This window comes from Notolabrus celidotus, chromosome 1, assembly GCF_009762535.1.
Source record: "Notolabrus celidotus isolate fNotCel1 chromosome 1, fNotCel1.pri, whole genome shotgun sequence".
NCBI classification, from domain to species: Eukaryota; Metazoa; Chordata; class Actinopteri; order Labriformes; family Labridae; genus Notolabrus; species Notolabrus celidotus.
The window spans coordinates 42,232,495-42,375,795 of record NC_048272.1 but is presented as its reverse complement, the minus strand read 5'-3'; the positions used below and the strand labels follow the sequence as shown (position 1 = coordinate 42,375,795).

The 143,301-nt window shown below is 40.6% G+C and overlaps 5 protein-coding genes and 5 long non-coding RNA genes across 12 annotated transcripts; 1 reads left to right on the top strand and 9 right to left on the bottom strand.

Moving 5' to 3' along the window:
- Positions 1–4,170: 4,170 nt before the first annotated feature.
- LOC117819952 lies at positions 4,171–7,021 on the bottom strand. Its single transcript, XR_004632660.1, has 4 exons — positions 6,953–7,021; positions 5,974–6,139; positions 4,881–5,171; positions 4,171–4,320 (listed from the first exon to the last, which is right to left on the bottom strand). It is a non-coding gene; the product is annotated as an uncharacterized LOC117819952 (long non-coding RNA).
- A 5,102-nt stretch (positions 7,022–12,123) lies between these two features.
- Positions 12,124–15,564, bottom strand: LOC117820794. Its single transcript, XR_004632842.1, has 2 exons — positions 15,260–15,564; positions 12,124–12,701 (listed from the first exon to the last, which is right to left on the bottom strand). It is a non-coding gene; the product is annotated as an uncharacterized LOC117820794 (long non-coding RNA).
- Positions 15,565–17,194: 1,630 nt separating this feature from the next.
- LOC117820799 lies at positions 17,195–17,525 on the bottom strand. Its single transcript, XR_004632843.1, has 2 exons — positions 17,479–17,525; positions 17,195–17,385 (listed from the first exon to the last, which is right to left on the bottom strand). It is a non-coding gene; the product is annotated as an uncharacterized LOC117820799 (long non-coding RNA).
- A 55,428-nt stretch (positions 17,526–72,953) lies between these two features.
- Positions 72,954–75,666, top strand: LOC117820774 (G2/M phase-specific E3 ubiquitin-protein ligase-like). The gene is made up of 5 exons (XM_034694697.1): positions 72,954–73,038; positions 73,207–73,385; positions 73,464–73,636; positions 74,140–74,354; positions 74,483–75,666. Exons 2-5 carry the CDS (start codon positions 73,242–73,244, stop codon positions 74,722–74,724), a joined length of 774 nt encoding a protein of 257 aa, XP_034550588.1. The 5' UTR covers positions 72,954–73,038; positions 73,207–73,241; the 3' UTR covers positions 74,725–75,666.
- An 8,506-nt stretch (positions 75,667–84,172) lies between these two features.
- Positions 84,173–85,669, bottom strand: LOC117820790. Its single transcript, XR_004632841.1, has 3 exons — positions 85,537–85,669; positions 84,910–84,997; positions 84,173–84,513 (listed from the first exon to the last, which is right to left on the bottom strand). It is a non-coding gene; the product is annotated as an uncharacterized LOC117820790 (long non-coding RNA).
- Positions 85,670–89,965: 4,296 nt separating this feature from the next.
- Positions 89,966–92,553, bottom strand: LOC117820765. The gene is made up of 3 exons (XM_034694689.1): positions 92,471–92,553; positions 91,377–91,667; positions 89,966–90,845 (listed from the first exon to the last, which is right to left on the bottom strand). The coding sequence occupies exons 2-3, from the start codon at positions 91,574–91,576 to the stop codon at positions 90,110–90,112; spliced, it is 936 nt and encodes a 311-aa protein (XP_034550580.1). The 5' UTR covers positions 91,577–91,667; positions 92,471–92,553; the 3' UTR covers positions 89,966–90,109.
- Positions 92,554–92,599: 46 nt separating this feature from the next.
- Positions 92,600–95,510, bottom strand: LOC117820804. The gene is made up of 3 exons (XR_004632845.1): positions 95,385–95,510; positions 93,450–93,583; positions 92,600–92,636 (listed from the first exon to the last, which is right to left on the bottom strand). It is a non-coding gene; the product is annotated as an uncharacterized LOC117820804 (long non-coding RNA).
- Positions 95,511–95,707: 197 nt separating this feature from the next.
- Positions 95,708–99,027, bottom strand: LOC117820783 (G2/M phase-specific E3 ubiquitin-protein ligase). Its single transcript, XM_034694711.1, has 5 exons — positions 98,916–99,027; positions 97,453–97,476; positions 97,200–97,372; positions 96,475–96,689; positions 95,708–96,346 (listed from the first exon to the last, which is right to left on the bottom strand). Exons 3-5 carry the CDS (start codon positions 97,274–97,276, stop codon positions 96,105–96,107), a joined length of 534 nt encoding a protein of 177 aa, XP_034550602.1. The 5' UTR covers positions 97,277–97,372; positions 97,453–97,476; positions 98,916–99,027; the 3' UTR covers positions 95,708–96,104.
- An 8,349-nt stretch (positions 99,028–107,376) lies between these two features.
- Positions 107,377–112,665, bottom strand: LOC117818046 (G8 domain-containing protein DDB_G0286311-like). Its single transcript, XM_034690906.1, has 8 exons — positions 112,604–112,665; positions 111,750–111,969; positions 111,499–111,667; positions 110,820–111,368; positions 110,426–110,479; positions 108,327–108,400; positions 108,128–108,171; positions 107,377–107,575 (listed from the first exon to the last, which is right to left on the bottom strand). Exons 2-8 carry the CDS (start codon positions 111,960–111,962, stop codon positions 107,527–107,529), a joined length of 1,152 nt encoding a protein of 383 aa, XP_034546797.1. The 5' UTR covers positions 111,963–111,969; positions 112,604–112,665; the 3' UTR covers positions 107,377–107,526.
- A 1,787-nt stretch (positions 112,666–114,452) lies between these two features.
- LOC117824805 lies at positions 114,453–120,475 on the bottom strand. 3 transcript variants are annotated; one of them, XM_034700307.1, is made up of 16 exons: positions 119,617–120,475; positions 119,296–119,434; positions 119,073–119,147; positions 118,608–118,976; positions 118,329–118,424; positions 118,023–118,252; positions 117,747–117,925; positions 117,569–117,656; positions 117,037–117,384; positions 116,817–116,934; positions 116,653–116,744; positions 116,409–116,523; positions 116,190–116,279; positions 115,825–115,986; positions 114,959–115,129; positions 114,453–114,873 (listed from the first exon to the last, which is right to left on the bottom strand). In XM_034700307.1, exons 1-16 carry the CDS (start codon positions 119,677–119,679, stop codon positions 114,668–114,670), a joined length of 2,541 nt encoding a protein of 846 aa, XP_034556198.1. In that variant the 5' UTR covers positions 119,680–120,475; the 3' UTR covers positions 114,453–114,667. The 3 variants fall into 3 exon arrangements, with proteins under 3 accessions (XP_034556198.1, XP_034556273.1, XP_034556351.1); XM_034700382.1 differs by having other exon boundaries at positions 116,409–116,457; XM_034700460.1 differs by lacking the exon at positions 118,329–118,424.
- Between the last annotated feature and the right edge of the window lie 22,826 nt (positions 120,476–143,301).

Below are 143,301 nucleotides of genomic sequence, written 5' to 3'. Positions count from 1 at the left end.
GACGAAGACAATTACACAGATAGATCCATGTTATACATGTCCTCTATAAATTATCTTTATCTACACTGAGTCATTATCAATCATAGACCATATAATAAAGGACATAGTCTCTTATTGGTTTTTGATGCAGAGTTGTGAAGCCTAATGTTGGCAGTTGTGATATTGGAAATGCTGACTCAACCTTACATTGGAAAGACCTAACTTAGGGCAAAGAGGTGACTTTGAGGTGGTCTTTAAGCCTCCTCACCAACAGCTCCAGTGTGCCAACCTGACCTCAGGAAGAATAGCTGCTGCAATGCCACAATTAATGAAGATCCTAATGAGCCAAATGAAGCCAATTCTCAACACGGTTATATTATTTTTGTTTAATTTGGTAAATAGCATTTAAGAAATATGTTTGAATTGTATTGACTTTATTTGGGACATGATGAAAATAAAATGTATCAAACTGAGAATTTCCTTTCCTTGTTTGTAAGTCCAAGCATTATGGAGGTCATTTTGTTTGAACACAAGTCATCAACAAAGTAATCTTTTTAGAAGACATATAACATGACAGGTTTCAGGACTTCTTTAGACTGTTTTGGAACAAGATAGCCCGAGGAAGTATGTTGTGTCAGAGGCCTAAATTAATGAATATAGCACAACTTAGTAAACGTTGACTGTGTAAATGTGTCTTCAGTCTTTTTCAATGACTATTTAGGTATGCATGGGAAAAAATGGACCCCTGTGACAGATGGAGACCTATTATTATGAATGAATAATCATTCTATAGCAGCATGTTATTGATTTAGATGCTTGAAAGGGGCCTTTAGTTTATACAGTTTTCTGAGGGGTTGTTTTAGTAAAACTGAGAGGACAGAATGTACCAATTCGTTGAGCTTTGAACACTGAGTTGTATTTTATCAGAATCAGAAATACTTTTGTTAAAGAAATTCAGTTGTTATAGAATGCTCTAATACACAGTATGAAAAAGTCAAAATATTAATAGAAAGAAGGAATAAAAGAAGATATAAATACAAATTGAGGGTTTGCCTGCTTTCTTGGAGCCCCTGTCAGCCAATGACCTCATGGGGGCACTCCATAAAAGGGAGTAGTGGCAGCCCACCCCTCCCTCTTGCTCTGGCCTTTCCCATTCCTTCCGGGTCACCTTACCTCTCTCCTCACGCTGTTACCGGTGCAGATGCAACATAATGGTTGCTGGCTGTCACGACCGGCGCCGTTTAAGGATCGCCAGACACACACACACACACACACAAACACAAACACAAACACAAACACAAACACACACACACACACACACACACACACACACACAAACACAGACACAAACACAAACACAGAGGGCACAGACGCAGGGTTCGGATCATCTACACTGAAATCCACTAAATGAACATGTGTTTGGTCCAAAATCAGAAGATAGTGTAACATTCTGCTTATTGATGCTACGAGACAAACTGGTCCGGTTTGCATGGGCTCTATTTTCACCATAACACTATGCTACTGTGGGCCGTAGCCAACGCCAAAACAACAACTCTGATAACTTGGCTCTGTTTCATTCATCACTCTTTTCCGTCTCTCTCCACCTATGCTCTCCACTCACACACACACGTACACCTCCTGCCTCTATGCTCACTCACCCAATCAGAAGCATGCTATCCCGTACAGATTACTGTCATAGGTATCAGGAATGATTGACAGACTTACAGCCTCTCACATAACACCAGTCTGCCTCTGTCACATTCACTGACATTAGGGAAAACTCAGTAGCTATTATAACATTAGTCTGTACTTAGACATTCAGTTACTAAACATCATGGTAACAAACACCATGAATCCAATCCGTTACAATAGATAATAGATTCACACACAGCGTGCACAGATCCCCGGCGCACACACTCTTATATCCGCTAAATGATTGTGTCCGAATATATATTCGAATATAAAAAAAACGGAGATATGATTGTGAAAATGAATATTCGACTGTGGAAAAAAACACATCAGTGGCTGCTTTGCGAGTGGGCGCACTGCATGACGGGTCAGGGACAGGTCACATGAGTCACACATGCACAGCATTATGGAACGCCACCCAGCTCAAATACAGGCGAATTCCAACACGTTAACAACACGTAGACAACACGTAGAATACACGTAAACAACACAAAAACAACACGTAAACAACACGTAAACAACACGTGAACTATGCGTCAACGTTTCAGGCGTTGTTCACGTGTTGTTAACGTGTAGACAACGCGTAAACAACGCGTAAACAACGCGTAAACAACACGTAAACAACACGTAAACAACACGTTGTTAATGTGTTAACAATGCGTTGATTTAACGTGATTATGAGCCCTTTGGCCACTTGTCCAGTTTGAACGGGTGAGAGTCATAACCTCCTATTGGCTCCTGAGCAGTCGGGTTAAACCATTTCTGTAAGCCTGGGGGGAATTCCAACCACTATTTAAAATGATGAGAACCTCTTTCTTCTTTGGCATTTTCTTCCTTTATTGTGTAGCTTATAAAAATAAAACATTTGGATTGTAGTTTCATAACTTCATATTAGTTATTCAGTTATTACTTCTTTTTTTCAGGATAAAATTGCCTCCTTTTGCTCCACTATTGTGTTTTTTGGTAAACAAACACATTAGTGGGAATTCTAGTTAGGACACCATTCATCATCCTTTGATTTTGTATTATTAAAAACATTAACAATTCTGTAGGGAAACAGTTACTGCAATGGTACTCACGATGCTGTAACGAATATCTGTATGTGGAAAACATGGAAATATTCTCTTTTAATTTAATAAATGACCAGCAGGGGGCATATACTCTTAGTCCTGATGGAATGATAAAATACACGCTGATAACAATGTCCAGATTTTAAATCACATTTAAAGCTCATAGTCTATAGAGCTGAAGCTGCACAATGCTTAATTAGCTATTTTATTAACACAAAATATTTCAATCTACATATGGCACAAAACATCAAAAGACCCACGGAAATAGACCATCATGAGAAAGGTGTTTTTATTTCAGTCTGGCCATGCAGTCTTTTGGCTATATGTAGCAGGTTTAAGGCAAGCGGCAACCTCTGGTCATAAAATATGTGTCAAATGCAGAAGTGCTAAAAACTGCAGTTCACGGAGGATCCGCTTGAGGCTGGCTCCGGAAGTACAGGAAGTCACGTACACATGAATGTGAAAAAGTGGATCTTTACAGCAGAAATAAACATGTTTACAGCCTGGTACAAAAGACGAGTGTAGTCTGTATAGATCATTTCTGGATCGGCACACACTGTACGGGGGGTTTCTTCCTAACGCGGTAATTTCAAAGATATTGAGATTACGAGTCTTCCAATGAGAGGCACAGCTGACTTGATTGACAGGTGGGAACACTGTAGCTGTTGGCTAGGAGGTTAAAACTCTGTCTCTTTACGTCACACTCGCTCGAAAGCAGCAATATGGCTGCAACCGCTGATTTGCTTCAAACAGCTCTTCAGAAACAGATGGGTGACGTGACAGAGACTCTGTCCAGCAATTATAGTCTCTGGTTCAAGGCCGTGGCTGTGACATGGACAGGAAATTACTGTTCCAAAATGTCAATTACACTTTGAAGTGTATCTATAGCCAGACTACCAACAGGTCCTGCAAGAATGTCCACATCCTGGAGTTGTTGCATCTGTGCATGGCTTGGACTGAATTGGTTAGCAGGGACTGTCACTACTTCTTGCCAGTTAAGAGCAGGAAGAGCAGCAGCTGCACCTTGTTGAGCAGTGGCAGTACCAAAAATCTCTGCCATGGCTGTGAGCGATTGTGTTTGTCTCTGAAGACATCCTTGTACAAATATCTGATATGGTGTGCGGTGGCCAGCAGTGCGCAAACCATGGTTGTTCCATTGTTCCCTGAAAACCTCCAGGTCCCGGTTAATCCGTGGCAGGTAAACATAATGCAGTGCCCACAAGTGCAGCTCATTGGCACAGTCAATGAATCCATCACTTTCAAGGAAGGAAAAAAGCTGATGATACACATTAGTCATACCTCGCCAAAGATCTCCCCAAAGCCTCTCAATCCTCTGGTTATGGACACTTCTGCCCCGTATGGCACTTCCCCTGTCTGATCCATTGTATATGTTCATGAACAAGCAAACAGCATTGTGTTTTCGCCCCCGAAGTCACACCTTATTCGAGATGGTACCCCATACCTAGCAGTGGCTTGAACAAATTGATCAAACACTGTGCTACTTCTGTTATTGTCTGAAGTCTGCAAGAACACAACCAGTCTGCTGAAGCCACAGATTCCACCATGGATCACCATTCTCCACCTAAAAATGAAACAAAAAGCTGTTATTTGAATTCTGTGTTAGGATAACATTAATAATCTCAAGGTTTCTATGCTTGCTCCTGCCAAAGATGTAGGGCTGCAGGCAAAGCGCAATTTTCTAAGTAATGTAATGTCAATGAATCAGTAATATAATACAAAACAGGCACAGCTTAACATCTTGTCAAAATGATAAGTCACATGACACAGTACACCTGGATTTATAAAACCTGTTTACAGTTCAATAGACTGGGAAAACACTATACAAAAACACTGAATATCAACGTGTCTTAACAACATAGATCTGTGCTTTTTTATTCTGATGTCAGCATAGTTGATCGGATCAACAGGTTCCTGCTCTTGGGGAGTGCAGACGCTTTTTTTTGCTTGCTCCTGCTTATGCTTGCATTCTTTTCATTTTGATTATTTTTTCTTCACTGAGAGATTACAAGCAGCGACTCCAGGATACTTAGAAACCACTGGGACTATAATTTATTGTCAACAAAGTAAACTACTGCCTTATCTCAACAGTATTTGGTCTCACTGAAATAATCATCAGCCTACCTGATGAGCTTGTGGTTCCCATCAATGTGCCACAGCGAGTTGGGACCTGCTACACTGTAGGTTCTCCGGTGCAATCGGTGAGACAATGCTCGGTGTGCGGCCCCAGCAGGATTCACTCGAATCAAACTCTCTCTCACTCTCCTTCTCTGCACTCGAACACCCACAGAAGCTAGTCTGGCCCCAACAGCATTAGCTCCCATCTCTTCATTTTCTCCAACCAACTGCCGAACCGCTTCATCAAGTTCTGCATCAGAAAGGCGTGCATACCTCAAAGTTGACAAGTTGAACAACCTAGAAGAGCGAAGAACACATTTTAGTCCAAGTGCATTTGCATTTCCCTGACAGTGATCATGTTACAAAAGTACAACTTCTGATACAGATAACAGCATCAAAATAACAACAGCAGCTTTAGTACTAAATTACACCTTGAAAAAAAGACCACACTGAAAATACATAATAAATAATGTTTCATTTATTTAAATGGGTTATCTTCTAGAAAGTTTCTTTCCTCAACAACTAACTAAACCAAACTATTGGCTTCCAATGTAAAGAATATGGTCATTGGTTTTAATGCTCAGAATGACCCAACGCAGATAAATAGAATGTCTTACCTATATGCATAACGCTACATAATTTAACTTTTGCCCAATCCTGTTTACTTTTACCTCCAGATGCACAATGCTAGCTTGAGAAGAGCGGGTTTATACCAATCTTTCGGAATTCATAGTAATATATATAAAAAAAAAGGAAGTCAGGGCTCTACAGTGCTATATAAAATTAATTTAGGAGCATGTGTGCATATAACCAAACATTATTCAGTAGTTCCCATGAACTTTGCTACATTTTTAAAATGTAACTTGTTGTCTTTGTAACTAGAGCATGTATGTGTTTATCTCAGAGGAAGAAACACTCTTCTCTCTCTCTCTCTCCCTAATTCTTTAATTTAGGAGCATGCACTCCTTGAGAGAAAAAATAGTCAAGCACTGCAAGTGAATACACTGACAAAGAACACAATATGCAAACATTTAAAACATTAGCCCTGCAATCAGAGGAAAATATATTGTTTGTATGCCTTGCAAATTTTCATTCATACCTCAATCTTCGTTTAACTGTACTGACTGATACATCCAGTATTTCAGTGATTTGTGCAATTACAAATCCACATGAAAGCAGGAATCTCAGTTGTTCTTCCGTGATTAGGTAGCTGGATCGACCAAAATCACCTGTCTGGACCAATGGGGCTTGATATCCTGGGGTACCTAATGTTGCAAAAAGAGATTTAATGACAAGATATGAACTAATATGCATACATGTCAGCCACTATCCCGAAGATCACACTGAGACAGCAACAACAAACAGGACTGATAGTGCTCTCCTGATTGGGCCTATATTTTATTAGACTCACACATGCAGAGTTGGGAAGGTGCATGGATATTTCATTTTTTATAAAAGGGTTGTGTTGGGGTGTATTGACCTAGTGTTCTTAGTCGTTTTAAATAAAATGCATTTAAAGCAACACAAAGCATAATTTTTATTTTATCTTTATGTTATATGAAGAATATTTGGCTTGGATAAATACTGACATCTAATTATCCCTAAGTCCCTGAGTTGGGGTCAGGAAGTAGAGTTGCAGTTTGATACACCTGTCTGCGCTCCTGTACAATCCCAGGCACTTTCACACTCATTTATATTGGTCACATCTATCTCCTGAACATCAGTTAAGCATGCTGAAAACAAGTTCACCTTCAATTGTCTCCAACTTGAAAGCCTTGACATAGCGTATGATATCAGGCATTACAACTGCCTTGTCTTTCCAACCTCAAAACTTACTTTTTTAAAAATAAGATACAACTGTTTGTAATAATCCTGGTATGTATTAATCTTTTTCCTTTTTAAGTATGCTTCTGAGATATTTCATTTTCTTTTATTAGTCTCATTCATTACAGTTTACTATTGTTTTTTTGGGAGTAAATTATGCCTTGCAATGAAAAGCTCTTTGAATTGCATTTATTTGTACATAGTGTGACTGACTGACAAGAGAGATAGCCCATTGCATGGATCGGAGAAAATACCTTCATCTTGAGTTGACAAAGCTGTTTGCACTAGTTGAATAAAACCAGTCACTAATGGTAGGAGTTCATCTGCATCATACAATGGCAGAATCTCCCTCTTGCCCATCTGATGCTCCTCTCAAGAGTCTCCAGTCTAAGGAATTAACAACAAAATGGGACATTTCAGACAACTAATCTTAATATACTTACATAAATGCTGCATTCCCAACAAACTGAAGAATATGTAAGGGATAATGTATTGTTAGCAGGTATTCTTTTTCCCTTAACTACCTGCTAACCATACATTATCCCGCTTATTACCCGGCTACTAACTTAAAAGACATACAGTATGTTGTCATAAAACATAGATCAAAAGATAGTTTTATTGATTTCAATGATTTATGTTTACAGTTTTTAAAAATAGTCCCAGTGATTCCTCGTCAGTGATCGTTCCATGGTGATGGATTCTTCTCTGAGCTCTGTGGTTCACACACCTTTAAAAAGAAACAAATGTCTGAACTTTGAACCCTGCTGCTATCATCACCACCGCTCACGGTTTAACTTTCTCTGTAGAGATCGCTAACCTAAAGTTTCTCTCACCTGCTCCACTCCTTCATCATATTGATGGATAGGATCCAATATGTAAACATACGTAGCCTGCCGAGTTAGCATGCTAACCAAAGCTAACGTTTTAGCCACATTGTTTACCAATATGAAGCTAACGGTTTTACCTCACCTTACGGTCTATGGTGTCAACATGCAGACGCTAAATGTGCCGGAACTATTTTCTGTGGATTGATTAGTGAATGTTATTAACCTGGGGTTTTGACGAATCAGAATCAAGCTTCTTACGCAACCGGAAAATCAGTAAGAAAGCCGGGGAATAAGACATTTTAAAACTACAATACCAACTTCAACACAATTGCATGGATCATGACTTAGAGTAACTCTCTCGTTGTAAGCACTTATAGGTTTACAAGTACCTCGTATCTCTACACGGCTGGTTTGCACGTTTATTACCGATTTGTGAAAGCTGTAAAGTGACCAACATTGGGTGCTAGCGATCTTGCAGTGGGTGCAGGTGACGTGCGGATTAAAACTACCTATAAACATCCTAAAAGACTGTTTTAAAGCTCTGCACCATTGGGACTGCCGTTGCTGCCGTTTCTCCCTCTATCATGACTACCAGAACTGCTACTGGCGTTACTAACTTTCTACAAGCCAGCTGTCCTTTTCATGTCAATTTCACACAATTTTGTCCCTGACAAGTTTTGTGTTCATGAACTGATGACTAATGACACAGGAAAATACATTCCAACGATCAGTAACAAGTCAGACCTGTATGGAGCCAGAACCATGACTGTAATATTTGGCATTGAGCACACACCTAAAACTGATAAAAGAAAAATTGTCATAGAAAAACATAATGGCACCAAAACAGGCCTAAAACGTGTAACCTTATGATAAAGCATGTAGGAGCATGACATATCTTTTTTCATAAAGGAGACTGGCCCAGTTAAGGAATCATTTTGCTGGCGCTCAATTTCGTGGGATTTACTGTCAATTTAAGAATTTAGCATGAATTTAATAATAATAAATGAGTCTCTAGTGTCTACCAAATAATAGAATACCACCTCCCAGCCAGTGTTTGTGAAAATCCTCAAAATAATTAAATCTATCCCCAATGCTAACCTAATTGCCTTCTACAATTCCAGCTGTAATGTTAACATTGACAGCAGCTTGCACAACTGCTTATCCTAAAGCTGTCAGCTGTGACATAACATCTGACATGTGCAAATGTGAGTCGTGATTGATGAATGTTAAACCATTAAATGTGTGCTCAGCTGCATGGAGAATATTTACCATTTGCTACAATAACACGCCAAACAACCTTGTTAGCTTGCTAATAGCATACATCTATTCATTCAGAGTCGAACGTAAAGTAGTATTACCTTATAAGTACTGGTCGCAGGACATCACTGGAAACATTATCCGTGAGAAAAAGTCTCCAACTTTCTGCATATGTAGCTTTACAATGATTTAGAAACGTTGAAAGAGCCATGACCTTAGTTCCTTGTTTCCCGCTCGTATCTGTCGTTTTCCTAAATCCCGGAAGTATTGCATCGCAACTCACCGCACCTTATATCGCCACCTACTGGCCAAATCAAAATAGAGCTGTGTCAGGCAGACTCAAGCAGCACAAACTTTGCTGCTCAAAAGGACTTTCTATGGACATTGGGAAAAGTGGTTCACATTTCCCTTAAAAGCCCAAGGTTTAATACTCTGATCTCTGCAGCAGTTAATTACAGGAGTTAAACTTTCAAACAGCAGTGCTCAAATTCTATAAAATGTTACCTAAATACAGCTTTTTAATGAAGAGACCGTTCACATTGTGTGTTAGGTCATCAACTACAGACCTATAAGTAGACATAACATACATTTGTAATTAGGAGAGTTCCAGAAACAATAGCTGATCAATATGCCCAACAGCTAAAGCTTAAAAACTACTTGAACATGTGTGTAATTTCCTAATGTCCTACCATAGTGACTCTCTGTTTACCTGTAATAGCATACACTGCAACAATATCAGAAAGAAAAATACAACAGGTTGGAATCATCTTCAGTCACTTCATAACCAAACACACATAACAGCGGTTATTCAATGAGCTGTCGGTGACTTTAAGCCAGACCAAAGGTGGGAGCTTGAATAATGCCCTCACACATGAACTTGGTGAATTGTACGTAAGTGTCATGGATTGGCAGTTTCAAATTTACAAGGCAGGTGTTGGCTTCAGGGTAGTTCCGCCCTGTCTCGTGAATGAAAGTCAGTGTTGGGTGAGGGGAAAAACCAAGAGCTGGCACTCTGTCGGCTCCAGAGGCAAATACCAGGATTTGTTCCATTGTGATCTCAAACACACCATCTGGAAAAATGTAGAGTAATACAATAATTAACAGCTGATAATACAGGATTATGTCAGCAAAAGTCAGAGTAGCTCAAATAAAATCTCAAAATACTCAGCAAAACCCTAAGAGTGAATCATTCATTTACCTTCAATATCTAGTAGGAAGTCTCTCCAGTACCCTTCCACTCTCTTCTCTTTTCGCCACCGGTTGCTTTCTGGATGGGACAGCATTGCTTTGAACAGGGAGATCAAATCTGTGGCCTTTAAAGGCCTCTCTGATGAAGAAAACACCTCCTTGAAGGTGCTGGGGTGAATTTTCATCAGGTCCAGGAGACCAAGTGTGTTCAGTCCTTCATCAAGTCTGTAAAGAACAACTCAAATTAAAAGGACATATATAGATCTATCTATACACACACAGGTATAGAAAAAAAAACAAGTGATGTATAAGAAAGCATTTTCAGAGAAATGCATGTTAGCCCAGCACACCCAAGTGATGCGAACTAAGCTATTGCAATAGGGCACTAGAACCAGGAGTGCCACACAGTTGATGGTCATTACCCAGTTAAGTATCCTTTAACAAAGACAGGCCAAACACATTGTGAACAGTCAGACTTGTCCCCAATCAAACAGAAGCAAGTGCACAATATTAGACAACAGTATGTGGCACAATAAAGATTTGTTTTTCAGCAATAAATACTTATTCCAGCTCACCCAAGCACCCATGCACCAGTGCGACAGCAATCATCACTCCATATGTTCTGTAGAGACCTCTGTGTAATGCTGCAAAAATGGAAAAGATGAACAAGAGATTTACCAGTGGATAACAGTTGGCAAATATGTGCAGGATAAGGTGTTCACAAAAAACTAAAATTTAGAATTTCAACAAATGCAGGAATATCATCAATAGTGATCTGCAAAAATAAAAAACAACAGACCACTTTAGCAGCTGCCAGCCTGTGCAAATAAAATCTAATAATTTAAAAGCCTATTATATAGCTAACGCTAGTAGCTAATTGTAGCAGCTAACAGTTATTGTAATAAAGTAATCAACGTCACAAAAATATAAAGAATATAAATTGAACAAAATCATGCCTACCTGTTGAATGCTGATATATCACTTAGTTGTTGTAAATGTGGTAAAATATTCAGAGTTTCAAGTTAATATTCCGTCTTCAGCCATGTTCCTCTCTGTCTTCTGCTTCTGCTTCTTCTTCTCACATTCACGGCAGATCGCACAGCAGAAGCAATCTGATTGGCCAAGAGATAAATCCAAGGGGCGGGACTTCCGGAAGTGTGTGCACACTACCGCACTTTTACACACTTCCGGAAGTGTGTGCACACTTCCGGAAGTGTGTAAAAGTGCGGTAGCACCTTACAGGCGGTAGTTGGCAATCGTGAGAAAAAAGTTTACACACACTTTTACACACATTTCAAGTTTTTGCTACCTTGTGGGCCAAGTGAAGAAAAAGCAAGAGGAGCATCAGGGAGGGCCACTGAGCTCATTTTGAATGAAATCGGAGTGGGGCCCACCATTTTGGGCCCCACACGGGTGTTGGGCCCCCCGCCGTTGGTGTGCTCCCGGTTCTGGGATCCCACAACGTGACAAATGCAAGTGCGCGCACACACACACACACACACACACTCACACTCACACTCACTCACTCACTCACTCACTCACTCACTCACTCATGTCCACTTTGGCGGCGCATATTTCATCACCCCCCCTTAGAGGACACCACTTTCTGAACGGTTTAGAGAGATGCTGGAAAGTGGAATACATTACTGGAAGTCTCCAGATTATGAAAATCACTTGAGATTTAAATTTTAAACAACTTTTGTCCATAAATAATTTTTACCTTGAGATTGGGGACAAATAATTTTAATGTCCACTTTGGGGTCTTCAGCTATACACAAATACACAGACTGATAAAAGTCACCTTTGGGTGCCCTCACTGTCCTTTGGGGACAAGACTCATTAAATGTCATTAACTGCATGCACGTTCAGCTATGTTCAGTAAGGAGAGCATGTTGTAATAAAATATGAAATTAAATCTTTGATCGAGCATCACTGGTCTTGTCAGGCCGAACAACGGCCCTTAGCCGTGATATAATCCCAACATAGCACGACCTGTCATGAGCAATTGCTTCATTAACACACACCTGTCAGCCAATCAGAAAAGAGTACTCACCCAGACCATAGAATAATGTAGATTAAGAGGTAGACTGAATATGTCATAGTAGCACCACAATGAAAATCTGCATGAAATAATAATAATACACCAAACAGACTTGCGTTTGCTGATATCTTTTTAGTGACATAATGGATGGACATCATGTACGAGTGCCACACAGCTCAAATGGAATGTCCTTGAAAATTACATGTTGTCACAAACTTGGCTAGCTTTCAAATGAATGCATCTGGACAGCTAACAGTCAGTTAACATACTTGACTAGAGACTGTTCAGAGAAACAATTTCTTAGGCTCGCTAGCAACATAGCAGGTTGTGCTCCAAACTACAACCAAGAACTTTGGCTATATAAAAATACAGAAGACCTTTGTGCACAGACAAATTTAACATTAGCCTCTGAAATAAGATACAGATATACTTCAAACAGGTATACTTCAACAAATATCTATCATGAGTCCTGAGAACAAGCCTTTCTCTTTAAGGCAGTGATCCGATTTCTGACATCATTTTTCACTCCAGTCCAGATTCGGTCTTTGAGCGCATCAGGTTCTGCGTTGATACACCGAATGCAGTCAATCTTTTGAGGTACCTTGCATGTGTGGATGAAGCGCATCATGTGTCTTTCAACTGCACGCACCTCGCTGTCTTCCCACTTCCGTTTGGAGTTACCTCTTTTGTCTGTGAAGAAAAGATAGAGGTGTTGTCAATATCTCATTACTAAAAGCATTTTTTGCAGTCCATCCACAACAGCAAAACTGATCAATAATGGAGGATAATGAATGCTAGATATCCCTACAAAGGTTTTTAATTATTTAAACACAATCCCAAATAGGTATCACAGTTACATTTGATAAAAAAAAAGCAGGCTCCCTGCTCCACCAACATTAGCCAAAGAAAGTACTGCCTTTTTGGGAGCAGAGCTCAGGTCCTGATGATGTCACATACTGTACAGACAACAGAAAGAAAAATCTTTACGATAGACCAAAAGCTCTTCGAGGGTTACGCCTTTATTCATAGAATCTGGAGTTACAATACGTAACGTTATAAGCATTTTTCAAAGTGTTACAGTGTTACTACTGAAACTTAAGATTATTCTCCAAACTCACTTTGTAGCTGCATTTGTCAACACTTTTTAATAAGAGATTTTACTATCAAACTACTTAACAGAAATGAACCTTTAGATGGGGACAAATCATTTTAATGTCACTTTTGAGCTCTTCAGCTGTACACAAATACACAAACTGATCAAATTCACCTGTGGGGGCCTCACTTTCCCAGGGACAAGAGTCATTAAATGTTATTATTACCCGGCTTTCTTACTGACCTTCCGGTTGTGCAAGATGTTTGATTCTGATTGGTCAAAACCTCTTGACAACCCCCTGGCATCGGTTATTAACTTTCACTTATATGAGCAACACCAGAGACTAACTGATCACACGTCATGTCAAATCAATCCGCGGAGAAGAGTTCAGACACATTTAGCTTCTGCTTGTTGACACCATAGACCGTAAGGTGAGGTAAAACCGTTAGCTACCGTTTGCATCATATTGGTAAACAATGTGGCTAAAACATTAGCTTCGGTTAGCATGCTAAACCGGCAGGCTACGGTTGTTTACATATTGGATCCTGTCCATCAATATGATGAAGGAGGGGAGCAGGTGAGAGAAACTTTAGGTTAGCGATCTCTACAGAGAAACTTAAACCATGAGCGGTGGTGATGATAGCAGCAGGGTTCAAAGTTCAGACATTAGTTTCTTTTTAAAGGTGTGTGAACCACAGAGCTCAGAGAAGAAGGAGAGCTGAATGAGGACAGTTTCATGTTCAATCCACCACAACAGGCAGAGAAGAATCCATCACCATGGAACGATCACTGACGAGGAATCACTGGGACTATTTTTAAAAACTGTAAACAGAAATCATTTAAATCAATAAAATCATCTTTAATCAATGTTTTTAACAACGTGTTTGTATTTTGAGTAAGTAGCAAGGGAATATCAGGATAATGTATGGTAAGCAGGTTGTTATGGGGAAAGAATCCGTTTAGGGTGGTCAAGAACCCTCCTCTTCGCGTCGGGGTCTTGTCTCACCCTGTCTGGATTCTTTTTCCCATAACAACCTGCTAATAGTACATTATCCCTTACTTTTCTACATGCACTTTAAGCTATGTTTAGTATGTGAATATGAAGTTCAGTCTTTGATCGTAACATAAGAGTGCACATTCTGCCATAATGCCATTCTTTAGGCTATCACTGGACACATTGCTGTCACTATGAAAGGACATAATTAATCCTAATCTGTCATATTAGTAGGTATGGGTATTGTTAGGATTTTACTGATACCAATATAAGTAATACTTATGGACACAGATACTTATCCATATTTTTGTTAAATGCATAAAACATTAGGGGAAACACTGTGACTGTGTCCTGATTTAATAACTATGGACTTATTTTAACAATAGTACGTGTTACCTTGAATCAATGAGGTCGAGACAGTCACTTTTTTAGTTTGGTAAACCCCATCTGCATTGGAGCTGGGAGGTGCTGGGAGGGACAGCTAGGAGTAACATTAGCTGCAGCAGCTGCTTTGCTAAAGCAGTCAAACACGCTGCACTGCTTCAGATTTATCAAACATTGTATTTTTAAGTGTTTCGTGAGGTTGCTGGAGTAATATGTTTTAGACATATATTGCCTTTAGCTGCATTTTCATTAGATTGTGTAAAGTGAAGCAACACTTCTGAACATTTTGCCCTGTCAGCCATGAATGTAAAGACAAAGTTACAGCACGTCAAACATAATCACCTGATGCCAGCAGCTTCATCATTAGGGGACTGTTAAGAAAAATGCCTGCTATGTTAGAATGACTTAAGGTAACATAAACACTGATAGCAGCAATATTTCTTTAATGACTAGTCAGGAACTGGTGCCAAATTAGTCCTGTTTCTCGTACCCATCCCTACATATTACTGATCAGTTATTAGTGATTAGCATGTTTTTAGTATTGTCATTTATCATTAAATAGCCTAAGTCGAAAAAGGAAGCTCTGAATATGTGCCTTTATTTTTACCACAATTCAAAACCTTATCCACAGTGCCAGAGTGGCTGGGATGGTTTGGCTGCAAAATGACTTGAAGGGCTCAGTATTCAGCTGTAAGACAAGGTTTATTAGGTTAGGTTTATATTGCAGATACTACCTTTCTTCAGTTAAAAAAAGATCTAACCCAAGCCAAAACAAACCTTGATTGAGAAGAGCACTGGGAGGAGTGGAACTGGAAGCAGTGGTCGGAAGTAAAGGTGTATTCTCCTGGCCGTCTTCACCTGTTGCCTCAGTGGTCGACTCAACAGACTCATCCTCATCACTTGACGCGTCCTGATCTTGTGAGGAATCAACTTTTTCTGAGGAGAAAATGTAAGAGAATATTTTTAAAAAATATGGCATAGCCTCAGCAGTTAGCCTTAAGATGAAAAACCTACAGTCCATTCTGAATGTATCGCCCATATTATTGCAGTTGCACATTAAATCAAAACAATTTGGCATAGTGCAGTGTTATACATCAATTGAACATACATGTACACAACATCTAAGGAGATAGTAATCCATATTTGACCTTAGACTGCATTTGCATTCTTCCAATTTAAAACAGATTGATATGGTTTGTAACGGCAGATTATGAATGAATGTGTGTGACCTGTGTGCGTAATTAAGGTTGTACGGGGGTCATTGTCTATTTAGGTAGTAACCTTTGTTGTGTGGTCAGGTGTTCCACCCGGATGGTTATACAGTTTTTGACCGTTCAAGCAGCATGGTGCTGCGGGAGTTATGCGTGTATGTTTGTCTATGAAATGTCATGTTTTTGGACACTTTAGGAGCTTATATCAGGAAAATAAACGGACCAAGAGTTCAACTGGGAAATATGACTTGGACTTTCATTCATCAATCACGGTAACCCAAGCGCGTCAGATAGGTATTCCAGGTGCAGCGCCTCAGTGGCTTAAAGCTTTGGCTTGGCCTCTACACTTACAAATATGCCACGTAAATATTCAACCGCCTCCATATTTGCAAATGACATCAGTGACCACTGTGTCACTGCAACAGTAAGAAATATGAAAATTCCAAAAACAAAACCAGGCATTATTATGAGACGTGATATGAAACACTTTTCAGAACAAGCTTTTATTCATGAGTTGTTTCATGTTGACTGGGGTCAAATTTCTGTCATTGCTGATGTTGAACATGCTTGGAGTTTCTTTTATGATTGTTTTATGATTATCATCAACAATCTCGCTCCTGTCAAAAAATATAGAGTAAAAGGCCGGAACAATGCATGGTTCATGACAGAGCTATCCAACCTGCTCCATGAATGGAACCTAGCATGGAGTAAAGCTAGAAAATCAGACCTCGCCTCAGATTGGTTGGTTTTCAGGCGTTGGTGCAATGCATGCACAGAGGTAATTAGAAAAGCTGAAACTGATTACTTTCTTTCTAATACAACAAATAATCTGAACTAAAATCTGGAGTACAATTAAATCATTATCTGGAAAAATTAATCATGTTGAGCTTCCTCCATGCATTGTGAAGGATGAAAAGAAAATGACTGAGAAGACTGAAATGCTTGACTGTTTCCACAGACATTTTGTTTCCTCTGTTTTTTTATTTGAATCCCTACACTCTTCCTGTAGCAGTACTCCCTCTGTGGATGCTGTTAATCAGGCATTACCAAATCAACCTTTTAGCTTTGATGAAATTTTAACTTCTCAGGCACATAAAGCCCTCAGGCACTTGGACACAACAAAATCTGCTGGTCCAGTCAAATTGGAGCCCTACTTTTTAAAATTAGCAGCTGATTTCATTGCCCCGCCCTTGACACACATTTTCAACCTCTCCATAGCAACAAATGTCATTCCCTTAGTCTGGAACTCTGCCTTTGTTTCCCCCCTTCTAAAAAGGGGTGACGCCACTATTTCAAATAATTATAGGCCCATTTCCAAATGATCTGTCCTGGCCAAAGCCCTTGAAACTTTTATCAGTGATCAATTGAAGGAATTTTTAGACAATAACAACATTTTAGCAGCATCTCAATCAGGTTTCAGGAGAAAACACAGCACAGTTACAGCATCTCTTGTTATGGATTGTAACCAGGACTGGACCCAAAAGTAGAACTCAGGCAAAGATGGATTGTGAAAATACAAGTCTTTTATTTGGAGTTCCCCCTGTGGTAATGGCACCGTGAGTACAGAGTGGAGCAGTCCCTCTCTCCGGCGTACTCACACAGAGGGTAACTGGAGCTCAGGCAAAGGCAGGCAGGTTCAGCAGCAGACAGGGAAGTGATCAGCACGAGAGCGGGAAGCATGCATGGCAGTCTCTGAAGCAAGATGGAAACACACAAGGACGTCAGCTAAACACACACAAAGACAAGCAAAACATAAACGCTTGAGTAGCCACGGACTCAGAATACCACTGAAAACTGAAGTACGATCTGGCGATGAGTAGGAGGAAATCCAGAGGCTTTATAGTAGAGGGTTGATTAGTGAATGGCTTCACCTGGTGCTGCCTGTTGATTGGAAACCCCGCCCACATTCACCCACAAGAAACAAACAAGGGGAAGAGACACAGGAGGAGGAGTCACAGACAGGGAAATGACAAAACACACACACAAAGAGGGAGAGGGGAGGGCTGCCATGATGAGGATCATGACATCTCTTAAAGTTTTCAATGATTTTAGTGACATTTTAGATAATAAGCAGTATTATGCAGCCCTTTTTATTGACCTGTCTAAGGCCTTTGATACAGTTGACCACAAGTTACTGAAACAATGACTGAGCCTTACAGGATTGTCTGATCATTCAGTCGGCTGGTTTGATAACTACCTCCATGACAGGTCACACACAATGTGTGCAGGCTGGTGGAATTACCTCTGGCACGCTTTTGCTTTCTCAAGGTGTGCCTCAAGGATCAGTCTTAGGACCCCTTTTATTCATTATTTATATCAACACGATACATCATAATGTTCTTAATGCAAATTTCCACTTTGATGCCGATGGCACTGTAATGTATTGCTCTGCACCCACCCCAGATCAGGCCCTGACACAGTTACAAACTGCTTTTAATACAATTCAACCACATTTTTATGATTTAAAACTTGTTTTAAATGCTGATAAGACAAAAACTATGCTGTTCTTCAACAAAAAATCAAAGCCTGCAAACCTGCCATCAATATGCACCTGTGAGGGGATCCAGATTGAACTTGTCTCCCACTACAGATACCTTGGTATTTTAATTGATGACACTTTAACCTTTAACCCTCACATCCAGCAGCTTGCTAAAAAGTTGAAATTAAAGCTGGGTTTTTATTTAAGAATTAGATCATGTCTTTCTTTTGAAGCAAAGAAAAAACTGGTTGCTGCTACTTTTCTGTCTGCGCTGGACTACGGTGATGTTTTATAAATGCACGCCTCTGCTCAAACTTTGCACATACTTGATACTGTATATCATGGAGCTTTGAGGTTTATCACCAAATTTAAAACGATGACTCATCACTGTGTGCTGTACTCCAGAGAGGATGGTCCTCCCTGTCGTCACGCAGGAAAAAACATTGCCGTCTTCTTATTTATAAATGCATCCTAGGACTACTTCCTTCTTACCTCCTCGCTTATATTGCACAAAAGAACTCAGGAAGTCAGAATCTTTGATCTCAGGATCTTTTATTACTATCTGTTCCCAGGGTCAGGACTGAACTTGGGGAAAAAGGCCTTCAGGTTTGCTGCTCCCTCCACCTGGAATGCTTTACAGAAGGATCTAAAACTGTCTGACATGATATCTTTGAATGCTTTGAAGCGGTCCTTAAACGACTTGGAGGCTGAAGCATCTGTCTGTAGATGTTTTGTTTAAATGTCACTCAGGCTGTTTGTCTGGAGGTACCTGTTGTGTAGCTGTTGTATGCGTCTGCTATTTGTATTTATGTCTATTGTCTATTTGTAACTCTGTAACTGTGCTGCTGCCTATCTTGGCCAGGACTCTCTTGGAAAAGAGATTTTTAATCTCAATGAGCATTTCCTGGTTAAATAAAGGTTATAATAATAATTTTAAAAAATGGATAGCGCTGGAGCATTGGGCCCATACCCGGTCGTCACCGGCAACGGGAGCTGCAAGGGCTAAGCTGCAACGAGTAGGAGGGCCGCCACGGTGAGCACGGAAGCCTAGTTGAAAATATTTGGCAACATTCATAAAAACATAATTTACTGCATGTCAACTGTGGTGTACAGGTGTCCAGGGTTCTAGTTTATCTAATTAAACCACTTCTAATTAGTGATTTTTCATCCATAGAGTAGCCTAACCCTTTCAATCCACACAATATGTCAACATTCACATGTAGGTGTTGACTTTATTGTCTCACATCCGTTGCCCATCACTACATGAGATACATAACTGTGAATCTTCAGTCCTGCTGTGACTTAAACAATACATTTTACACATTCAAAACTTACTTTGTTTCAATCTCCCAAACACCAGAAAAGTCACATCAACTCATCAGCTTTTTTCTAAGGTCAATTGTGTCATCTCCTAATACGGTACATAGTCACTTAGTCACTTTTTCCAGGTTTCAAAGTATTCCATATAATTGACTGAACTTTATCTCTAATCTGAATGAGGTTTAAAGTGTTTCTCCCAAAGTAATGAAGCATTTTTTATTCAAGTTAAAATACTTCTCTTTCTCAAATAACTTCTTGTGACTTTGACTCCCTGACTAATCAGGGCCCTTCAGTGTAAGTGTCCCATTAGTTAAAGTAAATAAATGTAATGTTAAAGACAGCCTGAAACAGCTCACACAGTGTCTGCTTTTATTTGTGAGAATTGGACTTAAACCATAATGGCACTCAAAACACCCTGCATCCTGCTCCACTCTTTGCCTGTGTGTAGTCTACACTTTCACCACTAGGTGGTGGTGCTGACCACACACTACTCTGCTCCCTAGCAGGGCTAAGAGGCCTGTGGGGGAAGGTGAGACTGTTACAGAGAGTCTCCTGAAGCAGACTCCACTTCTAACTGTGTGAAAAGAGACCACAGGCACAAAAACTGAACCTCAGCTATACAGAGAAAATCTAAAAGAAATCAGACTTTGACTGAAAGACAGCCTGGAACATCCCTCACACAGTGTCAGTGTCTTTTTGTGAGAGTTGGAGACATTACACCACAGTGGGGGAAATTTGACCTGTCTAACTGATTCTGTCTCCAATCCCTAGATAGGGACAGAGAGTGTGACAGTAGGTTTAGGTTACAACTGTCATTCAAAACTTAAATCAAATGATACCTGTGTTTTATACAAGAACAAACACATAGAGACAGTCACAGTGAAAACACACCAACTTTATTATACAGAGATTGATCATTGATCATTGTTCATTGTTAAGGCTGATTTATACTTCTGCGTCGAATCGACGGCGTAGCCTACGGCGTAGGTCTGCGTAGCTCCCGTATCTACGCAGAGGCCTACGCACGTAGCTGACGTGCACCTCCTCCAAAATGTAACTACGCGAAGAGCCGACACGGACCGCAAGCTCTGTGATTGGTCTGCTCGACGGCTTTGTCTTTCCCGCATTCACAGCACTTCCGGGATCCCGGACATCGGCCACACATCGGCCGTGTATTTCATCTCCTCCTCTCTATTCTTCATGTAATCATGTCTGTATGATAAACAGCAACATGTATCAGCTGTAGATTAACAGAACACGCTCTGAATCGATGTGGAAAAGTAAACAGAGATCGTAGCGGGACTGGAAGCAGGCGACCGGCTATAAGAGAGACCACACTGCCCTCAGGCGTTTCGGAGGAGAATTGCTGCGCGACACGGACACACCGACGCACAAGTATGTGGGGCTCATGTCCGCGTCAGCCCCTGCTGCGTAGGGGAGACTTAGAAGTATAAATCAGCCTTTACAGCCACCGTACAGTATGGGGTGTGAGTGGATACTCTTCATGTACACTGCAGCGGCCCTGAGCACGGCGCCCGCAGGAGGCTCCCTGCTCACCAGCTCTTCAATGGGGTTGACATTTGCATCTGTATTACTGCTCTGCTGGGGGGATGGTGAAACATTTGCATGTGTATAACACACGCACACACGCACACACGCACACACACACACGCACACACACACACACACACACACACACACACACACACACACACACACACAGTGACAATAATTCAATTTAACTTGGGGTTAGAGATGAGTCCTTTATGAAATACCTACTTGTTTATTACTGAAACTGAAATATAGGAAATATTAAATGGAACCAGAAATTAGAATATTAATTATAAATGTGTAATATAGTTTGACAATTCTGACAATTGAGAGATGTTACAAGGCCATCCTCTGATGTCCAAGTGTATAAATCATCATATATGTAAAGGATATACAGCAGCCCAACATGTAACTGAGTCAAACATGAACCTAAAAAGACTTTGACTCTGAGGTGAAGTGCAACAACAAGTAGAGAAAGATTCATTCTACTATAGTTAGATAAATGTTCTGAAACATATGCCATTAGTGTCATAGCTTTCTTTCCCTCTATTTGTTTAAGTAAATCAGAGAAGCAAGCTAAGGCATCTCTACTCAAATATGAGATCACTATGTAAAATCAGAGTCACCTTCATTCTTGTCACAAACAGACAGGACACGGAAAGAACTTCCTTACTTCCCCTTGGGTCCCTGGACACAGTAAAAGGCAAGTGGCAACCTTGTTGCAAAATGAAATGACCTGCCGATAAGTGGTTGTCAACCATTGACTGTTAAATACATGGACATAGTCTCCGTGATGTCGTCCATTCACCTCTGAGGTGGAGTTTTAAAGCCTACAGTCAGCGGCCTCTATATTTGGAATGCTGACTCACTTTCAGTCGACACAGCAAGAGGTAAAGGAGTTGAGACGGGCCTTTAGCCTCCTCCCCTTATTCAGGAAAAACTCTTCAAAATGATTCTAAAATAAGAAGGTATTCAAATATGAACTCCTCGTACAGTGTGTGCTGACTGGGAAATGAGCTATTCAGACCAAATACGTTGTTTGAAGCAGGCTGTAAATGTGTTTCTTTTTGCTGTCAATAAAGGTTATTTTAATGGGTAGGTATGTGGTTTCCATTGCTTCTGCAGCCAGCCTCAAGACACAATGAACTGCTGTTTTAACACCTCTGCATTGGCTTCATATTTTAAGACTGGAGGTGGTAGCTTAGTCCATAGTCCAAACACAGACTCTCTCTCTCTCTGTCTCACACACACACACACAGACACACACATGAGTAGATACTAATACCTGCAAAGCTTTGAAAAGATGGGCTGAATGATGATAGAAATGTCAACATAAATATTCCTGTAGAATTCCACTTCACCCTGTGACCCTTCAATGACACTCACCAACATCTGGTTTAATTACAGGATCAGCTTTGACTGAGTATCAGGGGAGATGAATTACCCTTGATAACTAAAATATGAAGCCAGTCCAGAATTACCCCAAACTGCAGTTCTTCTAGACGCCACTTGAGGCTGACTGTGAAAAGAAGAAGAAGAAGAAGAAGAAGAAGAAGAAGAAGAAGAAGAAGAAGAGGAAGAGGAAGAGGAAGAGGAAGAAGAAGAAGAAAGGTACTTTATTAATCCCCAGGGGGGAAATTCAATTTTTTTACTCGTGCTATTTTTGGACATGCTACACATACAGTCTTTTTGGTATATACATACAAATGGCCCAGGCAAGTGAACCAGCACCTCTCCATCCACCAGTCCACTTGCCAAACTTCGTCCATACTGGGGCTCGAACCGGCGACCGGCGAAAAGAGGCAGTATTACAGTTTTTCTCAGTGGCTTTGGGACATTTCTCAGATCAGAGTTGAAATTCTCAAAACTACTTGTTCAATCCTCACATCATTGCGTCACTTGTGCAAATCAAAAAAGCAGTTTCTCATTTCTTTGAACAAGTTGTAAATGCTTTGGTACATCCATGCAAATGATTCTGTACAATTCTCTGCTGTTTCCTACATTATCAAGTGCTCATGTCATGTTGATCAAAATGTATTAGAATGGGTCTCTGTTGAATAGTCTCACCCTCCACAACATTTAGGCATTAGTTCATAAGTCTTCACATGCAGAGTGGATGAACATGTTGTCAGAATATGTCAGTCATATTTCTGTACATTTCCATCAGAGCTTTGTTTCTAAATCTGTCCTGAATTGGTAAATTGCTCCCAGGTGAATCTTGACTTTCTCTAACCAAGGGACATGTGTGAAGCATTAGATCAACCAATGATCAACCAGTTTTCTGAAATAGCTCAAAGGTGCATCTCATGAACCATCAACTGGCAAGTGAATATATAGCCGGAGCACAACACAATGTTACAATGTCAGACAATGGAAGGACAAGGAACTGGACTGGGTCAACAGCCAGAGAGAAGAACAAGAGGAGGAGGAGTGAGGCTGCTTGGTGGAGGAGTAGGGAGGTAAAACAGAGGAAGAGGCAGAGGACATATGTTCCTGATGATATAAGAGCCACACTTGTAGACCACGTTCTCAATCATGGTCTTACCATGGCCGAGGCTGGTCGAAGGGTGCAGCCAAATGTTGGGAGAACACCTGTGTCCTCCATCATTCAGACTGTTCATCAACAGAACAGGCCACATACACAGATGACCCTTGTGGATGCCAGGGATGCAGCATGTGATGACATCACAGCAGATACCTGCAGAGGCTGGATAAGACACTCTTAAAGATCATTTCCACACTGCATCGCAAGAGAAGATATTTGTTGTGATGTGGATGAGAATTTGTGGCCCAACAGACAGGAACGTCAGGAGGTGTAGGAAGACTGCACTGCACTGTAATTCCTACAGCCCTGCATGTACAGTTTCCCCTTATGTTCACATTTCTACTTTTGTTTTTTCTTTGTGCTATGCACATTATGTCTTTTTCTTTCTGTATTGCAATGACATGGTCTGTCAACAAGTTAAAGTACAAACAGTGAAAGAGTAAATGTGAATGATTTGGCCCAAGCTTTTTCACCATCCTCTATTTACAAAGCAAATACTTATTTGTGTGAGAGAGCCAACGCCTGCTTCAATGATTTACTTAATCAAATAAAGACAAAGACAGAACACGCATCAGGACTTACTGTGTCTGGACTCTTTTTAACTACAGAACAAATAGACATTTGTGTTTACTTTTCTTTGAATTTAACCCTTGTGTTTTCCTTGTTTGGACTACGCAATTTTTATCCTCACCGGGTCAATTTTGACCCGGTGTCAATTTTGACCCGGTGTGGTTATGTCTGTTTAAAAACCTATAGTATTAAGTTTCACCAGATTCTGTATTTTATCTTTTTTGACAACTTCCTTTGAACTCATTCATCCAACTTTGAACCCTTTAGTGCATTATTTATGCTCACCATGGCTTATTTACATGAAGATATGACTTGATTTGGGGTTTTAAAAAAACATACTTTTTGAATTATTTTGACAACAATTATGATCACCTAAGAATTTCTTCATGAATTTTCACAGGCTTTTTCTTGTGAGTGTTTGGTCAGAATATTGTTTTGGAACCACTTATTATTTTTTAACAGCAGCAAATAATAGCACTTGTTGTCCTCCCGGGTCAAAATTTACCCGGCAAATTTCACTTATTATGAAGCATAAAATATAATTTATCACCAAATTTTGTTTTACCATTCTTTAGTCAACTTCATTCCAAGCCATTGCCTTAGGTTTCACAATTATATTTAAAATATGTAGTCCATAATGCTCATTTACATGAAATCATACGTTGTTTTTGTGTCTGCTTTAGCTGAAATTTTGAATTATTGTTGTCAAAATTATGATCAGAGGAAAATTTGGTGATTAATGCTCACTGACAAGTCTCTGTAAAAATTTGGTCAAGTTAAAATGTTGAAACTGTTTTCAATGTCTTCACAGAATCACAGTATAACACTTGTTGTCTTTGTGGGTCAGAATTGACCCAGGCTGGTTTGACTCTTTATAATGAATAAGTTATAACTCATAAGTCATTGTTACCAAGCCATTATGGGTCACTACTAAGTTTCAAACTTCTTTTTAGACCTTATATCAGTGGCCCTCATTTACATGAACTTCTATTGCTCATATTTGTGTAAAATAAGCAGATATTAGGGAATACTCTGGGTTATCACAATCGGTGTAGGACCTCTAGGTCTGTTCTCTGTCTGCTACTTTTCCAAACTCTGATAGTTTTATACTGACTTTGATGTTTGGTGTTTATCCTGACCCCAGAGCGGGTGGGGCACATCAAAGGTCTAAGAACAACAGGTTTACACAGGTGCAGCTTTAAAAATGCATACATGTGTCTGTCTGTGTCTGCATATGTCCCTGTCTCAAAGTGGTCTGAAAGCTATAAGGACACAATGTGACATGTTTTCAGGTGTGTGTGTGTGTGTGTGTGTGTGTGTGTGTGTGTGTGTTTCTTTCTGTGTTTGGTTGATGTCTGGATGCTCTAAACTGCATTCAAGGAAAAGTAATATTTCTTTATTTCATTTGCGTGTGCGTGCATGTGCGTGCGTGCGTGTGTGTGTGTGTTTCTGTGTGTTCCTGTGTGGGTAAGTGTTTGGTTGATGTCTGGAAACTCTGATCTGCATTCAAGGAAAAGTAAGATTTCTTGGTTGTGTGTGTGTGCCTGTGTCTGCGTTTGAGTGTTTGTGTGTGTGTGTGTGTGTGTGTGCGCGCGCGCGTGTGTGTGTGTGTATGTGTGTGTGTGTGCTTGAGTGTGTGTGTACACGTGTGTGTGCATGTATGGGTCTGTGTTTGGTTGTTGCCTGGATGCTCTGATCTGCATTCAAGGAAAAGTACAATTTCTTGATATTGTGTGTGTGTGTGTGTGTGTGTGTGTGTGTGTGTGTGTGTGTGTGTGTGTGTGTTTGACTGTGTGTTTTCACTCTCATCTTCTGAAAAGAATGACCAGTAACCCCAAAGCCCCACGGGTCATTTTGACCCGGGAGGACCACAGAAGCTATAAAGTTGTATAAAACATTCATAATTTAGTATAAGTATTGATCATGAAGTGCATTTACAAAATGTGTCACAGGGCACCACCCATGTCATTTCAAGCAATTAGATGAAAGCAACGCATAGTTCTGATAAAAGAAAGTTTGAAAACGGGTCAAATTTGACCCGAAGACAACATGAGGGTTAATGCCTCTCATACCTCAACATCACTAGACTGTTAATTGTATCTTCAAAACATACACTTGTGGCCATTGGTCGATGATGTTTGAGACATTTGGACAACAGGAGTGACTTCATGACATCCACCTGCTGTCAATCATTTGTGAACTCTATTTCTGTTTATCATTGAATACTTGAATTTCTACATCGATAATACACATATGAAGGTATCTCCATCTTCAGTGACTTTAATTTAAAATGTTGATCATATGCTGCTTTTGATCACCTTTGCATTACACAACTTACATTGTAAGCCTCTCATACTTCCACAGACTACAGCCCATTTTAGCAGTAACATCCTTCAGTGATCAAAAAACTATGACGATAATAGAGTTGCCACCTGTCCCGTGAAATACTGAATTATCCCGTATTTCACACTTATACATTGAGTCCCGTTTTGAATCAATACGGGACGCGGTTTGTCCCGTATTTCCAATTTGCCTTGAACGCAGCACCATGGTGGCACATGGTGGCCTGTCGGACGGTGACAGGTGTGGCGGTTCTGGGGAGGGGCCAACAGGGGCCAGTGCCCCTGTCAAACTGAACCTGGACCCCCCCTGTGGCCCCCCCTCCACACCAAACAAATATTATACAATAAAAAAAGCTTTGGTATCGCTTTTGTGTAAATGTGCAGAAATGTGCAGAAAGGTTCCAAATTTTCCATTACACTGCTATCTCTCCCCAAACACAGGTCAGCAAATGTTACTTTATTGTTCAGTCTTTAGCATCTCATAAGATGCACATGTTACATTTATGTCTGTTTCAAACAGACAGAGAGCAGAGGAGACAGACCGCAATGTCACCTGGTCCATGTATGACCTTTATTAGTCCTAACCTGCAGACTGCTGACAGGGAGCTTTACAACCCCCCACAATGATTAGTACAAAATAAGTATGAAAATGAAAATAGACAGACAGAGAGCACGGACTCTGCAGATACACACACCACTAGATGATGAATGCTCATTTTGAGACTTTCAATGACTTCTTCTCTACAAGCACTCATTTTGGGTCTGCAAGGGTTAAATCTCTGATGAAGTGATATCAAAGCAGAAGTTATTATTGTAAGATTTTTTCTGAAATTCTGTTATTGTGACAGCTCTATCCATGTAATAATTAACAGATTGAATATGCACTGTTCGCTGAGAAAATACTACTACCTCAGTCTCTTTTGTCCATGTGAACATGTTACACACACATTGGCTGAAATACACACAAACAGGATCATATGGACATGCATTAATGGAGAGATGTCAGAGTGAGAGGGCTTGCACATGAATGAGCAACCAGAGCAGTTAGGGTGCCTTGCTAAAGAGCACCTCGGCAGTGCCCAGAAACTGAACTGGCAGCTCTCCATTTACCAGCCCAATTTCCAAGCATGGTCTGTGACGGGACTTGAACTGGCTACCCTCCAGTTCCAAAGCCAAGTCCTTGCGGACTAGTGATGTGTCGGTCGTGAACGATCCGGCTCTAAGAGCCGGCTCTTTGAAGTGAACGACGGGAGCCGGCTCCTGACTGGGAGCCGTTTTTTTAATTTTTCTCGTCTTTTTCTGTTAAAGCCTCACGTGATTGGTCAAGACATGGTGGCGTCTTGGCCAATCACATGTCCACATTGAGCAGAACGGGGAGGGGAGGGGTTACAGATACACACAGCACAGTGAGCACACCAACAGGAGGGAGACGAGAGGGAGAACATGCGCGACAGACAGAGAACGTACTGGAAAGGTGAAAAAAAAAGTGACTGCAGGAAACAGTAAACTTTAGACACATTGAAACGGCAGAGACTGTTTAAAGGCAGAGTGTTGACTGTGCAAGGTGAAAGTGTCATCAATCAGGGTCCACAAATAAACCTGAAAAGACACATTAGAAGTGTCTGTGAAGGATCTCAGTCATCCAGGTCATGGACATTAGAACTGTTTATCCATCAGTGCAATAAGTGAAGAATAAAGACAGTGAAGGGAACCTGCTGTTAATGAAGGTGTTTAAAAGTTTATAAATAATATACATGCAATTAGAGATTGGACCTTTTTGTCTAATTGTGATGGGTCTTGTTTTTATACTTTATAATACATTTTTGTAGCACTCTGCTCCATGTTGAGTATATAAATAAAGCCTCATAAATAATACACATTTGATATAATGTATGTTTTTTACATTAGTTACTCATTTGACATATAATTTTACATTATTTTAGGTAATACATTAATTTAAACAAGAAAACATCTGAGGAGCCACTTAGGAGCCGAAAGAGCCGGCTCTTTGTAGTGAGCCGAGCCAAAAGAACCGGCTCTCTAAAAAGAGCCGGAATTCCCATCACTATTGCGGACTGAGCTACTGCCGCACTTTATTCAAATGATTTAATGTCTGTAACTTGACACTGTGATGACAGCAAAAGAGAACTTCAATGAGAGAGACAAACAGTCTGAAGCATCAAAACATGAACTTCAGAAATAACATTTAAAAAGTTATGTAATTCAGCGTGTCAGCCAATATCATTCTTAAATCAGAAAGAATCATCGCTCAACATTGTAACTAGATGCCTCCAGGAGTCATCTTTGACACAAGCATGATACAGTATTTTGAAGCTAGAACTATAGCTGAAGTGTTCTTTAATAATCAAAATATGCCTCCTCTCTAAACAGTCCCTGTATGAAAATGTGCCTCCTGACCCTGATACTGTCCCACAGTGCATCCTGTGAGCAGGGCAGAACAACAGGTGTTGATCCAGTTGATGCTCAAGAGGGAAGCTGCTCACCCACAAGCCTATGATTCCTTCCAGGACACTAAGGCTTATCCACACATCCTGGGTCTGGGCATGATGGATCAGCATCAAACTATCCAAGTCCATCACCCACATTAACATGAGAGGTATCAGGATACACTTAACACAGGTTTTTTTTGCAGTGGACAAAGAAGACTTGTGTTGACTTGAATGTTACTGATTATTTTATTTGATTAACTTATTCTATCATTCAATCATGCCTTGTTTTTATTTCTACTGTCATATTGTCTTATTTTAAATATTAACTTCTGTTTGCTGCTATTGTGAAGAGTTGATAAACTGCTTTCCATTGTTTCACAACAATGACAATAAAGATGTATTCTATTCAATAAAAAACATGTTGTAAGAAAAGAAAATGAAGGTATTAAAAAATTCTCCCCACTACATTATATAATAGTATATCATATACAATTCTTGATGTCTAAGAAATTACTGCAAATAAGACTTTAAATACAAATAAGAGTGGTACTGGGAGTTCTATAGCACAATAACCATAGTTGTATGTTGTTGTTTAGAAGGTACTACTCACCATGCCTTCAGTCCTAGCTTATTGTGGTAGCATGATAACATTTGCTAATAAGCAGAAACAATACACACACCACTGAGGCTGATAAAAAGTGTAGCTTAGCTTTTTGCCTGAACAACAAAGTGTTGTAAAAATTCAAGTTGAACTCTGTGGTGGTTCTATGAAGAAGGAAGTGGACTAAAAGGAAACAATTAAAACAACAAAATATAGAGGAAAATACTCTATTTTTATTTTTAACATTTGTTTGTTTTGACATGCAGATATTTACAGAGCAAGATAGGGGAAATATTACAGAGACTCAAATGATATGGATAACAGTGGTGGAGTGGAACAAGAGTAAGACACAACTACTTGATAAAGAGAACCAAACAGAAGACATTCAACTGAAACGATAATAAGGCACAACAATCATGGTTAAAGATATTTCAAAAGTAAGTATTGAGATATAGAGTTCTAAAGTTTTACACCCTTTAGATGAATGATTCTACACATTTGAACAGATGATGGTCGTTGGTGAAAAAGAGATAAGATAAAGAGAGGTTACAGGGGTTACTTTTCCACTTACAAGTATGAATGTAAAATGATCCCCCTATGATTACATGTTCAGTGGTTTCAACCTCTGAAGAACAAAAATACAAAGGTCCAATTCAAATGTAAATGTGTTGTGTAAAGAATAACATACTACAGGGTAAATTACACATACAATTTTAAATTGTGTTTCTTTAACTTCAGAAGCTACAAAGCAGGACAGGTGACAAAGAAACTGTTCCCTAAAAGTTGAGTCCATTTCTGTTGAGACATTTCTCCAGAAACCAAAACTTTGAAGTAAGAAGGGCAATGGAAGAAAAGTCAGAGGATTGTTGACTCAAACTTAAATCAATTCAACTTTATTTATACAGCCCATTTCATACATACAAGCATGCAGGCCGATGTGCTTAGCAATAGAACACAGAGACAGAAAACAACAGAGATGGTAAAATAATAAAATATATATATAATCCTTAAAAAATTCTTACAAATAAAATCAATTCCGTAAAATTAATTAAATAAGTAAGGGTAGAAAGCAAAATTAAAAATCAGTAAAAGTTAAACAGATCTGATAAATACAAGAAATGAATAGATACATAAATACATAAGTAAAATACATAAATGTAGTTAAAACAAAGATTATAATAATGCAAAAATCCCTCAAAAAATCAGTAGGTTACCTTATCTGAAAACAGTGACTGTTTAAAATTATATTCCAACCCATATGGTAGATGATGACATCCATCCGTGATATATACCTCCCGGCAGCCTGCTCTCCCCTTCTCTTACCTTTCCCATCAGACCAGCATCAGTCAATGCACTCAAATCTTCAGAGCATGTATAACTTTCAACTGATCCACACAGTGTGTGTTTAGGCTTTGGTTTGGATTGTGCTGGATATATATTTTGTTAGCTTGTAAATATTTGTAAATTAAAACACAGCAATTGTAGAGAACCCCCTTAGAGCAGGGGATGAGTGAGTAGTTCTTTTTGTTTGTTTGTTTGTTTGTTTGTTTGTTTTTTTGTTTGTTTGTTTAGAAAAGCCAAAAATGAATAAGAAAGCAACATACTGTATGAACAACATTTTTAAACTTTAAGATAACTCATGTTTGTGAATACAGATGTCCCAACGTGTCATCTGTGACACAAGAAAACAAATACAGTAAAGCTTAAATATAGCTCTAAACCCATGATACAGTTAGTCCTTATAAGCAAAAGAAGTTCCTCCTCTCTGAACAGTCCCTCTCTGAAAACGTGCCTCCTGTCTTTGACATCGTCCCACAGTGCATCTTGGGAGCGGGGCAGACGGGCAGACGATTTTTCTGTTGTTCGTCCAGAGGGAAGCCGTCCACCCACAGCCACTGTCCTGCCAGGAAACGAAGGCCTATCCACACCTCCGGGGTCCGGGCTTTTTGGATCAAGTTTTTGGCGAACAGGTTGTTTCTTTCAAAGTGCATGTGTGGAAGGTCGTAGAGATGGTTGAAGTGTGTGTTGCTTGAGGTGGGGTCAGTCTGAAGAGTCCTGCAGTGTTCCAGAGCCTCCTCCCATGTCTTCTCCTCTTCAACCAAGATCAGATTGTCTTCAGAGCACACACTTTCATGTTGATTTTCACAAGATATGTCCAACCAAAGTCTGTAATATGTAGCACCACACTTCTCGTTTAGGTTATTAGGTTCACCAGTGCCCCACCTTTCAAAGTGGACATTTTCCCCATTAGACCATTTCCAGGTTTCAAGATCTTCCTCATCTCTGTGGAGACCAATCCAACATCTTTCCGCATATGGATTTAAAAGTCTGTCAATCTCTCCCTGATTTTCAATGATGGCAAGGTCAGTATGGTTTGCCCTGCAGTATTTTTGGGCCTCATCCCAGGTCATTCGAATCGGCACGTGGACATACCGTCTGTGATGTTCAAAAGCCTGGACCAACAGAGGGAGGATAAAGATGATGATGATGATGATGGAGAGACTGTTCTTCAACATGATTGCCTTCAACTGACTGTATGTCTGCTCTGACAGTCAGCAACAAGCTCCTCACACTGTGTTCTCTGTTTAACATCTCTGGTTAAATACCTAATAAAAAAAGTCTATGTGGGTTGTACCATTTCACTGGGGCACTCATTAAATAACCAATGAAAAGAGTCTGACATTCTCTTTGACAATCCCTCTCTCACTCTCTCACTCTCTCACTCTCTCAACCACTCCAACATCAAACTGACCAATTACATCACCCACATTAACATGAGAGGCAACAGGACATACACACACACACACACACACACACACGCACACATACATACACACAACCACACACATACACACACACGTACACACACATGCACACACACACACATTTATTACTGAAACTGAAAAATAGGAAATATTAAATGGAACCAGAAATTAGAATATTAATTATAAATGTGTAATATAGTTTGACAAATCTGACAATTGAGAGATGTTACAAGGCCATCCCCTGATGTCCAAGTGTATAAATCATCATCAATCAAGTTGAGTATGAATTGGAATATATTTAAAGGATATACAGCAGCCCAACATGTAACTGAGTCAAACATGAACCTAAAAAGACTTTGACTCTGAGGTGAAGTGCAACAACAAGTAGAGAAAGATTCATTCTACTATAGTTAGATAAATGTTCTGACACATATTCCATTAGTGTCATAGCTTTCTTTCCCTCTATTTGTTTAAGTAAATCAGAGAAGCAAGCTAAGGTTTCTCTACTCAAATATGAGATCACTATGTAAAATCAGAGTCACCTTCATTCTTGTCACGAACAGACAGGACACGGAAAGAACTTCCTTACCTCCTGAAATAGTAAAACCTTTAAAAGTCTGGTCTGTCCTGTAACCAGGGGATACGGGCATTGGCTTCACACGCACAGGTTGTAGAAAGAAATCAAAAAATCCAGTGAACACTGATTCAAAGTTTCTTGGGAGGTTTATTGCAAAAAAGGAAGAAACAACAAATAAACAAAATGAAATCAGTCTTTTTGTATTAGAGTTAATCTGGGGGGAATGTTGGGAGTCTTTTCTCCTGCGGTCAAAGACCGTATGTGCCGTGACTTGTCTCCTTTCCCCTCTGTGCCATGTGCATCAACTTAACTAGGCCTGCTAGCGCCCTCACCACCTGTGGAGGGCGCAGACAAAATTAAAAGGCAAAAGATGCAGAAAATGTCCAAACTATTGTAGCGAGGACAGTACATGTGAGTTTTTCAAAATACCAGGAAAAACATTTATGAAAATGAGGGATTAAAACTCCTTTCTTTAAGGTAACCAGAGACCAGGTCATCCCAAAACAGACCTATCTTAACCCCTGTTTACACTCCGAACCATAAATGATGACACAGGAAGAGCTGTCTTCCTGTCCAGATCCCCTTCTCAGCTGGAGCGGTTTTGGTGACTGCTTTGTAAGTGATGATTAGAGTTTTGTATCTGATGCAAGCTGCAACTGGAAGCCAGTGTAGCGAAATGAGCAGGGGAGTGACATGAGCTGTTTTAGGCTGGTTGAAGACCAGAAGTACTGCTGCGTTCTGGATCAGTTCTAGAGGTTTAACCGTGCATGCTGGGAGGCCTGCCAGTAGAGAGTTGCAGTAGTCAATGCGTGACATTACAAGAGCTTGAACCAGGGGCTGTGTTGCGTGTTCTGTCAGGTAGGGTCTGATCCTCTTCATGTTATAGAGGGCAAAACGTCAGGACCGAGCAATCGAGGCAACATGAACCTTGAAGGTTAGCTGGTCATCGATCATGACACCCAGATTTCGGGCAGACTTAGTGGGCATGAGGTTTTGTGATCCAAACTGGATATTGATCTGTGGGTCCATAGTGGGACTGGCTGGAATGATAATAAGCTCAGTCTTGGACAGGTTGAGCTGTAGGTGACGTTCCCTCATCCATTTAGAAGGAGGCTTGGACACCAGTGGGCAGAGTTTGTCCAGAGAGGAGTTCAGTAAGGAGCAGAATGTGTCTGTAGCTTCATTAGTAGAGAGTGTGAAGGACTGGTTACATGAAGCCATAGCCGCTGAGACCTCATCAGACAGCTTAGTTGGGTCAAGTGACCGAATGTTTCTGCGGTATGATATGAACTGAATAGTGGATTGTTGAGATTCTAGTAATCCAAGTGAAAACTGAATAAAGTAATGGTCAGAGAGGTGAAGAGGAGTCACACTCAGATCAGCTGTGGAGCAGTTGCGTATCAGTATCAGATCCAGTGTATTGCCAGCTTTGTGTGTTGGAGGCGTTGCAATCTGTTTTAAGCCAAAGGAGGATAATAGAGAGATGAAATCAGTTGCCTGGGCTTCATCCATGTGGATGTTCAAGTCTCCCATAACTACCAGTGGTGTGCCATCATCAGGTATGTCTGAGAGTAACATGTCCAGTTCCACAGTGAAGCTGTCCAATTGACCCCCTGGTGGGCGGTACACCACAACCATCTAAGCCTTTATAGGTGCAGTGACCTTTATTGCATGGTACTCAAAGGATGTGTTATTGCTCATTGGTTTAAGCTGGTTGAAGTTCCAGTCATCAGGTAGGATAATGCCTGTACCACCTCCTCGGCCCGTAGAGCGAGGTGTATGAGAGAAGATTGCATCGACTGAAAGGGCAGTTGGTGTTACAGTGTTTTCTGGGCGGATCCAAGTTTCTGTCAGGGCTAGGACCTGAATTTCGGACAGTTTAGTCAGAGAGTTAATGAATTCTGCTTTGTTAACTGCAGACTGGCAGTTCCAGAGGCCGACTGTGACGCAAGGTTGCTGAAAGGAAGCAAACTGTAGAGAGGACAGATTTTCTTACTAAACCCCTATGTAAGAGTAGAGGTAAGCACTGACCTTTAAAATATCTAAATCAAACATAATTGAAACACTGACACCATACTTTACCTTTGAAAGAGTTAATGTATTTAACTTCTAATGCTGCCGTCTTGTCCAAGGCCTTTAGAGCATGTTCAATAGCATCATGTAAGGGGGGTCTCCTCCATCTCACCACAGCCATTGTAAATCCTATAATCAATTATATTGCAATTTAAACAATATATCCCAATAAATACTACTTATAATAATGTATGTTAAAGAACTAAAATATTCACATCATTGTAGGGTAAAAAGCTGTTGCTGCTGGGTACATCTAGTAAATCTCTAGTTAATGTGTTTGCACCTTAAGAAGTAAAAAATTATTAGCAGAGTAATACACTGTTTTAATCAATGCAATTTACTATTTACAAACCTCATGTTGAGAAAACAGGGACTAGCTTTAAGTTCTAGGCTTAGTACAATTATGAATCTGTCATTAATTAGCTGTGTATCCTTAAATGTCTGACTTTTAGCACCAACTTTAATCAGCCTGGATTTTTAAACAGACATATTCAACTTGTAACCAACTTCAGAGAATGAGACAAACATGTCTCCAGTCTCTCTCACACACAGCTGCTGGCCTGTTTCAATTAGCAAAGGAAGCTAACTACTATTAGCTTTACATGTGGCAGTTGCTAACACCAGATCAACATTAGACATTTAACTACGTTAGCTACTGCACCTGTTTTAAACAGAAATAGTTCTGTGAATGCAAGAAATTAGGATGGAGTAATTTTAATGTTAAACCACTTGATTCATGTTCGGCGAAATGTGTGCTTTTACCCATTAAAAATGTTTCTACATGATATAAATAATTTGTAATTAATATCAATTAATCATGGCCACTTCTTAGCCTGTCTTCAGTGAAATCCATGTGCAAACTCCAAAGTCGCGTTTTCCCAGGTGTCTCCTCCCCTCCTTGAGTCAAGGAGCGCTTGTTCTGTTTAGTCAGCACCTTCTGTAAGGGTAGTCAAGCTAGCATCCTTTAGATTTCAGTATCCGCCCCATAAGAGACATAACCATACGAAAACAACTCAACCCAATCTCCCCCTCCATCTAAACCAAGCGGCAACCTCCGGTCTCAAACGATGAAGCCCATGTGGAAGTGTTATAAACTGCAATTCATGGAGAATCCTCTTGAGGCTGGCTGCAGAAACACCGGAAACCACATAGACATGAATGGGAAAAAGACGATCTTTGCAGCATTAACAAACATGTTTACAGCCTGGTTCAAAAAACGGCTTGGCTCTATGAAGCTAATCTCTCTAATGGCATACACTGTACGGGGGGTGAATTTTTTTCTAATGTGACGGTTCAGAAGATATTAAGATTTCAAGTTTTTGCCCAAATAAGGACATGACTGACGTGACTCCCGGTCGGGAACACATAGCTGTTGGCTAAGAGGCTCACACTACGTCACACTCTGCCTGGTTGAGTTCCGCATTTCCAATATGGCCGCCGCCGTCGATTGGCTTCAAAAATAACTCAATACAAAATAGAAATGAATGCACAAAAAAAACTGTTTTCACAAAAGTTTCCTAGATAATAAAAGAGAAGATTAGATCGATAGGCTACTTAAGTTTCAGTTTCTCTTCTCTACGTGTGCCCCTCTCACTCACTTAGCCCATGCACACTCCGCCCCTCCCCCTCCTCCCCTGCTCCAAAAACACAGTGCACATTGATTTCTTAGCTGGCGCACTCAAAACGGGCAAAAAGGGAACTCCGAGCTGCAAAGTAAACAGAGGGAGGAGGAGAATCCCCAAACTACAACTAGACCCCAGGCTCAGAGAAAGAAGTCACCAGCAGAGTCCTTTCAGCATGACTAACAATATCCAGGTAGCTGATTTATGGAAGTGAAAGTAAGATTAAGTCATCTCCATCTTTAGGTCATGTTATTTTCAAAGCTTAATTGGTCTTCATGTTGAAACTTTAGAACACAGATTAAATATAGACTACTGAGACAGTCATATGATATATTCAGCCAGTTGAATAAATCTGAATGAATGATTTTCCTGTAAATGAAAATATTTAACAAGATATAAATGTTATTTATACAGTGCTTAACAAATGTATTAGACCACTACCCAGTGTAAGTTGTTTGTCACCACTGCCCTAAATTATCAGTGTATTGCTGATTTCCTAAATATTTGTATGTCTCTGTGATGGTTAATCCACTAGTGCTGTATGTGCAAGCTCTTTGATCAAAATGAAATCTGTAATGCTAAAATCTAATAATTGTTGTTATCCATGAGTATTCAAATGTACTGTTTTACAACAAAGCAGAAACAAATAATTAAAGGACATTACTATTTTCTGATGACAAATTAGTTATTTACTTTCATTCATGAACAGAAACATTCGTTTTAGTGGTTGTATGTTATTCTTGATTCATTTTGACAAGCTGCTTTTCTATGTAAAAAGTATCAATATCAGCAATACTGATACCCTCTATTTATTTGGTATTTGATCAATACCAAGTTTTTGCAGTATCGCACAGCACTAGTTAGCAGTATCAAACCAGTACGTCTACTTTAAAGCTGGAGTAGGAGATCCTGAGAAAGCCGCAGCAGTTAGCTTGATTTTGAAAGCACACAGCCGAACAGAGCCCTCCCCCTCCTTCAGAGCAGCCTGTAGGGAGAGGGGAGGGACACGCCTCCAAACACATGAACGCACTGTGGCAGACTCCAGCTGGAGGATGACGTCACGATAGCTAGCTGTGGAGCAGCGAGCGATTGACTTTATTTTAATGGAAGGAAAACATGTCTATCTCCCATGTAAGTAAACCAATTATATTACCACATTAAAAAATTATGTAATTAGTTAGAATGCACAGCATAGCCTGCATGTTAGCTTTATGTGTGTTTGTTTTTGATCATCTGAATACAGCTAGAGTAAGATGTTGCTGCCGGGCTAATAACTCCGGCTAGCCATGTTTATTTTGATTTAGCATGTCATGATGTTTAGTTACTAGACGGCTACAGTGCCTATATATTTATTAGCGTTCACCATTGTTGACAGTCTTCATTTTCGTGTTGGAACTACAACATATTGACTGTTTTTTGTGCTTGTTAGAGCTCTCATGATGACTTCTGATTACGATCCTGAGCCAAGCACCTCAGGTCGGAGAGGACGAGACCGGGGTCGAGTGCAAGGCAGAGCCAGACGAGCGAGAGGGAGAGCAACGACCGGGGACGAGCTCCAGATCCTGGGGACAGCAACAGAAAGTTCCGCCATGCTGCACAGACAGGTTGTTGTCTGGCAGCATGGATCACTTGGTGCAGGTCATAGAGGAGTAATACCTTGTTGCTGTATCTGGAAAATCCGTGACCCTTACCCAGATCCACATGGACAGTATAAAGGTTTCAGTTGGGAGTGAATTAAACTATGACATGATTACATACAATACTTGTATGGTGACCCTTTAGTTCCTTTGTATATATTTTATATTTATCTTCATGTAAAAAAATACTTGAGTGTGCTGTGTATACATTTGTTAAATAAATCTTTAAATGTACACTGGCCTTCTCTCTTCAAATTACAAAATAATTTAAATCCATATCAAGTAACATACAACATTATAAACAAATAATTGCAATATCAAAGAGTTGTTTTACATTTACTTTTATTAGAAAATGTATTTATTACAGAAATAAAAATAATGGCTGTTGAAGGTAAACATGTTGGCGTGGATCATCCGGCCTCCTGGTTCTCTTCTTTGGCATCCCCCAGTTGCTGTCAGCTTTCTGTGCAGGATTTAGCTCTGGAGGTCTGTGATGTACTTGTAGTCCTTACCCACCTTCATTGTGTACAGGCTCCACTTTTTTGACTTCTTGTTAAATATTGTGCAATACCTGACATAGAAGAAAGAATCAGAAGTTTAGTCAAAGGTTCTCATTATCTTACAGCACTGTGCATTTGATTTCCATCATAATAACCCTTCCTTCAGCCCCGTATGTAAACAGTTATTTCTTCTAGCCATGCAAGGAGTTGACACCACTATCACTAGTGTGTGCTTAGTGCCTACTGCAGTGTGTATTGTGCACATATGGTACATATACTGCATTTCTTATTGATATCTTGAATATTATCTAATATTTTCAGAGTAAGTGATGTCAAAATGTGCTCTCTCCCTCTTTGGAGGGGAAGACTGTGCCCACAGATTATTAATACAATTATTCTGTGTATTTGATTCCTCGTTGAACACTTTTATTCATGCTTTCCTTCACCAAACCAAGCTTTTAGAGAAGCAGCTAACATTCACAGGATTTTTTATCAGCCAAACTTTTTGTCTCTCATCTCTTTAGTCTGTATGGTGTGGTCTCAGATTGTGATTTAGCATGCAGATCACGTGAAGTGAAAGAGAATGGTTTGGATTTTATTTTGTGCGGACATTAAAAAAACCCCTTCTGCGTACGTAAATCAAAAATAGCTCATAATAAAAAAGAGAGCAGTATTTATACCTCCACGCAAGCAGTGGTCAAAGCAACGTTCATGTTCATGGAGTTCTTATCGGGCCTGAAACTCACCGGTCAGAGGGGGACTCCGAACACATGAAACAGCTGGGGTGGAGGCCTCTGCGTCCCGTGTTTTAACGGTGTGGACGTCGATGTTTCCTTCTCCTAGCTATGAAAACACAGACAAGACGGCATTTAGACTTAGTACAACATCCCATTCATGCTGATAAAGAGCAACCGAAGAGCTACCAGCCAACAGACTGTATACTGGTCTCTATAAAGAGCTAGCAGCTAACAGACTGGGTACAGGACTCTATAAACAGAGCTACAAGCTAACAGACTGTATACAGGTCTCTATAAAGAGCTACCAGCTAACAGACTGTATACAGGTCTCTACAAACAGAGCTACAAGCTAACAGACTGTGTACAGGACTCTATAAACAGAGCTACAAGCTAACAGACTGTCTACAGGTCTCTATAAACAGAGCTACAAGCTAACAGACTGTATACAAGTCTCTATATAAAGAGCTACAAGCTAACAGACTGTATACTGGTCTCTATAAACAGAGCTACCAGCTAACAGACTGTATACTGGTCTCTATAAACAGAGCTACAAGCTAACAGACTGTGTACAAGTCTCTATAAAGAGCTACAAGCTAACAGACTGTATACTGGTCTCTATAAACAGAGCTACCAGCTAACAGACTGTATACTGGTCTCTATAAACAGAGCTACCAGCTAACAGACTGTGTACAGGTCTCTATAAACAGAGCTACAAGCTAACAGACTGTGTACAAGTCTCTATAAAGAGCTACAAGCTAACAGACTGTGTACAGGTCTCTATAAACAGAGCTACAAGCCGTTAGCCGGCCGCTAGCATTAGCCGAAGTTATCGCTAGCTGTCTCATAGATGAACTAAACCATGAACACAATGACAAATGAAATGACATGATTACCTGTCCAGTAGAAAATCAGCAACCATGGCGTCGCTTTAGAGACCCTTCAAATCCTTCAGCCGTCGCAGAAATGCATCCTGAATATTGACTCGTGTTTGTATCTTCATCCAGTGTTTTTAAGTCGTCTCCTTTTCCATCACAGTCTTCCTCTTCTTGCTCTGTCTAGCGGCAGAACTTGAGGGCAGAAGTTGAGCTAAATCGTTGGTTACTCTCTCTCTCTGACATGTTTATCAGATGTTCTGTGTTAGTGAACAGCCTGTTGATGACGATCTCAGTCAGGTCACGCGCACTCCTGTAAACAGGAGGTGTGTCTTTCGGCAGGTCACAGGTCATCCGGCCGGTCAGCCAATCATTGCGCTCGGTGGCGAATGAATGATTGGACGAACTTATTGCAGTCTAGCTGCTGACACAGACAACTGAGATTTCTCATCTCAGTGTTAGATCACTTTGTGTATTACTCCCTATCGATGTATACATCGCTTTTTGCTCGTGATTGAGAAAAATGCATCAAAATAAGATGTCCTACTCCACCTTTAAGATAGAGGGCTGAGCTTGCACAGTATTCATCATTACTATAAGTGCAATGTGTGGTGTGTTTTTCAGACAGGTGCTACCTTCCTAAGTGTCAAAGGTCACTGAAAAAATTGCAAAAAACTCACCTTTTTCTGTGTTTTTCATCAAAATTTCAGAAATGCTTTGAACTAGGAGTCTGAGCTGGCTGTGTGTTCATCATGAGTGCATCTACAAGGTTTGTGGTGATTTTGGGGTTACTGGTGACAACCAGGGCTGTGTGGCGTACGAAAAGGTGACTTTGTGAAAAAGGCGATTAGGCCTGACGATACCTTTTGTTTATTAAATCCCACAAGCTTTAAGATAGAGGGCTGAGCTCATACAGTATTCACAAGGACCATAGGTAGAGTGTGTGGTGTGATTTTCAGACAGGTGCTACCTTCCCAGGTGTGAAAATCCACCAAAAGGTGGTAAAAAGTCGCATTTTTGAGATATTTTCAACGAAATATCAGAAATCCTTTGAGCTAGGAGGCTGAGCTGGCTGTATGTTCATCATGGGTGCATGTACAAGGTTTGTGGTGATTTTGGAGTCACTGGTGGTAACGAGGGCCTCGTGGCGTACGAAAAGTCACGATTTCGACACTTTACCGAAAAAGGCGATTAGGCCCGAGGACACATTTTGCTTAATAAATCCTAGATGCTTTAAGATAGAGGGCTGAGCTTGCACAGTATTCACAAGGACCATAGGTGCAATGTGTGGTGTGATCTACAGACAGGTGCTACCTTCCTAAGTGTCAAAGCTCACTGAAAAAATGGTAAAAACTCACCTTTTTCTGTGTTTTTCATCAACATTTCAGAAATGCTTTGAACTACAAGGCTGAGCTGACTGTATGTTAATCATGACCATGTGCACAAGGTTTGTGGTGATTTTGGGGTCACTGGTGACAACGAGGGCCGCGTGGCTTACGAAAAGGTGACTTTGTGAAAAAGGCGATTAGGCCCGAGGACACATTTTGCTTAATAAATCCCACAAGCTTTAAGATAGAGGGCTGAGCTCGTACAGTATTCACTAGGACCATAGTTAGAATGCATGTTGTGATTTTCAGACAGGTGCTACCTTGCCAAGTGTGAAAGTTCATCAAAAAGTTTTGAAAAGTCGCCTTTTTGAGATTTTATCAGTGAAATTTCAGAAATCCTTTGAGCCACAAAGCTGAGCTGGCTGTATGTTCATCATGGGTGCATGTAAAAGGTTTGTGGTAATTTTGGAGTCACTGGTGACAACCAGGGCCGCGTGGCGTACGAAAAGGTGACTTTGTGAAAAAGGCGATTAGGCCTGACGACACCTTTTGTTTAATAAATCCCACAAGCTTTAAGATAGAGGGCTGAGCTCATACAGTATTCACAAGGACCATAGGTAGAGTGTGTGGTGTGATTTTCAGACAGGTGCTACCTTCCCAGGTGTGAAAATCCACCAAAAGGTGGTTAAAAGTCGCCTTTTTGAGATATTTTCAAGGAAATATCAGAAATCCTTTAAGCTAGGAGGCTGAGCTGGCCGTATGTTCATCATGGGTGCAAGTACAAGGTTTGTGGTGATTTTGGGGTCACTGGTGGCAACCAGGGCCGCGTGTGGTATGAAAAGGTGACTTTGTGAAAAAGGCGATTAGGCCTGATGACACCTTTTGTTTTTTTTGTTTTTTTTTTATAACTTATATTTTATTTGCTTTTCTTGATAAGGTTACATCAAAACAAACACATCAAACAAACATTGGTGTCAGTTAACAAATGTTATTTTAGCCTCCTTTAAAATCAACCATTCTCTTCAAACTTTTTGATGGGTTATAAAGTCAGTCCATTTTTTCCATTTTTCTTGGCAGGCAGATTGTTGAAGTCTTAAGTTATGTGTGAAGTTCTCCATATCGTGTAGTTTTTCAACAATGTCCAACCAGTTTCTCCGAGTGGGGGGGTCCTCCGTATACCACTTTCTTGTTATTGCTTTCTTTGATGCCAGTAGTAGTAGTCCAACCAGGTACATGTCTTTGCTTTGTATATTCTCCTGTGTTAAATCTCCCAGATACAGCACTTCACACGTCTTAGGAAGCCTATAACCTAAAATTGCTGTCATTCCTTTCCACACCTCATCCCAGTACTCAGTCATTTTAACACATTGCCAAAATACATGAGCGTGATCAACATCGTGCTCACCACACCGTCTCCAGCAAGGCTGTGGAACAGTTGAGAATTTTCCTTTGATTTTGGGTGTGATGAAAAATCTCACAATATTTCTCCATCCGTATTCCCTCCACATTCTAGAGCTTGATGATCTACTCTGTGTCCTACACATGTTATGCCACTGTTCCATGGTTATTTTTTTCTTCAGTTCCTTTTCCCATTTATCTCTAATGTACAGAGTGGATGTTGTTCTATTTCTCACCATATTTTGATATAGCACCGAAATTATTCTCTTAACTGTACCTCTGTATGCATTACACAGTGTTACAACCAGTCCATTTAATTCACACGGGGAACCAGGCCTTATCTCCTTGTTAGAATAATCTCTGATTTATAGGTACATGTAGAAATCTTTTTTTTCTAAGTCATATTCTCTCCTTAGTTTTAGAAAACTTTTGATTTCTCCTCTTTCAATCAGTGTGTCAATTATTGTTATGCCTCTATTTGCCCACTGTTTAAACCTTTGGTTGAGAGTCCCTGGTTTGAAATTAGTGTCGTAGGCCATCCAACTCAAAAACTTTGCTTCATTCTCCAATTTATATGTCTTGACTACTTTAAACCAGATTCCCAAGGTGAACCCAACGACCGAATTCATCAATCCCTCCTTTTCCTTATACATGTTTCTGTTTGCAATCATACTCTGCACGTGGCACCCTTCCATGTTCAGTTCAATCTCCTTCCATACTGTAAAATAATTAGCATCACACCAACCTATCAAGGGCCGGAGTTGGGCGGCATAATAATATTCTTGGAGGTTCGGCAGTGCCAAGCCTCCCTCGTCTTTGGGTATCTGAAGTGTAGGGAATCTAATTCTTGGTTTATGCCCATTCCAGATGAATCGTGAAATTTTTTTGTCCCACTCTTGAAATTGAGAGGCGGGAATTTGCACCGGCAAACACTGAAACAGGTACAGGAGTCGTGGTAGTACATTCATTTTGAAACTCACCTTTTTCTGTGTTTTTCATCAAAATTTCAGAAATGCTTTGAACTAGGAGTCTGAGCTGGCTGTGTGTTCATCATGAGTGCATCTACAAGGTTTGTGGTGATTTTGGGGTCACTGGTGACAACCAGGGCCGCGTGGTGTACGAAAAGGTGACTTTGTGAAAAAGGCGATTAGGCCTGACGACACCTTTTGTTTAATAAATCCCACAGGCTTTAAGATAGAGGGCTGAGCTCATACAGTATTCACAAGGACCATAGGTAGAGTGTGTGGTGTGATTTTCAGACAGGTGCTACCTTCCCAGGTGTGAAAATCCACCAAAAGGTGGTTAAAAGTCGCCTTTTTGAGATATTTTCAAGGAAATTTCAGAAATCCTTTGAGCTAGGAGGCTGAGCTGGCTGTGTGTTCATCATGGGTGCAAGTACAAGGTTTGTGGTGATTTGGGGGTCACTGGTGACAACCAGGGCTGCGTGGCGTACGAAAAGGTGACTTTGTGAAAAAGGCGATTAGGCCCGAGGACACATGTTGCCTAATAAATCCCACAGGCTTTAAGATAGAGGGCTGAGCCCGTACAGTATTCACTAGGACCATAGTTCGAATGCATGTTGTGATTTTCAGACAGGTGCTACCTTGCCAAGTGTGAAAGTTCATCAAAAAGTTTTGAAAAGTCGCCTTTTTGAGTTTTTATCAGTGAAATTTCAGAAATCCTTTGAGCCACAAAGCTGAGCTGGCTGTATATTCATCATTGGTGCATGTACAAGGTTTGTGGTGATTTTGGAGTCACTGGTGGCAACGAGGGACGCATGGCGTACGAAAAGGCACGATTTCCACACTTTACCGAAAAAGGCGAGGAGGCCTGAGGACACCTTTTCTTGAATAAATCCTAGATGCTTTAAGATAGAGGGCTGAGCTTGCACAGTATTCACAGGGACCATAGGTGCAATGTGTGGTGTGATTTACAGACAGATGCTACCTTCCTAAGTGTCAAAGGTCACTGAAAAAATGGTAAAAACTCACCCTTTTCTGTGTTTTTCATCAAAATTTCAGAAAGGCTTTGAACTAGGAGGCTGAGCTGGCTGTATATTCATCATGAGTGCATCTACAAGGTTTGTGGTGATTTTGGGGTCACTGGTGACAACCAGGGCCGCGTGGCGTACGAAAAGGTGACTTTGTGAAAAAGGCGATTAGGCCTGACGACACCTTTTGTTTAATAAATCCCACAAGCTTTAAGATAGAGGGCTGAGCTCATACAGTATTCACTAGGACCATAGATAGAGTGTGTGGTGTGATTTTCAGACAGGTGCTACCTTCCCAGGTGTGAAAATCCACCAAAAAGTTTTGAAAAGTCGCCTTTTTGAGTTTTTATCAGTGAAATTTCAGAAATCCTTTGAGCTAGGAAGCTGAATTGGCTGTATGTTCATCATTGGTGCATGTACAAGGTTTGTGGTGATTTTGGAGTCACTGGTGGCAACGAGGGACGTATGGCGTACGAAAAGGCACGATTTCCACACTTTACCGAAAAAGGCGAGGAGGCCTGAGGACACCTTTTCTTGAATAAATCCTAGATGCTTTAAGATAGAGGGCTGAGCTTGCACAGTATTCACAAGGACCATAGGTGCAATGTGTGGTGTGATTTACAGACAGGTGCTACCTTCCTAAGTGTCAAAGGTCACTGAAAAAATGGTAAAAACTCACCTTTTTCTGTGTTTTTCATCAACATTTCAGAAATGCTTTGAACTAGGAGTCTGAGCTGGCTGTGTGTTCATCATGAGTGCATTTACAAGGTTTATGGTGATTTTGGGGTCACTGGTGGCAACGAGGGCCGCGTGGCGTACGAAAAGGTGACTTTGTGAAAAAGGCGATTATCACTGTAAACCCGAACAGTACTGCTGACTTATAAAGACTGATTACGCTGTACTAAAAATCTGTTATCTTGTTAGCAGTTCTCAACATATTTTCTTTCTTTGAACAACTTACACAGTTTTCACTTTACTTGACTCAGTATTTTTTAGTTTAAACAGTCTGCTTAATTGTTACTTTCAAGTACATGAGGGGGGCGTGTCGTGACGTCATGACGCTTTATTTGAACCATGATTTGAACTGACGTTTTCTGAAAATCCTTTTCAATATGGCGGATCGTCTTCTCGGATGGAGTCTTCAAGTGGAGTAATTTGTAAGTACAAAAAAAGCTTCTTTGCTTAATTTAATGTAAAAGAATAAGTCAATTTTTTTTTACTTCTGGAAAGTTTATTCATTGAAGCAAAACATTTGTATGAAGTTACAGATGTAAAGGCGTACTGCCCCGCCACATTGTCCGCCATTTTCCTTAAACTTCGCCGTGTATTTAGCTGTCAACAATGCCAAGTTTAGCGTCTAACTCTCCGTCTCAATCAATGGAATTTGTAATAAGCGTCTTTTTGATGTTTATATTGTGCCTCCTGATCTGGTAAGCATGTTTGTGATTTATTTTTTAACTCATGCTCTCCGGTAAAATGAACAAGTGGCTTAAGGTAGCATGGACAAAGTTATGCTAGGAGTGATTATAATGTTATCAGCATATTAAAACAGGTGATGTATCATAGTGTAAAGATGTACTAATGTTTTGGGCAAGTAAAGTAGTTGTTTCGTAGTAGGCGCGGTTTGTGTGGGTTTTATACGTGTGTTTTTGAATTTTTTTTTACTGTGGCCGTTGCTTCAAGTGACTTGTGCTAACGGACCGAGAGGCATCAATGTACTAACTTCACATGCAGTATAACGCCATTTCGTTCTGAGTCGAGAAAGCAGTTTAGGTATAAACAGCAGGATGCACCTTGAGTGTGTGTGCGTGACTCAGGAGCTTTGTGTGGACAAGTTATGATTCTTCTTTTAGGCAAACCGTGCCTGGAAGTCATAGGAAAACAGCGCGGGGGGCGCTGCACGGCTTATTTAAAACAATACTGCCAATTCTGCATCGCTAACCAGGCCAACTATGTGTATGTATGATAGAAGTGAAGTGGTAGGTAAACATAGTAGCGTTGCAGAGTGATATGTGACAGACAAAAACGTCGATCGGACCCCCTCCTCTCTGTGTTACCCTGTGGCACTTCAGAGCAGAGCCGCTCATCAAGAAGAAGCAGCTGTAGCTCGCGATGCAGGGATTTTTATCTATAACCACGGCTCTACCTGCTTCAAAGTGTGTTAAAACTCTAGAGTTTAAAGTCACAATTGTGTAGGGTCGATGACTATAGCTGTGACTTGAGGCCAGATGAACAATTGTAAAAATAAAGCCGCCGCTAATCATAGTTAAGCTACTTCAATGATTAACATTTCATTTCCGAAAAAACTTTTCACAATAAAAGTCCCCTGATGTTCCGTAGTCCCAAAACACTTTACTTTGAAAGGTTGATAACAGGAAACAGCATGTTGTCAGCTGTAGTAACTTGACACAACTCAAAGAGAAAAATAAAGAGAAGGGGAGTAAAGGAAAGTCAGATAATACAGATTTAGTAAGAAGCTACAAAGTCCTGAGTGCTGAACAAAAAGGATTATAAAAAAGTCTTTATGTGGTCTCGGGCTCAACCATGAGTTGAATGTTGCATTGCAGACTTGATAGGGTTAATAGTGAATTAACATATTTTCACATGCGTGATCCCTTATCACTATGTAATGATAAAATGTCCTAATTTTTTAAGATATTTAGTATTGATCAAGCAAATCATATCTGCAAGTTTTGATTTAATCTTGTCCAATTTGTTTTTCTGTAAGGCTGAAGTGGAAGCTAAGAAGTGTGCATCAGGAATCAAGGTAATCTAAATGTGAAACATTAGATATTTAAAGATGATTATTTGTGGGTGCTCCTTATTTTGTCTTTTACTCCAGTCTTAGATATATGGATTGGATTTAATGCAGCTCTGTTGTTTTAAAAAGACTAGAAAAATCAATACAATTTCTACTTTCATATCTAGTGTTAGTCTTCACACTCCTTATGGTTTTATGTTGTTGTTTTTTTGTTTGTTTTTTTCTCTCCAAGGTTTGTGCTGAATTCCATCGAATCGCAAACATAAACCTTCGGAACCAGTTTTATTCAGAGCTTGACCGGCATACCCCACGACTTCTGGCGGTGTACAGACAGAAAGCGGGACGCACTGGCAAGGCCTCCGAAGCCCTGCGCAACATTTTAAAGCTGTATGATCAGGTAAGTTATATATGAAATAGGTCTAGTTCAAGATTTGCAAGGGATAGCAAAGACTGAATTTCACACTATTGTTGTTGTGCTAATTAGTCAACACAAGTTACGTTCATTTAAGGTAACAAAAGTCAGTTTCTGTGACAGCTTTGACGCAAGGAAGGCCAATCGTACACTGTAGTGGAAATTCTGGCTGTTCTTTCATTAAGTACAGTATAATAAAATACAGAAATCCAATGGATCAGGATCTGCACTTAGTGTAAATTTTTCTTGTCCTTCCAGCAAGTACAGGATATTGACATCAAACGCACCACAGCACTTTGGGCCCTCTCAGCGTACCTATGTGAAGATGACCCAGATTTCTACAAAACTTGGAATGTAAGTAATCCTTATTAACAGACTCAGTGGATTCAACTAATCTTTATTAAAAATGTGAATGCTCCCCTTAACAATCCACAGTTATGTTATACTCCAGACATCATCGTTGATCATCATTGATCATCATCTAATGTAATGTTTCTTGAAGCCTAATTTGATAAGCAACACAAAAAAGACATTTTTAAAGGCCTTACAAGCAGTTTGCTGAGGTTGAGCGCTTAATGTATGGCAGTCATTAGGTTTTACATTAATGTTTTTCATAGGGCAAATAAATAATATCGGATCCTTTTTTTTTGGCACGCTTTCCACAGTGTGTCTCCATTATTGTCCTCAGAGTAGACTACCTTCAGTTTATTTCACTGTCTATAGTATCTGAAGTACCAAATGGTAGTGATGGACAAGCAAAGCTTCGCGAAGCAGTAGATGTATTTTTTTACTCCTCTAGATGGCGCTCTCTGTTCAACAAAGGGTTGAAAGCACACTGAATTGCCATTCATTGAGCCTTCATTTTTAAACCAAGAGCGCCCTCTAGAGGAGTCAAAAAATACATCTACTGCTTCGCGAAGCTTTGCTTGTCCATCACTACCAAATGGTAAATGCCACATGAACTGTCTGTGCCTTTTCTATGAGCACCTTGCTTATCAAATGTTTCCATAGGGACTGCTGCATTGCATCTTACAAACATCTAAGTGTCTCTCTGCACTGAAAATTTTTAAAAGGAGGCCATGTCCAGCATGCATTAAACTGAACAGAGCAGGTTTACTTGGAAGTCGGACACTGGAATGACATACAGTCTTCTGTTTTTTTTCACGTTAAAATCCCCATGTACCAAGATATTCTAGAAGCAATTTTCAAGGTAGCCATTTACAGACCTAGGCAGCATGCTAGTCATTGAGTTTCACAGAAAATCATTTACTGTACATCTTAGTTGCTAGCTACTGTCTTAGGATGTTATCATCTTTAATATATATCCTATATCTAGTTCCTTTCAGTAAACGTGAACCTTTTTCATGCATATTTTAGACTGAGGAGACAGATGAGCCAGACATCACAGACACTCCTGTTGCCCTCGTCATGATGGTCACCGAGAGCACCTTGGAAATGGTCCCCTTCACCCCCGACAGCTTTTCCATTGCGGTGGAGGACGACATGATGATCATGAGTATCTCCAGATTCTCAGATGCATTCGCACTGGTATTTGGCTTGATGTATGTCCTGCACTTGGACTACCCCAGCAAACTCACCAACACTTTTACATTCATCCAAAAAGTGGTGATGGGGCTTGATGATGGTAAGCCACTGAAACCCCGCCTACTCAGTCTAAAACATGACCTGCTCCAGTAAGAGTTGGCATTGTTGCAAGGTGTGTGTAGGAGAAGAACTACAGCACACCAGTTTGTTTGAAAGAAATGTTGTTGTTGAAAGCATCTTAAAGTTTACAGCAGGTGGGTAATGTTCCGTCAAACAAACTACCTCAGGTGCTCATGTTTGCACTTTATTGTTTTCATACAACACAGTTGTGTTAAAAAAGTGTTAAATTATAATAACGTCTTAAGTTTCATTATGCTTGTCTTTATCACAGAAGACTATACATTTTATTTACTTGTTTACTTTTCTTTTCTTTTCCATTTGAAGTAACATTTTTTTGCTGAAAATGTACATGTTTTAAAATGTATGTGTTTTAAAAATTTAGCTGTTTGAAATCAAGCACTTTGAAGCTCACTTGTGAGCTTTCTTATAGTGTATTTTTGTACAAAGAGATAAAGTTAAGGTCAGCTAAACAGTAGATAAGAGATGTTCATGTGCTCTATGCTAAATTTAATGTTCAGCAAAGGTTTTAATATCTTGCTGTGGGTTTAAAAAAAACACTGTTATGATTGTGTTTGAATTTAAAAAACTGAAATGAATAAAAAAAATAATTGACCAGTTGAATATTTGTGTTTTTAGTGAGGGTTATATATATATATATATATATATATATATATATATATATATATATATATATATAAAATAAGTCCTGCAAAATTGTAGTCTTTGAGTTTGCGAGCTTTAACAATTCAAGTTCAAGAAAGCAAAAATAATTAGGTTGGGAACATCTAAGATATTTACATCTGTTAATTAATATAATAACGTTCAACAAACTTAAAATGAAAAAAAAAAGGGCAAAACATTTAAGTTTTGAGTAAATTAAAAGTTTATTGACTGAATACAACAATTTTAAGTACAGTTAACTTAAATACAACAATAATAAATTGGAAACTTTTAAGTTTGAGCAACTTATAATCTTTCCTTAACTATTTACTCAAAAATACTAGTTTGCTAACTTAAATATATCGAGGTAATCGGTTTCCACAAAAATTTTGAGTACTCTGAACTTATTCGGGTTTACAGTTAAGAGGTAAAGGGAAAAAAGTGACACACTGTCAGCCCTCACACACATCTTCAGTCACTTCATGCTACAGTTTTTTAATATTGCTTTCTAGGTCACTGAGCCTCTTGTGCTGGTGGGGATGGACTTGGTGGGTAAACTAACAGTAACAGAAGGTGGTAATCAGTACATATGTGTTATGGTTGATTATTTCACCAAATGGTCAGAGGCCTACCCACTCAAGAGTAAAACAGCAGATGAGGTCACAAACTGTATTATTGATTTCTTTTACAAATGTGGTGCACCCAAAAGACTGCTAACAGACCAGGACTCTGAGTTTCGCAACAAGGTACATTCATGAATAATTCTGAGTCTTTGGTGTGATACTTCTGTGATGCTGACTTTCCTATTTTATCCAACCATAATTACAAGATCAACTTTGGGTTGTGTGAGAGGCTGGGGATCAAGAGGAGCCTCTGTGCTCCTTATCACCCTCAGACAAATGGCCTTGTGGAGAGACTGAATGGGACAATACAGAGGTAGGTTTTCATTTACATTTAAAATAATAATCAGTCACAGCAAACATCATACAGAGGTGACTTTATCTGATCAATAATTAAAGGTCTCTCTCTAGAAAAGCCCAAATGCTTTCCTGCCTTTTCATGCTTGCTCTGAATTGTTAAGGTCCCTCAACAAGATGGTTGCTGACCATCCCAAGATGTGGGACAAGTATCTGCAGGCTACAATGTTCAGTTTAAGGACAAAAAAGCAGCTGACAACCAAATACAGCCCCTATTTCCTGATGTTTGGTAGGGAAGCAAGGTATCCCTCTGAGGTTCCACTAAAATACGAGGTAAGTTTCTGTCATGTTCACGTCCTTAATTGTAATGAATTTGAATCGCTTCAGCTTTTTCTCCAGTTTGCCTGACACTGTTGCTGTGTTTTATGTCAGGTAACAGAGGAAACCATCTCTAACCTGGTGCACAACGAGGACATAGCACAGGGCCTCAAAGACACTAAAAATACTTATGAGGAGGTGAAGAAGAACGTGAGAAAATGCCAGGACAAGGCTAAGAAGAAGCGTCTCGAGGATGGCCAGGAGGACAACTTTAAGGTTGGGGACCTAGTCCTAAGGAAAAACATTAGGGATGCACAATGCAAAGGTGGAAAGCTTGGACAGGAGATGTTGGGACCCTTTCAAATAGTGAGAATAGAGGACAAAAGTGCTGACCTGGTGTCTGAAAAAGGCAAGAAATCTCACAAAATTAACATTGATCAATTAAAACATTATGTCCAGCCAGAGGAGAGGATTCCTCACAAGTTGAAAAAACTACATTCCTCTCCTCTGGCTGGACCATCACAAGACACGCCACCAAAGGAAGACCAGCACAACTTCTTAAAATTAGTATTTTACGTCACCTGCAATGTTCTCACTTTGTAAAGACACTGGTGCAGCTGAATGAGCACTGACGGGTTCACAAACAGTAAAGGTGTTGGGATTTCACATTTCATTTCTCATTTTGAATTGCTGTATTGTTCCTGAGGTGTGATTAACCAAATGTTTGACAGTAATGTGAGCTTCTTTGATATTTCACCTCTCCTTACAGATTGAGTGCACCAGCTGCCCAAAGTGGTACCATACGTTTTGCACAAGCAACCCATCAGTGGAAGGGGACTATTTCTGCAAAGCTTGCCTGTCATAATTAATGTCTGGACTGTCACCAGTTAATCCAACACCAGTTAAACCGTGACACCGGCTTTGAAGGTGTATCAGACCGCACAGCTCTGCAGGACTTCTCGGTCTCCGACACCGAGAGCTTCTGGGCCGCAGTGGGACGTCAGAGACAACCACTTGATCCTCCCTCAGCTCGGTGCAGGACTGTGACCTGAGCCGAGGGAGGATCAAGTGGTTTGAGGGAGGGAAGCTAAATGTGTCTGGTAAGATAACACAGGAGTAATTGGGTTTAAAGAGTTGGTTGTTGAAATACACAGACTCTGTATTAGTAGATTGTTTTTCATACTACCATGTTAGAAACATTTCAAGTAAACAAGTCCATATACAGCTAAGGCATCATCATGCAAAGTCACCCTTGTGTGTCTAAAGGTACACTGTAAAAACTGGGATTGGGGTTCATTAATATTTACCAAATAAATCTTAGTAACCTATACATAATAAAAAAGATTATGTGCAGTTTGGAATCGCATTGAGCTGAATTCAACAAATCTCAATCATTAATTAATTACATTTTACTCAGTTTTCTCCAATTTAAATCAGCTATGAATCCTTGAGTAGAATTTAATCATATTTTATCAGGAAAGTCAAAAATGCATATAATTGAAAAATTTTACTCATTGGGAGGTGTCTGGATTTGTTCACCTTACACACTTCTACCCAAGTCATTTTGTGCCACATGGATAATTGGACATCCGCCATTATTTACCTCCAGCCTCCGCGCACTGCCAACTTCCATAAGGTAAGACTTGTTTAATTATTTTTATCAATCAAATCAATCAATCAAGCTTTATTTATATAGCACCTTTCATACAGATCAAGTGCAACCCAAAGTGCTTTACAGCGATTGAAAACAAGAAAGAAGCAGAAATGAAACAATGGCAAGACATTTTAGGGGACAATAATAATAATAAGAAAAATAGTAATAATACAAATTAAAAATAGGAACAGCATAAAATTAAATAAAATAGAGACCAATGCACACCAAAATAAAATATGTGTAATTTAAATAAGTTAAAGCATTAAAATTAAGAATAAAAAAGTTAAGTCAAAGAACAATTTATAACCAAGTTGCATTGTTTTGCGTTAAAGAGCTGTAAATCAAAATGATGCTATAATTGACCTAGTCTGTCATCTTTGATTCGACTCAAAACATGGCAAGGACCCAAAAAGTCAATGTTTAAATTTACTGCATTTTCGTTTAATCAAGTCTTTTATTATGTTTGTGCACGCTCTGGCTGGTGTTGTACTAACGTAACCCGTAAGTTCACAGAGTCTGTAACTTTTACTCTGTTACAAAGGACCGTCTCTTTTGGCTGTAAAATCTAAAAGTGTTCTTGCTATTACAGGATGCTGATGAAGACCATGTGTTGTAGGACCTTGCTCTATAGACAATAAAAATCTACCACATCAAGACTGATACGTCAGAGGGCCCCGACGACATCGGTATTGTGGTAGAGGGCATAAAAGTCCTGACCGCTCTGGGCAACCTTCCAAGGGCTTGTGCCATGCTCACTGGGTTGGCATATGCAGTCAATCTTGCTTATCCCAAGGAGCTCAGGTACACGCTGGAAGTCTTCCAGAAACTCCTCCTCGAGCTGGACCGTTCAAAGCTGACCCCAAAAGTAAACAGCCTCAAGAATAAGCTACTAGCTTAAGCTAAAGGACCCTTGCAGAATGAAAGGGAAGTGTTAAGTCACTCAACTGGTTACCTTCAAGGCTTTGTTTAATGCTTGAGTTTTGGTGTTGCAGGTGGTTGTTTTTAGAAAAATCCATCAACCATACTTACTTGAGGGGAGTGGCATCGTGTGTGTGACTTAATAGGCAGCTGTTCTTTTACCTTGTGATGTACTGTGTACATTAGGGGTGCAAATTGACATGTTTTATGAAGGAATTTGGATTTGCACAAATGTATAATGTGATTGTTCAAGTGAGTCCTGTTTTAGCAAGTAATGAAGAAGTAAGGCACATGCTAGTACTTCTAGCTAAACTTCTCAGGTTAAAAAATGATTGTGGTCAATTAAGCCATTGGTATTTTGCACAAATAAATGTTTATGCCTGCAGTTCTTTTTATGCATGGTGATTTGTTGACCCAATTTAAGTAAACTGTGGCACAAAGGAGGCATTGGGTGCTTCTCAAAGCTCTAAACTGCAGTCTCCTCGCTCCTCGGCCGAACCGGAAGTACTTACCGACGCGCCATTTTAACTTGCGTCCCAAAGCTCTAAACGCTCCTGGAGGAGAGAGGAGCGAGGAGCGAGGAGACTGATCCGAGGAGGGATAATCGAGGAAACACGAGAGCAGACTTTGCGGAAGTCTATTCTCTGACAGACACGCCCCCTTATCGGATATCACTCACCGATTGGACGCTGCAGCGGCTCGGACTTAACCGAAACTTAACATCAGCTGAGTTTAATAACAGAGAAAAGATGGACCTTAAAACAGTCATTAAGGGTGCCCTGAAACAGATCTAAACAGTCACTAAGGGTGCCCTGAAACAGATCTAAACAGTCACTAAGGGTGCCCTGAAACAGATCTAAACAGTCACTAAGGGTGCCCTGAGACAGATCATAAACATCCGTCGGTTTCTAAACAGTCTTTATTTGATGAGCTGAGATTAAAAAGTGTTTGATGTGAGTTTTAAAAACAAAATACTGATCGCAAAATCATAAATTCAACATTACAGAGGATGGATGTTATATCTGATTGTTTTTGTCAGATTCACTGTCTAATGAAATAGAGTAATAGAGTCTAATATCATAGATAGAATATATATCAATGATCAGTTATTCCTCCTGTTAGTTTCTCTGTTTGTTCTGGTTTTCTTCATGAAGAGAAGTCTGACAGTAAAGTTTGTCTGTTAGTAAAAACACTTGTTATATTTCCTGTCAGCTTAATAAAGTTTCATACGAGGCTGATCATTAATGAGCACAGGGTTTAAAAAGAGTTGCATGGTTTCTATTTTCCCTTAAAGTAATAAATAATTTAATAATGAGGCATTTTACCGGTGAATCGATCCGTGATGCTTTAGGACAGAATAAACAGAGAGCTGATTCTCTTCATGTGCAAGTGTGTGTTAAACAGGTAAACACAGAGACAGAGCTCTGTTACTGTTTATATTGATCAGAGTTATTACAGTGAACATGTGTGTTAAACAGGTGTGTGTTAAACATGTAAACACAGAGACAGATCTCTGTCACTGTTCATATTTATCAGAGTTATTACAGTGAACATGTGTGTTAAACAGGTGTGTGTTAAACAGGTGTGTGTTAAACAGGTGTGTGTTAAACATGTAAACACAGAGACAGAGCTCTGTTACTGTTTATATTGATCAGAGTTATTACAGTGAACATGTGTGTTAAACAGGTGTGTGTTAAACAGGTGTGTGTTAAACAGGTGTGTGTTAAACATGTAAACACAGAGACAGAGCTCTGTCACTGTTTATATTGATCAGAGTTATTACAGTGAACATGTGTGTTAAACAGGTGTGTGTTAAACATGTAAACACAGAGACAGAGCTCTGTTACTGTTTATATTTATTAGAGTTATTACAGTGAACATGTGTGCAGACACAAACAGCTGTTAAAGCCGTCATCACAAACCGACGTCGCTTCACGTGACGCTCCGGAGGAGAGGACGTCTCATTTCTCTAAATACAAATCTCCTCTCTCCTCTGGTTTCATTTCCTCACATCTCTGGTGTGCGGGACTAAGACGCGAGGAAGAGACGCGAGGGAGGGACGTTTAGAGCTTTGAGAAGCACCCATTGTGTGAATTAGACAGAAAAATTATGACAACAAATGAAGTTAAGGTGTTAACTTAGATTTGGGAGCAGGACCACGCCTAAACCACACCCTCAATCACCTGACAAGCCTACTTAAACGTAGCAAGACTACTCAACCGTTTGTCTGTTGCTCTTCAACCCACCCTCCCTCACCTTGCTCTGCTTCAATTGCCCTTTTTCTTACCCCTTACTACTCAACGCTCTTTTGTGCCCTTGTCTAATTCCAGGTACTGCCTGGGATCAAGATCAGCTCCGGCTAGGATAACGCCGAGACGTAATCCCCATCCTGAGTCTCCATCTGCCGGGCTATACGACGCACAATAAATCATTACATGTTCAAACTTAGATTCTCGTGTGGCGTGGTCCTTGCTAGTGAAAGTGACATTCAGTATTATTGAATAGATTTAAACAAACTAAAGGGCTCCATGGTGGCGCAGTGGGTAGTGCTGTTGCCTCACAGCTAGAAGGTTCCTGGTTTGGATCCCCGGCCGGGTTTAAAATCTACTCAATTATATTACGTGTCACTTTGTTGCCATCATTTTTTTAAGCTACCATTGCTCACATTATTTAGAGTGTATACACTAACAGCGTTGACATCACAGGGTGCTTCTCAAAGCTCTAAACTGCAGTCTCCTCGCTCCTCACTCGAACAGGAAGTACTTACTGACGCGCCATTTTAACTTGCGTCCCAAACGCTGCTGGAGGAGAGAGGAGCGAGGAGACCGATCGGAGGAGCAATAATCGAGGAAACACGAGAGCGGACTTTGCGGAAGTCTTTTCTCTGACAGACATTTTATAGCTCTCCATGCATGTCATGAACTGTGAAATTGTGTGTGATGGCTTGATGCCCTTAGAGCTGTGATTGTTACCACCTGAGGAGTAATCCAGTGCTGTCTTATCATTAAGAGGGACAGAGGAAATAACAGCGGAGCTCATAAAGCTCCGCACACCACACGAAGGACTCTTCACGGGGAAGAGACACACGGCCAAGAAGGCCTGGACGTGAGTTGTCAGTTTTGGTGTATCATGTTATCATGCTGACCAACAGAAACACCTGAGCACATTCATCAATGCTCTGTGGAGAAAGAGTTTTCTTGTATGTTGTGGTATAGTCTGGCATTTGCAGTCATACATCCCCTGTGACTGACATGACACTCATATTTAGGCTGACAGTACAAAGGATGAAATACACTGACCTAATATTCAGGCCCTACAGTGAACTCATCCGGCTTCTTGGCATGGAGGGGCAACTCACCACCAGCCAGGTGTCCAAGAAATGGGACAATCTGAAGCGTAGGTACAAGGTGAGAAGGTACAATGTTCATGCATGCATTTCTCTTGTTCTTTTATATATATATATATATATATATATATATATATATATATATATATATATATATATATACATATATATACACACATATATATATTATGGGTGCAACGATACTCAAAATCCACGGTTCGGTTCGATAGGTTTTCGATACAGAAAAAGAGAAATTTCCATGACTTTTTTTTTTACTTGTAGTTTATTGAAATTTCCAACATTTGTTTCAGCTCAAAAGCAGTTTTTAAATTAAATTAAATGTATCAGGGGCAGCTACACCTGACACATGTTCTGCTGTGCATGGGGGAGTTGCGTGTGTGTGTGTGTGTGTGTGTCTGTCTGTCTGCCTGCGTGCGCATCTGCCGTGCGCGATAGAGAGCAGAGGAGAATTGTGAACGCGCGACCATGTAGAGACAGAAATGACATCCCATCATGTAAATAATATAAATAACATAAGGATATTTAGTCTGTTAAATAAAAGAACAAGGTATAGACCTGATCTATGAGAGAGGGAACCTTTAATCACTTCTGCTTTGACTTCCAAGGGGGGGGGGCGGGACCCGACGGGTGCGCCCCCGATGTAACGGCAGGAAAACACTGTTTGGTATCAGGCTGAAGTCTACACAGCATGCAGTATAAGACCACAAGTAATGCATAAACACACTTTAAAAACATGTCATCCAGACTAGCATCACTACAGGACCACGGAACAACTCTGCTCTGCAACCAAAGCGGATCACTCGTGCTTCCCTCTCGTGCACGCGCGCACTCACACACACATACGTGAACATATGAACCCAGCAGACCGTCGTGTGGTGAAATCTATATTTCCATATGAAGCACAGTTAAAACAAACGTGACCAGCTTGGACTGAATGAATGTGGGAGGAGCGCACAGTTCAGTGGACCTGCGCTCGACAATGCAGCTCGGAGGAGTCAAGCACAGATCCTCTGAACTTTCAGCACAGAGCGCCTCGTCAGAAGTTGATCAAATAAATATAAAATTGCGTATCGTTCGGTTCATAGGGCGTACCGAACCGTGACCACTGCACTGCTGGCGGCCACCGGGGGTACCCACCGGTGGCGATGGGCTCAGCGGCTTCGGGGGCTCCGGCTGCCTCAGGGAGTTCTGCTTGCAGAGATCTTCCGTGGCGCCGGTTTCTCAGGTGCGGGGGGTTGAAATGGCTGTGATGCTCGAAGATCAGGCCACGGTAAGCACTGACGAGCGTGCCATGAGCACGTTAGAAAGCATGGGGGATGAGGACATGTCAGATGAAGATCTGACGAAAGTTTCCCAAAAAAGGAAAAATCTTGAGACCAAAGGAAAAACGAAAACCTCAAAAAAAGTGAGCAGAAACAGAAGGGTGTCATTTGACTCAGAGAGCGACTTCTCACTGACTCAGGAGGACTCTCGGCCCGCCTACCCCCCGGCTGACCTTAAGTCCTTCCTTATACGGACCAAAGGGTCCAGGCTGCCTAAGGTTGGTAGGTACTTCCCCGACCTGAGGCATTTTATCAGGTCAGCCCAGCCCCTGACCAGGAAAGGCGTGAAGGTGCTCTCAGAGAGGGAAGATTACAGACTCAAGAAGCACATTGGTAGGGTGAAAGCTCAGATTGGTTATGATGATGATGATGATGAAGACTGTTAGGTGCTTTTTACTGACCGCTCTTAGTGTTGTTTTTTATTTTGTACCCATGGGGGATTTTATTATCAGTACCCTGAACCTGAACGGGGCCAGGTCTGATTTTAAACGCGCCGCTCTTTTTAAACTGATGGAGACTAAGCATGTTGATATTCTGTTTTTACAGGAGACCCACAGCACCTCAGACAATGAGAGTGACTGGAAGAGGGCTTTTAATGGGGAGGGGATTTTAAGCCACAGGTCCAGTCTGAGTGGGGGGGTGGGGATTTTATTCTCCAGGAGTTTCTTACCTTTTTCTTTCACTGTAGAGGAAGTTGTTCCAGGTGCTTTAATCAAAGTGAAAGCTGTGTTCGAGAATGTCAAACTTGTGTTTTTAAATGTCTATGCTCCCACCAATGGGGTGGAAAGGATTTTTAAACTTTTTAAACGAGTGTGTTAGAAACAGAGGATGATGGTTTTATGTTGTTTGGGGGGGATTTTAATGCACGGAGGTCCCAACCCTGGACAGAAACCATCCTGAGCCACACCCGCCTTCATGCCACACGTTCAGGCAGCTGACGGAGAGTCAGGAGCAGTCTGACGTGTGGAGGTTTTTAACAGTCAGCACAGACAGTTCACCTGGAGCCACAGTAGGGACAGGGTTTTATCTCAGGCCAGACTGGACCGCTTTTATTGTTTTAAACACCACTTATTTATTTTTAAACTGTGTTTTATTCAGCCTGTGGGTTTTAGTGATCACTGCTTAGTCTCCTGTCGTGTTTTTATCAAGAGTATTCGTTTAAAGAGCGCCTATTGGCATTTTAACACAGCCCTTTTAACAGACCAGGCTTTTAGAAATGCTTTGAACTGTTTTTGGTCATCCCACAGAGAGAGCAGGCCTGCCTTCACTAACATACAGCAGTGGTGGGACGTTGGGAAGACCCAGATTAGACAGCTCTGCCAGCAGTTCACTCGAGGTGTCACTACAGACTTGGCCCGGTCTATGAGGGATCTGGAGACGCAGGTGATAGAGCTGCAAGTTCTAGCAGACTCTACGGCAAATCGAGGGCATTTAGAGTCCCTCAAGTCCAAAAAGTCGGCCATAGCCAACCTGCTGGGCGTCTCGGCACAGGGAGCTCTGGTCAGGTCCAGGTTTATGAACGTGGCCCACGTGGGCTGGAGCGCAAAAACGGACAAAAGGAAGATCATTCACAGCCTACGTGTGTGTGTGTGTTTTACAGGGCGACAGGAGATCTGGACTCCTTCCAGCAGGTTTGGTATTTTAAACAGGTCCTCTGCTCTGTGGCAGGGGACACGCTGCAGTTTGGAGGTGTGCTCATGTGAATCATGTATCTATTGTATGTATGCATTTATTTATTAAAATGACGTCAAAGTGTATGTAAGATTAATAATGTAGTTTTGATAGGAGCAGTCACTCACACTCACTCAAGCAACCTTTCAAGCAGGGAGTATACTTTCCTCCTTATAGGTTTCACTTGAATTTCTACACAATGGTGGTGGTCCTCAGGTAAATAATATACATTTGAATTAGTGACATTTTACCTCTTTTGCTTCTCTCAACCTTTATTGACAGTATGGCAGTAGTGCCTATCCCCTCTGTTACGTGTCTGCAAGTCACATGACATGAAGGTCAGAGGTCATGGACAGGGACACTAACAAAAAGAAACTTCAAACCCTCAAATACAAACAGATGTAAGGCCTTTGGGGTCTAAAAGGTGGAGTGGAGGTGTAAAGCTCCACAGCCACCCACTAATACTACAAAGAGTAGACAAACTAAGGAACAGGCCTAAACCAACTGTAATCTGATAAAAACTCTCCTGAGAGATCACTCCTCTTTTTAATGATCCTTTAGTCACCCTCCTTCCCTCCACAATACACCCACAAACATACACACTCTCTCACAACACACTCTTCAAAACAAACCCAGAGAAAACAACTGAAGGTGTTGTCTTCTCTGTTGCACACACCTAACTGAGGGAAAGGAGCTCCTTTTATTGAGCAGCCAGGCTGATGAGCTCAAGCTGGGTACAATGAGGGCAGGTGCTCTCAATGATGGGCTCGTTAGGAGCCCTGGAGGTCACAGACTACCTCCATCTGTAACACATCCTATATGTACATTCAGGCTGTGCTTGTGACCTTCAACAACTCCCTCAATAACTTCCAGCAATAGCTATCCTTTTCAGTGAGATTTGACCTGCAACTATTCTTCACAGGTTTTCAGTTTATCAGTGCTGAACTGCTGCTTTCAGGATTTCTCATGCCATGAGACTTGTCTGAGTTTTCATGAGCTTCCTGTTATGCATTGAAAGATTGAGAATGTATTTATTGTCATTTACATTTACACATACAAGGAATTTGACTTTGTGTTCTTCTGTGCTAAACAATCAACATACAAATAGATAATTTTAGAAAATAGATAAAATAATATTATAAATTAAACACAAAATGTGCAATGGAAGAACTGTGCAGGTATGTTTAACATTACATGCAGCGTAAACAGAAAATGTAAAGTCCAGTGTGCTTTAATGTTACACATAGATTCAGCCTTCATGTTACTGTAATGTTCTCTGACTGAATGAAGCTGTGAACAAGCATGGGTTTCCTCTGAGGTATTAATGTTATTTCAAATGTAATTATTAGTTTTTTTTATGATTTTCAATTGTATTTCTTTGTATTTCTGTGTTCATCATGGGTGCATGTACAAGGTTTGTGGTGATTTTGGAGTCACTGGTGGCAACGAGGGACGCATGGCGTACGAAAAGGCACGATTTCCACACTTTACCGAAAAAGGCGAGGAGGCCTGAGGACACCTTTTCTTGAATAAATCCTAGATGCTTTAAGATAGAGGGCTGAGCTTGCACAGTATTCATCATTACTATAAGTGCAATGTGTGGGGTGTTTTTCAGACAGTGTCAAAGGTCACTGAAAAAAAAGGTAAAAACTCACCTTTTTCTGTGTTTTTCATCAAAATTTCAGAAATGCTTTGAACTAGGAGTCTGAGCTGGCTGTGTGTTCATCATGAGTGCATCTACAAGGTTTGTGGTGATTTTGGGGTCACTGGTGACAACCAGGGCCGCGTGGCGTACAAAAAGGCACGATTTCCACACTTTACCGAAAAAGGCGTATTCACAGTATTCACAAGGACCATAGGTAGAGTGTGTGGTGTGATTTTCAGACAGGTGCTACCTTCCCAGGTGTGAAAATCCACCAAAAGGTGGTTAAAAGTCGCCTTTTTGAGATATTTTCAAGGACATTTCAGAAATCCTTTGAGCTAGGAGGCTGAGCTGGCTGTATGTTCATCATGGGTGCAAGTACAAGGTTTGTGGTGATTTTGGAGTCACTGGTGGCAACGAGGGCCGCGTGGCGTACGAAAAGGCACGATTTCCACACTTTACCGAAAAAGGCGAGGAGGCCTGAGGACACCTTTTCTTGAATAAATCCTAGATGCTTTAAGATAGAGAGCTGAGCTTGCACAGTATTCATCATTACTATAAGTGCAATGTGTGGTGTGTTTTTCAGACAGGTGCTACCTTCCTAAGTGTCAAAGGTCACTGAAAAAATGGTAAAAACTCACCTTTTTCTGTGTTTTTCATCACAATTTCAGAAATGCCTCGAGCTAGGAGGCTGAGCTAGCTGTATGTTTATCATGGCTGCAAGTACAAGGTTTGTGGTGATTTTGGAGTCACTGGTGGCAACGAGGGCCGCGTGGCATACGAAAAGGTTACTTTGTGAAAAAGGCGATTAGGCCCGAGGACACATTTTGCTTAATAAATCCCACAGGCTTTAAGATAGAGGGCTGAGCTCGTACAGTATTCACAAGGACCATAGGTAGAGTGTGTGGTGTGATTTTCAGACAGGTGCTACCTTGCCAAGTGTGAAAGTTCATCAAAAAGTTTTGAAAAGTTGCCTTTTTGAGTTTTTATCAGTGAAATTTCAGAAATCCTTTGAACCACAAAGCTGAGCTGGCTGTATGTTCATCATGGGTGCATGTACAAGGTTTGTGGTGATTTTGGAGTCACTGGTGGCAACGAGGGACGCATGGCGTACGAAAAGGCACGATTTCCACACTTTACCGAAAAAGGCGAGGAGGCCTGAGGACACCTTTTCTTTAAATAAATCCTAGATGCTTTAAAATAGAGGGCTGAGCTTGCACAGTATTCACAAGGACCATAGGTGCAATGTGTGGTGTGATTTACAGACAGATGCTACCTTCCTAAGTGTCAAAGGTCACTGAAAAAATGGTAAAAACTCAACTTTTTCTGTGTTTTTCATCGAAATTTCAGAAATGCTTTGAACTAGGAGTCTGAGCTGGCTGTGTGTTCATCATGAGTGCATCTACAAGGTTTGTGGTGATTTTGGGGTCACTGGTGACAACCAGGGCCGCGTGGCGTACGAAAACGTGACTTTGTGAAAAAGGCGATTAGGCCCGAGGACACATTTTGCTTAATAAATCCCACAGGCTTTAAGATAGAGGGCTGAGCTCGTACAGTATTCACAAGGACCATGGTTAGAATGCATGTTCTAAATTTCAGACAGGTGCTACCTTGCCAAGTGTGAAAGTTCATCAAAAAGTTTTGAAAAGTCGCCTTTTTGAGTTTTTATCAGTGAAATTTCAGAAATCCTTTGAGCTAGGAGGCTGAGCTGGCTGTATATTCATCATGGGTGCAAGTACAAGGTTTGTGGTGATTTTGGAGTCACTGGTGGCAACGAGGGCCGCGTGGCGTACGAAAAGGCACGATTTCCACACTTTACCGAAAAAGGCGAGGAGGCCTGAGGACACCTTTTCTTGAATTAATCCTAGATGCTTTAAGATAGAGGGCTGAGCTTGCACAGTATTCATCATTACTATAAGTGCAATGTGTGGTGTGTTCTTCAGACAGTGTCAAAGGTCACTGAAAAAAAAGGTAAAAACTCACCTTTTTCTGTGTTTTTCATCAAAATTTCAGAAATGCTTTGAACTAGGAGTCTGAGCTGGCTGTATGTTCATCATGAGTGCATCTACAAGGTTTGTGGTGATTTTGGGGTCACTGGTGACAACCAGGGCCGCGTGGCGTACGAAAAGGTGACTGTGAAAAAGGCGATTAGGCCTGACGACACCTTTTGTTTAATAAATCCCACAAGCTTTAAGATAGAGGGCTGAGCTCATACAGTATTCACAAGGACCATAGTTAGAGTGTGTGGTGTGATTTTCAGACAGGTGCTACCTTCCCAGGTGTGAAAATCCACCAAAAGGTGGTTAAAAGTCGCCTTTTTGAGATATTTTCAAGGAAATTTCAGAAATCCTTTGAGCTAGGAGGCTGAGCTGGCTGTGTGTTCATCATGGGTGCAAGTACAAGGTTTGTGGTGATTTTGGAGTCACTGGTGGCAACGAGGGCCGCGTGGCGTACGAAAAGGCACGATTTCCACACTTTACCGAAAAAGGCGAGGAGGCCTGAGGACACCTTTTCTTGAATAAATCCTAGATGCTTTAAGATAGCGGGCTGAGCTTGCACAGTAGTCATCATTACTATAAGTGCAATGTGTGGTGTGTTTTTCAGACAGGTACTACCTTCCTAAGTGTCAAAGGTCACTGAAAAAATGGTAAAAACTCACCTTTTTCTGTGTTATTCATAAAAATGTCAGAAATGCTTTAAACTACAAGGCTGAGCTGACTTTATGGTAATCATGACCATGTGTACAAGGTTTGTGGTGATTTTGGGGTCACTGGTGACAACCAGGGCTGCGTGGCGTACCAAAAGGTGACTTTGTGAAAAAGGCGATTAGGCCCGAGGACACATTTTGCTTAATAAATCCCACAAGCTTTAAGATAGAGGGCTGAGCTCATACAGTATTCACTAGGACCATAGTTAGAATGCATGTTGTGATTTTCAGACAGGTGCTACCTTGCCAAGTGTGAAAGTTCTTCAAATGGTGGTTAAAAGTCGCCTTTTTGAGTTTTTATCAGTGAAATTTCAGAAATCCTTTGAGCTACAAAGCTGAGCTGGCTGTATATTCATCATGGGTGCATGTACAAGGTTTGTGGTGATTTTGGAGTCACTGGTGGCAACGAGGGACGCATGGCGTACGAAAAGGCACAATTTCCACACTTTACCGAAAAAGGCGAGGAGGCCTGAGGACACCTTTTCTTGAATAAATCCTAGATGCTTTAAGATAGAGGGCTGATCTTGCACAGTATTCACAAGGACCATAGGTGCAATGTGTGGTGTGTTTTTCAGACAGGTGCTACCTTCCTAAGTGTCAAAGGTCACTGAAAAAATGGTAAAAACTCACCTTTTTCTGTGTTTTTCATCAAAATTTCAGAAATGCTTTGAACTAGGAGTCTGAGCTGGCTGTGTGTTCATCATGAGTGCATCTACAAGGTTTGTGGTGATTTTGGGGTCACTGGTGACAACCAGGGCCGCGTGGTGTACGAAAAGGTGACTTTGTGAAAAAGGCGATTAGGCCTGACGACACCTTTTGTTCAATAAATCCCACAAGCTTTAAGATAGAGAGCTGAGCTCATACAGTATTCACAAGGACCATAGGTAGTAAGTAAGTAAGTAAGTAAATTGTATTTAGTATAGCACCTTTCACAGAATAAAATCACAAAGTGCTTCACAGGAAAATATCCAACACATTAAAAGAAACAGACCATAGCATAAATAGAACATTAGTCTGAACACAGTGAGTCGAAGGCCTGTTTAAATAAATGTGTCTTCACAAGTTTTTTAAAGGCGACAACAGATATAGCAGAACGGACATTTACAGGAAGAGCGTTCCACAATGTCGGTGCCACAACTTCAAAAGCACGGTCACCTTTTGTTCTTAAGCGCGCTCGAGGGACAACCAGCAAGCCCTGGTCAGAAGACCTGAGTGGCCTACTGGTAAGGTAGGGGTGGAGCAGGTCGACGATGTATTCAGGAGCCTGACCATGCAGAGCTCTATACACGAAAACGAGAACTTTAAAGTGAATCCTAAATTTAACTGGAAGCCAATGTAGGGAAGCTAGAATCGGAGTGATGTGGGTTGTCCGGCTGGACTTGGTCAACAGCCTTGCAGCAGCGTTCTGGACTAATTGAAGAAGATGGAGGGACGATTTACTGAGGCAGGTGAAAAGTGAGTTACAATAGTCCAGTCGGGATGAAACAAAAGCGTGTATGATCATTTCCAGTTCGGGATGTGACACAACAGACCTGAGTTTGGCAATGTTTCGTAAATGGAAGAAGCATAACCGGGACAACTGTTTTATGTGGTGATCAAAGTACATGGACTGATCGAATATAACTCCAAGATTTCTGAGTTTAGACTGGACAGCAGAAGAGAGGGAACCAATACACTGAGCAACCCTGGAAGCTATAGTATCGGAACCAACAATAAGGACCTCTGTCTTGTCAGCGTTTAGCTGCAGGAAGTTGTCAGACATCCAGTCCTTAATGGCAGTCAGACAATCAAGCAAAACTATCAGCTTGTCTGTGTCATCAGGCCTAAAAGACACATACAGCTGGATGTCATCAGCGTAACAGTGATAAGAAATACCTTTGAATTTACTGATAATGTGACTCAAGGGCAGCAAATACAAGGCAAATAATACAGGGCCCAATACAGAACCCTGAGGGACACCACAGGAGAGAGCAGCAGTTTCAGACATGTATGGACCAAGTGACACAGAAAAACTCCTGTCAGAGAGATAGGAAGAGAACCAATCCAGGGCACTCCCAGAGACACCTACCCACTGCCTCAACCTCTCAGTCAGGATACAATGATCAACCGTATCGAAGGCCGCACTAAGATCCAGCAGCACCAAAACAGAGCATTCACCTACATCAGAGGACATCATAATATCATTGGACACTCTCAGAAGAGCCGCTTCGGTAGAGTGCTTCTGGCGGAAACCAGATTGAAATTTATCTAAAATGTTGTGCGAAGTCAAGACAGTAGTGAGCTGTCTGGCAACAACTTTCTCTAGGACTTTTGAAACAAAAGGCAGCTTGGAGATGGGCCTGTAGTTGTTGGGTAGAGAGGGATCAAGGTTTGATTTTTTCAGAAGAGGCTGAACAACAGCTTGTTTAAAGTAGGCTGGGACACAACCGGAACTCAGGGAGCTATTTATAATATCGACCAAGCATGGACCAACAGAGCCAAGTACATTTTTAAGCAAGGAAGTTGGAACAATATCTAACGGGCTTGATGAAGTGCTCATGCTGCCTACCAAGTCAGTGAGGTCTTGCAGGGATATGTGGGTGAAGGAGCTCATGGTTGTTGGACGAATTGGAAAATCGGAATATGGAGTGGAAGAGGGAATTATGCTAGCCCTGACATCACTAACCTTACCAACAAAGAAAGAGAGAAAGGTGCTGCAATCATTATTAGAAAAAATGGGGATATCTGGAGGTGCAGGATTAACGATGTTATTTATGGTGTCAAACAGGATTTTTGGGTTGCGTCTGCTGGAGGAGATTAAATTGGAGAAATAAGAAGCTCTCGCATTCTTGACCATGGTGTTAAACTCCAGGATGAGGTCCTTGTAATGGAGACGGTGAACATGGAGCTTGGTGGATTTCCACAGTCTCTCTGCCCTCCGACATTTACGCCGGAAACAACGAACAGAGTCATTTAACCAAGGGGACGACTTGACAGAAGGGACACATCTCAATTTTCTTGGAGCCACCTTCTCCAAAACAGCAGAGCAATGACTATTAAAAGAATTAACTAAAGAATCAACATCAGCGTGACCAGGCAACACAGCACTTGGGTCAAAAGTTGCTGAAAACTTCTCAGCCGAGAGGCTGTTTAAGAAGCGAGAACAAGTCAAATGCTTACCGGGCGGAGAACCAACATTAAATGACAGATTGAACGCAACACAAACATGGTCAGTGAAATGCAGCTCTTCAGAGCAAACAGAGTCAATATCTAAACCAAGCGTAAAAACAAGGTCCAAAGTATGACCCTTAATGTGTGTGGGACCGGACACATGTTGAATAAAATTAAAAGACTTGGTGAGATTTATAAAATCTGCTGCCAAACTGCAGGAAATGTCATCGATGTGGATATTAAAATCACCAACCATAAGAACTCTGTCCAACATAATGATAGAAGATAAAAACTCACTGAAGTCGGACATAAAAGAACTATTAAAACCGGGGGGTCTGTAAATTAAAACACAATAAAATGAATTAGAACGACCGACTTTGGTCATTTGCAGTTCAAACGAGGAAAAAGACCCAGTGCCAACTGTCCGATTATGGAAGCAGTCCCTAAACACAACGGCGAGTCCTCCACCCCGTCCCGAGGTTCTGGGAGTGCTGATAAAAGTACAATCCGATGGGCACAGTTCAATCAGGGGGCTGTTCTCCATACTCCTCTGCCAAGTCTCGGTCAGGAACAAAAAATCCAAGCATTTGGATGTAAATAAGTCATTTAGAATAAAGGATTTATTGGAAATGGAGCGGGCGTTTATCAGCGCCATCCTGATGGGCACAGACCCACCGCTAGCAGCAGCGGGGGCCTGAGCCACGGGACGCAGGTGACGGGAGTCTGAGCCGCCACGCACAGCGGAGCGTCTCACCGGGGGCCTATCTGTAACCACAGTTTCAATGGGGAGAAAAGACTGTGAATGTGCTGTTGCAGAAGGAGGGCAGTAGGGGGAGCTGGCGGTGGAAACATTTACCTGAGATGAGACCGGAGAAGAAGCGGAGGAGGGTTCTGGGGAGTGGGCGTGGAGTGTAAACAGTCAATCACGTGGAGATGTTTGTACAGCATGCTGTATGTTGCCGGTTAGCATTTGTGAGCCCAGTTTGTTAGGGTGAATACCGTCCATTTTAAAAAGCGACACTCGTTCCCAGAACAGATTAAAATTGTCAATAAAACCTACATCATGAGACCTGCAGGTGGGCTGAAGCCAATCGTGGAGGCTAAGGAGTCTGCTGAAACGGAAAGGGCGGCCGACGGTGGAAATCGGACCTGAGATAAAGACAGACTTACCACACTGCTTCAGGAATTTAAACAGATGATTAAAATCAGCTTTGGTCAACTCGGACTGCCGGAGAGACGTGTCATTTGCTCCAACGTGGATTATAACCCTGTTAATGGAGGACGGGAGTGACGGTAGTAACTCCTGGAGCCTTTTGTGGATTTTACAGACTGTGGCACCTGGAAAGCAGTGTGTAATGGCATTAAAATAACGGACATTCCTGATTATTGAATCACCAATAATCAGCGTTGAGGGGGAGAAAAGCGGCCGAGGGTCTGCAGGCTGGGCTATGTCAGGAGGAGACCGAACAGGCTCGGCATCCACAGTGTGAGCCACATTCACCGGCCCGGGGCTGATGGTCGGAGCCGGGGACTGCATCGGCGCAGGGGCTGCGTTCTTCCCAGCAGAGAAACTCCCAGCTTGAGACTTGGTTCCAGGGCGGGGGGTAAACTGGATACTGCCGATTCGTGAGTAGGGAGGAAGTCTTTGAGAGCGACGGCCAACAGGAGAGACAAGTGGCTTAGACATTGCCGTGGGGAGTGAAGGCGGTGGTACAGGACCACCACACTCAGGTAGAGTGTGTGGTGTGATTTTCAGACAGACTTTTTGAGATATTTTCAAGGAAATTTCAGAAATCCTTTGAGCTAGGAGGCTGAGCTGGCTGTGTGTTCATCATGGGTGCAAGTACAAGGTTTGTGGTGATTTTGGGGTCACTGGTGGCAACGGGGGCCGCGTGGCGTATGAAAACGTGACTTTGTGAAAAAGGCGATTAGGCCCGAGGACACATTTTGCTTAATAAATCCCACAGGCTTTAAGATAGAGGGCTGAGCTCGTACAGTATTCACTAGGACCATAGTTAGAATGCATGTTGTGATTTTCAGGCAGGTGCTACCTTGCCAAGTGTGAAAGTTCATCAAAAAGTTTTGAAAAGTCGCCTTTTTGAGTTTTTATCAGTGAAATTTCAGAAATCCTTTGAGCCACAAAGCTGAGCTGGCTGTATATTCATCATGGGTGCATGTACAAGGTTTGTGGTGATTTTGGAGTCACTGGTGGCAACGAGGGACGCATGGCGTACGAAAAGGCACGATTTCCACACTTTACCGAAAAAGGCGAGGAGGCCTGAGGACACCTTTTCTTGAATAAATCCTAGATGCTTTAAGATAGAGGGCTGAGCTTGCACAATATTCATCATTACTATAAGTGCAATGTGTGGTGTGTTCTTCAGACAGGTGCTACCTTCCTAAGTGTCAAAGGTCACTGAAAAAATGGTAAAAACTCACCTTTTTCTGTGTTTTTCATCAAAATTTCAGAAATGCTTTGAACTAGGAGTCTGAGCTGGCTGTGTGTTCATCATGAGTGCATCTACAAGGTTTGTGGTGATTTTGGGGTCACTGGTGACAACCAGAGCCACGTGGTGTACGAAAAGGTGACTTTGTGAAAAAGGCGATTAGGCCTGACGACACCTTTTGTTTAATAAATCCCACAAGCTTTAAGATAGAGGGCTGAGCTCATACAGTACTCACAAGGACCATAGGTAGAGTGTGTGGTGTGATTTTCAGACAGGTGCTACCTTCCCAGGTGTGAAAATCCACCAAAAGGTGGTTAAAAGTCGCCTTTTTGAGATATTTTCAAGGAAATTTCAGAAATCCTTTGACCCACAAAACTGAGCTGGCTGTATATTCATCATGGGTGCATGTACAAGGTTTGTGGTGATTTTGGAGTCACTGGTGGCAAAGAGGGCCGCTTGGCGTACGAAAAGGCACGATTTCCACACTTTACCGAAAAAGGCGAGGAGGCCTGAGGACACCTTTTGTTTAGCTCGGACAGTATTCACTAGGACCATAGTTAGAATGCATGTTGTGATTTTCAGACAGGTGCTACCTTGCCAAGTGTGAAAGTTCATCAAAAAGTTTTGAAAAGTCGCCTTTTTGAGTTTTTATCAGTGAAATTTCAGAAATCCTTTGAGCTAGGAGGCTGAGCTGGCTGTATATTCATCATGGGTGCAAGTACAAGGTTTGTGGTGATTTTGGAGTCACTGGTGGCAACGAGGGCCGCGTGGCGTACGAAAAGGCACGATTTCCACACTTCACCGAAAAAGGCGAGGAGGCCTGAGGACACCTTTTCTTGAATAAATCCTAGATGCTTTAAGATAGAGGGCTGAGCTTGCACAGTATTCATCATTACTATAAGTGCAATGTGTGGTGTGTTCTTCAGACAGTGTCAAAGGTCACTGAAAAAAAAGGTAAAAACTCACCTTTTTCTGTGTTTTTCATCAAAATTTCAGAAATGCTTTGAACTAGGAGTCTGAGCTGGCTGTATGTTCATCATGAGTGCATCTACAAGGTTTGTGGTGATTTTGGGGTCACTGGTGACAACCAGGGCCGCGTGGCGTACGAAAAGGTGACTGTGAAAAAGGCGATTAGGCCTGACGACACCTTTTGTTTAATAAATCCCACAAGCTTTAAGATAGAGGGCTGAGCTCATACAGTACTCACAAGGACCATAGGTAGAGTGTGTGGTGTGATTTTCAGACAGGTGCTACCTTCCCAGGTGTGAAAATCCACCAAAAGGTGGTTAAAAGTCGCCTTTTTGAGATATTTTCAAGGAAATTTCAGAAATCCTTTGAGCTAGGAGGCTGAGCTGGCTGTGTGTTCATCATGGGTGCAAGTACAAGGTTTGTGGTGATTTTGGAGTCACTGGTGGAAACGAGGGCCCATGGCGTACGAAAAGGCACGATTTCCACACTTTACCGAAAAAGGCGAGGAGGCCTGAGGACACCTTTTCTTGAATAAATCCTAGATGCTTTAAGATAGCGGGCTGAGCTTGCACAGTAGTCATCATTACTATAAGTGCAATGTGTGGTGTGTTTTTCAGACAGGTACTACCTTCCTAAGTGTCAAAGGTCACTGAAAAAATGGTAAAAACTCACCTTTTTCTGTGTTATTCATAAAAATGTCAGAAATGCTTTAAACTACAAGGCTGAGCTGACTTTATGGTAATCATGACCATGTGTACAAGGTTTGCGGTGATTTTGGGGTCACTGGTGACAACCAGGGCTGCGTGGCGTACGAAAAGGTGACTTTGTGAAAAAGGCGATTAGGCCCGAGGACACATTTTGCTTAATAAATCCCACAAGCTTTAAGATAGAGGGCTGAGCTCATACAGTATTCACTAGGACCATAGTTAGAATGCATGTTGTGATTTTCAGACAGGTGCTACCTTGCCAAGTGTGAAAGTTCTTCAAATGGTGGTTAAAAGTCGCCTTTTTGAGTTTTTATCAGTGAAATTTCAGAAATCCTTTGAGCTAGGAGGCTGAGCTGGCTGTATATTCATCATGGGTGCATGTACAAGGTTTGTGGTGATTTTGGAGTCACTGGTGGCAACGAGGGACGCATGGCATACGAAAAGGCACGATTTCCACACTTTACCGAAAAAGGCGAGGAGGCCTGAGGACACCTTTTCTTGAATAAATCCTAGATGCTTTAAGATAGAGGGCTGAGCTTGCACAGTATTCATCATTACTATATGTGCAATGTGTGGTGTGTTTTTCAGACAGGTGCTACCTTCCTAAGTGTCAAAGGTCACTGAAAAAATTGTAAAAACTCACCTTTTTCTGTGTTTTACAGGACCACAGAACAGTAAGAACCTGTCCCTGGACAGCCATGGTTAGTACCCACACATGACACTTATCTAACTCATCTCACATATATTGATGATATTCCTGCATTTGTTGAAATTTTAAATTTTAGTTTTTTGTGAACACCTTATCCTGCAGATATTTGCCAACTGTTATCCACTGGTTAATCTCTTGTTCATCTTTTCCATTTTTGCAGCATTACACAGAGGTCTCTACAGAACATATGGAGTGATGATTGCTGTCGCACTGGTGCATGGAGGAGTGTTGCCTTCTTTTTTTTCTGAGAGGCTCTACCAAAACCTTTGCTCTTTACCTGCATCACCACCCACTCTCGAAGAAGTAGCAGATCAGGATTTGCAGTTGAAACTCAAAAAGGTATGTTAATTTTTACCTTTTTTTTTTTTGACAATTCGTAGCCTGCTTTACAAATGAACTGTTGATGATGTCTCAAAGATCAGTGAGGCAGTTGATATTACATTAGCTAGAGATGCTATTGAGGAAGCTGCAGAGAGCCTGTCCTTGTTGGGGTCCCTGAGGCCTATCACCACCATGGAGGGACGAGACCAGTTGGTTCAGGCTGCCACAGGTTTCTACGTGGAAGGAAGGACCAAGGAAGCCTTGCAACAGTGAGTATTTGTTTATAGTTCCACAGTTAATCAGTTATGGTGTCTATAAATTGTAAATTGAGTTAATGGTTTTAAATCCTTAATTTTGTTCATGACAGTGCTACAGCAGTTGGACCAGATTTTACTCTTTTTTTGGGGAGGGGGGATGCTTGGGTGAGCTGGAATAAGTATTTATTGCTGAAAAACAAATCTTTATTGTGCCACATACTGTTGTCTAATATTGTGCACTTGCTTCTGTTTGATTGGGGACAAGTCTGACTGTTCACAATGTGTTTGGCCTGTCTTTGTTAAAGGATACTTAACTGGGTAATGACCATCAACTGTGTGGCACTCCTGGTTCTAGTGCCCTATTGCAATTGCTTAGTTGGCATCACTTGGGTGTGCTGGGCTAACATGCATTTCTCTGAAAATGCTTTCTTATACATCACTTGTTTTTTTTTCTATACCTGTGTGTGTATAGATAGATCTATATATGTCCTTTTAATTTTAGTTGTTCTTTACAGACTTGCTGAAGGACTGAACACACTTGGTCTCCTGGACCTGATGAAAATTCACCCCAGCACCTTCAAGGAGGTGTTTTCTTCATCAGAGAGGCCTTTAAAGGCCACAGATTTGATCTCCCTGTTCAAAGCAATGCTGTCCCATCCAGAAAGCAACCGGTGGCGAAAAGAGAAGAGAGTGGAAGGGTACTGGAGAGACTTCCTACTAGATATTGAAGGTAAATGAATGATTCACTCTTAGGGTTTTGCTGAGTATTTTGAGATTGTATTTGAGCTACTCTGACTTTTGCTGACATAATCCTGTATTATCAGCTGTTAATTATTGTATTACTCTACAATTTTCCAGATGGTGTGTTTGAGATCACAATGGAACAAATCCTGGTATTTGCCTCTGGAGCCGACAGAGTGCCAGCTCTTGGTTTTTCCCCTCACCCAACACTGACTTTCATTCACGAGACAGGGCGGAACTACCCTGAAGCCAACACCTGCCTTGTAAATTTGAAACTGCCAATCCATGACACTTACGTACAATTCACCAAGTTCATGTGTGAGGGCATTATTCAAGCTCCCACCTTTGGTCTGGCTTAAAGTCACCGACAGCTCATTGAATAACCGCTGTTATGTGTGTTTGGTTATGAAGTGACTGAAGATGATTCCAACCTGTTGTATTTTTCTTTCTGATATTGTTGCAGTGTATGCTATTACAGGTAAACAGAGAGTCACTATGGTAGGACATTAGGAAATGACACACATGTTCAAGTAGTTTTTAAGCTTTAGCTGGTGGGCATATTGATCAGCTATTGTTTCTGGAACTCTCCTAATTACAAATGTATGTTATGTCTACTTATAGGTCTGTAGTTGATGACCTAACACACAATGTGAACGCTCTCTTCATTAAAAAGCTGTATTTAGGTAACATTTTATAGAATTTGAGCACTGCTGTTTGAAAGTTTAACTCCTGTAATTAACTGCTGCAGAGATCAGAGTATTAAACCTTGGGGTTTTAAGGGAAATGTGAACCACTTTTCCCAATGTCCATAAGAAAGTCCTTTTGAGCAGCAAAGTTTGTGCTGCTTGAGTCTGCCTGACACAGCTCTATTTTGATTTGGCCAGTAGGTGGCGATATAAGGTGCGGTGAGTTGCGATGCAATACTTCCGGGATTTAGGAAAACGACAGATGCGAGCGGGAAACAAGGAACTAAGGTCATGGCTCTTTCAACGTTTCTAAATCATTGTAAAGCTACATATGCAGAAAGTTGGAGACTTTTTCTCACGGATAATGTTTCCAGTGATGTCCTGCGACCAGTACTTATAAGGTAATACTACTTTACGTTCCACTCCGAATGAATAGATGTATGCTATTAGCAAGCTAACAAGGTTGTTTGGCGTGTTATTGTAGCAAATGGTAAATATTCTCCATGCAGCTGAGCACACATTTAATGGTTTAACATTCATCAATCACGACTCACATTTGCACATGTCAGATGTTATGTCACAGCTGACAGCTTTAGGATAAGCAGTTGTGCAAGCTGCTGTCAATGTTAACATTACAGCTGGAATTGTAGAAGGCAATTCGGTTAGCATTGGGGATAGATTTAATTATTTTGAGGATTTTCACAAACACTGGCTGGGAGGTGGTATTCTATTATTTGGTAGACACTAGAGACTCATTTATTATTATTAAATTCATGCTAAATTCTTAAATTGACAGTAAATCCCACGAAATTGAGCGCCAGCAAAATGATTCCTTAACTGGGCCAGTCTCCTTTATGAAAAAAGATATGTCATGCTCCTACATGCTTTATCATAAGGTTACACGTTTTAGGCCTGTTTTGGTGCCATTATGTTTTTCTATGACAATTTTTCTTTTATCAGTTTTAGGTGTGTGCTCAATGCCAAATATTACAGTCATGGTTCTGGCTCCATACAGGTCTGACTTGGTACTGATCGTTGGAATGTGTTTTCCTGTGTCATTAGTCATCAGTTCATGAACACAAAACTTGTCAGGGACAAAATTGTGTGAAATTGACATGAAAAGGACAGCTGGCTTGTAGAAAGTTAGTAACGCCAGTAGCAGTTCTGGTAGTCATGATAGAGGGAGAAACGGCAGCAACGGCAGTCCCAATGGTGCAGAGCTTTAAAACAGTCTTTTAGGATGTTTATAGGTAGTGTAAGATGAGATTTTATTTTGGTCTAAGTGTTTATATCATTAAGTCTTTAATGAAGTTTGAAAGACTACTGTTTCATATATTGCACTGCTTCTTTAAGGTTGCTCAGGGTGATATTGTCTGAGGTTAAGTAAATGTGTCACGAGTTTGATGTGCAGTTGTCCAACGTTGTTGAAGGGTCATTAAAGGCATCACGACGCAGAGCAGAAGTTGTCCCGTGCTATTTCTTCCCCACAGCCCTGAAATATATTTAATTAAGTTTTAAGTTAACGCAGTAACAGTTTAACAGATCTGAAGAGATTAAACAAGGTACGGCGTTACACTGGTGGCAGCGGGTGTGTGTTTTTCTTTTTGGAATGCTGCTAGTGTACTTGCACGTCAACTTTGGATAACTGGAAAATCATCTGCCTAGCTCACCAAAGCTAAGACTGTAACTCAAGAATAAAGTAAACTTGTATCCGTCGTGAACAGTTAAGACTGTATTGAAGACTGTGCTTTATCTGCAAGGTTGCAAACAGTTATTTCATCATGACCAGTCATAACTCGTGGAATGAACTGCCGTTTTCACCTGGCCCTGCACACGTGGTGCCACAATTTTGGAAAGGAGATTTTTCTCATGTTTTTATGGGAGATGGGAAAGAAGACTTCTCAAGATGGTGCAGACGTTTTGAGGTAACTGTTCAGGCCACCCCAACTTATGATGAAGACAGCATGGCTAAGTTACTGCCCACACGCCTGGGTGGTGCTGCTTTTATTTATTGGGACAGTCAATCTGATGCAGTGAAATCTGACTATGATGATGTTAAAGAAAAACTTAAAGCTGTATTTGGACAGACTGCTTATGTGACCACATTTCAGAGTTATATCAACGCACGTACACGTCTGCCAGGTGAAGCCCTCCCTGTGTTTGCTGCAGAAATCAGTCGGTTAGTGGAAGAAGCTTTTCCCACTTATGGACAGAATGCTAAGGATGGAGAAAAGTTCAGACGCTTCATTGCTGGTATTGAGCCTTATCTTCAGCTGCGCTGTCATGAACAAGGTTTGACATCACTGGATGCTGCTCTGAAATTCGCCATCCAGATTGAGACTGCTCACCAAGCTAGTAGGGTGTTTTCATCTCAAAACACTGTGCAATATGTTTCCCAGGCACCCGTGTTGCCTAATGTACCTGGTGCTGCACCTGCTCACTTCTCGACATCATCCCCTTCTCTCAGTGTTAACTCTGCCACCTCAGAGGACCTCAGAAACATGCAGAAAACACTGGAGACGCTTTCTGAGCGTGTTGATTAGCTACATCTGCAGGTACAACGCCAGCATAAAGACGCACGCCACAGCTCATCTGACTACTGGTCTCATCGGAGGAGTCCCTCTCCTCACAGTGAACGGGGACACAGCCGCTACAATTCCTCGGACAGGAACAGCTACAGACGACCTTCCTATGATCAGCACACAGCTCCTGACCGCTCCTATGGACCCTCAAGGTATGTAGAGGATTGTTATGACACACGGGACTCCCACAGGCGTTCCGGGTCGTATGAACGACAGGCACGTGGCCGCAGTCCATCATACAGGGAACACACACAGAGTGGTCGCTCTGCTGACCGCCATGAGGACAGACGTGGATCTCATCGCTCTCCAAGTCCTGGACATGTACGGTTCCAGTCTCCTTCACACACCAGCTCCAATAAGTTAAACTACAAGTAGTTGACGATGAGGGCCAGTTGCCAGCTACTGACTTTTCCCAAGCCCATAAAGACAATGATATGACACAGACTGACTTAACCAGAGACATTTTATCTGAAGTTAATGCGTCAAAAAGATATGTGTCAGTTGTTATTGAGGACACTGTGATACATGCTTTTGTTGACACTGGGGCAGACATTTCAGTTATTAGTGAAGATTTCAGAATGTCTACTAGTGCTCTTCACAAAAAGCCCATTATGAAGCAATTTGTGCCTCTCACTAGTGTCACAGGTGACCCTCTTGACTCAGTGGGTTCAATTTCCGTGAATCTGAGTATTGCCCACAAACCAATGTCGCATAATCTGCAGGTGGTTAGAAACTGTACAAAGCCGTTAATTCTTGGCTGGGATTTTCTGGTTGCTAATGGCATTATTGTGAACACCAGAAACATGTCTCTAGTTGTAGATCACAAAGAAGTGCCGCTAGTTAGCCCACACCAGTATGTTCCTAAACTAACTGATGTCACTGTTTCTTCTACAGTTACAGTAACAGCCATGTCAGAGATGGTAATTAATGCTAAACTTGATGTACCACTAAAAGGGTTAATACCTCATGCTTATGAAGGTGTTTTTGAACCACATTACACTAATCAGTCAGTCACTGGTTTCATCCATGTAAAAGTAGCTAACCCCTCCAGTGATGATGTCATGTTGCATTGTGGTAGCCTGATAGGGACTTTTTATGCTACATCTAACAGCAGCAACGATGAGTACACTGTGATAGAACGTTCTGTTTGTAATATTAACATATGTATGTTAATATTACTATTATTAGTGGGTCCAGTTGTTTCTAAACAGGCTGTACTATCAGATGTGTTGAACCCTGACCTTACGAGTACACAACAGACAAGGCTGAAAGATACTTTACAGTCATTCTCAGACGTGTTCAGTCAGCACCCACATGATTTTGGAAGGACTCAATTGGTCACACACAAAATTACAACAAAATGTGACATTCCCATCTCACAAAAGGCATACCGCACTTCTCCTTCCATGAAAGCAGAAATCTGCAGGCAAGTTGAGGGCCTAAAGGCTCAAGATTTGATTGAGGACAGCAAAAGCCCCTGGGCCAGCCCAGTCGTCATGGTACGGAAAAAGGATGGCACATACAGGTTCTGTGTGGATTTCAGGAAGTTGAACTCTGTCACCATCACCGATGCTCATCCTCTCCCCAGAGTTGATGACAGTTTGGATGCACTGTCTGGATCTCAGTTTTTCTCAACCATGGACATGTCAAGTGGATACTGGCAAGTTGAAATGGATCCTTTGGACAGACCAAAAACAGCATTTACAACAGGTGACGGTCTCTACCAGTTTAAAGTGATGCCAATGGGACTGAAAAACTCCCCACCTACTTTTCAGAGACTTATGGAGCTTGTTTTGAGAGGTCTTCATTGGACAACATGTGTCATTTATCTCGATGACGTCATCTGTATGGGACGCGACTTTGAAGATCATTTGACGAACTTGACAGACATTCTTACCAGATTCAGAGAAGCAGGACTGAAACTCAACCTGAAGAAATGTGAGTTTTGCAAGTCGGCTGTTAAGTATATGGGACACATTGTTTCAAGGGACGGTCTGGCATTAGACCCACTGAGCAGCAACAAGATTCGTGAGTGGCCACAGCCAAAATCACCCACTGAAGTTCGAGCATTTCTTGGCCTTTGCTCGTATTACAGACGTTTTGTGCACAGATATGCTTTCATTGCTCTTCCTCTTCACAGACTCACACAAAAACATGTGACATTTGAATGGACAGCAGAGTGCTTAGCTGCATTTCAGACATTAAAAGACGCACTAACCTCTCCTCCGATAATGGCTTTTCCGAACTTCCATCAGCCATTTATTCTCAGCACAGATGCATGTAACTTTGCAGTTGGTGCAGTGCTCTCTCAGGTTCAAGATGGTACAGAACGGGTTATAGCATATGCCAGCCATGTTTTGACCCGCACAGAGAGAAAGTGGTCTACATATGACAAAGAACTGTGGTGCCATTGTTTGGTCTGTCAGACATTTCAGACACTACTTGAGCTGTAATCCTTTCACCATCATTACTGATCATCGTCCACTCCTAAGTTTGAGAAAGATGGATGTCACACATGACCCTACAGGACGACGAGGTCGTTGGGCTCTGGAGTTGGATCCTTATCAATGGACGATTTTACATAAAGATGGCAAGAAACACACAAATGCAGATGCCATGTCGAGGATTCCCCTCTCTAAACAGGACTCTGAGGACGCTGTTTCTGCGCCTGATGACCACTCTTCACCTGCAACACTGGAAGCTTCTTCTCCAGGTTCCAAGTCAGTCAGTCTCCCAGTGCAGCCTGTGTCTTCAAGTGCCAACATGACAGCTCAGGTTTGTTCTGCTGACAAAGACACTGTTGTTATACCAGCTAATGACGCTGATATGGTGTTGTTGGAAAACTCACTTTCTAATCAAGATACTGACATTCGAGCAGAACAACTTCAAGATCCGGTTCTGTCAGAAGTACTCAAGTGGGTACAACAAAACCACAGACCTTACCTCAGAAGTGTTAAAGGGAAAATGCAAAGAAAACTCTGGTGGCAGTTTCCTAGACTTGCACTGTGTAATGACATGAATCGGTCATAGTTCAAATGATCTGTCAGAGACTGAACATCAAAAAGAAAAGAACCTCACCATACCATCCACGTGGAAATGGAATGGTGGAAAGATTTAACAGGACTCTAAAAGAACAGTTGTCTAGGCTAGTTCATGGGAATGGTGGTGAATGGGACCACTATTTGCCAGCTGTGGTTCTTTCTTTCAACTCAACCCCACATTCTAGCACTGGATATTCACCCTATTTTCTTGCACATGGCAGAGAACCTCGTGTTCCAGCAAATGTGGATCTCTCTACGCCTGTTGAGACTGTGCAGGACTATGGCTCAGAACTGGTGAGACGGCTGGACACAGTCTTTCAGTCAGTTCGCTCTCATCGTGAAGAACAGAGGATCAAACGTGAACACTACTCCAACAGACAGGTGAAATTCAAACCGTATCATGTTGGAGATTTAGTATGGCTGGACGATCCTACTACACAGAGACAGAAACTTGAGCCAAACTGGATTGGACCCTACAAAGTTGTTTCATCAGAGAACGAGGGACTCATCTACACTCTTTTGGACTTGAGACGCCCTCAAGCTGGATTCAAAGTCGTTCACTATGACCGATTAAAACCTTTTAGATCTTCCTGGGACACAACTTCAGCACCAGTGAAGTGGACAGTTCCCCCCTTGACTATGGACACATACCCCAGGTATACATCTTTGTCTGGTTCACTCCCCTTGCACTCTAACACTGACTCTGGACAGTCATCTGCCCCTGCCTGCCCCTCTGTTCCACTGCTTCGAAGGCCTTCTGATCGGGTCTCCCCTGTTCTCCCAAGGCGGTTTGATCCTCCTGTACTGCCTTGTGGGACGCATGTTGGTGACCTACCAATCACTCGCACTGGACAGATTGTCAGGAAACCGCAGCGTTTTTTGCTGTGAGTTATGGGCCATGGACTACTGATTGAAACAAGGACGAAAAAAAAAATAAAAGAAAGAAAAAAAAAAAGAAAGAGAAAAAAAAAAAAAGTAACTAATGAACACTCTGATTTGATTTGGTTTTTGCAATTTTTCTCTACCGTTGACTAAACAATGATACAGGTGTTGCATCTATTGTTTAATTTTTTTGGGAGGTACATCCTTGCTTTGAACTTTCAAGTGTGTGCTAAATCTCCATGTGAGTGATATACTGTATAAACAGGAGAGAAAAGAAAAAGGTTCAAGTTTCGTGTTTGAAGAATTTCATGCCATGTTTTGGTCTCTATGCATATTTGAATTAATGTATGTGCATTGCCGGGTTGTTCTTGACTGTTATTCTGTTTACGAGTCTTAATAGGTTTCACTGTTGGATGAGATTTATTTTTCATAACTTTTGAAATGAGGACATTTCATCTGAAGAGAGGAAAGTATGTAAGATGAGATTTTATTTTGGTCTAAGTGTTTATATCATTAAGTCTTTAATGAAGTTTGAAAGACTACTGTTTCATATATTGCACTGCTTCTTTAAGGTTGCTCAGGGTGATATTGTCTGAGGTTAAGTAAATGTGTCACGAGTTTGATGTGCGGTTGTCCAACGTTGTTGAAGGGTCATTAAAGGCACCACAACGCAGAGCAGAAGTTGTCCCGTGCTATTTCTTCCCCACAGCCCTGAAATATATTTAATTAAGTTTTAAGTTAACGCAGTAACAGTTTAACAGATCTGAAGAGATTAAACAAGGTACGGCGTTACAGTATTATTGATATTATTACCGTTATTATTATCATGACTATAATTATTTACTATTTAGTTATAACATTTTAATTTTTTTGTTTATTCATTTATTTTTTATTTTTATCAAATCGATCTAATCACTATAATTATTATTATTATTAGTTGTAGTAGTATTTCTCTTTATTTATATGAACTAAATGTCTTACTTGCCCACTGAACTAGTCCCCCCCCCCCTTCCTTTTTTATGGATATCATTGATCACATGTAAACATGTATCATTCCATATAATGTAAAAATAAAAAAAACTCAAGTTTTTAGTTTTTTCCCGCCTTTCCCTCCTCTGCTCCCTCGCGACCGTAAGTTTCCATGGTAACTCCTCCTGTCAAACGTATAGAGAGAAAAAACACTTTATGAATCATTTGGATTCAAATGAAGACAGAGAGCAGTAAGTGTCCCTTTTTTATCTTGAATTTAGAACATTGTAAGCTTCACAAAAAACATGTATTATTTAAATACATTTCTGAGGGTTAATGTTTCATTTTTAATTAGATGTCTTTATTGTGGGGGTCTTTAACCTTTACTGGGCCTAGCAATAGTCTTGAAAATAAATAGTTTCATCTTCTTTGCCACGACAGGAGTAAATTTAAATGACAAATACACCAAATAGGTGATGTGACATGTCTCCCATGTTTAATCATACAGTTATGGTAACAATTGTGCTCAATATTGAGTATTAAACAATATTTATAGTCAAATCTTACATATCCTGTCATAGTTTTGGGATGTTTGTCTGACGTTATCAATGATTCCAGTCACTATGTGGCTATTACACAGCTACTTAAATTAATTGATTACTTATATTACTTAGTACTTAAATTTGTATTCTTTTTTATTTATCTATTTTTATTTTTATTTAATTGTTTCTCTATTTGTGCTCAATTACTCTTGAAACACTCTTGCCACTATGTCTGTGTTGCTGCATCAACCAAATTTCTCCATAGGGATCAATAAAGCATTATCTTATACTATCTTGTCTAACTTACTTAAGAAAAATGAAACATTTTGGTTCAAAATGTTAATTTAGAAGACGTTTTTATGTATGTCAAGTCAAAAATTTGTATTAAAAATAATTGTTGAGACATTGTTTCAGATGGGTAGTAGATGAGCAGTGTCCATAACATAGGAGTTTTTTCTTTGTTTGGTTCCCGCCTCTTGACCTACTTTCTGATTGGTCAGCTCGCCACAAGCCAGTTGTCCATTGATTGGTCAGTATGGACCTCGTCAGTTGTCATCTGGTTGGTTTTAATTTAGTTTATTGAAGACTCTGACGCGAAAGTATGTATTGTTCCAACTCTTTTCAACGGGCATTGCCGTGTAGCTGCAGGTAGAGGAGGGTGCGTTCCACCCTTTCCACAGCCAGACTGTAAATGTAGTGCGCATGCCCGAAGTGTAAGGACAGGCTACTGTAACAGCTCCCAACTACAAAGACAGGCACACACAGAGGTTGATGAAGGTTACACTAACAAAGTAATGTGTAATACATGCATCATGGACAATAGGTCAGCTTTTTCATGGCCACTACATTTAGCCAGGCGACCACATTTTAACAGAGCAATCCTAGCTACATGCACTATGTGAAAACTTCCATATTCAGTTACTGTATGTTCTATTTTACAGTTCTACATGATTGTAGTTGGCTCTTTCTGTATTATTCTTTATACATGCTTGTTCTAAATTTCATTTGTCTAATAAAATAACTTATTTGAATAAATTAGAAGTACATGTGGTTATTGTCTACTTCATGCAGAGCAAATGTGTTTTGCAAACACTGGAAACAAATCTGATAATTCATAAATAACTTTTTTATTTCAAAACACTGGTCATATACAAACATTTATAATTCCACAGGTATGATGCAGGTGTTCGTCATGAAAGACATATAACTATAAAGGAGCCTAAAAGGAAGTGACCCCAATAGATTAAAAACATAATTATGGATATGATATAAACATAGTGTTGTAGTGGATGTAAAGGGTAAGTGTCACAGTTCTCTCCCCAGGTGTGTTAGGTGTTTGATAAGCCAGTTTGAAATTGAATTGTGCAATTGTTCTCGTATACTGGTCCACGTAGAAAGGCTTCTCTTTGGTGTGATCATCCTCACAGCTGGATCAGCTCTGAGGTCCTGTAAAAACACAAACGAGAGGTCACATCAAGGGTTTCAAGCTTTTATTCACCTGTGGTGTTCTCTGGTTCTGCCTGCTTTACAAACACTGCCCACATTGCTCAATGTACAGTATGAAGTCAAGATTCATGAAATGTAAGTTACAGGTCAGACTTACAGTGTGCATGAGGCTCATTCACATACAGTTCCTTTAGTTTTAAATGATGTTATCTTTTTGAATCCAACTCTCCCTGTGATCACAACATGTGCTAACAAATTCATTAATTAATTTCCCCTGTAGGTAAAAATATAGTTTCATTCAGTCGTCTTTACAGTATGCTGTTAGTAGGTGAAAGCTAATGACAACTGTAGACATAAACATCAATACAACATACAGTCAGTATTCCACCTCCTTACTTAAGTTTCAGGTAGTCCAGGTTTGATGGGAGTCAAAGGGTAAACGGGGGCCTTATGGGGTGTTGAGGCTGGCAAACCTTTCGTGTATCTATCGGAAGGAGAAAAAACATTCAGGCCCCAAAGTTCCTATTATTAGGCTGCATTAGTTCAACATTATAAATGAAATACACTGTCAGCAGTTATGTTAGCTGTGGTTAGCGATGTACCACCTCACAGGAGCTAACAGGCCTGAGGCTGAATCAATAAACATGCAAAACAACGTGTGCTAACAAAGATCCAACAGCCTAAGAGTATGCATGCAGTTACAGCTCTAGATTTACACTTACAGACATTATACCATCATGTTCCACGATGACAGCTTGCACTGAGTGTCCGACCATTAGCTTACAGACTCGGCTTGGGAATGCTAGAGTGTTACTCTACATACGATCCAAAGCTTAAACTCTGATGGACCTAAAACATCCAGTTATTAGCATTAGCTGATAGCAGGACTTACCTTGTGGTACACATACTGCTTGTGTCTACAATAGAAGCTACCTGGGAATATTACATGTGTTGTAATGGTTGTAATGGAAAGATCGTTTGGCAAGTTAGCACAAGCTAGCCGCCGGTGTGTTTTGCACTTACCTGTTCATCAGAAAGCAGGCTGACTCTGCGTCTCTCTTCATCCCGAGCTGCTCACAAAGTGAAGCCGCTTTCACCCCCCTTTAGGCACACGGTTTATCTGCTTGGCGTTTCTTTCATTGTATTTCCTTCCGCCGCGTAGCTTCTGTTATCGCTGCCGGTCTGCATAGCGTCCACTCGCTTCTATCAACTCCCAAAGTCACCTGCGCACTAGGCGCGCTGTGATTGGCTGAGGTAACCACGCCTCCTCTCTGCCCAGAAACGTCCCGAGACAATCAAAACATTAGAATACAGGTAGGGGAGGGGGTCCCTGCAGACACAGACACTACCACACATGTATAGAGGCCCATAGGTGTGATAGTGTCTGTGTCTGCAGGGACCCCCTAACCAAACTCAAGAAAACTAAATACAAAAAATAATAAAACCTAAGTTATACATACACTAAATGTTAGCCAGGTGGGGCCGTTTGGAGTAAGAGTAAATTTTGGAGAAAGATTTTTTTGGCTTGATGGTTTTTAACCTGATAGCCTTTAGAGCCTTATTCCTGAAAGAACCATACTTAGAATTCTAAAGGCTTGTTCATTGTTGATTTGTATGTGACTTGAATAAAGCGCTGTGAGATTTAATTTCCGTTTTGTTTTTTCATTTTGACTTAAAGTGATATCACCATTTATTTATGTACATATTTTTGATTGCTCAGGTTGCCCTGAAAAATGATATATCTATACCTTGATATAAAAGGGTTGTGCTGATACATGCATTATTTCACAGAGACAGGGCACAATAAAAAAAAGCAACAAAAAAAAATGGCAAGGAGATCTAAAATGATGAATGATAGATGTATGAATGATGTGGATGAATAAGTTTACCAGTTAATGAAATTATATTATGTTCAAATTAATGAAGGAAATCTGTGAACTCATTCCTATTTTTCTCTTCACAGAAACCTACCCAAAATCCAGGATGAGGTGAGTGTCTTTCATTCAAAATATTCATTCATTCATTCATTCATTCTTTCATACATACATTCATTCATTCATTCTTTCATACATACATTCATTCATTCATTCATACATACATACATACATACATACATACATACATACATACATACATACATACACACACATATTCACATTCACATATAGCTGGACAGACATGTACACAAACACACAGGCAGACACCAATACACATTTACACACACAGACACAAACAGGCAAGGAGGCACACTAACACAAACAGACACACTAGGACAGACTAACAGAGTCCTTATACTTATTCTGTACTTATACTTCCCTTCTTCTTGTTATTATTATTATCATTATTATTATTATTATTATTATTATTATTATTATTATTATCATTATTATTATTATTATTATAATTATTATCTAACAGCTTTGGTTTTGTTTCTGTCCTTTCTCTCTAGCATGGACTTCAGAATACTGAAAAGCAAGACTGGGAAGCCCTATTCAAAACTCCCACCTCTTCATGTAGCTATTTTGTGTAGCAAGGAGGAGGAGAAAACCTTGTCATGGAGTTTCAGTGGAGAGGGAGTCTCCAAAGGAATGACCAAAAAAAACCGGGTCATCGCGATTACTGATGGAAAGGAGGTGGAAAGAGTCGTGGTCTTTGAGTCGGTCAGCCTGCAATTTGTAGATAAAAAGGAATACATGTTGACGGGGTATGCCCTGAGGGGGGAAAAACCCCCATTCAGCATTAATTTCACAAGAGAAACAAAACTGTTTAGTTCTGTGGGAGTGCCCATTACCCCCGATCTGGAGGAGAGAGGAAGGCAGCTCCTCTACCCACCATCCCTTAAGTGCAGCCTTCTTGCTGCAAGAGAAGAAACTACAATGGTTTCAGTTCAGGGGAAGGTCAAAGAGGTAAGGTTTTATTTCTCTCTCCCTCTGTTCTTCAATCTATCTGTACATACAGTACACACATACATACATACATACATACATACATATGTATGTGTATATACCATAGACTGTATAAAATATACAAATGTATGTTTGTGTGTCTGTGTGTTTATGTGCGTGCGTGTGTGCATTCATTCATTCATTTATTCAGTCATTCATCTGTTCATACATACATATATACATACATACATACATACATTGATACATACATACATACATATATACATACATACATAGATACACATACATACATACATACATACAGCGACAGATGGAAACAAAAACAGACAGACAGACAAGCTGGCTGGCTGACTGGCTGGCTGGCTGGCTGGCTGACTGGCATAAAAAGAAACAGACACAGATGGAGATAGGAGGGGAGAGGAACAGAGACACAGAGAGACAAAGAGACAGAAAGACACAGATGGACACAGATGGACACAGATGGACAAATGTAGAGATTAACAGAGCGAGCGAGACAGGCACACAGACATAAATAAAAAGACGGGGAGGGAAAGAAAGATACAGAGGCAGAGTTGAGACCAAGATAGAGGAAAAGACAGAAGAGTACATTGGGAAAGAGAGAGAGAGAGACAAACACTTGTGCATTCAACAAAGATTCACAGTTTTCAGTTTTTCCGTTTGTTTTCTTTTATTCTGTTCTGTTCTGGGGGGGGGGGGGGGGTAGACAGACATAAAGAGAGAGAGACATTGAGAAAGGGGAAGAGATGGACAGAGAGGCAGATATAACCCTAGAGGCAGAGCTACTGTTATGATGGAAGTCGTAGGTCAAATCACAATGGGAACCTGTGAGATCAGAAAGCGTATTGACTCTTGGGACTCTGACTTTGAACAAGACTTTTATATTTTTTTGTTGTTCAGATTTCTCAGGAATTTCATCGAATCACCAGCAAAGATCTCTTGGAGACCTTCAGAGCATCCCTTGACATGTATGTGCCGTGCCTAGTGGGACTGTACCGGGCTACTGGTGCGTTCACACCAAACGCGAATAGAATCATTCGCGCAAACGAAGTACATGTAAAGTCAATGCCGAGGCGCGAGTAGACGCAAGTAGTATGGAACGCCACCCAGCTCAAATACAAGCGAATCCCAACACGTTAACAACACGTAGACAACACGTAGAATACACGTAAACAACACAAAAACAACACGTAAACAACACGTGAACTACGCGTCAACGTTTCAGGCGTTGTTCACGTGTTGTTAACATGTAGACAACGCGTAAACAACGCGTAAACAACGCGTAAACAACACGTAAACAACACGTGAACTACACGTCAACGTTTCAGGCGTTGTTCACGTGTTGTTAACGTGTAGACAACGCGTAAACAACGCGTAAACAACACGTAAACAACACGTTTTTAACGTGTTAACAACGCGTTGATTTAACGTGATTATGAGCCCTTTGGCCACTTGTCCAGTTTGAACGGGTGAGAGTCATAACCTCCTATTGGCTCCTGAGCAGTCGGGTTAAACCATTTCTGTAAGCCTGGGGGGAATTCCAACCACTATTTAAAATGATGAGAACCTCTTTCTTCTTTGGCATTTTCTTCCTTTATTGTGTAGCTTATAAAAATAAAACATTTGGATTGTAGTTTCATAACTTCATATTAGTTATTCAGTTATTACTTCTTTTTTTCAGGATAAAATTGCCTCCTTTTGCTCCACTATTGCGTTTTTTGGTAAACAAACACATTAGTGGGAATTCTAGTTAGGACACCATTCATCATCCTTTGATTTTGTATTATTAAAAACATTAACAATTCTGTAGGGAAACAGTTACTGCAATGGTACTCACGATGCTGTAACGAATATCTGTATGTGGAAAACATGGAAATATTCTCTTTTAATTTAATAAATGACCAGCAGGGGGCATATACTCTTAGTCCTGATGGAATGATAAAATACACGCTGATAACAATGTCCAGATTTTAAATCACATTTAAAGCTCATAGTCTATAGAGCTGAAGCTGCACAATGCTTAATTAGCTATTTTATTAACACAAAATATTTCAATCTACATATGGCACAAAACATCAAAAGACCCACGGAAATAGACCATCATGAGAAAGGGGTTTTTATTTCAGTCTGGCCATGCAGTCTTTTGGCTATATGTAGCAGGTTTAAGGCAAGCGGCAACCTCTGGTCATAAAATATGTGTCAAATGCAGAAGTGCTAAAAACTGCAGTTCATGGAGGATCCGCTTGAGGCTGGCTCCGGAAGTACAGGAAGTCACGTACACATGAATGTGAAAAAGTGGATCTTTACAGCAGAAATAAACATGTTTACAGCCTGGTACAAAAGACGAGTGTAGTCTGTATAGATCATTTCTGGATCGGCACACACTGTACGGGGGGTTTATTCCTAACGCGGTAATTTCAAAGATATTGAGATTACGAGTCTTCCAATGAGAGGCACAGCTGACTTGATTGACAGGTGGGAACACTGTAGCTGTTGGCTAGGAGGTTAAAACTCTGTCTCTTTACGTCACACTCGCTCGAAAGCAGCAATATGGCTGCAACCGCTGATTTGCTTCAAACAGCTCTTCAGAAACAGATGGGTGACGTCACAGAGACTCTGTCCAGCAATTATAGTCTCTGGTTCAAGGCCGTGGCTGTGACATGGACAGGAAATTACTGTTCCAAAATGTCAATTACACTTTGAAGTGTATCTATAGCCAGACTACCAACAGGTCCTGCAAGAATGTCCACATCCTGGAGTTGTTGCATCTGTGCATGGCTTGGACTGAATTGGTTAGCAGGGACTGTCACTACTTCTTGCCAGTTAAGAGCAGGAAGAGCAGCAGCTGCACCTTGTTGAGCAGTGGCAGTACCAAAAATCTCTGCCATGGCTGTGAGCGATTGTGTTTGTCTCTGAAGACATCCTTGTACAAATATCTGATATGGTGTGCGGTGGCCAGCAGTGCGCAAACCATGGTTGTTCCATTGTTCCCTGAAAACCTCCAGGTCCCGGTTAATCCGTGGCAGGTAAACATAATGCAGTGCCCACAAGTGCAGCTCATTGGCACAGTCAATGAATCCATCACTTTCAAGGAAGGAAAAAAGCTGATGATACACATTAGTCATACCTCGCCAAAGATCTCCCCAAAGCCTCTCAATCCTCTGGTTATGGACACTTCTGCCCCGTATGGCACTTCCCCTGTCTGATCCATTGTATATGTTCATGAACAAGCAAACAGCATTGTTTTCGCCCCCGAAGTCACACCTTATTCGAGATGGTACCCCATACCTAGCAGTGGCTTGAACAAATTGATCAAACACTGTGCTACTTCTGTTATTGTCTGAAGTCTGCAAGAACACAACCAGTCTGCTGAAGCCACAGATTCCACCATGGATCACCATTCTCCACCTAAAAATAAAACAAAAAGCTGTTATTTGTATTCTGTGTTAGGATAACATTAATAATCTCAAGGTTTCTATGCTTGCTCCTGCCAAAGATGTAGGGCTGTAATGTAATGAATCAGTAATATAATACAAAACAGGCACAGCTTAACATCTTGTCAAAATTATAAGTCACATGACACAGTACACCTGGATTTATAAAACCTGTTTACAGTTCAATAGACTGGGAAAACACTATACAAAAACACTGAATATCAACGTGTCTTAACAACATAGATCTGTGCTTTTTTATTCTGATGTCAGCATAGTTGATCGGATCAACAGGTTCCTGCTCTTGGGGAGTGCAGACGCTTTTTTTTGCTTGCTCCTGCTTATGCTTGCATTCTTTTCATTTTGATTATTTTTTCTTCACTGAGAGATTACAAGCAGTGACTCCAGGATACTTAGAAACCACTGGGACTATAACTTATTGTCAACAAAGTAAACTACTGCCTTATCTCAACAGTATTTGGTCTCACTGAAATAATCATCAGCCTACCTGATGAGCTTGTGGTTCCCATCAATGTGCCACAGCGAGTTGGGACCTGCTACACTGTAGGTTCTCCGGTGCAATCGGTGAGACAATGCTCGGTGTGCGGCCCCAGCAGGATTCACTCGAATCAAACTCTCTCTCACTCTCCTTCTCTGCACTGGAACACCCACAGAAGCTAGTCTGGCCCCAACAGCATTAGCTCCCATCTCTTCATTTTCTCCAACCAACTGCCGAACCGCTTCATCAAGTTCTGCATCAGAAAGGCGTGCATACCTCAAAGTTGACAAGTTGAACAACCTAGAAGAGCGAAGAACACATTTTAGTCCAAGTGCATTTGCATTTCCCTGACAGTGATCATGTTACAAAAGTACAACTTCTGATACAGATAACAGCATCAAAATAACAACAGCAGCTTTAGTACTAAATTACACCTTGAAAAAAAGACCACACTGAAAATACAAAATAAATAATGTTTCATTTATTTAAATGGGTTATCTTCTAGAAAGTTTCTTTCCTCAACAACTAACTAAACCAAACTATTGGCTTCGAATGTAAAGAATATGGTCATTGGTTTTAATGCTCAGAATGACCCAACGCAGATAAATGGAATTTCTTACCTATATGCATAACGCTACATAATTTAACTTTTGCCCAATCCTGTTTACTTTTACCTCCAGATGCACAATGCTAGCTTGAGAAGAGCGGGTTTATACCAATCTTTCGGAATTCATAGTAATATATATATAAAAAAAAGGAAGTCAGGGCTCGACAGTGCTATATAAAATTAATTTAGGAGCATGTGTGCATATAACCAAACATTATTCAGTAGTTCCCATGAACTTTGCTACATTTTTAAAATGTAACTTGTTGTCTTTGTAACTAGAGCATGTATGTGTTTATCTCAGAGGAAGAAACACTCTTCTCTCTCTCTCTCTCCCTAATTCTTTAATTTAGGAGCATGCACTCCTTGAGAGAAAAAATAGTCAAGCACTGCAAGTGAATACACTGACAAAGAACACAATATGCAAACATTTAAAACATTAGCTCTGCAATCAGAGGAAAATATATTGTTTGTATGCCTTGCAAATTTTCATTCATACCTCAATCTTCGTTTAACTGTACTGACTGATACATCCAGTATTTCAGTGATTTGTGCAATTACAAATCCACATGAAAGCAGGAATCTCAGTTGTTCTTCTGTGATTAGGTAGCTGGATCGACCAAAATCACCTGTCTGGACCAATGGGGCTTGATATCCTGGGGTACCTAATGTTGCAAAAAGAGATTTAATGACAAGATATGAACTAATATGCATACATGTCAGCCACTATCCCGAAGATCACACTGAGACAGCAACAACAAACAGGACTGATAGTGCTCTCCTGATTGGGCCTATATTTTATTAGACTCACACATGCAGAGTTGGGAAGGTGCATGGATATTTCATTTTTTATAAAAGGGTTGTGTTGGGGTGTATTGACCTAGTGTTCTTAGTCGTTTTAAATAAAATGCATTTAAAGCAACACAAAGCATATTTTTTATTGTATCTTTATGTTATATGAAGAATATTTGGCTTGGATAAATACTGACATCTAATTATCCCTAAGTCCCTGAGTTGGGGTCAGGAAGTAGAGTTGCAGTTTGATACACCTGTCTGCGCTCCTGTACAATCACAGGCACTTTCACACTCATTTATATTGGTCACATCTATCTCCTGAACATCAGTTAAGCATGCTGAAAACAAGTTCACCTTTAATTGTCTCCAACTTGAAAGCCTTGACATAGCGTATGATATCAGGCATTACAACTGCCTTGTCTTTCCAACCTCAAAACTTACTTTTTTAAAAATAAGATACAACTGTTTGTAATAATCCTGGTATGTATTCATCTTTTTCCTTTTTAAGTATGCTTCTGAGATATTTCATTTTCTTTTATTAGTCTCATTCATTACAGTTTACTATTGTTTTTTTGGGAGTAAATTATGCCTTGCAATGAAAAGCTCTTTGAATTGCATTTATTTGTACATAGTGTGACTGACTGACAAGAGAGATAGCCCATTGCATGGATCGGAGAAAATACCTTCATCTTGAGTTGACAAAGCTGTTTGCACTAGTTGAATAAAACCAGTCACTAATGGTAGGAGTTCATCTGCATCATCCAATGGCAGAATCCTCCCTCTTGCCCATCTGATGCTCCTCTCAAGAGTCTCCAGTCTAAGGAATTAACAACAAAATGGGACATTTCAGACAACTAATCTTAATATACTTACATAAATGCTGCATTCCCAACAAACTGAAGAATATGTAAGGGATAATGTATTGGTAGCAGGTATTCTTTTTCCCTTAACTACCTGCTAACCATACATTATCCCGCTTATTACCCGGCTACTAACTTAAAAGACATACAGTATGTTGTCATAAAACATAGATCAAAAGATAGTTTTATTGATTTCAATGATTTATGTTTACAGTTTTTAAAAATAGTCCCAGTGATTCCTCGTCAGTGATTGTTCCATGGTGATGGATTCTTCTCTGAGCTCTGCGGTTCACACACCTTTAAAAATAAACAAATGTCTGAACTTTGAACCCTGCTGCTATCATCACCACCGCTCATGGTTTAAGTTTCTCTGTAGAGATCACTAACCTAAAGTTTCTCTCACCTGCTCCACTCCTTCATCATATTGATGGATAGGATCCAATATGTAAACATACGTAGCCTGCCGAGTTAGCATGCTAACCGAAGCTAACGTTTTAGCCACATTGTTTACCAATATGAAGCTAACGGTTTTACCTCACCTTACGGTCTATGGTGTCAACATGCAGACGCTAAATGTGCCGGAACTATTTTCTGTGGATTGATTAGTGAATGTTATTAACCTGGGGTTTTGACGAATCAGAATCAAGCTTCTTACGCAACCGGAAAATCAGTAAGAAAGCCGGGGAATAAGACATTTTAAAACTACAATACCAACTTCAACACAATTGCATAGATCATGACTTAGAGTAACTCTCTCGTTGTAAGCACTTATAGGTTTACAAGTACCTCGTATCTCTACATGGCTGGTTTGCACGTTTATTACCGATTTGTGAAAGCTGTAAAGTGACCAACATTGGGTGCTAGCGATCTTGCAGTGGGTGCAGGTGACGTGCGGATTAAAACTACCTATAAACATCCTAAAAGACTGTTTTAAAGCTCTGCACCATTGGGACTGCCGTTGCTGCCGTTTCTCCCTCTATCATGACTACCAGAACTGCTACTGGCGTTACTAACTTTCTACAAGCCAGCTGTCCTTTTCATGTCAATTTCACACAATTTTGTCCCTGACAAGTTTTGTGTTCATGAACTGATGACTAATGACACAGGAAAATACATTCCAACGATCAGTAACAAGTCAGACCTGTATGGAGCCAGAACCATGACTGTAATATTTGGCATTGAGCACACACCTAAAACTGATAAAAGAAAAATTGTCATAGAAAAACATAATGGCACCAAAACAGGCCTAAAACGTGTAACCTTATGATAAAGCATGTAGGAGCATGACATATCTTTTTTCATAAAGGAGACTGGCCCAGTTAAGGAATCATTTTGCTGGCGCTCAATTTCGTGGGATTTACTGTCAATTTAAGAATTCAGCATGAATTTAATAATAATAATAAATGAGTCTCTAGTGTCTACCAAATAATAGAATACCACCTCCCAGCCAGTGTTTGTGAAAATCCTCAAAATAATTAAATCTATCCCCAATGCTAACCTAATTGCCTTCTACAATTCCAGCTGTAATGTTAACATTGACAGCAGCTTGCACAACTGCTTATCCTAAAGCTGTCAGCTGTGACATAACATCTGACATGTGCAAATGTGAGTCGTGATTGATGAATGTTAAACCATTAAATGTGTGCTCAGCTGCATGGAGAATATTTACCATTTGCTACAATAACACGCCAAACAACCTTGTTAGCTTGCTAATAGCATACATCTATTCATTCGGAGTGGAACGTAAAGTAGCATTACCTTATAAGTACTGGTCGCAGGACATCACTGGAAACATTATCCGTGAGAAAAAGTCTCCAACTTTCTGCATATGTAGCTTTACAATGATTTAGAAACGTTGAAAGAGCCATGACCTTAGTTCCTTGTTTCCCGCTCGCATCTGTCGTTTTCCTAAATCCCGAAAGTATTGCATCGCAACTCACCGCACCTTATATCGCCACCTACTGGCCAAATCAAAATAGAGCTGTGTCAGGCAGACTCAAGCAGCACAAACTTTGCTGCTCAAAAGGACTTTCTTATGGACATTGGGAAAAGTGGTTAACATTTCCCTTAAAACCCCAAGGTTTAATACTCTGATCTCTGCAGCAGTTAATTACAGGAGTTAAACTTTCAAACAGCAGTGCTCAAATTCTATAAAATGTTACCTAAATACAGCTTTTTAATGAAGAGACCGTTCACATTGTGTGTTAGGTCATCAACTACAGACCTATAAGTAGACATAACATACATTTGTAATTAGGAGAGTTCCAGAAACAATAGCTGATCAATATGCCCACCAGCTAAAGCTTCAAAACTACTTGAACATGTGTGTCATTTCCTAATGTCCTACCATAGTGACTCTCTGTTTACCTGTAATAGCATACACTGCAACAATATCAGAAAGAAAAATACAACAGGTTGGAATCATCTTCAGTCACTTCATAACCAAACACACATAACAGCGATGAGCTGTCGGTGACTTTAAGCCAGACCAAAGGTGGGAGCTTGAATAATGCCCTCACACATGAACTTGGTGAATTGTACGTAAGTGTCATGGATTGGCAGTTTCAAATTTACAAGGCAGGTGTTGGCTTCAGGGTAGTTCCGCCCTGTCTCGTGAATGAAAGTCAGTGTTGGGTGAGGGGAAAAACCAAGAGCTGGCACTCTGTCGGCTCCAGAGGCAAATACCAGGATTTGTTCCATTGTGATCTCAAACACACCATCTGGAAAATTGTAGAGTAATACAATAATTAACAGCTGATAATACAGGATTATGTCAGCAAAAGTCAGAGTAGCTCAAATACAATCTCAAAATACTCAGCAAAACCCTAAGAGTGAATCATTCATTTACCTTCAATATCTAGTAGGAAGTCTCTCCAGTACCCTTCCACTCTCTTCTCTTTTCGCCACCGGTTGCTTTCTGGATGGGACAGCATTGCTTTGAACAGGGAGATCAAATCTGTGGCCTTTAAAGGCCTCTCTGATGAAGAAAACACCTCCTTGAAGGTGCTGGGGTGAATTTTCATCAGGTCCAGGAGACCAAGTGTGTTCAGTCCTTCAGCAAGTCTGTAAAGAACAACTCAAATTAAAAGGACATATATAGATCTATCTATACACACACAGGTATAGAAAAAAAAAACAAGTGATGTATAAGAAAGCATTTTCAGAGAAATGCATGTTAGCCCAGCACACCCAAGTGATGCGAACTAAGCAATTGCAATAGGGCACTAGAACCAGGAGTGCCACACAGTTGATGGTCATTACCCAGTTAAGTATCCTTTAACAAAGACAGGCCAAACACATTGTGAACAGTCAGACTTGTCCCCAATCAAACAGAAGCAAGTGCACAATATTAGACAACAGTATGTGGCACAATAAAGATTTGTTTTTCAGCAATAAATACTTATTCCAGCTCACCCAAGCATCCCCCCCCCCCCAAAAAAAAGAAAGAGTAAAATCTGGTCCAACTGCTGTAGAACTGTCATGAACAAAATTAAGGATTTAAAACCATTAACTCAATTTACAATTTATAGACACCATAACTGATTAACTGTGGAACTATAAACAAATACTCACTGTTGCAAGGCTTCCTTGGTCCTTCCTTCCACGTAGAAACCTGTGGCAGCCTGAACCAACTGGTCTCGTCCCTCCATGGTGGTGATAGGCCTCAGGGACCCCAACAAGGACAGGCTCTCTGCAGCTTCCTCAATAGCATCTCTAGCTGCTGTAATATCAACTGCCTCACTGATCTTTGAGACATCATCAACAGTTCATTTGTAAAGCAGGCTACGAATTGTCAAAAAAAAAATAAAGGTAAAAATTGACATACCTTTTTGAGTTTCAACTGCAAATCCTCAACTCAACTCAACTTTATTTATAAAGCACTTTAAGAACAACAGCAGTCGGACACAAAGTGCTGTACAGAAACATAATGGATAAAAACAAACAATAAAATCATAAAATCAATAAGAACAATAAGATAAAATAAAGTTAAAAAATAAAAATAAAAATAAAAAGGCACTGAAACAAGAGCAGGGTCTCATGCTGAGTCGAAAGCCAGGGAATAAAAATGGGTTTTAAGACGACTTTTAAAAGTGGACAGTGAGGGGGCTTGTCTGACGGCTAAAGGAAGATCGTTCCACAGTTTGGGAGCAGCGACAGAAAAAGCCCTATCCCCCCTGAGCTTCCGCTTGGACCTCGGTACCTCCAGGAGCAGCTGATCAGCTGACCTGAGGCACCGAGCAGGGGCATAGAGATGAATCAGCTCAGAGAGGTAGGGCGGGGCGAGACCATTTAAAGATTTAAAAACAAATAAAAGAATCTTAAAATGGACTCTAAAATGCACAGGCAACCAGTGGAGGGAGGCTAAAATGGGCGTTATGTGCTCCCTTTTACGTGCTCCAATTAAAAGGCGAGCGGCTTCATTCTGGACCAACTGGAGACGTGCGAGGGAGGACTGACTGATTCCTAAATAAAGTGCATTGCAGTAATCCAGCCGGGATGTGACAAAGGCATGGATTACTGTTTCAAAGTGCTGTCGTGCAAGGAAAGGCTTCACCTTTGCCAGCTGCCTAATGTGAAAAAAGCTGGACTTTACTATAGAGCTGATCTGCTGATCCATCTTAAAATCACTGTCAAGCTTAAAACCCAAGTTTGAGACTTTCGACTTAAAATAGACGGCCAAAGGGCCCAGATCAACCGGAGGGAGTTCACAAGGGCCACTGGGACCAAACACCATTACTTCTGTCTTTTTTTCATTGAAGTTTAGGAAGTTCAAAGCCATCCATGCTTTGATGTCTTCAAGGCACGCAAGAAGTGGTGAGAGGGAAAGACATTCTTCTTTTTCAGCGGCACATATATTTGACTGTCATCAGCGTAGCAGTGGAAGGAGATGCCATGCTTTCTCAGGATGGAACCCAGAGGCAGTAGATACAGTGAGAACAGCAGTGGACCTAAAATGGACCCCTGTGGAACCCCATACAGAAGCGGAGCTGAGTCAGAAACAGAGTTTCCAATGCGTACACTCATAGACCTGTTGGACAAATATGATTTGAACCATTCAAGTGCGGTACCACAGATGCCCACTAGTTGGCTTAGCCGAGCCACTAGGATACTGTGGTCCACCGTGTCAAAAGCCGCAGTTAGGTCCAAAAGGACAAGGATGACATGGTCACCAGAGTCATTTGCCAGGAGGATGTCATTACAAACTCTTAACAAAGCCGACTCAGTGCTATGGCGTGTTTTAAAACCAGATTGAAAAACTTCCAAGACTTCATGCTCGTCCAGGAAATCCTGATCTGCTACTTCTTCGAGAGTGGGTGGTGATGCAGGTAAAGAGCAAAGGTTTTGGTAGAGCCTCTCAGAAAAAAAAGAAGGCAACACTCCTCCATGCACCAGTGCGACAGCAATCATCACTCCATGTGTTCTGTAGAGACCTCTGTGTAATGCTGCAAAAATGGAAAAGATGAACAAGAGATTAACCAGTGGATAACAGTTGGCAAATATCTGCAGGATAAGGTGTTCACAAAATCTAAAATTTAAAATTTCAACAAATACAGGAATATCATCAATATATGTGAGATGAGTTAGATAAGTGTCATGTGTGGGTACTAACCATGGCTGTCCAGGGACAGGTTCTTACTGTTCTGTGGTCCTGTAAAACACAGAAAAAGGTGAGTTTTTACAATTTTTTCAGTGACCTTTGACACTTTGGAAGGTAGCACCTGTCTGAAAAACACACCACACATTGCACTTATAGTAATGATGAATACTGTGCAAGCTCAGCCCTCTATCTTAAAGCATCTAGGATTTATTCAAGAAAAGGTGTCCTCAGGCCTCCTCGCCTTTTTCGGTAAAGTGTGGAAATCGTGCCTTTTCGTACGCCACGCGGCCCTCGTTGCCACCAGTGACTCCAAAATCACAACAAACCTTGTACTTGCACCCATGATGAACATACAGCCAGCTCAGCTTTGTGGCTCAAAGGATATCTGAAATTTCCTTGAAAATATCTCAAAAAGGCGACTTTTAACAACCTTTTGGTGGATTTTCACACCTGGGAAGGTAGCACCTGTCTGAAAATCACACCACACACTCTACCTATGAGCTCAGCCCTCTATCTTAAAGCTTGTGGGATTTATTCAAGAAAAGGTGTCCTCAGGCCTCCTCGCCTTTTTTACAAAGTCACCTTTTCGTACACCACGCGGCCCTCGTTGCCACCAGTGACTCCAAAATCACCACAAACCTTGTAGATGCACTCATGATGAACACACAGCCAGCTCAGACTCCTAGTTCAAAGCATTTCTGAAATTTTGATGAAAAACACAGAAAAAGGTGAGTTTTTACCATTTTTTCAGTGACCTTTGACACTTAGGAAGGTAGCACCTGTCTGAAAAACACACCACACATTGCACTTATAGTAATGATGAATACTGTGCAAGCTCAGCCCTCTATCTTAAAGCATCTAGGATTTATTCAAGAAAAGGTGTCCTCAGGCCTCCTCGCCTTTTTCGGTAAAGTGTGGAAAACGTGCCTTTTCGTACGCCACGCGGCCCTCGTTGCCATTAGTGACTCCAAAATCAACACAAACCTTGTACATGCACCCATGATGAATATACAGCCAGCTCAGCTTTGTAGCTCAAAGGATTTCTGAAATTTCACTGATAAAAACTCAAAAAGGCGACTTTTCAAAACTTTTTGATGAACTTTCACACTTGGCAAGGTAGCACCTGTCTGAAAATCACCACATGCATTCTAACTATGGTCCTAGTGAATATTGTGCGAGTTCAGCCCTCTATCTTAAAGCTTGTAGGATTTATTAAACGAAAGGTGTCGTCAGGCCTAATTGCCTTTTTCACAAAGTCACCTTTTCGTACGCCACGCGGCCCTGGTTGTCACCAGTGACCCTAAAATCACCACAAACCTTGTAGATGCACTCATGATGAACACACAGCCAGCTCAGACTCCTAGTTCAAAGTATTTCTGAAATTTTGATGAAAAACACAGAAAAAGGTGAGTTTTTACCATTTTTTCAGTGATCTTTGACACTTAGGAAGGTAGCACCTGTCTGAAAAACACACCACACATTGCACTTATAGTAATGATGAATACTGTGCAAGCTCAGCCCTCTATCTTAAAGCATCTAGGATTTATTCAAGAAAAGGTGTCCTCAGGCCTCCTCGCCTTTTTCGGTAAAGTGTGGAAATCGTGCCTTTTCGTGTGCCACGTGGCCCTCGTTGCCGCCAGTGACTCCGAAATCTCCACAAACCTTGTACTTGCACCCATGATGAACATACAGCCAGCTCAGCCTCCTAGGTCAAAGGATTTCTGAAATTTCCTTGAAAATATCTCAAAAAGGCGACTTTTAACCACCTTTTGGGGGATTTTCACACCCGGGAAGGTAGCACCTGTCTGAAAATCACACCACACACTCTACCTATAGTCCTTGTGGATACTGTATGAGCTCAGCCCTTTATCTTAAAGCTTGTAGGATTTATTAAACAAAAGGTGTCGTCAGGCCTAATCGCCTTTTTCACAAAGTCACCTTTTCGGACACCACGCGGCCCTGGTTGTCACCAGTGACCCCAAAATCACCACAAACCTTGTAGATGCACTCATGATGAACACACAGCCAGCTCAGACTCCTAGTTCAAAGTATTTCTGAAATTTTGATGAAAAACACAGAAAAAGGTGAGTTTTTACCATTTTTTCAGTGATCTTTGACACTTAGGAAGGTAGCACCTGTCTGAAAAACACACCACACATTGCACTTATAGTAATGATGAATACTGTGCAAGCTCAGCCCTCTATCTTAAAGCATCTAGGATTTATTCAAGAAAAGGTGTCCTCAGGCCTCCTCGCCTTTTTCGGTAAAGTGTGGAAATCGTGCCTTTTCGTACGCCACGCGGCCCTCGTTGCCGCCAGTGACTCCAAAATCACCACAAACCTTGTACTTGCACCCATGATGAATATACAGCCAGCTCAGTTTTGTGGGTCAAAGGATTTCTGAAATGTCCTTGAAAATATCTCAAAAAGGCGACTTTTCAAAACTTTTTGATGAACTTTCACACTTGGCAAGGTAGCACCTGTCTGAAAATCACCACATGCATTCTAACTATGGTCCTAGTGAATACTGTATGAGCTCAGCCCTCTGTCTTAAAGCCTGTGGGATTTATTAAACAAAAGGTGTCCTCAGGCCTCCTCGCCTTTTTTACAAAGTCACCTTTTCGTACACCACGCGGCCCTCGTTGCCACCAGTGACCCCAAAATCACCACAAACATTGTACATGCACCCATGATGAATATACAGCCAGCTCAGCTTTGTGGGTCAAAGGATTTCTGAAATTTCACTGATAAAAACTCAAAAAGGCGACTTTTCAAAACTTTTTGATGAACTTTCACACTTGGCAAGGTAGCGCCTGTCTGAAAATCACACCACACACTCTACCTATGGTCCTTGTGAATACTGTATGAGCTCAGCCCTCTATCTTAAAGACTGTGGGAATTATTAAACAAAATGTGTCCTCGGGCCTAATCGCCTTTTTCACAAAGTCACCTTTTTGTACGCCACGCGGCCCTGGTTGTCACCAGTGACCCCAAAATCACCACAAACCTTGTAGATGCACTCATGATGAACACACAGCAAGCTCAGACTCCTAGTTCAAAGCATTTCTGAAATTTTGATGAAAAACACAGAAAAAGGTGAGTTTTTACCATTTTTTCAGTGACCTTTGACACTTAGGAAGGTAGCACCTGTCTGAAAAACACACCACACATTGCACTTATAGTAATGATGAATACTGTGCAAGCTCAGCCCTCTATCTTAAAGCATCTAGGATTTATTCAAGAAAAGGTGTCCTCAGGCCTCCTCGCCTTTTTCGGTAAAGTGTGGAAATCGTGCCTTTTCGTACGCCACGCGGCCCTCGTTGCCACCAGTGACTCCAAAATCACCACAAACCTTGTACTTGCACCCATGATGAACATACAGCCAGCTCAGCCTCCTAGCTCAAAGGATTTCTGAAATGTCCTTAAAAATATCTCAAAAAGGCGACTTTTAACCACCTTTTGGTGGATTTTCACACCTGGGAAGGTAGCACCTGTCTGAAAATCACACCACACACTCTACCTATGGTCCTTGTGAATACTATATGAGCTCAGCCCTCTGTCTTAAAGCCTGTGGGATTTATTAAACAAAAGGTGTCCTCAGGCCTTCCTCGCCTTTTTCGGTAAAGTGTGGAAATCGTGCCTTTTCGTACGCCACGCGGCCCTCTTTGCCACCAGTGACTCCAAAATCACCACAAACCTTGTACATGCACCCATGATGAATATACAGCCAGCTCAGTTTTGTGGGTCAAAGGATTTCTGAAATTTCCTTGAAAATATCTCAAAAAGGCGACTTTTAACCACCTTTTGGTGGATTTTCACACCTGGGAAGGTAGCACCTGTCTGAAAATCACACCACACACTCTACCTATGGTCCTTGTGAATACTGTATGAGCTCAGCCCTCTATCTTAAAGCTTGTGGGATTTATTAAACAAAAGGTGTCGTCAGGCCTAATCGCCTTTTTCACAAAGTCACCTTTTCGTACGCCACGCAGCCCTGGTTGTCACCAGTGACCCCAAAATCACCACAAACCTTGTAGATGCACTCATGATGAACACACAGCCAGCTCAGACTCCTAGTTCAAAGCATTTCTGAAATTTCGATGAAAAACACAGAAAAAGGTGAGTTTTTACCATTTTTTCAGTGACCTTTGACACTGTCTGAAAAACACACCACACATTGCACTTATAGTAATGATGAATACTGTGCAAGCTCAGCCCTCTATCTTAAAGCATCTAGGATTTATTCAAGAAAAGGTGTCCTCAGGCCTCCTCGCCTTTTTCGGTAAAGTGTGGAAATCATGCCTTTTCGTACGCCACGCGGCCCTCGTTGTCACCAGTGACTCCAAAATCACCACAAACCTTGTACTTGCACCCATGATGAACACAGAAATACAAAGAAATACAATTGAAAATCATAAAAAAACTAATAATTACATTTGAAATAACATTAATACCTCAGAGGAAACCCATGCTTGTTCACAGCTTCATTCAGTCAGAGAACATTACAGTAACATGAAGGCTGAATCTATGTGTAACATCAAAGCACACTGGACTTTACATTTTCTGTTTACGCTGCATGTAATGTTAAACATACCTGCACAGTTCCTCCATTGCACATTTTGTGTTTCATTTATAATATTATTTTATCTATTTTCTAAAATTATCTATTTGTATGTTGATTGTTTAGCACAGAAGAACACCAAGTCAAATTCCTTGTATGTGTAAATGTAAATGACAATAAATACATTCTCAATCTTTCAATGCATAACAGGAAGCTCATGAAAACTCAGACAAGTCTCATGGCATGAGAAATCCTGAAAGCAGCAGTTCAGCACTGATAAACTGAAAACCTGTGAAGAATAGTTGCAGGTCAAATCTCACTGAAAAGGATAGCTTTCACTGGAAGTTATTGAGGGAGTTGTTGAAGGTCACAAGCACAGCCTGAATGTACATATAGGATGTGTTACAGATGGAGGTAGTCTGTGACCTCCAGGGCTCCTAACGAGCCCATCATTGAGAGCACCTGCCCTCATTGTACCCAGCTTGAGCTCATCAGCCTGGCTGCTCAATAAAAGGAGCTCCTTTCCCTCAGTTAGGTGTGTGCAACAGAGAAGACAACACCTTCAGTTGTTTTCTCTGGGTTTGTTTTGAAGAGTGTGTTGTGAGAGAGTGTGTATGTTTGTGGGTGTATTGTGGAGGGAAGGAGGGTGACTAAAGGATCATTTAAAAAGAGGATTGATCTCTCAGGAGAGTTTTTTCAGATTACAGTTGGTTTAGGCCTGTTCCTTAGTTTGTCTACTCTTTGTAGTATTAGTGGGTGGCTGTGGAGCTTTACACCTCCACTCCACCTTTTAAACCCCAAAGGCCTTACATCTGTTTGTATTTGAGGGTTTGAAGTTTCTTTTTGTTAGTGTCCCTGTCCATGACCTCTGACCTTCATGTCATGTGACTTGCAGACACGTAACAGAGGGGATAGGCACTACTGTCATACTGTCAATAAAGGTTGAGAAGCAAAAGAGGTAAAATGTCACTAATTCAAATGTTTATTTACCTGAGGACCACCAACATTGTGTAGAAATTCAAGTGAAACCTATAAGGAGGAAAGTATACTACCTGCTTGAAAGGTTGCTTGAGTGAGTGTGAGTGACTGCTCCTATCAAAACTACATTATTAATCTTACATACACTTTGACGTCATTTTAATAAATAAATGCATACATACAATAGATACATGATTCACATGAGCACACCTCCAAACTGCAGCGTGTCCCCTGCCACAGAGCAGAGGACCTGTTTAAAATACAACCCAGTCTCATGTCAAAACGTGTAATACCTACGTTGGTCCACAGCGCAAAAACGTAGTAGTTTCACAATAAGGGCTCTAAAATTGTGACATGCCTACGTTTCCTTTTGCCTATTCTTTTGTATAGGCATACCTCAGGTCACGTGACTGCCGAGATTATCCCAAGCGGAAAGAAAAACATGGCGGACATCCCTTCTATTTTCGGTGGAAAATGCAATATTTTAAGACAGTTTGAGGAGTAAGTGTCGTTTTGATAACCTTTCTGGCGACAAATGTACATTGCATCTTCATATTCTTCGTTCGGTTTACGTTTATGATCTCTGGTTTGTTCGTTTCCACAAAGATTTTTTCAGGTCTCACCAGACAAACGTTGTAATGTTACGTTTCTACCGTTGCTATGGTGGTAGCTATGGACGCTATCACGAAAGAACCGGGAGGAAGTGGACATTTTCGGCGGCTCTGGTTCCGGAAGTACATTTTCCCATTCGAATCCTCCATCGATTTTTCACAAAATCCTTATATCAAGACATTAGCGACTGGGACCAAGACAAAAAGCTTCACAGACACTCGTGACTATAGTGCATTTAATTCGGCAACAAAACGGCGTTGAATACAGAAAGAAAGGTAAAGGTACAAGACTGTGTACATAATTTTCGTCCGGAGTCAAGGAACTACCTATCCCACAGTCCATTGCAAGTGATATCGTTTATTCTTAAAAGTCTCTCTTTAAACGGTTTACATCAGACCCTAGACATCAAACTACGCTCCTATTCGATAAATAATGATTTATGTTCCATTTTTATGAATTTGTTAAATAACAACCACATTTAATGAAACGATTGTAATAGATCGATGCATATTAACAACATTATAAAATGTAACAACACATAAAGACAATACTGTACAATTTGTGTGATTTACATAATGTCATAATTTTATTTCACGAAATAATCCTGACAGATTAGATTAATACCAGCAAATGCAATCAATAAAGTAAACGGCCGGCGACAAGAACTACAAACGGGCGCATGACACTGACGTCAAATCATGACGTATTGGTAATCGTCACTTGTGATCGACCTCTTTATTCCATCTTGCAGGGAGTATTTACTGGAAAAAATTTAGTCAGTTGCAAAAACATTACTTAAATCTGTGTTAAACAAAGATCCCATTCCAGGTATCGAAGCAAAAACCCATTCAAAAGGCGTATTATGCCATGGTCTGCCGGTGTATTGCTGACATGCGCAATTGTGCAGTCACGCCCACTGACATCAGACCCTAGACATCAAACTACGCTCCTATTATATAAATAATGATTTATGTTACATTTTTATGGATTTCTTAAATAACAACCACATTTAATGAAACGATTGTAATAGATCGATGCATATTAACAACATAATAAAATGGACCTTCTCATTATTTAATTATTCAGTGCTTGTATGTATATATTCCCCTTGTACAGTTTCTCTCCTTTATATACAGTATATGTACATACATATGTATATATATTAATACTGTATTTTTATTTTATTTTATTATGTTCAAATATATATTTCTTGTCTGTGTATATATTTATTCATTCTATATATTTCGAGAGAGACACTACCAGGCCGGATGCAAATTCCATGTATGTTCATACTTGGCAATAAAATCTGATTCTGATGAATACTGTACAGTTTGTGTGAATTATGATTTCATAATTCTATTTAACAAAAAAATCCTGACAGATTAATACCATCATTTAAAACAGGTTTGATCACCAACTACTGTCCTTTACAACAAATTGATTTCTGGTTAACTTGTATTGATATCTTTATATATATTTTTAATGGTTTATCTGTAACTTCTTATATTGTTTGTACTTCTGCACCTTTTGTATCTATCCTTCTATTAGAACTTTATTTCCTTGAATTTTTCTTTTAATTTTTATTGGCAAATTCATTGACACTTAAAAGGAATTTGACTTAGTCTTTGGTGCAGAAGACAATATCTCACAGGACAGTTGGTTTTTACTCAATGGCTCCATCCAAAAAGTCATACAGGATGTAGTTGAGCTGTTTCTATAAAGAACTGTCAGGGAGCAGTTCCTTGAGTGAGATTACATTTATGGTAAATATAATAAGATTAAAATGTTGTAGGAATATGAAAAAATATATACTGTAAATGGGGGGCCAAAGGACACACAAAATGTACAAGAAGGTGCAATAGAGGAGCTTATGATTATGCAGATTGACAGTGCTATCCATCCATCGATCCATCTTTAATGCATCACATCTAGTTCACACCTTTTTCAAATGATTTTTAATTTTTTATTGAACTCTTCAAAAAATAGACATATTCCAAATAAATTAAATAATAATATAAATTAAAATTAAAAACAAATAAACAAAAATCAAAAATAATAATATTAATCACGAAAGGGATTCTGCTAACACAAATACAGCATCAACACATAATAAATTAAACAAACAAAAATATGAATTATATATACATTGATTTAAACAGTGTGTTCCTTTTCCACCCACTGTAGGGGCCATGTCTTCCCACTGCAATAAAATGTAAAGAAGATTTAATTTGACATAAAACATCACTGGAATTCAAAACATGACAATGTAGAGGACAATGAGCCTCATTGAGCTTCAGTATGTACCTCATACTGAGTATGTTTACATACACACAATAACCCGATTAGTGTAAATTACCTGCATATGTTAATAATTTGACTAAGGTAGTTACATGTACTCTGTGTTTACGTCGTGTTCTGTTGTTCCTTCTTTTCTGAAAGCTCAAAAACAAGGCAACTGGACTGTTTAGAGTTTGGGAAGACGTTTTGCCTCTCGTCCAAGAGAGGCAAACGTCTTCCCAAAATCTAAATAGCCCAGTTGCCTTGTTTTTGAGCTTTTAGAATAACTATGACCTGGATGAGTGAGAATTTACATGGAAGTTGTTCCTTCTCACAATTTAAAATTGGGTAAAATGAATGAATAGGACCAAAAACGTACTTAACAATATATAACTTGCAATTCAAAGTACATGAACGCCAAAAATATATATATTTTTAGAGTCAATGAAATAAAATAGAGAGAAATTGTACATACCAGATGGAACAGGGCTCCCACTCGACCAATTCCATTTGGTTCCCCTGAAAAATATTTCAACATGATTAGCATTATAAGCCATCACATGGTCAGAGGTCTTCAGTGTTTCCAGTTGAGGTGCATTTAAATCTACTAAATGTATCTAGCAATGGTATATTTTTACATTACACTTTTTAGCTCAAATTTTGACAAAGCAAACCTTTTTAATTTTAGTCTTGACCACCCTCTTTACCGGAAAGTATTGGTCTTCCCCTCGGACCATATGGCTGCATTCTGAAAGAGCAAAAAAGTGTCAACTGTTTATATAACTGCAAGAAAGACGCACAGAAAGATAACTATCATTCTTGTTGAGAAAAGACAAGTCTTGCACAACACTGATAAACTAATGCACAATTTTATAATAGATTAGTGCAATGCTCTCCTTTTTGGTCTTCCAAAAATTACAATAAATCAGCTGTACGAGTGGTAACACAGAACAGGTGGAGAGCACACATTACACCAATTTTAAAATCTTTACACTTGCTGCTTGTGAGTTTTCATATAGCACTGCATAGCTTTGCACAGGACTTCATCTCAGAGTTGCTTTCAGTTTGTGAACCAGGAAGGCCCCTCAGATTCTTCGGCTCATTAGTTGTTCCACAGATTAGAACAAAAACTTATGGATTTTACTCATCAAAGAATGCTGCATAAAGGGCCTTTCAGATAAGACGCAGTGGGAACTGCCTTTAGCTGTTTAGCCCATATCCTTGTCGTTCAGTGCACCGCCCTCCGTGCCACTCTTGTGTGCTGCATGAAAGTTAAAAAAAATTATACAACAACGCAGCACTCCTTGACGTCCCCTCCGCGCATCCAATAGGAGGGTAGCTAAGATCACAGGAAATGCTGTCTCACTTTCCTGAGCTCTAGTTTAAAGACCTGCCCAGACATCGGCAAGAAAGATCTTGTTTGGAAAGATATAGACAGTTAAGGCGTACCAGGTATGTTTAAAACAGAGCAGCAATGTGTGTCATGCTCGTAAAGCGGTCGTTTTTGCGCTGCACCTCCTGGGTGAACCTAAACTATCCCACATCCTGACATGTCCTGATGATTTAATGGACACATGCCCTCTTTTTCTTTGCTGCTTGTCTCCCCCTCCACAGCAGAAGAAAAGTCGGGGGTTTTTTCTCAATAGTGGACAACTAGGCCTACATAGTGTTGTGGCAGAAGCTACTCTCCCCAGCTATTTTCCCGACTATTGTTTGGTCACCTAGCAACCCAAGTGATTGCTAGGTCCTATCCAGGCAGCAACCTCGGTCTGAAAGTATGAGACCATGCGGAAGTGCTAAAATCTGCATTTCGTCAAGTGTCCGCTTGAGGCGGGCTCCAGAAGTACCATAAACCACATACACACCAACCCAAAAAAAAAGGCATTTTCACAGCAAAAATAAACATTTTTACAACCGGGTACAAAAAATGTCCACTGTCTGAATAGTTAATTTCACTAACGAAACACACTGCACAGGGGCTGACTTTTTTTCTTACTCAGCAGTTTAGAAGATATTTAAAATGCAAGTTCGCTCAGAGGCACAGCTCAGCTCACGTGACTGACGGCCGCCCTACAGCTGTTAGTGTGGAGACTCAAAGCCCGCCTCATTTACAATATGGCCGATTTGCTTCAAAACTCTGTTTCAGAAACAGATGGGTGTCGTCACGAAGACTACTTCCATTTATTATACAGTCTATGGTCCTATCTGAAAGGCCCTGAAGGAAGTGGGAGCTGCTGCTGAAAGCTGCTGTAATGTTGCTGTATGTGCTGCTGTGATAAAAATTACATGTAAATCATTCTTGGAAACATCATCAAGAAACATATTCTCTTACTCGGGACAGTTTCACAAGTTTATGTGTACTACAAAATTTCGTTTTTACCAGGGCGGAGGGAGGAAGTAGCAGAGAGAAGTCCCATGATTCCTCGCAAGCCTCAAAGTCATCTTTTGTAATTGTTTTTTGAGAGCCCCCTAGCGGTGAAGTTTACATACAGTATGTTTATCTTTTACTGTTTTAATTACATTTATTTTATAACTATTGGAGTGCATTAATTGTTAGTTGTAAGTCAATTTTTGTCTATAATGTTTTTTCACTATTATCTGTTCTTTCTTTTGCTGTAAAGCACTTTGATTTGTATGTCATTTGTATGAAAGGTGCTAAATAAATAAAAAATAAAACTTGATTGATTGATATGTCAATGGTAAATGTAGTAGAACCAGTAAATAAACTGTCCAATTTGAAATAGAGTATGTAAATATAGGATGGCTAAATAACCTTGAGGCAAATCTTTGTTGTTGTTCTTCTTGGTTTTCTTCCTTGGAGGCATGCCTGTTGAAAATAAAGTAAATAGTCTGTTCAGAGCTGTTATTATAATATTACTACTGTTCTTAATACCACTACTCTACAAACACATACTGAGTTTCACAATACTGTTTCAAATACATAGTTGACTACAAGATGTACCTTCAGACCGAACATTAACATTTTCATGGGAATCAAATACAAGCTTCATTGCATCTTGTTATTAATTTTGAACATAGAATAGTATACTACATTATCACAATATTTTAATATCTTAATTTGGCTTCCCACACATGAACTAACTTTATAAAACAACTGTGATACTAATTGGATACATACACTGTTTTAAGATGTAACCACAACATACCCTGGTTCTTTTTGGTTGCAGTAATGTGTGCAGGACTGGTGGGGGTCTGAAAGGCAGGGGCAGTGGATGGCTGGGTCACAGCGGAAGATGAGGGCTGGGTGACAGAGGAAGTGCAGGGCTGGATGGCAGAGGACGTGGAGGGCTGGGTCACAGAGGAAGTGCAGGGCTGGATGGCAGAGGAAGTGGAGGGCTGGATGGCAGAGGCAGTGGCTGGCTGGGTACCAGCGGAAGTGGAGGGCTGGGTGACAGAGTAAGTGCAGGGCTGGAAAGCAGAGGAAGTGGAGGGCTGGACGGCAGAGGTAGTGGCTGGCTGGATGGCAGAGGCAGTGGAGGGCTGAGTGACAGAGTAAGTGCAGGGCTGGATGGCAGAGGAAGTAGAGGGCTGGACGGCAGAGGCAGTGGCTGGCTGGGTACCAGCAGAAGTGGAGGGCTGGGTGACAGAGTAAGTGCAGGGCTGGATAGCAGAGGAAGTGGAGGGCTGGACGGCAGAGGCAGTGGATGGCTGGGTACCAGCGGAAGTGGAGGGCTCGTGTTGTTGGTCAGTCCAACCTCAATGGAGCAAAAAGACTGTATTTAATGCATTGTCTGATCAGAAAGCTTTCATAAACTGTTGATGAGTTTTTAGAGTAGACTGAGCAACATGTTGAAATTTTAAATGATCAAAGATACAAAGGCTTACCATTGACCAACACCTCATATAACGCCTTCATTCGGTCCAGGCATTTTGCAGCCTGTTCTGACAGCTGCCATTTCGGGTGCAGGGCCGATGTTACCCACGTGGCAGGCTTCTTTGCTGGTTTAGCAGTAAACAGTACGGCCCTGAATCCCAGTGTGCTTAATTTCTCCAGCTGATAGAAAATTTCAAATGTCATACAGAAATACCACCAGCCTTAATTTTGTGAAATACAATTACAGACTTTAAACACATACCAATATGGATGCCTCATCCATGACATGTGAGGTGGTTTTATTCTTCCTCTGGTTTTTTAGCCAGCCCTCTTTTTTGGCCTCAAACTTTTGCAACTTTTTGGCCAGCCTTTGTTTCCTTGGCTGCAAGGTGTTGCAAGCCTTGCAAGTCTTTGTGGCCACACCAATGACAGCTTTGCAGCTGATGCATGCAGTTGTAGTGGATCCTCGTGGCATCTTGAACCTGGAAAAAAAAAAATAGTCACACATAGTCAGCTACGGTTGTCAACCTTCCATGATTGGCCTGGAGACTTTATGAATTTTCCTCAGTCTCCAGGAAAATAAAAAATAAATGTAAAGAGCTCTGTTGACATACTGAATTAATCTTAGCTGGATGTTGCCATTGTGTAACAGCAGGAATTGAGTACATTGCATATTTTCATTCATGATCATCATGTCTGTGCAGGACTGACTAGTGTTTTTATTTTTATTTTTTTGAGAGAGAGAGAGAGAGAGAGAGAGAGAAAGGGAGACCCCAACATAAACATGCAAAGTCTACTTGATAAAGCATTCCTTCAACCGTTACTGAATAATGATATTCTAATTTTATTAAACTATTAGGATAATTAATCAGTGGTCCAACTTGATAGTTTAGTCATTTTATTAGACTTATTTTGTTAAAATGGCCCTTTTCTCTGTATTAAAGTTCTAGTGCCCAATCCAGAGGTGAAGCTTTGATAATCACCTCAAAAGGTGAAGTAGCTGTTTAAAACGGAACGAATGATGGCTGACACGTCGGCCGTAATAAGCAATAAACATCCATGTTCATCTTTAAGTTCATATTGTGTCTTTTTGCATCACGTGTCCTCATTTCTTACCATTTAGTTTGTCCAGAGCGATCCTTGTCAACTCAAACGGCGCGTAATAGGGAGTCTTCATCAGCTGAACTCTGAACTCTTGGATGGATAAGGCGCGCCTCCTCTCCGCCCCCTCTCCGCCCCTCCCCTCTCCTGCCCCTGTCTCCCCTCTCCAGAGGCTCACATTTTAAATCCTTTTTTTCATACACTTATGTTTGAACTAGAACCCCCACATTTTCACCAATTGTTCGTGAGATTGAGCACTGTCACTAAAACAAAAATCAACCTCCTAGGTCTTTTCTAAGAGGTTTTGTGAGCCCACAAGTCACCTAAGGCCCCACTCTACTTTCACAATTGAAACCTCTTTATCAAAACATCAAAAATAGGTGTTAAATAGGTAGACATGTTTCAAAACGCAGAAGGTCATTCTCCCCTATGTGCTGTATGCTTTGGGAACAAGACTGATGTTAAACACTCTTTTTAAAGGTGCTTAAAAGAGCTAATTTTAACATTTGAGGCATAGCAGAGACATGAAGCCTTTTGACATGTTCAACCCTGTTGCTCTTTGGCTCTCATAATGAGCATATGTTACAAAGATATGAAAGACATTAAAATGAATATTAAAACAGTGAAGGATGATAAATTTGATTAACTTTTCTATAAGGAAAGAAAAAAAAGAACTAGGATGAATTAATATGGACAAGACAAGAGCATAAGAGATTTTAAATATATATTGCTTATTAGGTAAGGGAAACTGAGATTTCTCTAAAAGACCACAATTCCCAGGAGTTAAGTCATACAGTTTGATACTGAATGGCACCATATTTGTAGTCTTTTCAGTTTCTAAAAAAAGGTTCTGACTAGGGCTTAAATAAGATATATCCACATAATATGTCACGTGTCTCGTGTGGCCGAAGTATTAATTGCATTGTACATACATGATCTATGTTAAAATAAAGTACATATATTTGTTTATTTCGGATATTTTGACTGCTGTTCTAGAAACCGGAATTTCGTTCGTTATGTCTGGTGTCGTGCAAGGTGGGGACATAATTAGGTTGTAAAAATGTGTATCTACCGACTATTTCTAATATTTACTAAAGCCGAATGGGTTTTGTAAAATAATTTACACGATTAATATTTCAAAAAGTGATGGTGCTGGTTAATTTCACACAGTTTAGCGATTTTTGTTGATATTGCGTTTTGTTTAGGTAATTCTTCCGGTTTCAACTTTTCGTTCATAAATATACATCTATCTGCTAAATATATCTTATGAATTCTACAGCCGAAGTAGAAGTAATATAAAATATCTGCGAAAATCTTTAAGAAAAACAAAAGTTGATCTTTTTATTTCATATTATTTAGAGAAATGTGGAGTCGAATATGCGTGGACTACAGCTTCCGCATTACGTCATTGACTTTCAACTAATGGGGAGATACACATGATTCACAGTGTAAATGCATATTGATAGCCATTTTTATGACCCTTATCTATGAATAGGGCAATTCTATGTAATCAGGGCACTTACCATATGGTTGTGGGTTTACATTTATTGGTTGTCCAGCTTTTTTCTTTTCTTTTGTCAGCAGAAAATACATTTATGGTTCTAGATTGGTTTATTACTCGGTTGAAATTCAAATATGAAAATGCTACTTTAAACAATTTCAATCACCTAAATGAAATGTCCACAAAGGATATGCAATGCAATACAATGTACATTATCTGCTCAAATCATTTATTTTTCTTTCAAATCTCTCCTAAACACAGGTTGTTTTATTGTGGATATCTTTAAGTTTGTGTACTTTGTGGTGAAGCACCATAAAAGCTTTCGTTTGCAATCTTATTGAGATACATAAGACAAGTCCACAGTTCCCATACATATATTTTTAATAGAAGAAAAACACGAAACGACACCTCCACACGACTGACAATAGAAACACACCAACAGTCTTAACTCAAACCAGGAGAGTACAACCACTAATTTGCAAGTTGATCTTCAAGATGATCAACCAAGGGGAGAAGGAGATCAAAAGGGGCAAGAGTGTGCAAAGGGCCAGAAACAGTAGACTGCTTTGGGGGGAAAGTCACAGTTCTTCATCAGAGGAGGAGCTAGTTTCCAGGTTTTCCTCTTCATCAGCAGAAGAGTCATCCACAGACACCGTTTGCAGTCCCAAAACACTTTGGTATATTGTACGTGCTGCACCCTGCTGAGCTTGAACTACGGACAATCTTCTTTTTAGCAGACAGAGTAGCCCCTCGCGTCCTCTCTCCGACAATGCCACAGCGCTACCTGACAACAGGACATTATATTAAAATTAAAATTAGAAAAAATAAAAAGCTACAAGCAATTACCAAAAAATGTTTATTGCACTCACTTTGCTGGGTGATTCCTTCAGAAAGATGGGATGAAAGCTCTTCAATCATGCTCCTCATGTACTCCCAGTGCTGCTTGACTTCACGAACCACAATAACCTCCTCTTCTTTTAGTCTGGTCAGCAGCATCACCTTGTCATGAACTCTTTTTTTCTTTGCCATATCGCCATGACCTGCAATTCGTCACATTAAAGTGTTATAAATAATCTAACATTTCTCTCAAGGCATGTGCAGCAGAATAGTGTATTCAGTGTCTTTCAACATTTGCAGTTTGAGATAGAAATTTTGGCTAAGCAACACACAGCCAGGCTTCTGTCCTGTGGTGCTATCCCAGTACATCAGAGGGGTGCAGTGATTGCAATACAATAGGACAGTCGGGAAATTACATTTAGTCCAGAACAGAGCCGCAAGACTGGCGCTGAACTGTGACAGAAGAGCTAATATCACAAAAATTCCCTTTACTTTAGGTTGGTCATTGATGAATGAAAGGACAAATTTCTCTGCTTATTTTTTTTTTTAATATTTCAATGCCAAATATTTTGTGAAATCAATTATTCTTTAGCTCACAGAGGCTGTTATCATTCATTACTGTTGTTGTTATTATTTTGATTTCTGATTTCAGTATTTGCTACTTGGGTAGTGGCTAATGGGGATACTGAAATGAGTTCATTCAACCTTGTTGCCCCTTTACATAATCTATAGGAAAAAGGAAATTATTTGTCTCCCTGGGTTGCCTGATTCAATAAGGGTGTGTCTAAAACACTTTGCAACACCTAAAGACAAAGGGCAGCTGATTGGTTTACTTAAATTTGTTGTTAGACTCAGTGGGCAGGAGTTGAATACAGATATTAACACAACTATCACTTACATTCCCAAGGCCAGGAGTAGTTGTCCTCTGCCAAGAGCTCGCTAGGTGGAGGGAGTTTATCAGCTTCCCCCACAACAGCATTACGTTTACTGATGGCATCTTCCAAGGCTTTCTTTTCTGCAGCAATCCTTTTCCTTAGCTGATGTCTCCGCTTATTGCCATCTAGTATTTGAAACAAAAAACAATTTATTGTACACTTACAGACTAATGAACATCAATATGAGTAAGTCTAGGCTACAACAAAAAAGTTTTTTTTTCTATAAATGCATTAGCTATTTTGACAGTGTATAAAAAGAGTACTGATTTTGTTAAGTCACTTCTTGAAAAATAAACAAATCTTCACAGTTGGCGGCATTTAATCTCACCAGACTGACGATACAGCTGATATTTTCGCTGCTTGATGCTCAGATACAGTCCTTCTATGGTCTTTTCCAAGTCGTTTTGACTGGTTGATCCTTGTGAAGAGAAGTATAAGATTAATTCACACCAATATCCGTTTCGATCAACCTCTTTTCATCTTACCTAGACCAGAACTGATCCAAATGAGTCTTTGAATTGTGCAAAAATGAACATTTCCACTGTACCTCTTGTCCACTGCTGAACATCTGACACCCATTGCTGGACTGTGTCTTCCTGTAAAGACAACTCAGCAGTGAGTTTCTTAAGGTCCTCAGACACCTCTGAAATCCTTTGTACAGTCTGTCAAAACAAATGTTGAAGTTACAAACACGTGACCCAAATTTGAAACAATCGTGCTTAAGCATGGCAAGGGACAATTTTGCTAGCGTGAGTGCGCCCTTAGTCATACAACACCAGTCTGGTCTGTACCTTGATGTATCTTTTGGCCAATGTCCGGTCAAGGTTTTCTGCCTTCCTTTTTTTCCAGCCACTTGCCTGGATGGTGAGCATGTCTGTGCGAACTTAATAGAAACTGTATATTAGGCAAGGTAATCAAAAACTAAATAAATTAGATGCAACTAAAAACTACTTACCAGCTTTTGACATGTACTTGGAACATATGGCTGCTCGAGAGAGGAAGCTGTTGACCTGTTCAACCTCCTCCCCAATTGTTGTCCCTGCTCCTTCTTGATTACGTCCTCCCCATTGCAACTACAACATATTGACTCATATGTTACCATTTGGAAAACAGAGTGGGTTGGCAGAGGACCAACAGTAATAACAAATACAGTATAAGTGACTGTCAATCATTACCTCACACATCCAGGAATGTGCTTTAGCATGCATGATGGAGAGAAATGGACGCATATTCAACAGGTCTTGCAACTCCGGACAGTGGCCCACAACCCTCTGTAAATACGGCCAGTATTTGCAGACCACGTCTGAGCAAAAAAACTGTACATTCTGCGAAGCAAGCTGTCTCTGGAGATATAAGGGATATGCAAATATCTCTCCACGGAACATATTCAATGCCTTCAGCAGAAACCCATGACGGCAGACAGCAACCTCAACACCCTCCTCGTCTACTTTGCTGGCAGACTTGTTTGAGGACTCTCGTGCTGCCACCCACTCGCCTGTGCCACACCTCCCTTTTGCAGGATTCTAAAAGAGAAGATGGCAAATACAGACATATACACAGTGCTAAGTGGTATAAATTAAGCTGTTGACATAAGTAACAGGATGCTTTATGGAGTCATCATATTAATACACAAGATTTGCAAGTAGTAGGCTACAAGCATTCAACAAGGCACAAGAGTAAACGAGGAGAAATGTAAATTAACGTTACATGTCGTGTTGTCCCATGGATGTAGTCGACAAAGGAGGTCACTTCAGCATCCTTGGCCAGAAACACACCATCAAAAAATCCATTAGGTCTAAAGAAATAAAAACACAAATATTGGTGAAACCTACCAAGGTACCACTTATGACACTCTAAACTATAAATGGACAAGAACTCTACACACCCTGGTTGGCTCTTAAAGCGGTATAGTTTGCGGTTCCCATCGACTGCAACAGCTAACATGGAGGGTGTGCATGCAGGGCACTGAAAATGCTGCACCTGAGACAGCCTTTCAACCTCAAATTTTGCATAGGTCCATTCCAGGAATGACTTCTGCATGGTGTCTCCACATATCTTACCACTCTGATAGCAAGGGGAATCAAAATGCATCATCAAAATCATACAAATGTATCTGAAAATCATTCAAAGTTGTGGACAATTACTTGAATCAGGTACTCACCCGGCCGAAGAGTTTTGTGCGCTGTTCAAGCATGCTAACAAAAGCTTGCCGTGACATTCCTGGTGCAGTTATCTTGAGATCCTCATACGTAGTGAACAAATCCACTTCGTACACTGTCTCAAAATTGACTGTGGCTTGCCAGTAGCCACTTTCAACCAGATCCCCAATGCTCACTGACAAAGTTTTTCCGCAGGAACAACTCAACGTTGGAAGGGAAAGATTGTATCGTCCTGAAATGTAAGACAAAAATAATTAGTTTAATTCACAAGCCATTTAAAGAGATATTATGAGAAGAAAAAAAAATACCATTCATTCCAATCAGAATGACTTGCTTCCCTGCAGAAACAGTCATTTGACCAGTGGAGCAATCACAGAAGGGAAGCACTATTGGTAAAAAGCATTCTAGGAAGCAAGGGAAGAAATATTTTACATTACTGTAAAAATCTATTTAATCATTCAACAGTGGGTGTGTGCGCTTTCATTATGAAAAAATAAAATCACTGAAACTTCACAAAAGATGGCATTTAGATTAAAGTCAATGTACCAGTTTTAGTAGGCCTATATGATCTTGAACATACAAAGTACCCTTTTCATGGTAGGACAATTTTCCTTCCTCATCTTCCTTGATGTAAGTTGATGGTGGGAGTGGCCTGAAGAATCCCTCCATCATTGATGTCCTGTTATGGAGCACCATGGAGTCATGTTTGGCGACATCACAGGCTGTGCAGTGAAGGGGTCTTGGTAAACAATCGTGACACATCACAACTGCAACCTTGGCTCTACAGTGGTGGCAAATTCCCTCTTTAGGCTTCTCGGATAAGAGCATCTGGTTAACCATAAAAGGCCTTAACACAGTCCACTTTTCAAAAGTGGAAGCTTGCCTATCCTTCCAATGTGATGGGGCGGGTTGTTGAGTGGGTCCCAACAGGTCTTGTACTTCTTGGATGAGGGAGCCTTTAAAATAAAGGGGGGGTAATTATAGTTATGAAACAACGGTAAAATTAAATCACTACATGACAAGACAAGTAAGGAAACAAGCACACAAACTACCTATGTCTTGAATGGTCCCACTCTCTAGTCCACTAGTAGACGGAGCACATGAAGGGTCCATGCTTCCAGAGGTAACTGGAAGAGTGAGTGTACATTTTTATTTTACATTCATTTATCCAGGTTAGTCCCATCAGAGATCTACTTTTCAACGGACACCTGGTATTTTAGAAGTCCTTCCAAGAATAAATAAAAGTACTGAATTGATGTGGGGAACAAAACCAACCTGTGGCTGAACCTCGCTTCCGTTTCTCTCCAGTTCTACTCCTTTTCGGGGGAGGATTCCCTTCCTGGTCCACCTCAACCCAAACAAACTTTTCTGAGCCCGTTTTAGACGCTCCAGTAGTTTGCTTACCTTGATCCTCCTTAAATAAACACCACAGGACATGCCAGTGTTACTTAATACGTATCACCACTTAACGTTACAAACAATGATGTTACCTACCACAAATAAATGTGAATATGGCACCGATTCTGAAGCGTCACATCAGGAAAACCCACTCTAGTTTTGCCATTTCTAAGGCGACAATTAAAACTTATAGCCTACCTTGCACTCATCCAAGAGCACATCGGCAAGAAATATGGCGTCGTCGTCTTCAAGCGTATCCATTGTACTTCACTGCGTTGAATCGATTGTGAACTAAAAGTTACCAGGTGTGCGCCTTCGGCCTTTAAATTGCCAGTGGGCGTGACTGCACAATTGCGCATGTCAGCAATACACCGGCAGACCATGGCATAATACGCCTTTTGAATGTGTTTTTGCTTCGATACCTGGAATGGGATCTTTGTTTAACACAGATTTAAGTTATGTTTTTGCAACTGACTAAATTTTTTCCAGTAAATACTCCCTGCAAGATGGAATAAAGAGGTCGATCACAAGTGACGATTACCAATACGTCATGATTTGACGTCAGTGTCATGCGCCCGTTTGTAGTTCTTGTCGCCGGCCGTTTACTTTATTGATTGCATTTGCTGGTATTAATCTAATCTGTCAGGATTATTTCCTGAAATAAAATGATGACATTATGTAAATCACACAAATTGTACAGTATTGTCTTTATGTGTTGTTACATTTTATAATGTTGTTAATATGCATCGATCTATTACAATCGTTTCATTAAATGTGGTTGTTATTTAAGAAATTCATAAAAATGTAACATAAATCATTATTTATCGAATAGGAGCGTAGTTTGATGTCTAGGGTCTGATGTAAACCGTTTAAAGAGAGACTTTTAAGAATAAACGATATCACTTGCAATGGATTGTGGGATAAGTAGTTCCTTGACTCCGGACGAAAATTATGTACACAGTCTTGTACCTTTACCTTTCTTTCTGTATTCAACGCCGTTTTGTTGCCGAATTAAATGCACTATAATCACGAGTGTCTGTGAAGCTTTTTGTCTTGGTCCCAGTCGCTAATGTCTTGATATAAGGATTTGTGAAAAATCGATGGAGGATTCGAATGGGAAAATGTACTTCCGGAACCAGAGCCGCCGAAAATGTCCACTTCCTCCCGGTTCTTTCGTGATAGCGTCCATAGCTACCACCATAGCAACGGTAGAAACGTAACATTACAACGTTTGTCTGGTGAGACCTGAAAAAATCTTTGTGGAAACGAACAAACCAGAGATCATAAACGTAAACCGAACGAAGAATATGAAGATGCAATGTACATTTGTCGCCAGAAAGGTTATCAAAACGACACTTACTCCTCAAACTGTCTTAAAATATTGCATTTTCCACCGAAATAGAAGGGATGTCCGCCATGTTTTTCTTTCCGCTTGGGATAATCTCGGCAGTCACGTGACCTGAGGTATGCCTATACAAAAGAATAGGCAAAAGGAAACGTAGGCATGTCACAATTTTAGAGCCCTTATTGTGAAACTACTACGTTTTTGCGCTGTGGACCAACGTAGGTATTACACGTTTTGACATGAGACTGGGTTGAGAAAAACTCGTCCATGCATTTATCTTTAGCAGACTAGACTACTGTAACGGGGTCTTTACAGGACTCCCTAAAAAGTCCATCAGACGACTGCAGCTCATACAGAATGCTGCTGCTCGAGTCCTAACAAGGACCAAAAAAGTAGACCACATTACTCCAGTTCTTAGATCTCTACACTGGCTTCCTGTCTGTCAGAGAATAGACTTTAAAATCCTGCTGATGGTTTATAAAGCACTGAATGGTTTAGGCCCAAAATACATTGCTGATCTGCTACTACTTTATGAACCACCTCGACCTCTGAGGTCATCAGGTACTGGTCTGCTTTCAGTCCCTAGAGTCAGAACGAAACATGGTGAAGCAGCGTTTAGTCATTATGCACCATATATCTGGAACACACTCCCTGAAAGCTGCAGGTCTGCTCCAACTCTCACCTCTTTAAATCAAAGATTAAGACTTTTTATTTACCTCTGCCTTCCTATCTTAGATTATTTTAACCCACTTTAAATTAAAATTTTAATGTAATTTTTAATATATTTCTAATTTTCCTTTTCTTTTCTGTTTTATCATATTGTCATTTTAATTGTGTTATTTTATGCCTGTCTGAATGTCTCCAATGCTTTTAATGTGTTAATGTAAAGCACATTGAGTTGCCCTCGTGTATGAAATGCGCTATACAAATAAAGCTGCCTTGCCTTGCCTTGCCTAAATCTGGGGATCAATCACAGTGATCAATTATGAAAATGTAACACTAATGATTGACCAAATAAAAATCAGTCTCGTACAATTTAAATCTGAAGTTATGAATTCTTTACAAACACATTGACCCACCCTGCTTTGAAATGAATATACAGACAAATCCTTTCTAATATATGAAGTTTAATGTAAATAGAATGATGAATAGATTCTGATCATGGCAGATAATGAACATAGATGAATAACAGACAAATGGATAAACAGACAAATATACCTTTGAGTAAGGATAGCTAGTAGGACACTACTATATGATTTGGTGATAGCGATTTAGTTTAGTTGTTTAAAACAGAGTTTTAGACACTAATTTAAATCTCTGATTTGGAAATATAGTAAAACTATGGGACTTTCAGAATGAAGCCTAAATCAACTTCGACCACAGAAATTCAGGAACAGTCTTACTGTCATCCAGAACCGTCAGCCAGTCTCCGATGGGTCCAGAGGAGTTTGCTCCAGTTTCTCGGCGTGTTGTCTTCCTGTCAGTCAGATTTTCATCCAAAGAACCGAAAGATGGCGCCGTAAAGAGGAGATTTGAATCGGCTGGCCCGGGGGTAGACGGCTTGGCTCTGTTGCGTGGTCATGTGGTCTCGTCCACAGACTGCTGCTCCAGATGTGGGAGTGATGACTCGTGGTCAATATATAATAAGGAAGAAGTCTCGTAGACTAAGAATAATGTCTTTAGCAAAAAGACGAGCTTTGCTTTGCTGCGCGTGACTTTAGCATAAAAGATTGAAAATAAGAAAAACGTTCCCAAAACGAAAAATAGACTTTAGTCAAATAAAAGAAACTTAAAGAAGTTACTTTGGTTGCAGTAAAATTATCAATGCTGAGTTTGGTTTCACAGCGGGAAAAGGTTTCTTTAGAATACACTTTGCCACAAAGGACAAAAGAAAAATTAAGGAGAGGCCTAAAGTATTTAGGAGAGGCCTAAAGTATTTAGGAGAGGCCTAAAGTATTTAGGAGAGGCCTAAAGTATTTAGGAGAGGCCTAAAAGAAGGAAGGGTCAAGAAAGAAAAGCGTTCAGCCGGAAGAAGAAGCAAGTGTGCTTCAGGGTAAGAGAGTCAAGCAGAAGAGCGTCTGGACTTTCATAGGCTTCACAGGGCGTGACCTCCTTCTTTTGGATTTTAACTCCTAACACAGCCTCTGAATAAAGGATTTGTATTCTAATGACCACGCAAACTTCTCTCAAAATATCACATTAATATAAACATATCACTACGCCTATCACCAATGCATATTCTCCAATTAAAGCAAGTCATGGATTAAAAGATAAGTGAAAGTAAGCACAATTCTTCAGAATCAAACAATTCAAAGTAATCTATGACACAGGGAAAATACATCGTACCTTAAACGTCAAAGATGAGTTCTCATTAATGATTAGCGTTATCTTAGGATGCAGATTTCATAAGTTAAGTTACTTAAGTTAAACTTCAGTTAAACATAATTAACAGAACTTCTAACACAGGGTCTAAACAATACAACATCTACCGTGTCTTCTCCTCTAGATGGCGCTGTTGACCACATGGAAGAAAACCCAATTAAAACATGTTTCATAACTTTGTCATTATACATCATAGAACTCTGGGGATTTCAGTATTCTTATCAAAGTCTCAAAATGAAAGTTTTATCTTAGCTTCAGAATAATGAAATCATGTGTTAATATACATTTTAGAAATGTCTAAAACTTTGTCCCTCAGAGTGTGAGAGAGAGAGAAAGGTATTTACGACTTGAATAGATAGAAAGATAAGAAGGGGTCTGTGTGTGTGAGGGTCTCTGTGTGTGCATCTATGTCTGGGTGCATCTTTGTTAAGAGCAGTTTAAAACACATAACACAGCAAACCAACATTGTTAAATATTCATTGTGTTACATTTTTATCGTCCTTTCTCCTGGCGATGTCACCGGGACACCGGGAGAAGGGGATCTGGACAGGAAGACAGCTCTTCCTGTGTCATCATTTATGGTTCGGAGTGTAAACAGGGGTTAAGATAGGTCTGTTTTGGGATGACCTGGTCTCTGGTTACCTTAAAGAAAGGAGTTTTAATCCCTCATTTTCATAAAGTTTTTCCTGGTATTTTGAAAAACTCACATGTACTGTCCTAGCTACAATAGTTTGTACATTTTCTGTATCTTTTGCCTTTTCATTTTGTCTGCGCCCTCCACAGGTGATGAGGGCGCTAGTAGGCCTACTTAAGTTGATGCACATGGCACAGAGGGGAAAGGAGACAAGTCACGGCACATACGGTCTTTGACCGCAGGAGAAAAGTGGCCCTGGTTGTCACCAGTGACCCCAAAATCACCACAAACCTTGTAGATGCACTCATGATGAACACACAGCCAGCTCAGACTCCTAGTTCCAAGCATTTCTGAAATTTTGATGAAAAACACAGAAAAAGGTGAGTTTTTACCATTTTTTCAGTGACCTTTGACACTTAGGAAGGTAGCACCTGTCTGAAAAACACACCACACATTGCACTTATAGTAATGATGAATACTGTGCAAGCTCAGCCGTCTATCTTAAAGCATCTAGGATTTATTCAAGAAAAGGTGTCCTCAGGCCTCCTCGCCTTTTTCGGTAAAGTGTGGAAATCGTGCCTTTTCGTACACCACGCGGCCCTCGTTGCCACCAGTGACTCCAAAATCATCACAAACCTTGTACTTGCACCCATAATGAACATACAGCCAGCTCAGCCTCCTAGCTCAAAGGATTTCTGAAATTTGCTTGAAAATATCTCAAAAAGGCGACTTTTAACCACCTTTTGGTGGATTCTCACACCTGGGAAGATAGCACCTGTCTGAATATCACACCACACACTCTACCTATGGTCCTTGTGAATACTGTATGAGCTCAGCCCTCTATCTTAAAGCTTGTGGGATTTATTAAACAAAAGGTGTCGTCAGGCCTAATCGCCTTTTTCACAAAGTCACCTTTTCGTACGCCAGGCGGCCCTGGTTGTCACCAGTGACCCCAAAATCACCACAAACCTTGTAGATGCACTTATGATGAACACACAGCCAGCTCAGCCTTGTAGTTCAAAGCATTTCTGAAATTTTGATGAAAAACACAGAAAAAGGTGAGTTTTTACCATTTTTTCAGTGACCTTTGACACTTAGGAAGGTAGCATCTGTCTGTAAATCACACCACACATTGCACTTATAGTAATGATGAATACTGTGCAAGCTCAGCCCTCTATCTTAAAGCATCTAGGATTTATTCAAGAAAAGGTGTCCTCAGGCCTCCTCGCCTTTTTCGGTAAAGTGTGGAAATCGTGCCTTTTCGTACGCCACGCGGCCCTCGTTGCCACCAGTGACTCCAAAATCACCACAAACCTTGTACTTGCACCCATGATGAACATACAGCCAGCTCAGCCTCCTAGCTCAAAGGATTTCTGAAATTTGCTTGAAAATATCTCAAAAAGGCGACTTTTAACCACCTTTTGGTGGATTTTCACACCTGGGAAGGTAGCACCTGTCTGAAAATCACACCACACACTCTACCTATGGTCCTAGTGAATACTGTATGAGCTCAGTCCTCTATCTTAAAGCCTGTGGGAATTATTAAGCATAATGTGTACTCGGGCCTAATTGCCTTTTTTACAAAGTCACCTTTTCGTACGCCACGCAGCCCTGGTTGTCACCAGTGACCCCAAAATCACCACAAACCTTGTACACATGGTCATGATTAACATACAGTCAGCTCAGCCTTGTAGTTCAAAGCATTTCTGAAATTTTGATGAAAAACACAGAAAAAGGTGAGTTTTTACCATTTTTTCAGTGACCTTTGACACTTAGGAAGGTAGCATCTGTCTGTAAATCACACCACACATTGCACTTATAGTAATGATGAATACTGTGCAAGCTCAGCCCTCTATCTTAAAGCATCTAGGATTTATTCAAGAAAAGGTGTCCTCAGGCCTCCTTGCCTTTTTCGGTAAAGTGTGGAAATCGTGCCTTTTCGTACGCCACGTGGCCCTCGTTGCCACCAGTGACTCCAAAATCACCACAAACCTTGTACTTGCACCCATGATGAACATACAGCCAGCTCAGCCTCCTAGCTCAAAGGATTTCTGAAATTTCCTTGAAAATATCTCAAAAAGGCGACTTTTAACCACCTTTTGGTGGATTTTCACACCTGGGAAGGTAGCACCTGTCTGAAAATCACACCACACACTCTACCTATGGTCCTAGTGAATACTGTATGAGCTCAGCCCTCTATCTTAAAGCTTGTGGGATTTATTAAACAAAAAGGTGTCGTAGGGCCTAATCGCCTTTTTCACAAAGTCACCTTTTCGTACGCCAGGCGGCCCTGGTTGTCACCAGTGACCCCAAAATCACCACAAACCTTGTAGATGCACTTATGATGAACACACAGCCAGCTCAGACTCCTAGTTCAAAGCATTTCTGAAATTTTGATGAAAAACACAGAAAAAGGTGAGTTTTTACCATTTTTTCAGTGACCTTTGACACTTAGGAAGGTAGCACCTGTCTGAAAAACACACCACACATTTCACTTATAATAACGATGAATACTGTGCAAGCTCAGCCCTCTATCTTAAAGCATCTAGGATTTATTCAAGAAAAGGTGTCCTCAGGCCTCCTCGCCTTTTTCGGTAAAGTGTGGAAATCGTGCCTTTTCGTACACCACGCGGCCCTCGTTGCCACCAGTGACTCCAAAATCATCACAAACCTTGTACTTGCACCCATGATGAACATACAGCCAGCTCAGCCTCCTAGCTCAAAGGATTTCTGAAATTTGCTTGAAAATATCTCAAAAAGGCGACTTTTCCCCACCTTTTGATGAACTTTCACGTAAAGGAAGGTAGCACCTGTCTGAAATTCAGACCACACACTCTACCTATGGCCCTTGTGAATACTGTACGAGCTCAGCCCTCTATCTTAAAGCTTGTGGGATTTATTAAGCAAAATGTGTCCTCGGGCCTAATCGCCTTTTTCACAAAGTCACCTTTTCGTGTGCCACGAAGCCCTGGTTGACACTAGAGACTCCAAAGTCACCACAAACCTTGTACACATGGTCATGATTAACATACAGTCAGCTCAGCCTTGTAGCTCAAAGCATTTCTGAAATATCCTTGAAAAACACAAAAAAAGGCTAGTTTTTACAATTTTTTCAGTGAGTTTTGACACTTAGGAAGGTAGCACCTGTCTGTAAATCACACCACACATTGCACTTATAGCAATGATGAATACTGTGCAAGCTCAGCCCTCTATCTCAAAGCATGTGTGATTTATTCAAGAAAAGGTGGCCTCAGGCCTCCTCGCCTTTTTCGGTTAAGTGTGGAAATCCTGCCTTTTCGTGTGCCACTCGTGTGCCCGTTGTTACTAGAGACTCCAAAATCACCACACACCTTGTACAAGTGCTTATGAGTTATATTCAGCCAGCTCAGACTCCTAGCTCAAAGGATTTCTGAAATATCCTTGAAAAAGACTGAAAAAGATGACTTTTAACCACCTTTTGAGTGAACTTTGACACTTTGACACACTGGAAGGTACCATCTGTCTGAAAATCACAACACACATTGTACCTATGGTCATGATGAATATTCTACAAGATATATCTGAATTTGGTGAAAGAGTAAAAAAGCAATCCTCCAGGGTACATGCCTGAGGTACTTTATCCGCCCTGTGAGCTCCCTCAGTAGGCTAAGGTGTGTGGCAGTGTGCATCTGGAGCCTGGAAGTCAACACTCTGAATATGGTGAAAGAGGGGGAAAAGGAAAAAAAAAAAATTCCTCCAGGGTACGCTCCTGAGGTATTTTACCCGCCCTGTGAGCTCCCTCGGCGGGCTAAGGTGTGTGACAGTGTGCCCCTGGAGCCTGGAAGTCAACACTCTATATATGGTGAAAGAGGGGGAAAAGTAAAAAAATAAATAAAATTCCTCCAGGGTACATGACTGAGGTATTTTACCCGCCCTGTGAGCTCCCTCGGCGGATTAAGGCGTGTGGCAGTGTGCCCCTGGAGGAATACAGTCTCTGGAGAGGAGAAACGCCATTCCTCCAGGGTCATTGCGGAGGTATTTTACCCGCTCTCGGTGCCTCATTTTCGGCCACGCGAGTCCGGATCTGGCCCCCCCTGCCCTGGAGGAATACAGTCACTGGAGAGGAAAAACGCCTTTCCTCCGGGCGTCTTCGCGGAGGTGTCTTACCCGCCCTCGGTGCCTCATTTTCGGCCACATGAGTCCGGATCTGGACCCTCCAGTCTGGATGAATTTTATATTTTTTTTCCCCTCTCTCCCTGCCTGGAGGTACACTGACCGCAGTCTGACTTGCCGGGGAACCCCTGATGCCTGGACGACCATTTATGAAAGTATTTTTCACGCCCCTGGTATCCACATAATAATCTGTCCATTGAAACACCTTCTTTATGGACACCTTTTCCACTTGGGAAACTTGTCTGTCCATTGAAACACCTCCTTTATGGACTCCTTTTCCACTTGGGAAACTTGTCTGTCCATTGAAACACCTCCTTTATGGACACCTTTTCCACTTGGGAAACTTGCTCCAGCCTGAAAATCAGCACTTCTCTTTGGGTCTCACGAGGCCCCTGTCGTCCCGAGAGACCCCAAACTCGGCGCAGTGCATGTCCTGGAGCCCACCATGGACATACTCACAGTCCAGCCTCCCCGCTCAGGACGTTTTTCTTAGAATATGAGAGGGCTTGACCTCTCCTCCCAGATACCTCCTTCAGGTTGCCCTTTGCCACTTGCCTCTGTAGTCACCGCATCATTGTCTCTCTGGCATCAGAAACAACATTTTTTTCCGGGGTTTTGGGGCGCTTTAGTTAGCCTCTGTGATCCTTTTGCCTCTGGCAAAAGGATCACAGAGGCGTTAAGCCTCCACGCCACATCAAGGCAGCGCCCATGTGGAGGTTATTTTTTTATTTTTTTAGTTACTTTTTTTTTTTTTTGTTTGTTTTGGAACTTTTTTTTTTTTTGTTATGTTACTTTTTTATTTTTTATTTTTTTTATTTTTAAAACAATTATAACACATTATAAACACACAAACAATATTAAATAACACAATGAAAACAAGAACAAGATTAAATTACACTATGAAAACAAGAACAAGATTAAATAACACTAAGAAAACAAGAACAAGATTAAATAACACTATGAAAACAAGAACAAGATTAAATAACACTACGAAAACAAGAACAAGATTAAATAACACTAAGAAAACAAGAACAAGATTAAATAACACTACGAAAACAAGAACAAGATTAAATAACAATAAGAAAACAACAACTGAACACAAAGAACTGATTTAGAAAAAATATAAACTATTTGTAAAGGTCTTTCAGCAGGACCCGGGGTCGCAGCCGAGAGGTTAGATTAATGGTCTGCTTCCGTGGAGAGAGGCCCACTTTCTGTTTCACTTTTCTTGCCAGCCTCTGTGAGAGAGAATGACGCCTCTTTTTTGTGGTCTGTAGGGGAAACAAAGACAAAGTACATATTGAGAACACTGAATGTTGACCGGGGCATCGTGTTAATTACAATGTTTTCAATTACCGTCACCACCTCCTCCTCCTCCTCTTCCGAATCAGTGCCTTTGGTTGAGGATGGTAGGGGCCTTTTCATGCTGCTCGGACCAGCAGTGGCAGGGGCAGTGGCAGGGGCCGTGGCAGGGGCCGTGGCAGGGGCAGTGGCAGGGGCAGTGGCAGGGGCAGTGGCAGGGGCAGGGGCAGTGGCAGGGGCAGGGGCAGTGGCAGTGGCAGTGGCAGGGGCAGTGGCAGGGGCAGGGGCAGTGGCAAGTGCTGTGCCAGGTGCTGTGCCAGGTGCTGTGGCAGGGGTTGTGGCAGGGGTTGTGGCAGGGGCAGTGGCAGTGGCAGGGGCAGGGGCAGTGGCAGGGGCAGGGGCAGGGGCAGTGGCAGTGGCAGTGGCAGTGGCAGGGGCAGTGGCAGGGGCAGGGGCAGTGGCAGGTGCTGTGCCAGGTGCTGTGCCAGGTGCTGTGGCAGGGGTTGTGGCAGGGGTTGTGGCGAGAGTGGTCTTGTCCTGCCTCACAGCCAGGCAGACAAACATTTCTCTCATTTGTATTGCACGAGTGAGGTTCTTGTGTAGGGCGTAAAATCGCTCCTGCGTGGCCACATCGTGGCACATGAAGTTGGACATGTTGCACCTCACCTCGGCATCATTGGTCTCAAAGTTCTGAAAACAGAAGATCAGCCATGGGTCAGTATGGACTGTATCTGCTCTGTGGAAAACAAGTTCCAGGTGTTTGCAATACTCACGTAGGTGGCGACTGCCGTCCTGATGTCCAGGAGGCTGGGGGCTCCTGGCAGGCCCATCTCGGTCCACGCCCTCCGAAAGTAACGGACCATATCCTTGGCCTGCCCCCGGCCCAGGGTATTGAAGAAATAGCCATTCAGGGCAACAGCCCTCTTTCAGAGATCCAGCCAGCGTTTGAACCAGGCATACTCTTCTGCATGTGTGACTCCTGTGACCTGTCCCTGACCTGTCATGCAGTGCACACATTCTCAAAGCAGCCGCCGATGTGTTTTTTTTCCACAGTCGAATATTAATTTTCATAATCGAATCTCCGTTTTTTTTAAATATTTGAATTTAGAATATTCGTTGACAGCCTGACTACCAACAGGTCTTTTCAAGTGCAATGAGCAGTGCAGGCACATCCAGTGTTTCAAGTAACAAGCAAATAAAACAATCTCTTTTAAATCCCTCATTGTCCCCCACTGAAAACGGCTGCAGGGGGATGATTCATCAGGTGTGTTCTCATATCACTTGTATTCCCCGACTCGTAGACGATGGCGGTCTGGCAGTGTCTGTAAACAGTTTTTTTTTGCATGTCCGTCATGTTTTCTGCTCGATCGTTTTTGTTTACTGCAAAACCAAAATGCGTCTATACTTCAGTTTGAACTTCGCAGGAGGTTCCACTAGTTTAAGTTTCCCGCTCCGCTCCCCCTCTGTGCTTTCCGTCATCTCTTCCTGCACTGCGCAGGGGATCATGGGAGATGATGTTTGCTTCTCAGACCGGCCCACTCAATGGCGCCAGAAAAAAACTACACTAGCGGGAGTCCTCCGAGTCCCTGTTTGATACCGTCACATGCCACGGTATTATTGTGAGAATTTTGATACTGAAATACCGCGATATTTACAATAGCGTTACATCCCTAATATTTCTGTAGCAATTGTTCCCATGTAAGATGATACTGTTAGTGTCAAACCCTCAGACTAAATCCACTAGTACATTACCTAAGGGACTGACACGATAACACAAACAAAACTAAGCAGTTTTTGTAGTGGTTGACCAGACATAAAAATACTGTTTCTGTAGATGGAGTCTGGCGGTGTTCAACAGAGCGATACGGTTGCTCTTTCTGGATGAACAAAAGGTATCTTTCTCCTCTAAAAAAGGTCTGGCTTTGTATGGATACTTTCCATAATGCTGTCACACACTGACTATAACAGTCTTAGCCTGTCAGTTTCACTAAAAAGCACCTTCAGTGGAAATACTCTGACAGTGAGTTGCCATAGGGCCAAAGTGGAAAAATGCTGGTTACCCTTTAAAAGGAGTAAGTCTTTGACTTCTATTCACCAGGTATTTTCTGGATAAGGAAGAGGACTGCTGTTTCCTCTCAGTTGACTGTGTGTCAGTGACATCTTGTAATCTTTTATTTAACTGTTTCTGTTTCAGACATCTGACATCACAGCACATCGCCAAACTGCAGCCATGAAGGGCCTTCCCTTGTTTCTTCATGACAGTCATGAGAAGCTCTTCAGAAACTGTCGTGTGAGTTGTTAAAAGTAGAAACTGTAGATATGTTATCATACTTTATTAATGATGCTGTACTTTAGTTTGACTTCAACCATTACCTCACTGCCCCTTTGTCTCTTTCTAGACTCTTTCCAGGCTGGTCATTTCACTTTCCTCCTTGTTCTCTTCATCTGTCTCAGTGCCCAAAGTTTCATAGTTGTACTGTGCTGGATATGACTTGATCAAATCGTTTCCAATTGGTCTGTTACATTTGGTGGTTACATTTTTGGCTGTGGGGTATGGGATGGAAATGTTTAATATGGTAATATTGCATTCTAGTTGGTTCTTCTGAGTTACAGTATTTTAATGATGAATGTTTGCAGTATATTTACATTCATTTGTTGGTCACTTCCTGTCTGTCATCACAAGGCCACTGACCCAGAGGAGGAGCAGACAAAGGGCGTCATTGTGGGTATCCTCACTGTGCTGGAGGATGATGGTACTGCAGCTCCCGCGAGTGTCCTGAGTGTTGCTGTGGTTGTAGAAGAAGCCATTGTCCTAAAAGATCTCCCTGACCTGCCAACAGCTTTGGCTTACCTGTTTGGGCTGATCTACGCTCTAAACCTCAGGTACCCAAAAGACCTGAGGTACACATTCAAGACAATCCAGAACGTTTTTATGGATCTTGGAACAGACCTGTCTGCAAGGGTCAGATCCCTGAGAAACAAACTCCTTCATTGAGCTGACCATTTCAATGCTTAAAGTTCTCACAGCTGCATTGTTAATAGTTTGATTAGATTAATAAAGATGAATCTCTACTTGTTCTGTTTGGTGTTGAATCCATGACATGTTGTATTCATTGATGTATGGGTTAGATTACTTAACCTCCATGTATACTAGTATACAATGTTACAGCAACAGTTCACTGCTAAGATTGGGACAGTTAATTGTCTCATTAGTTTGTATTTTTCTGTTTGTTTTCTTCAATATGTAAGATATTGAATTCTTGTGAATTGATTACACATACTGTACCATTGAGCAGTATTACAGAAGCATTTGCTGATCATTGTAAGACTGAAAGTTCTCACAGTAGCCTTAAGAGTTATTAGATTAATAGTGTTTAATCTCTACATGTTGGTATTTGTGTTCTGTATGTGACATGTTGTTGTGTACATGACAGTGTTTTTTAATCTTGGGTAGTATATTGCTTAACCTCAAAGATGGATGCAGTGTTACAGCACAAGTTCACTTCTGAGATTGGGACAGTTTTGGGTCTCAAGTTATTTTGAACAGACAAAATAAAACCAAAGTTTTGAACGTCTATGACACATCTGTAATTATTTTAGATTTGATGGGAAGTTAGTGGTCTTAATGAGTTTGATTAACATTATTAGCTATTGCAATGTGAGTTTCAGATTACTCTCAAATCATTCTACTAATTTAACTTCGCTTAATTAAAGTGGGTTCTATTTACAAAAATACATTCTTGACTATCTGTGAAACAACGTGAAATTATAAATTGCTGTTACTTACAATAGCTGAATATAATTAAGAATTTTAAGTAATCACTGTGTGAAATAATAATTCACTACAACTTACAATAAGTTCACAAAAGTAAGAATTTTAAGTAATCGCTGTTTGAAATAATAATTCACTACAACTTACAAGAAGTTCATAAAAGTAAGAATTTCAAGTAATAATAATGTTAAATAATAATTCACTACAACTTACAATAAGTTCATAGAAGTAAGAATTGTAGGTAATAGTAATGTGAAATTATGAGTCACTACAACTTCTAGTTGAGTTCACAAAAATGAGAATTAAAAGTTGAGCCAACTCAAAAGCAAAACTTCAAAGGTTAAGTTTAATTGCCCAACTTAAAATTTTGCTGAAGTTTGTTGCCTTAAAATTTTGAGTTTGCCCAACTTTTTTTTTTTTGCAGTGTATGACATTTTCTTATTCTTTTTATGTTTAGATGAGCCACCAAAGTGTTTCCTGTTATTCAGTGTTTTTCTTAACATTTCATGACTTCAAAAACACGTACAAAAAAACAACTGTTGTTGTGTTAGTCCTCTTTCATCCTCTGACCGCATTAGTGCTAGATATCTTTCCTCCCGCTCACGCTCAGGTCAAGGATTTCTACCAATTTAGACAATGAAGACAAATGATGTGACAGCAGAAGGTATTTCCCCTCTTGTGTCATCTTGTGTTGTTTCTTTTTTCATCTTTTGATCAGCTCACTACTGTTAGGCAGTAGTCTAAGCTAAGGTCTAAGCCCCTCACTACTGTTAGGCAGTAGCCTAAGCTAAGGTCTAAGCCCCTCACTACTGTTAGGCAGTAGCCTAAGCTAAGGTCTAAGCCCCTCACTACTGTTAGGCAGTAGCCTAAGCTGAGGTCTAAGCCCCTCACTACTGTTAGGCAGTAGCCTAAGCTAAGGTCTAAGCCCCTCACTACTGTTAGGCAGTAGCCTAAGCTAAGGTCTAAGCCCCTCACTACTGTTAGGCAGTAGCCTAAGCTGAGGTCTAAGCCCCTCACTACTGTTAGGCAGTAGCCTAAGCTAAGGTCTAAGCCCCTCACTACTGTTAGGCAGTAGTCTAAGCTAAGGTCTAAGCCCCTCACTACTGTTAGGCAGTAGCCTAAGCTGAGGTCTAAGTCCCTCACTACTGTTAGGCAGTAGTCTAAGCTAAGGTCTAAGCCCCTTACTGCTGTTAGGCAGTAGTCTAAGCTGAGGTCTAAGTCCCTCACTACTGTTAGGCAGTAGTCTAAGCTAAGGTCTAAGCCCCTCACTACTGTTAGGCAGTAGTCTAAGCTAAGGTCTAAGCCCCTCACTACTGTTAGGCAGTAGCCTAAGCTAAGGTCTAAGCCCCTCACTACTGTTAGGCAGTAGTCTAAGCTAAGGTCTAAGCCCCTCACTACTGTTAGGCAGTAGTCTAAGCTGAGGTCTAAGCCCCTCACTACTGTTAGGCAGTAGCCTAAGCTAAGGTCTAAGCCCCTCACTACTGTTAGGCAGTAGCCTAAGCTGAGGTCTAAGTCCCTCACTGCTGTTAGGCAGTAGTCTAAGCTGAGGTCTAAGTCCCTCACTACTGTTAGGCAGTAGCCTAAGCTAAGGTCTAAGCCCCTCACTACTGTTAGGCAGTAGTCTAAGCTAAGGTCTAAGCCCCTCACTACTGTTAGGCAGTAGCCTAAGCTAAGGTCTAAGCCCCTCACTGGTAGCCTTGTGAGTATTGTATCAGTGACAGCAGAGTTCTTGCTCTTCTCTCACAGCATACAGTGTCTCCTATCCTGTTGCCACAATTCTAAGAGTGTTTGTTAAACAAGCATCTTTGGTCTCCGGGCTCGCTGCTCTCTTTTCCACATATCTTTAATCTACAGTATCAAGATGGTGCGGAGGACACCCTGGAGTTCATTCAAAGGTTAGATGTTTAAATTAATGATGAGGGAATCATTGATGATTTGTTTATTTATTTATTTATTTATTTGTATTATTATTATATTTTTTCTTTTCTTTTCTTTCTTTCTTTTTTTTTCTTTCCTTCTTTTATTCTTCTTTCTCTTGTCTGCATATATATTTCTGGTTTGTGTCATGTTTGTCACAAACTGTCAAATATTCATGCACTTTATTCTTGCAGCAAAAGAAAAGAAAGAGAACATTTTTCTTCTGTGCTTGTGACTGTGTGCATGTGACCATCACCATCCCTCTTAGAACTCTGGCCTATCTTTTATTGGCAGCTAACATCATGTTCTGTAAAAGAGGGCGTGAACACCTAGGTGGACCAAAAAAAAATAAGAGAAAGTAAAAGAAAGATTACACAAAGATATACAAAGGGACAGGGAAAAAGAAGGAGAGAGAGACCTAAGACACTTAGATGGAGAGGGACCATCTCACCATGACGCCAAAAACACTGTGCGGTGATACTAATAATTAAGCAACCCTTAGTGTTCACAATCATTATTAATGCATATACTAATAATGCATTAATGCATATTGATCGACATGAATGCATTGAACATCAATGTAAATGTGCCATATTTAGCACAGATGCTAAATTTCATCCGTAGTCCCAAGGCAGGTACCTTCACAACAAAGACACAGTAAGACTTAAAAACCTTACAGCTACAAAATCAAACAATAGACAATTACAGAGCAAAACAAAGAATAACAAAATCAAGACTAAAAGAAAACAGGCAGACTATATCAAGACTAACAAAACACAGGAAGACAATATCAAGACAAACAAAACACAGGCAGACAATATCAAGACAAACAAAACACAGACAGATAAAATCAGGAAAAACAAAACACAGGCAGACATTATCAAGACAAACAAAACACAGGCAGACAATATGAAGACTAACAAAACACAGGCAGACAATATCAAGACAAACAAAAATCAGGCAGACAAAATCAGGAAAAACAAAACACAGGGAGACATTATCAAGACAAACAAAACACAGGCAGACAAAATCAGGAAAAACCAAACACAGGCAACAAAAACAAGAATACCAAATCACAGGGAGACAATTTCAATACAAAAAAACCACAGGAAAACAATAACAAGACAAACAAAACACAGGCAGACAATATCAAGACAAACTAAACAGGCAGACAATATCAAGACTTACAACACACAGGCAGACAATATCAACGCAAACGAAACACAGGCAGACAATATCAAGGCAAACGAAACACAGGCAGACAATATCAAGACAAACAAAACACAGGTAGTCAATTTCAAGACAAACAAAACAGGCAGACAATATCAAGACAAACAAAACACAGACAGACATTATCAAGATTAAAAAAACACAGGCAGACAATATCAAGACTAACAAAACAGGCAGACATTATTAAGAGTAAAGAAAACACAGGCAGAAAAAAACAAGACAAACAAATCACAGGTAGACAATTTCAAGACAAACAAAACAGGCAGAAAATTTCAAGACAAACAAAACAGGCAGAAAAAATGAAGACAAACAAAACAGGCAGACAATATCAAGACAAACAAAACACAGGCAGACAATATTAAGACAAACAAAACACAGACAGACACTATCAATACTATAAAAACACAGGCAGACAATATCAAGACTAACAAAACAGGCAGACATTATTAAGACTAAAGAAAACACAGGTAGACAATTTCAAGACAAACAAATCACAGGTAGACAATTTCAAGACAAACAAAACAGGCAGAAAATTTCAGGACAAACAAAACAGGCAGAAAAAATGAAGACTAACAAAACACAGGCAAACAATATCAAGAAAAACAAAAAACAGGCAGACAATATCAAGACTAACAAAACACAGGCAGACAATTTCAAGACAATCAAAACACAGGCAGACAATATCAAGAAAAACAAAAGACAGGCAGACAATATCAAGACTAACAAAACAAAGGCAGACAAAATCAGGAAAAACAAAACAAAGGCAGACAATTTCAAGACAGACAAAACACAGGCAGACAATTTCAAGACAGACAAAACACAGGCAGACAAAATCAGGAAAAACAAAACACAGGCAGACAAATCAGGAAAAACAAAACACAGGCAGACAATTTCAAGACAATCAAAACACAGGCAGACAATTTCAAGACAGACAAAACACAGGCAGACAAAATCAGGAAAAACAAAACACAGGCAGACAAATCAGGAGAAACAAAACACAGGCAGACAATATCAAGACTAACAAAACACAGGCAGACAATTTCAAGACAATCAAAACACAGGCAGACAATATCAAGAAAAACAAAAGACAGGCAGACAATATCAAGACTAACAAAACAAAGGCAGACAAAATCAGGAAAAACAAAACAAAGGCAGACAATTTCAAGACAGACAAAACACAGGCAGACAATTTCAAGACAGACAAAACACAGGCAGACAAAATCAGGAAAAACAAAACACAGGCAGACAAATCAGGAAAAACAAAACACAGGCAGACAATTTCAAGACAATCAAAAACACAGGCAGACAATTTCAAGACAGACAAAACACAGGCAGACAAAATCAGGAAAAACAAAACACAGGCAGACAAATCAGGAGAAACAAAACACAGGCAGACAATTTCAAGACAATCAAAACACAGGCAGACAATTTCAAGACAGACAAAACACAGGCAGACAAAATCAGGAAAAACAAAACACAGGCAGACAAATCAGGAAAAACAAAACACAGGCAGACAATATCAAGAAAAACAAAACACAGGCAGACAATTTCAAGACAGACAAAACACAGGCAGACAAAATCAGGAAAAACAAAACACAGGCAGACAAATCAGGAAAAACAAAACACAGGCAGACAATTTCAAGACAGACAAAACACAGGCAGACAATTTCAAGACAATCAAAACACATCCAGTCAATTTCAAGACAGACAAAACACAGGCAGACAATTTCAAGACAGACAAAACACAGGCAGACAATATCAAGACTAAAAAAACACAGGCAGACAAAATCAAGACAAACAAAACACAGGCAGACAATATCAAGACAAACAAAACAGTCAGACAATATCAAGACTAACAAAAGACAGGCAGACAATATCAAGAAAAACAAAAGACAGGCAGACAATATCAAGACTAACAAAACAAAGGCAGACAAAATCAGGAAAAACAAAACAAAGGCAGACAATTTCAAGACAGACAAAACACAGGCAGACAATTTCAAGACAGACAAAACACAGGCAGACAAAATCAGGAAAAACAAAACACAGGCAGACAAATCAGGAAAAACAAAACACAGGCAGACAATATCAAGAAAAACAAAACACAGGCAAACAATTTCAAGACAGACAAAACACAGGCAGACAATTTCAAGACAGACAAAACACAGGCAGACAATTTCAAGACAATCAAAACACATCCAGTCAATTTCAAGACAGACAAAACACAGGCAGACAATTTCAAGACAGACAAAACACAGGCAGACAATATCAAGACTAAAAAAACACAGGCAGACAAAATCAAGACAAACAAAACACAGGCAGACAATATCAAGACAAACAAAACAGGCAGACAATATCAAGACTAACAAAAGACAGGCAGACAATATCAAGACAAACAAAACACAGGGAGACAATATCAGGAAAAACAAATCACAGGCAGACAAAATCAGGAAAAACAAAACACAGGCAGACAATATCGAGACAGACAAAACACAGGTAGTCAATTTCAAGACAAACAAAACACAGGGAGACAATATCAAGACAAACAAAACACAGGCAGACAAAATCAAGCCAAACAAAACACAGGGAGACAATAACAAGACAAACAAACACAGGGAGACAATATCAAGACAAACAAAACACAGGGAGACAATAACAAGACAAACAAAACACAGGGAGACAATAACAAGACAAACAAAACACAGGGAGACAATAACAAGACAAACAAAACACAGGGAGACAATAACAAGACAAACAAAACACAGGGAGACAATAACAAGACAAACAAAACACAGGGAGACAATAACGAGACAAACAAACACAGGGAGACAAAAACAAGACAAACAAAACACAGGCAGACAAAAACAAGAAAAAAAAACACAGGTAGACAAAAACAAGACAAACAAAACACAGGCAGACAAAAACAAGACAAACAAAACACAGGGAGACAATAACAAGACAAAAAAAACACAGGGATCAATAACAAGACAAACAAAACACAGGGAGACAAAAACAAGACAAACAAAACACAGGGAGAACAATAACAAGACAAACAAAACACAGGGAGACAATAACGAGACAAACAAAACACAGGGAGACAATAACAAGACAAACAAAACACAGGGAGACAAAAAACAAGACAAACAAAACACAGGGAGACAAAAACAAGAAAAAAAAAACACAGGTAGACAAAAACAAGACAAACAAAACACAGGCAGACAAAAACAAGACAAACAAAACACAGGGAGACAATAACAAGACAAAAAAAACACAGGGATCAATAACAAGACAAACAAAACACAGGGAGACAATAACAAGACAAAAAAAACACAGGGAGACAACAACAAGAAAAACAAAACACAGGCAGACAATTTAAAGACAAACAAAACACAGGGAGACAATAACAAGACAAACAAAACACAGGGAGACAAAAAACAAGACAAACAAAACACAGGCAGACAATATCAAGACAAACAAAACACAGGGAGACAATAACAAGACAAACAAAACACAGGCAGACAAAAACAAAACACAGGCAGACAAAAACAAGCCAAACAAAACACAGGCAGACAATATCAAGACAAACAAAACATAGGTAGACGTTATCAGGACAAACAAAACACAGGCAAACATTATCAAGACAAACAAAACAAAGGGAGACAAAAACAAGACAAACAAAACACAGGGTGACAATAACAAGACAAACAAAACACAGGGAGACAAAAAACTAGACAAACAAAACACAGGGAGACAATAACAAGACAAACAAAACACAGGGAGACAAAAACAAGCCAAACAAAACACAGGGAGACAAAAACAAGACAAACAAAACACAGGCAGACAATAACAAGACAAACAAAACACAGGGAGACAAAAACAAGTCAAACAAAACACAGGGAGACAATAACAAGACAAACAAAACACAGTGAGACAATAACAAGACAAACAAAACACAGGGAGACAATAACAAGACAAACAAAACACAGGCAGACAATATGAAGACAAACAAAACACAGGGAGACAATAACAAAACACAGGCAGACAAAAACAAGCCAAACAAAACACAGGCAGACAATATCAAGACAAACAAAACATAGGTAGACGTTATCAGGACAAACAAAACACAGGCAAACATTATCAAGACAAACAAAACAAAGGGAGACAAAAACAAGACAAACAAAACACAGGCAAACATTATCAAGACAAACAAAACAAAGGGAGACAAAAACAAGACAAACAAAACACAGGGTGACAATAACAAGACAAACAAAACACAGGGAGACAAAAACTAGACAAACAAAACACAGGGAGACAATAACAAGACAAACAAAACACAGGGAGACAAAAACAAGACAAACAAAACACAGGCAGACAATAACAAGACAAACAAAACACAGGGAGACAAAAACAAGTCAAACAAAACACAGGGAGACAATAACAAGACAAACAAAACACAGGGAGACAATAACAAGACAAACAAAACACAGGGAGACAATAACAAGACAAACAAAACACAGGCAGACAATATCAAGACAAACAAAACACAGGGAGACAATAACAAGACAAACAAAACACAGGGAGACAATAACAAGACAAACAAAACACAGGGAGACAATAACAAGACAAAACAAAACAAAGGGAGACAAAAACAAGACAAACAAAACACAGGGTGACAATAACAAGAGAAACAAAACACAGGGAGACAAAAACTAGACAAACAAAACACAGGGAGACAATAACAAGACAAACAAAACACAGGGAGACAAAAACAGCCAAACAAAACACAGGGAGACAAAAACAAGCCAAACAAAACACAGGGAGACAATAACAAGACAAACAAAACACAGGGAGACAATATCAAGACAAACAAAACACAGGGAGACAAAAACAAGACAAACAAAACACAGGAGACAATAACAAGACAAACAAACACATGGAGACAATAACAAGACAAACAAAACACAGGGAGACAAAAACAAGACAAACAAAACACAGGGAGACAATAACAAGACAAACAAAACACAGGGAGACAATAACAAGACAAACAAACACAGGGAGACAAAACACAGGGAGACAAAACAAGACAAACAAAACACAGGGAGACAAAACAAGAAAAAAAACACAGGTATACAAAACAGAACAACAAAACACAGGCATACAAAAACAAGACAAACAAAACACAGGGAGACAATAACAAGACAAAAAAAACACAGGATCATAACAAGACAAACAAAACACAGGGAGACAAAAACAAGACAACAAAAACAGGGAGACAATAACAAGACAAACAAAACACAGGGAGACAATAACGAGACAAACAAAACACAGGGAGACAATAACAAGACAAACAAAACACAGGGAGACAAAAACAAGACAAACAAAACACAGGGAGACAAAAACAAGAAAAAAAAACACAGGTAGACAAAAACAAGACAAACAAAACACAGGCAGACAAAAACAAGACAAACAAAACACAGGGAGACAATAACAAGACAAAAAAACACAGGGATCAATAACAAGACAAACAAAACACAGGGAGACAATAACAAGACAAAAAAAAACACAGGGATCAATAACAAGACAAACAAACACAGGGAGACAATAGCAAGACAAGCAAAACACAGGGAGACAATAACAAGACAAACAAAACACAGGCAGACAATTTTAAGACAAGCAAAACACAGGGAGACAATATCAAGACAAACAAAACATAGGCAGACAAAAACAAGACAAACAAACACAGGCAGACAACAACAAGACAAACAAAACACAGGGAGACAATAACAAGACAAGCAAAACACAGGCAGACAAAAACAAGACAAACAAAACACAGGGAGACAATAACAAGACAAACAAAACACAGGGAGACATAACAAGACAAACAAAACATAGGCAGACAAAACAAGACAAACAAAACACAGGGAGACAAAAACAAGACAAACAAAACACAGGGAGACAAAAACAAGACAAACAAAACACAGGGAGACAATAACAAGACAAGCAAAACCCAGGGAGACAATATCAAGACAAACAAAACACAGGGAGACAATAACGAGACAAACAAAACACAGGCAGACAAAAACAAGACAAACAAAACACAGGCAGACAAAAACAAGACAAACAAAACACGGAGACAATAACAAGACAAACAAAACACAGGCAGACAATAACAAGACAAACAAAACACAGGCAGACAATATCAAGACAAACAAAACACAGGGAGACAATAACAAGACAAACAAAACACAGGGAGACAATAACAAGACAAACAAAACACAGGGAGACAATAACGAGACAAACAAACACAGGGAGACAAAAACAAGACAAACAAAACACAGGGAGACAAAAACAAGAAAAAAAAAACACAGGTAGACAAAAACAAGACAAACAAAACACAGGCAGACAAAAACAAGACAAACAAAACACAGGGAGACCATATCAAGACAAACAAAACACAGGGAGACAATAACAAGACAAGCAAAACACAGGGAGACAATAGCAAGACAAGCAAAACACAGGGAGACAATAGCAAGACAAGCAAAACACAGGGAGACAATAACAAGACAAACAAAACACAGGCAGACAATTTTAAGACAAGCAAAACACAGGGAGACAATATCAAGACAAACAAAACATAGGCAGACAAAAACAAGACAAACAAAACACAGGCAGACAACAACAAGACAAACAAAACACAGGAGACAATAACAAGACAAACAAAACACAGGCAGACAAAAACAAGACAAACAAAACACAGGGAGACAATAACAAGACAAACAAAACACAGGGAGACATAACAAGACAAACAAAACATAGGCAGACAAACAAGACAAACAAAACACAGGGAGACAAAAACAAGACAAACAAAACACAGGGAGACAAAAACAAGACAAACAAAACCCAGGGAGACAATAACAAGACAAGCAAAACCCAGGGAGACAATAACGAGACAAACAAAACACAGGGAGACAATAACAAGACAAACAAAACACAGGCAGACAATAACAAGACAAACAAAACACAGGGAGACAAAAACAAGACAAACAAAACACACGGATAAAATAACAAGACACAACAAACAACAGGGAGCCATAACAAGACAAACAAACACCAGGGCACGTATCAAAAACACAGACAAACAAAACACAGGGA

Bases quoted from the DNA above. Each gene is read 5' to 3' on its own strand.
- LOC117820783 (XM_034694711.1), bottom strand. From the start codon at position 97,276: ATGGAGGGACGAGACCAGTTGGTTCAGGCTGCCACAGGTTTCTACGTG. The intron at 96,690-97,199 runs GTGAGTATTTGT...TGTTCTTTACAG, and splicing joins ACCAAGGAAGCCTTGCAACA to ACTTGCTGAAGGACTGAACA. The intron at 96,347-96,474 runs GTAAATGAATGA...ACAATTTTCCAG, and splicing joins CTTCCTACTAGATATTGAAG to ATGGTGTGTTTGAGATCACA.
- LOC117824805 (XM_034700307.1), bottom strand. From the start codon at position 119,679: ATGGATACGCTTGAAGACGACGACGCCATATTTCTTGCCGATGTGCTC. The intron at 119,148-119,295 runs GTTGGTTTTGTT...TCACTCTTCCAG, and splicing joins GAAGCGAGGTTCAGCCACAG to TTACCTCTGGAAGCATGGAC. The intron at 116,524-116,652 runs GTACAGACCAGA...TTGTTTTGACAG, and splicing joins TGGCCAAAAGATACATCAAG to ACTGTACAAAGGATTTCAGA.
- LOC117820765 (XM_034694689.1), bottom strand. From the start codon at position 91,576: ATGGGAGCTAATGCTGTTGGGGCCAGACTAGCTTCTGTGGGTGTTCCA. The intron at 90,846-91,376 runs GTAGGCTGATGA...TTTTATTTTTAG, and splicing joins GGGAACCACAAGCTCATCAG to GTGGAGAATGGTGATCCATG.
- LOC117818046 (XM_034690906.1), bottom strand. From the start codon at position 111,962: ATGCCACGAGGATCCACTACAACTGCATGCATCAGCTGCAAAGCTGTC. The intron at 108,401-110,425 runs GTTATTTAGCCA...TTGCTCTTTCAG, and splicing joins CAACAAAGATTTGCCTCAAG to AATGCAGCCATATGGTCCGA. The intron at 107,576-108,127 runs GTATGTACAATT...ATTTTATTGCAG, and splicing joins TGGGAGCCCTGTTCCATCTG to TGGGAAGACATGGCCCCTAC.
- LOC117820774 (XM_034694697.1), top strand. From the start codon at position 73,242: ATGATTGCTGTCGCACTGGTGCATGGAGGAGTGTTGCCTTCTTTTTTT. The intron at 73,386-73,463 runs GTATGTTAATTT...GATGTCTCAAAG, and splicing joins TGCAGTTGAAACTCAAAAAG to ATCAGTGAGGCAGTTGATAT. The intron at 73,637-74,139 runs GTGAGTATTTGT...TGTTCTTTACAG, and splicing joins ACCAAGGAAGCCTTGCAACA to ACTTGCTGAAGGACTGAACA.